The 136,982-nt window shown below is 42.4% G+C and overlaps 2 protein-coding genes across 12 annotated transcripts; one reads left to right on the top strand and one right to left on the bottom strand.

Moving 5' to 3' along the window:
- Positions 1-11,928: 11,928 nt before the first annotated feature.
- Positions 11,929-45,436, bottom strand: MOSPD1 (motile sperm domain containing 1). Of its 3 annotated transcripts, none has more exons than XM_073358490.1 (7): positions 45,288-45,436; positions 44,246-44,404; positions 38,072-38,329; positions 37,803-37,878; positions 32,205-32,428; positions 21,160-21,321; positions 11,929-12,486 (listed from the first exon to the last, which is right to left on the bottom strand). In XM_073358490.1, exons 3-7 carry the CDS (start codon positions 38,223-38,225, stop codon positions 12,455-12,457), a joined length of 648 nt encoding a protein of 215 aa, XP_073214591.1. In that variant the 5' UTR covers positions 38,226-38,329; positions 44,246-44,404; positions 45,288-45,436; the 3' UTR covers positions 11,929-12,454. The 3 variants fall into 3 exon arrangements, with proteins under 3 accessions (XP_073214591.1, XP_073214592.1, XP_073214590.1); XM_073358491.1 differs by lacking the exon at positions 44,246-44,404 and adding an exon at positions 38,596-38,688; XM_073358489.1 differs by lacking the exon at positions 44,246-44,404 and having other exon boundaries at positions 45,288-45,434.
- Positions 45,437-82,385: 36,949 nt separating this feature from the next.
- On the top strand, positions 82,386-136,433 carry LOC140916749 (integrator complex subunit 6-like). 9 transcript variants are annotated; one of them, XM_073358474.1, is made up of 19 exons: positions 82,387-82,639; positions 82,719-82,796; positions 105,504-105,653; positions 106,899-106,988; positions 107,387-107,570; positions 108,405-108,533; positions 111,645-111,808; positions 113,209-113,361; positions 115,575-115,707; positions 124,264-124,358; positions 125,105-125,215; positions 126,788-127,003; positions 127,492-127,615; positions 128,240-128,382; positions 128,738-128,969; positions 132,332-132,721; positions 134,877-134,970; positions 135,410-135,787; positions 136,155-136,433. In XM_073358474.1, the coding sequence occupies exons 1-18, from the start codon at positions 82,529-82,531 to the stop codon at positions 135,507-135,509; spliced, it is 2,697 nt and encodes an 898-aa protein (XP_073214575.1). In that variant the 5' UTR covers positions 82,387-82,528; the 3' UTR covers positions 135,510-135,787; positions 136,155-136,433. The 9 variants fall into 9 exon arrangements, with proteins under 9 accessions (XP_073214580.1, XP_073214582.1, XP_073214581.1 ...); XM_073358478.1 differs by lacking the exon at positions 82,387-82,639 and adding an exon at positions 83,891-84,021 and having other exon boundaries at positions 82,717-82,796; XM_073358475.1 differs by lacking the exon at positions 82,719-82,796.
- Positions 136,434-136,982: the final 549 nt, after the last annotated feature.

Below are 136,982 nucleotides of genomic sequence, written 5' to 3'. Positions count from 1 at the left end.
TGGTACTGTTGAGTTGAATGACTCCTCCTCCAGTACTGGCAGGGCCAGAAAGTCCCAAAACGAACAGCTCCAAAAGGGCCTCAGTACCATCTACCAGGGACAAAGATGGCAAGCATAAGCATGAGAGCTCTACATAGATACAGAATTTGTATCCACATCTGATCCGTGATTCACAAAAATGGTCCGTGAATATAAAGCAGGTTTCTGCAGATTTGCAGGGCTCTAGAAATTTTGTGTCAGCAGCTGATCCACAAAAATGGTCTGTGGATGCAGATATCCATGGATATAAAGTGGATATCCGCAGATTTGCAGGGCTCTACTAAGCACTCAGTGGTACCAGACGCTATTGGTGCATGCATCCGTACACCCCTCATTACAGTAATATTAATGTTGTCTGCTGCATCCGTGGCTGCCGCATCAGTACTGATCCCCCTACATGATACCACAAGAATTCTGCTATACTAAGGATCTGTCTGTAATGGACGAACCAAACTCCCCACTCCTCCTGGGTATCCAAGAATCTCTCATTCCTGAGACTGATCTCCAGACTGCCAACTTCCTCCAGTACCACAGAACTTGCCACCCTTTTCTGCAGGTGCTTCTGCATTGGATGATATTGAGGAGGATGAATGAGACTTCCAGTTCGTCTCTTCTGATTAGGTTTAGGATTCTCCAACTTATCCTTTCAGGAACGCATTCTTTGACAGTCATAGGGAAGATTACGCTCATCAGCAAGGATGGTGGAATCAACCCTGCTTGCTATCCCCATTCCCATATGCCCCTCTCTCACCACTGGCCATAGTGGGACCTCTGGGCTGCCTATTGACAACAGTTCACCAGCCCAATGGTACCATCTCATAGGGAGCCTAGACCTGAACAGTCCTATCTTCTCCAACCAGCCACCTTCCTCCCCACCCCCCACATGAGAGACGTCTGAGGAACAGGAGGCCAGGGCACCCCTGAAACACCTATATTATCCTTGTCTCCAGACAAGATAATTATGCCTCTGCCACCATCCATGGCTAATGATTTTTGGCAATTTCAAGACCTCAGAAAGAGGGTAGCTGACACTCTTCAAATTGCACTTGAAGTCAAGGACTCGCAGCATAAACTGTTGGATATTCTGCAGACAGCGATACCCTCCAGGGTGGCATTACCCATTAATGAGGTGCTCCTGGATCCAGCTAAGACTGTGTGGCAAGTGAACTCAGTATGACAAAGACCAAAAAAGACTGGATCTCTTTGGATGGAAGTCCTACTGGTCAGCAACCCTACAATTCAGGATCACAAACTATCAAGGAGTCATGTTTTACAAACAATATTAGATGTACAGCATTGATTAAACATCTGGTGCAGGAACATAGAGAGCCATTCCAGTCCATCATCTGAGTGTCAATTATTGGCCACAACTCTGCTCTTCAAATGTCCTTGGATGCTGCGGACACTACTGCCGGGGACACTGTCACAGTGGTGGTTGTGCGCAGGACATCAAGGCTCCAACTTTTGGGGTTTCCAAGAGACATACAGAACACTGTGGTGAGGACCTCCCTATCAACGGTTGTAAGCTTTTCTCGGAGACCACGGATGCGTCTGTGTACATGCTGAAGGACTGTAGGGCTACTTTATGATCCCTGGCCACCTACAAATAAGAGAGTTTGTCGGTCACAGATTACCCAGAGAGCGTGTCCTGCTCAGTTCTCTGGATTCTATAGATCCACTGGACACCCCAAGGAAATGACACAAATTTCAGAGAAAGAGGGCTGCTCACCCGCCCTGTACAACCACCCAGTCATCTTCAAAGCTTTCAAGTTTTGACAGGCTGGTTAAGGTTCAAATCCTGCACCTCTGGTTTTACAGCTGTGTCCATTTGCTCCCCTGCCCCCCCTTTGGAGATCACCTTTCCCATTTCCAACAGGATTGGAGGTGGATCACTACAGACATGTGGATCAAGGGGTCATGAAATCGGGCTGTATTGTCCATTTTATGTCACTCAGTCCTTTACAATTCTGGTCTTCCCATACCTCAATGACTGGTACTCAAGGCCATTCCTATGAAGTAGCCCTATCTTCCATCCAGATAGCTCTTGCTCTGTTTCAGGAATTGGGTCAAAAATCCAGTTTAACCCCTGTACAGAAGATACAGTTTATAGGCATGCCTTTGGACTCGTTGACAGCCAGGGCCCACTTTCTTTTAGATTCCTAACTTTGTCAAGTGTGGTATGGGTAATTCAGGGGAGCTCTCGGACCACAATAAGGAACTGTCTTCAGTTCCTGGAACACACATCAGTTTGCACCTTTGTGACTGATCACGCGAGGCTGTGCCTCCACGGCTTCCAGGGCTGGCTCAGAATGACCTATTCTACAGTCAGATGCACCTTGGACAGACAGATGATGGTTTTTGTACAAGTGAGGAATTCCCCAGACTGGTGAAAAGATCAACTCGACATCTGTGCAGGTGTTCGTTTGTTGCTCACCTCCATCCATAACTTTAACTATAGATGCATCACTGTTTGAATGATGCAGTACTTTGATTTGTAAGTATTTGTAACATTTCGGAAAAATGAATTCTGCATTTGAGTCTAAACCTGCTGCCATGAAGCCAGTTGCTATTGACGTAAATGAGGGCAGGAGCAGCCCCCTATTCTGTTACAAATCTATCTTCACACTCAGTTACTGCTCATGCACCATTTGGCAGTGGTCACTCCTGAAATGTTGTGCTTTTCATGCTCCTTGTTTTTGTATCCCTGCATCCACTGGCTTATGGTGGTGGAATCATAATTACCTTAAACATATCCTGTTTTCAGAAGATCCCTTTCTGGTCACCAGGTGGCAGTATGAATTCCAGTTGGTGCATTTTTTTCCTATTTACTCTAATTTTAGTAATTGGAAAAGATAATTTTATGGCTTTCGATATACAGTAACTGAGCTGGAAGCCTAACTAATGCTTTACAAGATTTACAAGAACCCTTAATGTTGACTGTAGAGGTGAGAATGGCAGCATGGTTCTACTCCAATCCTGATTGAATTGGGGCCCACCTGCAGGCTTGTGTGTGAGTGAACACAGATACCGTAGCAGCAAAATCATCAAACAGGACAGGGTTACAAATGCAGGCAGCCAAGATTACTTCTGGGCCAGGTAGGTAGCCCCCATCCCATGTGAGTCACCCCCAACCCCCCATTCACATCATGAGGCAAATAAGGTCAAATACCTCCAGTACCAGAAGACGCAGACCCATAAAATGGGCAAGTTGTTTGTAAGGATGGGAAGGGCTTATGCTCTCTGTGGCCACAGGTATTTGTGATAGATGAATCAGAGAATATGGGAGGGTTAAGCACGATTACCTTGTTTGTGCATGAATAGCTAGCTGGGTGATGGGCTTATTGATTGATTGTGCTTAATTTTTTGTGCACATTTAAAAAAAAAATCATCTCCACAGTAATCACCTGTGCCTGTCAAGGAGCCTATCAGACTGATCTGCTTCTGTGAGCATGGAATTCCTGAGTATTGAGCTGGGAGCCTGGCATGCCTGAGTTAGCATCCTCTTTCTGTGCCTCCATAAAATGTGGATGATATTTAACTGCCTCATAACCATATTATGAGGATTCATTAGCTAATATTTACTTCAAAGATACATAGTACTATAAACGTTGCTGAGTATTTTCCTGGTTGACATCATATAAGCTTCTCTCTCTCAAGGCTGTGTTAAATTAAAAAAAAAAAAAAATCTATTGTATGTAATGTAGGCCCTGATTAATTATTACTCTCTCCCCTTGTGGATTTGATGTCTCTTCACACATTATACATAGAATCAGCCTCTTGTATTATGAAACCTATGTATTATTTTATCTGTGATCTCTGAACCTGTCTGAACTTTCAGTTGCTTAAGTTATTGAAATGTGTTCATTATGGTCCTTGAAAAATATTATGCTAATCCTGAAATTGTCACCTAGTGTAACTTTACATAGGCAAGCCTCACATAGCATCTATGCTCAAGTAATACCAGTGCCTGTGTGGCTTTTTTGCATTATAAATAGTACCATGAACCATGCACCATGTTGGGAGAATCCGTAAGGGTAACTGAGCCCATCCAGGCTCTAACACCGTCATCACTGCAGTTTCCATTGTAATTTATTTTAATGACAAGAATCCTTTCATTTGAATGGGTCCAAGTGCCAGCAGTGGAGGTTGTACTGTGGACCATTGGCAGGTTCCTGAGGTGAAGGAGTTAATTTGTTTTGTGAGGATGGACTCTTGAGATTCTAGTGCCCCACTGTAGAATTTGGCTTTCCAAATGATGCTGTTTACTTGTTTCTTGAATGACACCCAGTGCTGATGCCTTAATTTTGCCTGATAAGCTACTGGCTGTATCTATAGTTCCCTGAGTGGAAAAAGTGCACCCACGTACAGTATGTTAATTCTCTGTTTGTTACTTCGTCTAATCGTGTGTGTAAAACGGGAAACACTGACCATTTAAGATGCCTTTGATTACATTTCTTCTGCAACAGCATTTCTGAAGCACTGGTCTTGTTTGCTTCTGCCTCTATCTCCTCCCTCTTAAGCATAAGAGCAATGTGACTCAGAATGACTGCAGTTACTTATTATTTCTCTATTTATAGTCCATTACCATAGCACAGCAAAGCAGTCCTGCTATTCGGTTAGCCTCTTCCCTTCCATGTGAAAGAGGTCATCAGTACCTGATAGTGCTTCTAAAGTCATGGTTTTCATTAACTACAATTTCTTGTTTTGAGTCAGCAGGAAATGAGTTTACAGCAGGAGGCTCTGTTCAGGATATGGTGTTATGGTTTAGAAAAGACAGACTAGTAATTCCTATGGAATTTCCTTGATACTTTCCCTTCTTGGCCATAGTTATTCCCATCACAAGTGCTACCTGTATGCAACTTCAGCATCCATGTTCATGTCCTATCTTGTATGCTTGTGACTCTCTGATGGATTTCTCTCTGTGCCCCCATTGTATGTTTGTGTATAGAACTAGAAAAGCTTTCTTTACTAATCCCCAAAGAGTGTGCAACATCACTGCCAGTGTTGTCAGTAGTCACATTTGGCACAGACTTCTGTACCTCATGCCTCAACTCCACGTCTGTTCAGCAATTCCATTGTTTATGATGCATCATAAAAGCCCTAAGAAACTTAACCTGTCTCCTTTGTGGTACAGCTTCCCTGATTTGTTTTGGACTGGGACAAGAGGTCTTTTATACACTGGGTCCATGGTTCAAGTGCTCCGTTTGCTCAGTTAATGGGGTCTGAACAGCTCACTCTGGAGAACCAGACAAACATGCTTCCTGGAGACACTGAGTGTTCAGCCTTGGAGATGATACAGGCATTTCCTATTCCAGGGAGACGTGTCAATACACTAACATGTTACAACATGAATTACTACCAAAAACTGGTATTTGTGAAAAAATGTCATTAAAATACATACAGGGAAGGCCTAGTGCCACATGCCCTACACCACCATATAATCAACACATTTTATAACCCCAGATAGATCGTTTGTCCCATTTCTAGTCATACAAATACTTGAGTCTACACTTCACACTAGAACTTACAGAACTCTGACATACCTTAATGCCCCCTGGAAACTCTGCTCCTTTTAAAATGTCTACTGTGCACTTAATAAGCAATATATTCAGGTCAGCAGCATACCTCCAGCAGCACACTTCCATTACAGAACAAAACAAGGGGCCTAGGTGCATACTGGCTGAGGTGCGAGTGCATAGTAAAGGGTCATTAGATGTCAGTGGGGAACTGGCTGCATTCTTTAACCATTGATCTCCAGAATTGTTACATTTTTGTCTTAGATTTGTGCCAGTGTGGTGTGTGGGTTTGGGGGGTGAGAGGTGTTAGCTGGACACTGGATATACTTTCAGCTAAGCTACCTTTGTTTGTGGATAAGTTTCTTATTACAAAGGCCATATATAGATGTTCTTCTTTAAAGCCTTTATTTCTAGAGAGGGTTCAAAGGTGGGGGGAGACGGGAATTGGCATGAGAGATAAAACTACAGCTTAAGGCACCAAACCCCCAAAGGTGTGAAATGTCCTTACTACAGAGAGCAAGTAAAAGGACTTTGCCTCATTCAACACTACGGCCTTCACAATGATGCCACTCTGCATTTCTCGTTAGGTTACATGTAACAAGCCAGAAAGCTGTGCGCTGAAACGTAGACTGCACCTAGACTAACTCTTGATTTAGTTGGGGAAACAAATATGACCTTTAAGTACCTTTCTGAGCAAGAGATGGCTTTGTTCTTCCCTTTCAGAAGGATGGTCACACATGTTATGCGAAGGTCATTTTCCCTGGGACCTGTTCTGCGATAACGTTTTCGTGAATAATGTGCTGGTGTCTGCATAGTTAATGTATGGCAGTTACCTGTTGCTGAATACCAGGTGGCTGATGTTCTGGCTGGGAATCCAGAGACAGAGAGGACTTCTGGAAGTAAGTCAATTATTTCAAAGGTTTTTTAGGTATGTAAAACTTCTGCTACCAAATTCTAAGCTAAGCAGTTACCATCCTGCATGGCGGGATGACTGGCAGGTAGGAAGCCGTTAACATGGGCAATGCAGTGTGTTTAGTAGTTGTTGTTTGGGTACATCTCTTCCATTTTTTGATATTTTGTCCTCCTAATTCATTTCTAAATGCACAGTCGAGGATAAGAACTGTTGAACTACATTAGAGCTGTTAAGTTTTTTTATGAACCTGTAGGTTGTGTGTGTGTATTGTGAACAGCTGTTATAAAATTTGGGCCTTCTCACCCTCCAACTCAGATAAATTGCATTTGTTTCTGGAGAGCTGTTACTAAATATCTACAATCATACACTAACTCATGCCCGCAGCCAATGTCAAGATAGCATCATTTTGATGCTCTTGGGATTCCTGGTAGCTTTTTGTTTTATTTATTATTATTATTTAGTTCATTGTACATAATAAATGTTCTTGCTGAATAAACAGATTCATGGGGTTAGTATATGGAGCAAGTGGGAAGTTTTTTTCTGAAACACAAGGGATGAGCTATTTCTAGAGGCAGGATACAGGGCTAAGATGGCCCGGCAATCTGTTCCAGTATCACATATTGTGTTCTAAGTGTTCAATAGGCAAACTGTGGAACTTACATTGATTTACTGAGGGTGGAACATTGGTTAACTGACTATCTACACTTTCTCTATTGTAGGCATACACATTTTATGATTTTCTTTTAGAGAAAATAGGGGCTTGCAAGCATTTCCTGATCCAGAGCACTGATCCAGATTAGACACAAGCACATAATGCAGAGCTTACAGCCAGTGGTAAATTAACAACCATATCAGGTATTAAGTGATGACAACATTGATAAAGTATTTCATCACTTAGTACCCAATAGGATTGTTCACTTACAATTGTGTGAGAGAGTTATATTCGTATAGCAGGTGCTGAAAGAACAGGGTGATTCAGTCTCTACTAATAAACATTTAAAGCAGTTCTAGCTCTGTGATCAAAGCATTTATCTGTTTCCAGAAGAGAAGGCTGTCTGGTTTGCGTCAGGAACGGGAAATGGCACAAACGCTTTTTCGGGGGGTGTATTCACTTTCTCAGGTTGCATTTCTGGGTGTTAAATGCCCTACATATTCCCTTCTTTTCTCAGCTCCATTTTGAATTGAAAAGCTCGTTTCCACCTACTTTGGATCGCATCAGGAAATGCACGCCCCCATTTTCTTAAATAAAGTGATTTCACACAGGGTTGGTGACTAACTGAAATGCGATTTAAAGTGAACTATGGGGCTGACTCCCACTGTGATTCTACACTGATTGCTACCAATACATCGTCTCCTACAGTTCCTGCCAGAACTGTCACCCCGCTACTCAAAGGTGCTCTGATGCAGTGACCCCTACTCAACTGTTAGAAATTCTAAATCTAAATGGCAGGGATGAGTCTACATGCTCTGATTCACTCCTAATGAAACGAAGTTTACGGGCCCAGTTGTCCTGTTTTGAAGTTAAATTACATCAAGCAGGGTTTGATTCTCTGTTTTTCTTGGCTCTTCACTGAGCCTGGATTACTAGAACATAGCACACTAAAACAAAGGGAAGGTCCAGATCTCTCTGCCAGCCAGGAAGGATCCCTTGTGCCCTATACACACTATTCCAGATGGGCTTCTCGGGTACTTCTAATACTATATTGCCTTTCTGAATCTATCCATCTGCTCACATAAAATCCTGCTTATCTCTTGCTGCCGCCACATTCCCTTCAAACAGTTTCTGTAAATCTCCCCTCAACTAATGCCAAAGTACCTGCTAATTTCCTGATGTCGTTTTCAATATTGGAGGTATATATGGGGACTGTACAACCCTCAGGAATCTCTCTTGAATATAATGAAGTTAAAGATTCACTTATTTTCTGCTCATTTCTTTTAAGTCAGGGTGTGTCACCTGCACTTCATGTTGGACTTGCATACACGGTTTAACCTTGCCATTTATCGGTGTACTAGCCGACTCCTTCTCTTGTGACTCCTGGAAAGAAATGCTTTCTTTATTATTTCTGAGAGACAATTACTATAACATTACCTCCTTTGTCAGTGCTTTGTTCTGAGTCAACCTATTTTTGTAAAACAATTGCACCTCTATAATTTCCTTGATGAAGAAACCTGTACTGCCAACATTCCTTTTCAGAGCCTTGGAATTTCCTGTTGTCGTAGAATCATAGAATATCAGGGTTGGAAGGGACCTCAGGAGGTCATCTAGTCCAACCCCCTGCTCAAAGCAGGACCAATCCCCAATTAAATCATCCCAGCCAGGGCTTTGTCAAGCCTGACCTTAAAAACTTCTAAGGAAGGAGATTCTACCACCTCCCTAGGTAACGCATTCCAGTGTTTCACCACCCTCCTAGTGAAAAAGTTTTTCCTGGACTCTCTCCAATTTATCCACATCCTTCTTGTAGTGTGGGGCCCAAAACTGGACACAGTACGCCAGATGAGGCCTCACCAATGTCGAATAGAAGGGGACGATTACGTCCCTTGATCTGCTCGCTATGCCCCTACTTATACATCCCAAAATGCCATTGGCCTTCTTGGCAACAAGGGCACACTGCTGTCCTGCATTTTCAGTTAATTTCTAATCCTGGAGATGTTAATACACTAATTATGCACAACTGAGAACATTAGATAGGGCTGAGACTTGGTTTCTATGATGGTAAGCTCCTTGGGGTAGGGACAGTCTTTTTGTTCTGTGTTTGTACGATGCCTAGCACAGTGGGATCCTCCTGGTCCATGACTTGAGCTCTGAGGCTACTACAGTACAAAAAAAGATGAACATATCATGTTAAAGGTACAGTTCAGTGATTGCGTTGAGATTAACCACCTCACCTTTGATGTCAGAGCTGCCATGGTTACGCACACAGTAGCAAAACTTAACAGATTGTCTTCACACACAATAAAAATGGACAGGGTAATACACAACAGTATGTGTGTTGTTTTTCTCCTCTATCCACGTCTACCTTCTGTTACAGAGAAGAATCAGAAGAAAGAAGTGAAGTGATTTGAGAAGACGTTAATGTTGAATCTGAAGAAGGGTGACTACAGCAGTAGATTAAAAAAGGAGCCAAACTTGTGCTGCTTGGTAATAAAAGGATGACATGTAGAATAAGGGCAGGAAGAAAGCTACAGGAAGGGAGGAGTTGCAAGCGCTTTGGAGGACAGGATTAAAAATGATCTTGACAAACTGGAGAAACGGTCTGAATTAAACAAGATGAAAATAAGGACAAATGATAAGTACTTCAGTTAAGAGTACAAATACAACATGGGAAATAACTGCCTAGGAAGGAGTACTGTAGAAGAAGGTCTGGGAGTTGTAGTGGATCACAAAATAAATATGGGTCAACAATGTAATACTGGTGCAAAAAAAAGTGATCATTCTGAGATGTATTAGCAGTGGTGTTGTAAGCGAGATGTGAGAATTAATTCTTCCACTAGACTCACCAGTAACAAGGCCTCAAAGGGAATACTGTGTCCAGTTCTGGGTACCACACTTAAGGAAAGACATGAACAAATTGGAGAGAGTCCAGAAGAGAGTAACAAAAATTATTAAAGGTCTAGAAAGCATAGAATCACAGGACTGGAAGGGACCTCAAGAGGTCATCTAGTCCAGTTCCCTGCACTCATGGCAGGACTAAGTATCTAGACCATTGCTGACAGGTGTTTATCTAACCTCTTAAAAATCTCCAATGATGGAGATTCCACAACCTCCGTAGGTAATTTATTCCAGCACTTATTGATCTATGAGGAAAGATTTAAAAAAATTGGTTTGTTTAGTGAGGAGAGAAGACGGGGGGGGGGAGGAAATAAGTTTTCAAGTATGTAAAAGATTGCTATAAAGCGGAAGGTGATAAAATGTTCTCCTTATCCACTGAGGAAAGGATAAGAAGCAATAGGCTTAACTTGCAGCAAGGGAGGTTTAGGTTGGACATTAGGAAAAACTTCCTAATTGTAAGGGCAGTTAAGCACAGGAATAAATTACCTAGGGAGGTTGTGGAATCTCCGTCATTGGAGAGCATTAAGAGCAGGTTAGACAAACACCTGTCAGAGACAATCTAGATCAGCGATACTCAGACTGAAGCTCTCTAGTCACAAATTTGTCTCCTGCTGCTCTTTGCAGCACATGATAGTAAAACACTGTATGATTTAGTTATTAACCTAAGTTATTAACCAATTGTAGTTGATAAAATACTACTTGGTCAGTCACTTTACTGTGAGAATTATGTATACACACTAAATATTTCCTTGTCAGACTGTTTCAGTATGACTATATAGTACTAGAGTAAATGAAACAATGAATTCACACTATTGTAGCTCTTTCGGGTGATGTTGATTACTGATTTAGTTGGGGATTAGGTCCTGCTTTGAGCAGGGGGTTGGACTAGATGACCTCCTGAGGTCCCTTCCAACCCTGATATTCTGCAATTCTATGAATCTGGCTCCTGAACCACTGAGTATCACTGACTTAGATAATATTGAGTCATGCATCAGTGGAGAGGACTGGACTAGATGACCTACTGCAGTCCCTTCCAGTCCTACATTTCTGTTATTCCAGGATGGTACATGCCCTCAGCTCCCCTTGAAGTTAAGCTAAAGTAATAACATTATTATTGACTATTCCTACAAAGACTCATTATGTAAATTAATATCCAGGGCAGCTCTCACCTAAGTACTTCAACTTCACCATCTTTTGTGCAATCACTGTTAAATAACTTTTCATCTCTACATGGTCTTTTCCTACCCCCTCTATACATAAAGAGAGAGGTAATGAATTATATGCAGGGGGAAAGAAGGTTTTAATTTCCAAAATGTTTTTACCCAGCTCAAGGCATGGTATATAGGCTTTTCATAAATAAGCAATGTAAGATTTTTGTGAAAGAACTAAGCACATTCTTACTGGGCCCTAGGTAGGGAACATTCAGCTTGTCTTTCAAAGTAGACAGATACTTACTTTGGAGGTCAAAGAGAGTTGGTTTCTTTTCCAGCATGAGACAAAACAGAAATGTATAAATTCTTCCAAACTATAAAAATCAAAGCTGAACTTCAGTTTCTTACAAAACAAAAACCAAGTATATTTGTCTAACACGTGTACATAGAGGACCTTGGCTATGTTGCTACACGTATTCAGGTCATTACCAACGTAGTGGCAAGGTTTATTTCCGTACTACTTTGAAGTGGGAATCCTGGACATGTGAGTTTTCTCTTGCTGGATGTTATGTATCTATACTTAAATATCTTGCTACATTTGTATGTTACATGTATTTATAAAAAAAAATTACAAAAATGTTTTATGATTTACAGTTATGATGCAAAAAATGTCTATAACTGATTCCACAGTTAAGAAGACCCTATATCCCATATATTTGTTAATGATGTCAGGAAATGAGAATTAATTACTTCTCCATCTAAACTTAATGTATTTATTTCATAGTTTTTAAGTGATGGAATTTCAAATTTCATCTTAACTGACAAGCCTTATGTAAACTCTGATCATGCTGGTATTTATACATAAAATGTTATGTAGTAACCTCTGTACTTACAGCAATGGAATAAACAAATGAACCTTTCAGAATGAACAGTTTGCTTTTATAGTGATCAAACACCGATGTGAACATGGATTTAAAATAACAAATGTTGCTTTAATATGTCTTTTGTACAGTAGATGTAGATATAAAAGTTTCTTCAAAATAATTTCACAGATATCACTAAACATTCCATAGCTGTAACAGAAGCACCTAAGAGTCTTGTTGTTTATTTATAGTTATACATAGATAAAATATATATTACACTTTTGAAAGTATTTTAAATCACTGAATAGCTTTTCTAGCATCTTAATGCATCACATGAGAGTAAAAGGCAGTCCACATTCATGATGTAAATATATAGTAAGATAAGGTTGGGGTTCTTTTTTTACATCCAATTAAATCATTACTCATGTCCTCAAGATAACCATGGTGATAAGACCTGAAAGATGAGAAATGAAGAACAGTTTAATTTAACTGAATAAAGCATTCAAAGTAAAGGTCTAACAGTTTTCCATCACAGGCCAGAAAACAAGATAAGAGTGCATAAATCTACAGAGTGAAAATTTACACAGATTTCACTTAAATTATTTTATAGGAATAACTTTCAAATATTACTCAACAAAAGTTTGGCTTAATCAGAATCAATGATTGTTTAAAATGTTAGTTCTAAAGAACTAATCATGTCTAGATCATCCAGTCTGAACAGATCCAGAGATTTTAGTGGCAGAAGCGATGCACGTTCAGTGAACAATTATGGATCAGATTGTCTGGAAATTAACCTATTGTTGCTAGTCAGAGTCTGGGCAGGGACTGTCTTACTCTGCACATGCAGTACTTAGCACAATGAGGTCCTGATCTTGGCTGAGGCCTTTAGGTGCTTTTCTAATATAAATGTTGCTGGCACCACCTAAACTAAGTAACTGAAACATTGTTTTCATTTCAGCTCAATGCATTTAACAGCACCTTTATTTATAGACAGTCGTGTTGGGCAGCTTGACTTCCTGTCATCACTCACGCAGTGTGGGAAGTTCCCTCGGACTCTTCCCCAGCACCCATCAGAGTGTGCAACCAGCAGTAGAGCTACACTGAAAGGGGAGGGGCCTACAGGTGTTCGGCACTGTTGCTCTTGTATCCACTTGCTGCCTCCACTGCCAAAGGCCTTCCCCTATCAGCAGGGGAGCAGATTTAAGAGAAGTGTCAAACTTGATGTTTTACAAATAAGTTCTCTAGCCCTAATCATGCAACCTTCACCTGCCTCCAGTATTAACACTGAACTGCCGACACTCCACTTAAACCTGAAATGAACCTACTCTGTTGGGCAGACAGTGATTGATTTTGTTTGACTTGGTTTGCTTGGCCCTAATTTTCTGACCGTCCCAGATTCTGAAACAGATAATATATTAGAGTCCAGGCCTGCAAGCGCAGAAGCACCTAATGCTGCACTGTGGTGAACCCTGTAATTGTTCCGTAGTAATTGATAGGTGGTGGAAAGAACTGAGTTCAAAGGCAGCTAAACACAGAGCTGCAAGTAAAGTAGTGCTCCCTGAACCGAAAAATATCCTTCCACAGGAATGCTCATGATATCCTCTCCCTCAGCACATCTTTAAAGTGGAAGTCCACAGTTAACTCTGAGATTACTGTACAGGGCAAATGAAAATCTGCTGGCCATTGAGAGTTTCACATCATCCAGGGTTTAAAATTAGTTAACCAATAGCTTAAAAAAACCCTTGCTCATGTGAAAGTACCAAAGGAGGTTAATACTCTGCACCTGGAGCATAGTCAGCCTCAGTGCAGGTAGGTCACAATGGAAAATTAATGTGATGGTGTTGGCCTGCTGCTGCCATTCAATGTCCTAAATTGCAGGTTCTTTTTAAGAGGTCCAGGATAGAGAATTCGTGGAGCAAAGTTGCAGGAGTACTTTCCCTTTGATCAGCATTCCAACCATTCACAAACCTAAACCTGTTCTTCATACTATGGTCTAGTCTACGCTACACGGTTAGGTGGACATAAGGCAGCTTATGTTGACCTGATGATGTCAGTGTCTACACTACAGTCTTGCTCCAGCCGATGTAAGTGGTCTACTACACCAACAAAATAACTCCACCTCCACGAGAGGCGTAGGGCTTATGTCAGTGTAGTTATGGCAACGCAGTGTGTGTGTGTGTTCCTTACATCACTGTTGGCAGGACCTGTGAAATTGACAAGAATCCAGCTCCACTCTCACTTCCCTGGAGAGCTGCGTGGCTGGACCCCACTCCCAGCTGGAAGCTGGGGCGAGAACCCAGGAGGCCCTGGCCACTCCCTGCCAGGAGCTAGGCAGCCTTATCAATTTCACGGCTTCCTGAGGAGCCCCAGGCGGCTTCCCGCCCTGCTCCTGCTGTGGAACAGGGAGGGGGCAGCCTGCCGGGAGCCCAGCAGGAGCTGCCAGCAGAACTGAGGAACCAGGCTCTCAGCTCCACACACTGCCCCTCTTATGTCCATGGAAGCGCTCCTGGTGAGCCACTGACCCAAGAAGGGTAGTGTGGACATGCACCACCATGGTAATTACTGTAGTGGCTGTAAGTCAACCTAATATAGGTCGACTTTTATTTCTAGTGTAAACACACCCTCTGGCAGGCCCTAGCATAGAAAGTTATGACTACCAGAATTGGAGAGAACCTGAGCTTATCTAACTCATTTCACAACACCAAATACTGGGTTTATTAAATAGTGCATAATGGCCACTTATGCCATGTGTCAGGGGACCATGTAAAGCATTTAACTATAAAAAAGTGACTATGAACTAAAAGCAAAGACACTTTTCTCTTTCCCACCAACCCACCTAGTTACTACAGGTATAAGTCTGAGAAGAGAAGATGCACCATCCTCTCTCCATGTCAACAGATGTGCACTTTGGACAAGCAAGCAAAGTACATTCCAGACTAGAAAAGGAGGACTTGTGGCACCTTAGAGACTAACCAATTTATTAGAGCATAAGCTTTCGTGAGCTACAGCTCACTTCTTCAGATGCATATCGTGGAAACTGCAGCAGGTGCCACAAATCCTCCTTTTCTTTTTGCGAATACAGACTAACACGGCTGTTACTCTGATTCCAGACTAGGAATCTTTTCACTCCCAGGAGAACACCCAGTCGTTGGACTTTTAAATCTTGAGATTATTAGCTCAAGCACCTTATCTGATCAGCTGCTGTAATGGTACAGAGGGGAAGAGACCAGGACCCAAACCACATAAAAACCAAACACCTCAAATTGTATCCAGAAGCAAGGAAGCTAATGCAGCTGTCTGAAAAATCATGTATTATCCCATTTCTAGCACTGCATTTTGCACCTGCTATAGCTTCTGAGTGGTTTTCAAGAACAGAGCATATTGCAATCATCCAGAAGTTACAAAGTCAAGAATTACTGGATGCAGATCTGAAAAACCTATCACCACAGCCTCATATGAAGATGTTTTTGGCTACTGACACCAGGTGAAAATGTTAAAAGAACATTAAAAAAGTTAAAAAAACACCAGGTGAAAAAGGTTAAAATGCACACCCACAATACAGACTTGGACAAAGGGTGAATAAACCACCTCCAGAAGGCGCAGGGTCCACCACACAATTGAGCTTTTCCCCACCATCCCACTACCATCACCTCAATTAGATCTAGCCTAAGCCCTGGTCTACACTAGGAGTTGAGGTTGAATTTAGCAGCGTTAAATCGATTTAACCCTGCACCCGTCCACACGACAAAGCCCTTTTTTTCAACTTAAAGGGCTCTTAAAAAATAGATTTCTTTACTCCACCCCCTACAAGGGGATTAGCACTGAAATTGGCCTTGCCAGGTCGAATTTGGGGTAGTGTGGATGCAATTCGACGGTATTGGCCTCCGGGAGCTATCCCAGAGTGCTCCATTGTGACCGCTCCGGACAGCACTCTCAACTCAGATGCACTGGCCAGGTAGACAGGAAAGGCCCGTGAACTTTTGAATCTGAATCTCAATTCCTGTTTGGCCAGCGTGGCAAGCTGCAGGTGAGAACAGAGCTCATCAGCAGAGCTGACCATGGTTGAGTCCCAGAATCGTAAAAGAGCTCCAGCATGGACTGAATGGCAGGTACAGGATCTGATCGCTGTATGGGGAGAGGAATCCATGCTATCAGAACTCTTTTCCAGTTTTTGAAATGCCAAAACATTTGTCAAAATCTCCCAGGGCATAAAGAACAGAGGCCCTAACAGGGACGCAAAGCAGTGCCACGTGAAAACTTAAGGAGCCGAGGCAAGCCTATCAGAAAACCAGAGAGGCAAACAGTCGCTCCGGGTCAGAGCCCCAAATATGCTGCTTCCATGATGAGCTACACGCCATTTTAAGGAGTTCAGCCAACCGTGTGCTTTGACTCCTTCAATGGAGAGGGAGGCAACACGGAAGCAGGTTTTGGGGACGAGGAAGATGATGATGATGAGTTTGTAGATAGCTCACAGCAAGCAAGCGGAGAAACAAGTTTTCCCGACAGCCAGGAACGGTTTCTCACCTTTGACCTGGAGCCAGTACCCCCCAAACCCACCCAAGGCTGCCTCCTGACCCGCCAAGTGGAGAAGGGACCTCTGGTGAGTGTACCTTCTTAAATAGTATACATAGTTTAAAAGCATGTGTTTAATGATTGATTTGCCCTGGCATTCGCAGCCAGTACAGCTACTGGAAAAAATCTGTTAGCGTGTCTGGGGATGGAGCGGAAATCCTCCAGGGACATCTCCATAAAGCTCTCTTGGATGTACTCCCAAAGTCTTATCAAAAGGGTTCTGGGGAGGGCAGCCTTATTCCATCCTCCATGATATGATGCTTTACCACGCTAAGACAGTAGCACGTAGTCAGGAATCATTGCAGAAAAAAGCATTGCAGCGTATGTTTGCTGGCATTCAAACAACATCCGTTCTTTATCTCTCTGTGTTACCTCAGGAGAGTGAGATCATTCCTGGTCACCTGGTTGAAATAGGGTGCTTTTCTGAAGGGGACATTCAGAGGTGTCCGTTCCTGCTGGGCTGTTTGCCTATGGCTGAACAGAAATGTTCCCTGCTGTTAGCCATGGGAGGGAAGGGGTTAGCCACGTGGTGGGGGGAGACAAAATGCGACCTTGTAATGAAAGCACGTGCTATATATGTAATGTTAACAGCAAGGTTTACCGTGAAATGTGTCTTTTTAAATACCACTGTCCCTTTTTTTTTTTCCTCCACCAGCTGCATGTGTTTCAAGGATCACAGGATCTTCTCCTTCCCGAAGCTAGCGAAGATTAGACGGCGAAAAAAAAACACACTTGCGATGAAATGTTCTCTGACCTCATGCTGTCCTCCCACACTGACAGAGCACAGACGAATGCGTGGAGGCAGACAATGTCAGAGTTCAGGAAAGCACAAAATGACTGGGAGGAGAGGTGGCGGGCTGAAGAGAGGGCTGAAGCGGAGAGGTGACGGCAGCGTGATGAGAGGAGGCAGGATTCAATGCTGAGGCTGCTGGAGGATCAAACTGATATGCTCCAGCATATGGTTGAGCTGCAGGAAAGGCAGCTGGAGCACAGACCGCTGCTACAGCCCCTGTGTAACCAACCACCCTCCTCCCCAAGTTCCATAGCCTCCTCACCCAGACGCCCAAGAACGCAGTCGGGGGGTCTCCAGCCACTCCACCCCAGAGGATTGCCCAAGCAACAGAAGGCTGGCATTCAATAAGTTTTAAAGTGCTGTGTGGCCTTGTCCTTCTCTCCTCCACCACCCCACCCGGTGCTTCCCTCCATCACCCCTCCCAGGCTACCTTGGCAGTTATCCCCCTATTTGTGTGATGAATAAAGAATGCATGAATGTGAAGCAACAATGACTTTATTGCCTCTGCAAGTGGTGATCGAAGGGGGGAGGGGAGAGTGGCTAGCTTACAGAGAAGTAGAGTGAACCAAGAGGGCGTCCATCAAGGAGAAACAAACAGAAGTTTCACACTGTAGCCTGGCCAGTCATGAAACTGGTTTTCAAAGCTTCTCTGATGCGCACCGCGCCCTCCTGTGCTCTTCTAACCGCCCTGGTGTCTGGCTGCACGTAACCTGCGGCCAGACGATTTGCCTCAACCTCCCACCCCGCCATAAACGTCTCCCCCTTACTCTCACAGATATTGTGGAGCACACAGCAAGCAGTAATAACAGTGGGAATATTGGTTTCGCTGAGGTCTAAGCGAGTCAGTAAACTGCGCCAGCGCGCCTTTAAACGTCCAAATGCACATTCTACCACCATTCTGCACTTGCTCAGCCTGTAGTTGAAGCTCCTGACTACTGTCCAGGGTGCCTCTGTATGGCTTCATAAGCCATGGCATTAAGGGGTAAGCTGGGTCCCCAAGGATAACTATAGGCATTTCAACATCCCCAATGGTTATTTTCTGGTCTGGTAATAAAGTCCCTTGCTGCAGCTTTTGAAACAGACCAGAGTTCCTGAAGATGCAAGCGTCATGTACCTTTCCTGGCCATCCCACGTTGATGCTGGTGGAACGTCCCTTGTGATCCACCAGTGCTTGCAGCACTATTGAAAAGTACCCCTTGCGGTTTATGTACTCGCCGGCTTGGTGCTCCAGTGCCAAGATAGGGATATGGATTCCGTCTATGGCCCCACCACAGTTAGGGAATCCCATTGCAGCAAAGCCATCCACTATGACCTGCACATTTCCCAGACTCACTACCCTTGATATCAGCAGATCTTTGATTGCCTTGGCTACTTGCATCACAGCAGATCCCACAGTCGATTTGTCCACTCCAAATTGATTCCCGACTGACCGGTAGCTGTCTGGTGTTGCAAGCTTCCACAGGGCTATTGCCACTCGATTCTCAACTTTGAGGGCTGCTCTCATCTTGGTATTCTGGCGCTTCAGGGCAGGGGAAAGCAAGTCACAACGTTCCATGAAAGTGCCCTTACGCATGCGAATGTTTCGCAGCCACTGTGAATCATCCCAGACCTGCAACACTATGCGGTCCCACCAGTCTGTGCTTGTTTCCCGGGCACAGAATTGGCGTTCCACGGCATGAACCTGCCCCATTAGTACCATGATGCCCACGTTGCCAGGGCCTGTGGTTTGAAAGAAGTCTGTGTGCATGTCCTCATCACTCTCATCACCGTGCTGATGTCGCCTACTCGACCGGTTTCGCTTTGGCAGGTTCTGGTGCTGCATATACTCCTGGATAATGCGCGTGGCGTTTAATGTGCTCCTAATTGCCAAAGCGATCTGAGCGGGCTCCATGCTTGCCGTGGTATGGCGTCCGCACAGAAAAAAGGCACGGAACAATTGTCTGCCGTTGCTCTGACGGACGAGGGGCAACTGACCACATGTCTTACAAGGTTGGCTTACAGGGAATTAAAAATCAACAAAGGGGGTGGCTTTACATCAAGGAGAAACAAAAACAACTGTCACACAGAATGGCCCCCTCAAGGATTGAACTCAAAACCCTGGGTTTAGCAGGCCAATCAATGCTCAACCCATGGAGCTATCCCTCCCCGCGGTATTCCAGGCAGGACTGAATCTCCATTAAACTTTTCAAGGTGCCCCTGACAGACCACACCGAAACGACTGTCAGCCGTTGATTTCAGGGAGGGAGGGAGGGGGGAGCAAATGAACACAAAACAAATCTCGTCTATTTCTTGTTTTGATCCACTCCATCTATCTTTTACATCTTTGGCTGGCAGCAGACAATAGGACTACTAGCCATCCTCATCTCCTGGCTGCCAGAAGACTGTGCAATAGGACTGCCGGCAGGACTAAAGAGAATGACCTGGTCGAGTCACTGCTGTTTTAGTCCCTGTGCCCATGTCTGCCCAGGCACTCCTGACCGACCATACCGAGGCGGCCAAGAGCACCTTGGACATGATGACGATGGTTATCAAGCCTATTGCACCGTCTGCTGCCAAAAGGCAATGAGCTGCTGCTGTGTAGCAATGCAGTACTGCGTCTGCCAGCACCCAGGAGACGTACGGTGACAGTGAGCTGAGCGGGCTCCATGCTTGCCGTGGTATGGCGTCTGCACAGGTAACTCGGAAAAAAGGTGCGAAACGATTGTCTGCCATTGCTTTCACGGAGGGAGGGCCTAACGACATGTACCCAGAACCACCTGCGACAATGTTTTTGCCCCATTAGGCATTGGGATCTCAACCCAGAATTCCAATGGGCGGCGGAGCCTGCGGGAACCATGGGATAGCTACCCACAGTGCAACGCTCCGGAAGTCGACGCTAGCCTCGGTACTGTGGAAACACTCTGCCAAGTTAATGCACTTAGAACATTTTGTGTGGGGACACACAATCGACTATATAAAAACAATTTCTAAATTCTAGAACTTCTATAAATTCGACCTAATTTCGTAGTGTAGACATACCCTAAGTTTCAGGCTGCTCATCCTCATTTGAGTCCTGATCTCAGCCAGGCAATAGGAAAGCAGAGAGCGAGTCCAACGCTACTTTCCTTTAAGTCAGCACTGGTTGCTGATGAGTAACACAAGGCGCTCTCTCCATGAGATAAGTGGCTGCCTTCTCACTCCTTTCATTTTAAGGAGTAAGTCACAGGTTTGGGAATCAGATGCAGGTATTGCCCCTGTCCATTCACCCTTTAAGTGCGGTTCTGTTTCTCATGACTAAAAGCTAGGGTAAAAGGAGACAGCTCTTCACATTAGATCTCTTCTGGGTTAGAGGGGATGAAGAGAAGGAATTTCCAGTATCAACAGATAAGATGACTGAACTACAATTTTACAGTGTAGAAGTCCTGGCTGAGAATACGTAGGAAACAGCAATGTATTTCAGTAGCTTTCTTTGACAAATGAGGTGGAGTAGACGCCTATATGCCAGGTTCCTGTTTTGAGGGTCAAATAAGACACTTATCCAGAACACTTATATTTCTAATGGTGAGGGCTTCCATCTCCATCAAATACTACTGTGACCTTCTATGCTAAGTACAAGTGGAGATGGAACAGAATGAAATTAGTCTTGACCCTGGCCCTGAGACACGAAAGTACATCTTCTCATCAAGCCAGCAGTGTATTTCACAGAAGTTCCTTTGATCGACATTTTGACTCCAGTAGAGACTGGAAAAAAGCTGTTTAAAAAATCCTTTTTAAAACACTTACCTAAAACATAAGCAGCTACTAGCTTTTGATTCACACTTAAATGGAGGTAGAGAGGCACCACGGATTCCACTTCCCCCAGTGTCGGTAGCATTAGTGCTCCAATGCATACTATTCCTAGGAATACTGTTAGTAAACTAGGTCCCGATGAGGCAGATCTGTTTTCTGAAAAACAAAAATGGCATTCATTGCAATGAAAGTCTGCAGCGCTTCAAATGTAAATGTTTTGCATTCTGGAAAAATGTTTATAGCGCATGTGTGAGAGATGTTGCATTTGTCATGCCCCTATGGTCACCTCATCTACACTCTGCCCATTTCTCCAACTCTACTGGGATTAATTTTAACATTTCAAATCACCAGCCCACTTTCAAACATCCTTTTTCCTGAAGGATTACAATTACAAATATGTTTCCTTCTTTTCCCTATCTCCAGGGCTCAAGTTACACTAGTGGGAGGTGCAGGATCTTTGATCCCATGGCACGATTATGGTCTAATAGCCCACGATATCACTGGAGAGCTGGGAATCCATACATTCCACTGATGTAAGACATTTATTTCTAGCACTGGTATATTTGGATATCAACCGTAATCACAACATTATGACTTACAGAAGAGCTGTTTTGGACATATATTAGAAAATGTTGTTGCTTATGATCCTTTAAAGCCATCCAGAAATGCAAGCTGGCACAGAATGCAGCAGACACTTGGTATGTGAAGGACCTTACTTCAAACATATTAGACCAGCACACCATGATCTGTACTGGCTGCCTCTTGGTTTCTGGATGAAGTTTAAGGTCCTAATATTGACTTACAAAGCCCTAAATGTTTTAGGAGCTGAGAAAGTGCCTCCCTCTGTGTGCTACTATAGCTGAGACCAGGAGAAGCCCTTGAGCGGCAGCCATGCATAAATGAGAGGGGTCTGCTGGCTGAACATTCTCAGCGAGGGCTCTGCAGCATTGGAATTCACTGCCCCACTTGGTCCTGGATCAAATGCCTTCAGGGTACATTGCAAACTCATCTTTTCCCCAGGCATTTCTGGGTGGGAAAGTGCTGAAAAGGGTGGGGGGGGATTGGAGCTTGGAAGCTGCTTCTGGGTGGGAAAGTGCTGAAAAGGGTGGGGGGGGATTGGAGCTTGGAAGCTGCCCAGTTTGCTATTGGTGGATTATACTGAATTTTACTGCTGCACTTGTGACGGATTGCTCAGCTATGTTGAGGGTACTGTGACAAAGCTCTGTCCTTGCCTCCATGGGTCCCACATTTCCTGGCGGATTTCGCTAGCCTCAGAGGCTCACTGTGACCCTCCACGTAACCCTTCTTTCTCTAGAGACAAGGGTCACAGTCTACTGAGCCACTTTCATCATAAGCCAGCAAGGGAGGTGAGGAGAAGCTATCCTTCCTTGCACAGTCTCTGTTGTCTCACAGTCTCAGTGATTAATCAGGGGCAAAGGTGGGGCGGGGGGGGAGCCCGGGCCCACCCTCTACTCCGGGCTCCAGCCCAGGGACCCTAATAGTATCAGCTATGGTAGCTGACCTTTTAGAAACATGACATGTACAATTCCCTGGGCTACTTCCCCCACAGCAGCCCTCACTTCCTCAAGCTCCACTTCACCCTTACCTCAGGGCCTCCTTCCTTGTGCCTGATATGGTGTGTACTACTCAGCCTCTCCAACAGCACAACTTCCTCCCACAGCTCCTGACATGCACCCCCACCTGACTGCCTGGGAGGCTTTTAACTAGTTTCAGCCAGCCCCTGATTGGCTTCAGGTGTCCCAATCAACCTAGCCTTCTCCCTGCCTTCTGGAAAGTTCTTAATTGGCCCCAGGTGTCTTAATTGACCTGGAGCAGCTTACATTTCACTTAACCTGGCACCAGGGATTTGTTTAGTCTGGACCAAATATATCTATCTCCCACTACTTTTCTACAGCCATCTGGCCTTGCCCCGTCACATATCCGCCCTCCCCCCCCCCTTGCTCAACACCATAGAGTTGGGCATCTTGGGACGCCAGGCAGTATGCTCATGACAGACAATCAGCGTTGCCATGGTGGCATCCAGCCCTGTGCCATATGCGGAACTGGAATGGTTGGAGGGATAAGAACCACCTGGTGACCCTTGCATTCTTTTCCTTATTCTGCTGTATCCACTGGAGGGGTGCATGGTCTGTCACAAGAGTAAATCGCTGGCTTAAGAGGTAATAACGCAGCGTCTCAATAGCCCATTTGACAGCAAGGCATTCTCTCTTGACTACTGCGTATTTCTGTTCTCTTGGGAGAAGCTTTCTGCTTAGATAGAGGATTGGGTGTTCCTCTTCTCCCATCATTTGCGACAGAACTGCTCCCAACCCAACCTTGGAAGCGTCTGTTTGTAAAATAAATTCCCTGTTAAAGTCCGGGGCTATGAGTACGGGGTCATTACAGAGGGCCGTCTGAAGATCTGTAAATGCCCCCTCTGCTGCGTCAGTCCACTTTACCATGTCTGGACCTCGGGCCTTCACCAGGTCCATTAGGGGACTTGCCCTAGTGGCAAAGTGGGGAATCAACCATCGGTAGTATCCTACCATGCCTAGAAACGCACGGACCTGCTTCTTTCAGGTCGGCCGGGGCCAGTTTTGAATTGCCTCTAGCTTATTCGTTTGGGGCTTCACTATGCCCCTTCCCACAATATATCCCAGGTACCTAGCCTCTGCTAGCCCTCTGGCGCATTTAGAAGGATTAGCAGTGAGGCCAGCCCGCCTTAAGGTGCGCAGTACTGCCTCAACTTTCTCCAAGTGGGTTCCCCAGTCTGGCATATAGATGACATCATCTAGGTATGCAGCTGCATAACTAGTATGGGGGCGCAGCAGCTTATCCATGAGGCGCTGGAATGTGGCTGGGGCCCCATGTAGCCCAAAAGGGAAGATGGTGTACTGGAATAGCCCATCCGGGGTGGAGAATGCTGTCTTTTCTTTAGCTTCTTTGGTCAGAGGAATCTGCCAGTACACTTTTGTCAGATCCAGTGTAGTCAAGAATCGGGCACTACCCAGTCGGTCAACCAGTTCGTTGTTGCATGGTACGGAGTATGCATCAAACTGGGATATTTCATTCAGTCGGCGTAAGTCATTACAGAAACTCATGGTACCGTCAGGTTTAGGCACTAGAACAATTGGACTGGACCACTGACTGTAAGATTCTTCAATAACCCCTAATTCTAACATTTTCTTTACTTCAGCCTTGATTTCTTCTCTTTTGGCTGCTGGGATTCGGTAGGGTCTCAATGTTACCTTGGCTCCGGGGATTGTGCGGATATGGTGATAGGTCTCAGTCATCTGCCCTGGTTTTGTAGAGAACACATCTATGTTGCGATTAATCATGTTGGCTGTCTCGATCTTTTGGATTGGCGTCAAGTCAGATGATATCCTCACTTGCTCGTGTAAGTTATCCTCCTGGGGAAGGGTCTCCTGCATGACGAAGCATGCCTCTCGATCCTGCCAAGGTTTTAGAAGATTGATGTGGTAAATTTGCTCCGATTTCGGTGGCCTGGCTGCCGCACCTTATAGTTCACCTCTCCCACGGCTTCGATTATTTCGTAGGGTCCCTGCCACTGGGCCAACAGTCTATTTTCTGCTGTGGGCACCAGTACCATCACCCGATCCCCTGGTTGGAACTGTCGAAGCTTTGCTTGGTGGTTACAATGAGTTTGCTGGGTCTCCTGTGCTCTCTCCAAGTGCTCCCATACAATGGGCGTAACTCAGGCTATCCAATCTCTCATCTGCAGTTCATGCTCAACTATGTTCCTTCTGGGATTTGGCTCCTCTTCCCAGGCTTCTCTGGCTCTATCCAATATGTCCCGAGGGTGGCGCCCATATAGACGTTCGAATGGAGAGAAACCCGTGGAGGCTTGCGGAACCTCCCGGATGGCAAACATGAGGTAAGGCAATAGAGTATCCCAATCTTTCCCATCCCGGCTCACCACTTTCCTGATCATGGCCTTGAGGGTCCTATTGAATCTTTCCACAAGGCCATCTGTTTGTGGGTGGTATACAGAGGTCCGTAGGGCTTGTACATGGAGCAATGAACAGAGATCTTTCATCAACTTGGACATGAAAGGTGTCCCTTGATCAGTCAATATCTCCTTGGGTAGCCCAACCCAGGCAAAGATCCGTACTAGCTCCTTAGCTATTGTCTTGGAAGCTGTGTTGCGCAGGGGAACAGCTTCCAGGTACCGGGTTGCATAGTCCAGTACAACAAGCACATGCTGATGGCCCCGAGCTGTCTTCTCTAGGGGCCCTTCCAGATCCATGGTTATCTGTTCGAAAGGAACCTCTATTATTGGAAGAGATATCAAAGGAGCCCGCAAGTGCGGGCGAGGGCTATGTAACTGATACTCCGGACAAGAGGTGCACTGTCGCTGGACATCTTCATGTAATCCTGGCCAGAAGAACCTCCGCAGGATCCGTGCCTGGGTTTTCTCTACCCCAGGTGTCCTCCAAACAGGTGACTGTGGGCGAGACTCAATATGGCTTTTTGATTTTTTGTGGCACCAGAAGTTGTTGTATCTCTTGCTCCTGCATTTGCACCACGCAGTATAGGAGATCTTTCTTCACTATAAAGTAAGGTCTGGGACTCCGGACCTTCATAGAATATCAGGGTTGGAAGGGACCTCAGGAGGTCATCTAGTCTAGCCCCCTGCTCAAAGCAGGACCAATCCCCAATTTTTGCCCCAGATCCCTAAATGGCCCCCCTCAAGGATTGAACTCACAACCCTGGGTTTAGCAGGCCAATGCTCAAACCACTGAGCTATCCCTCCCCCATACCTTCCCATTCACGGGTATCCCATCGATCTCGGCCACCTCTTTCCTGGCGTTATCATATCTGGGGTCCTCTGCCTGGTCCTGCCCAAAAGTCTCTCTCCCGGGACTAACCTGCCCAAGCTCCCAGGGGCCAGCTTCTGCTTCTTCCAACAGCTTGCCGCCGTCATGGCTGGGGGCAGCTTCTGGCTCATCTTCTGTGGTGGAAGTTTCTCTGTTGGCCGCTTGCGTCCATCTGCCTACTTGGGAGGTCTTCTGGCCCCGGGTCAGGATCCGGGTTCCCAAGGCCTTTGCAGCCTTCCTCTCTTTTTTTGTCTTCTGGGTCTTTCGGGGGGCTGAGAACAGATCCTGAGAAATCTCAGTGAACATTGGGGGTTGACATTCCACCGGTGATGAATCGCTGTCCTCAGGGTCCCCACCTCCCTCCAGCCTCTCCAGGGGAGTAAAATATCAAACCCTAGATAGTCCCTCCCAATGACTACAGGATATGGAAGTTTAGGAACTACACCTACGGTCATCTCAATGGGGTTTCCCTTAACCTCTATCTCCACTGGGATGGTGGGGTCATGGCTCACGGCCCCATGCGCGCATGTCACTGCTACGCGTTTGGCTTGTAGTAGCTGACTATTTTTTACCAGCTTACCCGATATGAGGGTGATAGCACTCCCAGAGTTCACAAGCACTGTAGTCTCTGCTCCATTTATCCTCACTGGCCTGGTGTAATTATGCGGGGCTAATGCGACCCCCGTGAGGTGGATAAGGGAGCATGGGACCTCCCAATCCCCCAAGTTTCATTGCATAGGCTCCTCGGTGCTGGTACACTGTGCTGCTACGTGTCCCCACTCCCCACATGCATAACATCTGTAATTTCTTTTAATCACTCCCCTATCCCGGGGGTTAGGGGGTTGAGTCCCAGGGTTCCCCCCACTCAGGCCAATCCCTTCCTTCTGGGGCCCCCATTGGTTTTCAGCCCCCCCCCTTCTTCCACCTAGGACTCCCCAGGGGTTTGGCTGCCCAACCTTCCAGGGTTGCGGTAGGGTGCTTGCTTCGAAAGGAGCCTTCCTTGTGTAGTCGGGTCAGTTTCCTGGCTGTCATCCGTCTTTCTACCAGTGTGATCATCTCGTCATACGTGGATGGATTGTTCTGGCCTACCCATTTGCGGAGATCTGGCAGCAGTCCCCGCATGTAATGCTCAATGACCAGGGTCTCCAAAATCTCTTCCGGCCTGCACACCACGGGCTGTAACCACTTCTGTGCGAGGTGTATGAGGTCGAATAGCTGGGACCTCAGGGGTTTGTTCTCCTGGTATTTCCCATGGAACCTCTGGGCCCTTATCGCTGCCGTTACCCCTGATCGTGCTAGGATCTCTGCCTTCAGATGGGTATAGTCAGTGGCATCCGTGGCAGGCAAGTCAAAGTAGGCCTTCTGGGCCTCTCCACACAAAAAAGGGGCGACAATGCTGGCCCACTGCTCCTGGGGCCACACTTCATGCTGAGCAGTTCTTTCGCATGAGAGGAGATATGCCTCTACGTCATCTCCTGACGTCATCTTTGGAAGACGACCACTGGCCCTCAGGGTTCGCATCCCGTCGGACCCCCGGGCCTGGGTGGTGAGGATCTTCAGCTGGTCCACCACCTCTCTCAAGAGGACACAGTCTTGGGTCGCCTGGCTCATCAATAATTGATTGGTTTCCTGCTGTAGCCGCATAGACTCCTGTTGTGCCATTGCCTGAACCCGGGTGGCCTCCTGCTGGGCTGCCATGGCTTGTACCAGAGCTCTGATCACCTCCTCCATTGTGGTACAAAGCAAACAAACAAAAACAAAACAAAATCCAAAACCCTAGTGCACTTTTTTTTTTTTAAACCTCTTCTGCCATGCTGTGAATGAAATCCCACTTCTAACACCAGTTGGGACAAAGCTCTGTCCTTGCCTCCGTGGATCCCGCTAGCCTCAGAGGCTCACTGTGACCCTCCACATAACCCTTCTCTCTCTAGAGACAAGGGTCACAGTCTACTGAGCCACTTTCATCATAAGCCAGCAAGGGAGGTGAGGAGAAGCTATCCTTCCTTGCACAGTCTCTGTTGTCTCCCAGTCTCAGTGATTAATCAGGGGGCAAAGGTTGGGGGGGGGGAGCCCAGGCCCATCCTCTACTCCAGGCTCCAGCCCAGGGACCCTAATAGTATCAGCTATGGTAGCTGACCTTTTAGAAACATGACATGTACAATTCCCTGGGCTACTTCCCCCACAGCAGCCCTCACTTCCTCAAGCTCCACTTCACCCTTACCTCAGGGCCTCCTTCCTTGTGCCTGATATGGTGTGTACTACTCAGCCTCTCCAACAGCACAACTTCCTTCCACGGCTCCTGACATGCACCCCCACCTGACTGCCTGGGAGGCTTTTAACTAGTTTCAGCCAGCCCCTGATTGGCTTCAGGTGTCCCAATCAACCTAGCCTTCTCCCTGCCTTCTGGAAAGTTCTTAATTGGCCCCAGGTGTCTTAATTGACCTGGAGCAGCTTATATTTCACTTAACCTGGCACCAGGGATTTGTTTAGTCTGGACCAAATATATCTATCTCCCACTACTTTTCTATAGCCATCTGGCCTTGCCCCGTCACAGTACCTAAGGGCAAAAACTCCCCGAGCACCCCCTGTTCTGCAGCTGGGATGGCTGCTCCCTGGTCTGAGGCAGACACTTGGAATGTGGCTTCACAGAGCTGCCCAGGTCCATCCCTTCTCCAGCAGTGCAGTCTGACAGCTAATTACTATCGACCTGGCAATGGGATGTTTCAGCAATGCTTGGGGATGTGCCAAGCACACTGACTCTATTCCCTGGCTTATTAGGGCACAGGATCTTCCATGGCTGACAGTCAGCAAGGGAAGAATATTTAAAGATGCTGCACAGCCTGAAGAAATCTCCCTTTATTTACAGCTCCAAAACAGAGCTCAGCCAGGGATAGGCAGCAGGCTCCCTTAGGCCAAAAAGTTCCCCCCTTCTCAATTGCAATCAAGGGAGAAAAGTAGAATTGGCACGTCCCCATCTCTGCCCCCCAACCCTAAATGGGTAGGATCCCTGACAACTGTCCCTTTTCAGTGCTCAGGGTAGAAGAGGCCCCTCCCCTGCATAAAAGGTTTGGATTTTAAACTAAAATCCCAGCACTGTCTTCCTTCCATGATGGAGCTGCACCTGCACTACGGCTATAGAACACCACTAACCCAGTAGGGGACAGTGATTCAGCCACTAGAGCCCATTTTCTAATAACACACAAGGTCCAATGTTGCCAAAAGAGAATGCAGACAAGGATAGAACCCCATTCTTAGCACACCTTACTGGTTGTAGTACAGTAGGTAACTGTTCAAAGGCTCTAGAAACACTTAGTATTACTGCCCCCCCATTTTTTTAAAAGAGAGTTACTGATATGTTGGAGTCTGAAAGATCTTCCCACAGAATCTTTAGAGCCATTAGCATTTAGCCAAGTTTTATACCTAGTTTTTTGAAGTATGAATTCAAAGCATACATGAAAATGGCTCCTGTTTTCAAAATTGATTTTGCAGTTCTGAGAGGGATGCCAGCAATGCTGGTCCCATTTTAACCCTACCAATCAGATGTTCTTAGTTTGCATGTCTGTATACTCGTTATACTGTTCCTCTGCTCTGTCTGCTCCATTCTTGTCAGCAAACATATTATGGTAACAAACTAAATTCTTATGCACCGGCATGCCATATTGCATCAGCTCACTGGTCCATATAATCTAATATTCTGTTTCAAACAGTGGCCTGTACCAGATGCTTCAGAGGAAGGTACAAGGAACCCCGTAATGAAATAGCGTGACCACAGCAAAGTTTCTTCCCAATCTCCATCAATTAGTGGTTGATTTAAAACCAGAGGCATAAGAGATCATGTATGTGTCTGATTCAAATCCCATTGAAGTCAATGGAAACTCACCACTGGGTTTTGGGATCAGACCCTAAACCTGTTATTTTTTTTTACACTATCAAGTGGGAATACTCATGGTTACAATATCTTTTTTTAAAACTGTTCCAAGATACATTCAACTGAAGAACACAACTCCCCTGCCAATCTGGGACTTACATTATGTAGAGACAGTTGGTCACTATTTTGTTTTAGCAAGAGGAATTCTCTCATGCACACATCTTTCCTGAAATGTGATGCAAACTGGAGAACATCCAGAGGAGAGCAACAAAAATTATTAAAGGTCTAGAAAACATGAAGTATAAAGAAGATTGAAAAAATTGGGTTTGTTTAGTCTGGAGAAGAGGAGAGACATGACAATAGTTTTCAAGCACAAAAAAGGTTGTTGCAAGAAGGAGGGTGAAAAATTGTTCTCGTTAACCTTGGAAGATAGGACGAGAAGCAATGGGCTTAAATTGAAACAAGAGAGGTTTAGGTTGGACATTAGGAAAAACTTCCTGTCAGAGAAGTTAAGCCCTGGAACCAATTGCCAAGGGAGGTTGTAGAATCTCCATCACTGGAGATTTTTAAGAGCAGGTTAGACAAACACCTGTCAGGAATGGTCTAGATAATATTTAGTCCTACCATGAGTGCAGGGGACTGGACTAGATGACCTGTTGAGGTCCCTTCCAGTCCTACTCTTCTATAATTCTATGCAAAGTTACCTAGGGTGGGATTCACAAGTGGGACTTTGTATAGTTAATTATTTATACAAAGTGGGCAGCTTCAATAGGAGAGATCTGCTCCACAGCAGAGTGACTAGGGAATTCTCTTGGAAAGTGGGAGACCTAAGTTCAAATCCCTGCTCCATATGCGGGGAGAACTTGAATCCAGGTCTCCCACACCCTGCGTGCTCTAACCCCTGGGATAAAGGTCATAAGGGGGACACTGCCCTCACCATTTTGTGTGGGTTTAGACATGCCCTAAGCCAGTGGTTCCCAACCTTTCCAGACTACTAGACCCCTTTTAGGAGTCTGATTTGTATTGTGTACCCCAAGTTTCACCTGACTTAAAACTACTTGCTTACAAAATCAGACATCAAAATACAAAAGTGTCACAGCACACTGTTACTGAAAAATTGCTTACTGTCTCATTTTGTCTGTATGAAATTTGTTTGGTTTGTACTGTCTTCGCTAGTGCTTTTTATGTATTCTGTTGTAAAACTAGGCAAATATCTAGATGTACCCCCTGGAAGAGCTCTGCATGCCCCCAGGGGTACGTGTACCCCTGGTTGAGAACCACTACCCTAAGCACACCTACCAGATTGGACCCTGAAGGCAAGAGAGGCAGGGGAATGCCTATTTTGTGAATCCTGCTGGGACTTAGGTGAATTAGGCACTCAGCTGTTGGGCAGTGTCAGTACTTTAATGGTGGAAACATAGGAGCCATTGGATTCTAGGCACCTCTATAGGGTTAGGTGGCAGCTGTGCAGGGCTTTTGTGCAAGCCAGTGGTGCCTAAATGTTGGACTGAGGTGCCTAATTGCCACTTTCAGCACTTAAGTCCCCCTTGTGAATCCCACTCCTTGCCTTTTCTGGAATTAAGCTGTCAGAGAGATTGGGGGTGGTGGGGAGGAAGGTGCATTTTCAGCCAGGCAAGTAAAGATTAGAATTTTGTTTTAGAAGACAAAACAATTAAGGAGTTAAGCCTTCTCACCCTGCCACCCCTAATTTGCAAGAGCTCATGCTTCAGCCATAGCTGTTGGTACATCAGCTACTCTCTATACTACTGCATGTGCATAGCAGATATTTGTAACTCCACTTTTCTGTACATTTCAGAGGTAAAGGAACATGGCACAAAAGAAGTGCCATGTGTGGAAAGTGTCTGAAAGTATCTGCTGCTGGTCAGGAGGTGGAGAATTAAAGTTCTGACACAGACAAAAATACACTTGGAGACACACTTTGATAGAACAAATTAGTCTCCAAGGGCATGGTCCTGCAATCCTTTTGTAGCCACATCTCCTGCTGAAGTAAGTGGGAATTTGCTTGTGTAGAAGGATTGGCCCCTTAAAAGACCCATTACTCAAATGAACAAAACTCTGGATAGCAAATGTAACTTTAGGGGCACATGGTAGTTTATAGCTCTCTCATTTGACTAAAGAGGATATAAGCAACACAGCAATAGCATGGGCTTTGGAGCACCATAACCACTCTTAACAATAACCAGGGTACTCTTACAGGAAAGTAAAAATGGAGTTAATTTAGACTCTCTTTCTTATAGTTTAACCTCTTTCCAGTCATTTCAGCTATACCAAACTGTTTGATCTAGAAGAGGGCTAGGTAAGACTTTAACTACCTGGTTGACACAAAGTCTGCTCAAAAAAGACACTTTCAGCCAGATGTTCTTTTATTCTTTTTTCCTCTTCTTCCTTTTGCTGTTGCTCTTTTGCAGATGGAAGTAGTGTAGCAATGACTTCTTTTCGCCCTAATGCTTTCCTCTGGCTTTGCTCAGACACTTGGAGACGGAATTTGTCTATCAAACCATAGTGACAAGCCCGAACGTCTCTGTGACGAATCACACTGTAGATAAAAAAAATACATATATCAACATTTTTATGCAGAGCCCCTTTCAAGAGATTCATCTGCATGGTTTCAACTGCAGGGTTTGGGTCAGGATACCTATATTATGCCCACGACCACTATCTGAGCACCCAAAATTATGCAGTTCTATAGTATTTCATGTCAAGTCTCATACAGGACCCATAAATAGCAAAGCTTAACTAAATCTCTTCCGTACCTCTCTTTTATGAACAGTAGTTTGTTCACTTGGGTCTTCACTGTAGTTATAAATAATTATGAAAATGCATGTGTACCTAGTTTTAAAATCCCACAATATTTAGCCACCATAATGGGTATTGTAACCGCTTTTTTCCAAAATGCAAATTATTTACTTGAATGACCATAAAAACCTTTTGAGAGATATTAAGAGAAAATCCATATTTAAGCCAGTTAGCTTCAGGAAATGTGTAGTCTGACAAGTTTCAGTCCAGAGCAAGTTGCAAACTCCTATGAATAAAGCTTTCTAACTACACTGGCATTGGGTAGTGCCATTTTAACATTGTTCCAGGAAACTGATCACTTCAGCATTGAACTGATCACTTCAGCACAAAGAAGCCCATGATTTCTGCATTTTGGACTGAATTTTAAGAGACTGGATTTTGTGATCACATTAAGATACCCACAAAGGCTTGTTATTAAAATACTGGGTATGCCTAAAATTAACATGTAATTTAAGTAGGGCTTTCAAAAGGGAACAGAGAATTACAAAGGTTTGAAATACATCAGCCTGTAAACCATATGCTTATTGAACATAGGAGCTTCTTCGTAACCTCAGAAGCAAATGAGTTAGGCCATGATGGAGTTTCATCAAGTAAATTTATTTCACCCATGGCAAGTCAACTACCATTTGGTGAAGAGTGGGCTCTGTCTTGAGTAGATCACTGAGCAATGAAGGTTTGAGCCTTAAGTCCTTACTCGGCATGCACTTTTGCTTATGTCAGAGCCGCAGCTTCAAGCCTCTGATTTTTATGTTAAGACTTCTTGTGTTGCTTTAAATTCTTTTCTATTGTTAGTACCATGCTTCTATGCATCAGCATAAGCACAGTGTTATGTAAAGTTTCTGTTTGAGCATACACAGTTACTGTCAAGCAAAGAGATGTTTCTCTACAGACCCATATAAACAGATACATTCTCCTGTTTCTTACTGGAGAGCACTGCATAATTAGAAGCTCTGTAGAATATTGGTTTATCTGGCAAAGGGCCATATGTATACAGCACAGTTCATATCTAACCTCACAGCAATAAACATAGTTCCAAGAATGTTACCCATACTACAATCCATTGGTGATCTTCCTGAAAACACCATCCTGGCCACTATGGATGAAGAAGCCCTCTACACAAAGATGGACTACAAGCCGTCAGGAACAGTATCCCCGATAATGTCACGGCAAACCTGATGGCTGAACTTTGTGACTTTGTCCTTACCCATAACTATTTCACATTTGCGGAGAATGTATACCTTCAAACCAGCGGCACTGCTATGGGTACCCGCATGGCCCCACAGTATGCCAACATTTTTACGGCTGACTTAGAATAACGCTTCCTCAGCTCTTGTCCCCTAATGCCCCTGCTGTACTTGCGCTTCATTGAGGACATCTTCATCATCTGGACCCATGGAAAAAGAAGCCCTTGAGGAATTCCACCATGATTTCAACAATTTCCATCCCACCATCAACCTCGGCCTGGACCAGTCCACACAAGAGATCCACTTCCTGGACACTATGGTGTTAATAAGCGATGGTCACATAAACACCACCCTATACTGGAAACCTACTGACCACTATGCCTACCTACATGCCTCCAGCTTTCATCCAGACCACACCACACGATCTATTGTCTACAGCCAAGTTCTACAATACAACTGCTTTGCTCCAACTCCTCAGACAGAGACAAACACCTACAAGATCTCTATCAAACATTCTTACAACTACAATACCCACCTGCTGAACTGAAGAAACAGATTGACAGAGCCAGAAGAGTACCCAGAAGTGACCTACTACAGGACAGGCCCAACAAAGAAAATAACAGAACGCCACTAGCCATCACCTTCAGCCTCCATCTAAAACCTCTCCAACACATCAAGGATCTATCCTTCAGGATAGGACGACCCATCACTCTCACAGATCTTGGGAGACAGCCCCCCCAGTCTGAAGCAAATACTCACCAGCAACCACACACCACACAACAGAACCACTAACCCAGGAACCTATCTTTGCAACAAAGCCCGTTGCCAACTGTGTCCACATATCTATTCAGGGGACACCATCATAGGGCCTAATCACATGAGTCACACTATCAGAGGCTCGTTCACCTGCACATCTACCAATGTGATATATGCCATCATGTGCCAGCAATGCCCCTCTGCCATGTACCTTGGTCAAACTGGACAGTCTCTACGTAAAAGAATAAATGGACACAAATCAGACGTCAAGAATTATAACATTCAAAAACCAGTCGGAGAACACTTCAATCTCTTTGGTCACTCGATTACAGACCTAAAAGTTGCAATTCTTCCACAAAAAAAACTTCAAAACCAGACTCCAACGAGAGACCGCTGAATTGGAATTAATTTGCAAACTGGATACAATTAACTTAGGCTTGAATAGAGACTGGGAGTGGATGGGTCATTACAGAAAGTAAAACTATTTCCCCCATGTTTATTCCCCCCCACCGTTCCTCAGATGTGCTTGTCAACTGCTGGAAATGGCCCACCTTGATTATCACTACAAAAGGCTTCCCCTCCCCCCCCCCCCCCCCCGCTCTCCTGCTGGTAATAGTTCACCTTAAGTGATCACTCTCGTTACAGTGTGTATGGTAACACCCATTGTTTCATGTTCTCTATGTATATAAATCTCCCCACTGTATTTTCCAATGAATGCATCCGATGAAGTGAGCTGTAGCTCACGAAAGCATATGCTTAAATAAATTTGTTAGTCTCTAAGGTGCCACAAGTACTCCTTTTCTTTTTGCGAATACAGACTAACACGGCTGCTACTCTGATATCTGTTACCCATACTGAGACTACTATCTGCCAAAACGGGGTCGGGTATTGGCTGCTGAAAAAATATTCTTGAAGACCTAACTAAAGAAATTAATATTTTCTGAGATGGACCCAAAGATAATCAATCAAAATTCCATAAAGATCAGCTAGAGACCGGAATGAGTTACTGATGCCAACTGTGTCCACATATTTATTCAAGTGACCTAATCATAGGACCTAATCACATTAGCCACGCCATCAGGGGCTCGTTCCCCTGCACATCTACCAATGTGATATATGCCATCATGTGCCAGCAATGCCCCTCTGCCATGTACACTGGCCAAACCGGACAGTCTCTATGCAACAGAATAAATGGACACAAATCTGACATCAGGAATCATAACATTCAAAAACCGGTAGGAGAACACTTCAACCTCTCTGGCCATTCAGTAAAAGATTTAAGGGTGGCAATTTTGCAACAGAAAAGCTTCAAAAACAGACTCCAAGGAGAAACTGCTGAGCTTGAATTAATATGCAAACTAAATACCATTAACTTGGGTTTGAATAGAGACTGGTAATGGCTGGGTCATTACACATATTGAATCTATTTTCCTAAGTTAAGTATCCTCACACCTTCTTGTCAACTGTCTAAATGGGCCATCTTGATTATCACTGCAAAAGTTTTTTTCCTCCTGCTGATAATAGCTCATCTTAACTAATTAGCCTCTCAGTTTGTATGGCAACGTCCAACTTATCTGCATGTATAATCTTCTTACTATATGTTCCATTCTACGCATCCAATGAAGTGGGCTGTAGCCCACGAAAGCTTATGCTCTAATAAATTTGTAGTCTCTGAAATTAGTCTCTAAGGTGCCACAAGTCCTCCTGTTCTTTTTGCGATACAGACTAACACGGCTGCTACTCTGAAACCTGTCACTGAATTACAGTAATATAAACTTTCTGTGCACTGGTATGTGTTGATCATTTCTGTGCTTTTAACAATATTGCTGTCCCTACCCACTTATGCTTTTTATGGGAAGTGCTAGTTGGTTACACCGTTGAAATTCCCAATCAGTCCTGATGAGGCCAATGCCACAGTACCAGATGGGCTCCTCATAACAGAGTAGTGTCATCTGCTTTGCAGAGAACCAAGAGTTCATTAAAAGTAGGTCTTTTGCTAATGGCATGTATTGGCCAGAAAATATAAATAATGCTTTTTGGAGTAAATAAATGTTTAATCAGAAAACCCAATTTCCTTTTTATTTTTATTTATTTATTTTGGATACTTCATTCTCATGAAGCACACACTGCAGCCTTGAAGTCATGTAGGTCAGCATGAAGCTAACATACAGAAGCTGAAACATGTCATGCTATTTTGAATTAAATGAATATTTACCATTTGTTCTGCTCTGAATTACAGAAGACAATACTGGTAAATCACGGTTAAAGCAAAAAACTAGAAGCCCTATTTAACATTTGGGGATTTCAAAGGTAACACTTAACTGGCCATCAGCCCTTCTCTGTGAGTGAGTTGGGGTCAAGGAAGGAGAAGAGAGATTTTTTTTTTTAAAAATGGTAGGTAAGAGTATCTTCACTGAACAGGACAGCAGAAGTATACTCGCTATGTTACATGGTCATGGAAAGCATTCATATTAGAATTTTACAGATTCTCACTTTGCCAATCTGCAAATAATTCTCACCCAAGCCTGGTAATCTCACCCATTTTAGCAAAAAACCTTATAGCAAAGTATTCTAGTGTGGTTCATATCAGAAAGACTTACTTTTAAAACTATACCACAGGATCTATGTATTAGCACTCTACTATTGTTTATTCATATTTACACAAGTAAAAAGGGGCACCTATCCAATGCTCCTGCCATAAATTACAAAAAAAGGGGGGGAAAGAGCCAGTAGAACCCAGAACTATGATCTTGTTAAATGAGTACTGTACACTTACCAAAATAATTTTACAACATACAGTTTGTGATTCATTGTCCTCGATTCATTGTTTGTTTACTTTTCTTGCTAATTCATAAAGTTTAGCACCATACAATGTGTTTCTGCTCATTAATATAACTTTGAGGTTCGACCAGATTAAATCAGGAACTCACTTTATATATTCAAGTATTTAATTTTCTCTGGCTAATTCAGAATTACCAAGCAACTTGCATAAGCACTACGATATTTTAATGTTCAATAAAATGTGAATGATGAAGTGGGACTAGAGGTTAACATTTTCTGTAGTGTAGTTTAAAATATGCCTTTTAAATAGTAGCTGAGGTTTAGACATACAATTAGCTGATGTAGTTATTCAAATCTTTAACAGTTAAGGAGAATTGAGCTATTTTTACTTACATATCAACACAACACTGAGGCTTCACTGCACCTGCAGCATCGACAACAACATATTTATTTGGAGTTGTACAAAGAACTGAAATGAAAAGGACACTGGTGGTTACATGGTATAAACCAGCAGTAGTAGAAATTTTAATAAACAGACTGTGGTAGAAGACAAATCTGAATTTTTGCATAACACCATAATTTTCATAACTTATGTTTGTTATATAAGCTACAGGTAGACTGATAAAGGAAACCTTAAATGAAACTGAACCTAAGAAACCCACCTTTGAATTTTAAGGCAAACTCATAGGGGTTATATAGAGTCAACACCTGTTTGTGTGTTGACTGGTCATCTGCATAAAATATAAGCTCCGTAGGAAACACAAAAACAGGAAGATTTCCTTCCACTAACTCTGGCTGTCTTTTTTGTTGCTGCATTGGCACCGAATCCTTCCTTCTGCTTCTTCTGCTCTTATGATTTTGTATCCCAAACAGATTTCTGGTTTTGAGTCATTTAAGAATTCCAACGCATTTTGGCAATTCTGCAGAAGAAAGGAAATGGAATGATGATAGTGTTTGTTTTCACAAGTCCATAGAACCTAATCAGACAGCAGATGATACATAGATACAGCACTTAACATTTGGTTTTGAGCTTGTTTATAATTATTTTAAGCGCCTTCAAAAATGTTTAAGCTAACATAACTTTACTCATCTTTGACATTTTGTTTTCGTTCATTTTAAAAACTGCAATAAAGTAAGTGAATATGTCTTCCTTTCATTAGTATTATCATTTGTATTGCTGTAGTACCTCATGCCTCAATCATGGACCAGGACCCCACTGTGCTAACAGCTCTACAAACACAGAACAAAAAGACAGTCCTTGCAGCAAAGAGCCTATAACCTGAGTATAAGACAAGAGACAACAGGTGGATCAAGACAGACAGGAGGGTACAAGGAAACAATGAGACAATATTGGTCAGCATGACAGCACACCAGTGGCCTAACTGAAACATCCCAAGGTACAGTACAATATGTTATGTATATCATGTTTGGATATGAGCCAGGTCACAGTGCAAACATTCAGAACAAAAGAATCAGGAAGACCTTCATTCTTTGTCTAATTGCATCTCTGAAGTCTGATCATAATAAGATTTCAGTGTAAAGGCAGTGAATTAAAAATCAAGTAGGATGTATAAGATATTTGTCATTATTCAATAGTACAGGGTAGGTTTTGGATTTTTCCATCACATTTACTGAAGCTAAATCTGTAGTTATTATTTAAGTTGATGTTAAGAATGATTGTTTTCCCTAGTGTGTAACCAAAATCTCCCCCCCTGAGATTTTTCAGGTTCATTTCTGGAATCTCAATCCAAATAAAACAAAAAACAAAACTCCACAACCTGTTCATATCACACTCCCAAATGTAATTTATAAGATAAAAATAAAGCCGCAATCATGCAAATACGTATACAGATGCTTGCCTTTATGCACTAAGTAATTCCACTGTAGTGAACAAGCCTATTCACAGTGCATGATGTTATGCAGGTGTTTAAGTCTTTGCAGGATTGTGGCCTAAAATAGTATTTCACTATGTTTTCTACAGGCTAATAGTCCTAGGAGGACACCAAGAGTCTGAGTGGAGACTCTTAGGCTGGGTGTACACTAGGAAATGTTCATTTTAAAAAATCCCACTTGTGCTGTCACCCACAGAGATGAGGCTCCTAGTGGTTTCCAGCATTTTACCACCGCATTGACGAAACCTGTTACTCATATGCAGCCTAACTGGTGGTTGCACCAGCAGTAATTTTGTTTCTAGAATTCCCTAGCGCAGACACAGCACAGCCCCAATGCTATGGATGGTAAATAAATGCCTAATTTTCTGTTTTAAATCATTACATTAAATTTCAAAGTGCCAATATTTTATATGAGAGCTAATTTTCACAAAACTTAGGCTTTTGATACCTAAACATCCAAAAGGGACTAAAACCACTAGTCCATGCTCTACCAGATGTACAGAATCTAGTTCTGGTTCAAGATGTATGTAAACACTTTTTAAAAGATATTTATTTTTTAAAATTCTCCAAGAGTAGGTACATATTGTCCTTCCCAAGGGCTAACTATTCTTATTCCAGTATCTCCTTTCAAAATCCAGAATTACTTTCCAGTAGACTAGAATGTTAATTATATTCTTTTGATAACAAATCCCTGATGATGATATTCCTGATTGATGTTCTATTTTTTTTTTCAGAACACTTTTTAACTAGGCTACATATCAGCAAATGGCAATTTAGATTCTGTGCACTTCTCAGAATTTTAGTAAATACTTTTTGTTTCAGAAGAGATGAATAAGCTCTGCAATTATTTTGCACAGCAAGTCTAATTAGTAGGACTTGAGCATCTTAATGTGCTATTGCTAAATAATATTCACTGTTTCATTCAAACATACAAGAACTGTATCAGGGTCTAACTTGAAAGAATGCTAGCTGTCATAAATATAAAGGGAAGGGTAAACCCCTTTGAAATCCCTCCTGGCCAGGGGAAAGCTCCTCTCACCTGTAAAGGGTTAAGAAGCTAAAGGTAACCTCACTGGCACCTGACCAAAATGACCAATGAGGAGACAAGATACTTTCAAAAGCTGGGAGGAGGGAGAGAAACAAAGGGTCTGTGTGTCTGTCTATATTCTGTCTTTGCCGGGGATAGACCAGGAATGGAGTCTTAGAACTTTTAGTAAGTAATCTAGCTAGGTACGTGTTAGATTATGATTTCTTTAAATGGCTGAGAAAAGAACTGTGCTGAATAGAATAACTATTTCTGTCTGTGTATCTTTTTTGTAACTTAAGGTTTTGCCTAGAGGGGTTCTCTATGTTTGGAATCTAATTACCCTGTAAGGTATCTACCATCCTGATTTTACAGGGGGGATTTCTTTATTTCTATTTACTTCTATTTTTATTAAAAGTCTTCTTGTAAGAAAACTGAATGCTTTTTCATTGTCCTCAGATCCAAGGGTTTGGGTCTGTGGTCACCTATGCAAATTGGTGAGGCTTTTTATCCAACATTTCCCAGGAAAGGTGAGGTGCAAGTGTTGGGAAGATTGTTCATTGTTCTTAAGATCCAAGGGTCTGGGTCTGTAGTCACCTAGGCAAATTGGTGAGGCTTTTTACCAAACCTTGTCCAGGAAGTGGGGTGCAAGGTTTTGGGAAGTATTTTGGGGGGAAAGACGTGTCCAAACAGCTCTTCCCCAGTAACCAGTATTAGTTTGGTGGTGGTAGCGGCCAATCCAAGGACAAAGGGTGGAATATTTTGTACCTTGGGGAAGTTTTGACCTTAACTGGTAAAGATAAGCTTAGGAGGTTTTTCATGCAGGTCCCCACATCTGTACCCTAGAGTTCAGAGTGGGGAAGGAACCTTGACACCAGCTCACAGGAATACAAAACTGTTTTTAAATAAACTATTTCTTACAGGCAATAGAAGAAGAGAGAATTCTAGGAAAAGTTAATTACAGTGCAATATACCGTAAGGAATTAAAGAACATAAGAAATAAGATACTAAAAGCTCTCATTAATATAAAATCTCTATATATGCATTTGGCTAAACTGCACAAAAGATTTTTTTCTAATGATTGTTTTAAACAGAGGTGGACAAACTACAGCCCGCAGGCCACATCCAGCCTGCAGGACCGTCCTTCCCGGCCCTTGAGCTCCCGGCTGGGAAGGCTAGCCCCTGGTCCCTCCCCTGCAGCCTCAGCTCACTGTGCCACCAGCGCTGTGGGCAGCGCGGCTGTGAGCTCCTGCCAGGCAGCGCGGCTGCGAGAGCCGCCGGCTTGCCCCGGTGTTCTAGACTGCGCAGCAGCGGGTCCTGGGAGGGGGCGGTCAGGGGACAAGGAGTAAGGGGGTTGGATGGGTCAGAGGTTCAGAGGGGGGCAGTCAGGGGGCAGGAAGTGGGAGGGGGCGGATGCCAGGCTGTTTGAAGCACAGCCTTCCCTACCCGGCCCTCCATACAGTTTCGGAACCCTGATGTGGCCCTCAGGCCAAAAAGTTTTTTTTGGATATTTTGAAATATTTTATTGGATTACTAAAGTTCCAATAAATGTGATTCTTTATTCTTCAAAATTACATTTTATTATTGTTTCTTTTTATTTTAACACATGCATTGGATTCATTGCAGATTCCCTGATCCTACCTCAACTCCAAATGTCATGTTTTTTGTTTGTTTTTTTAAATATACATATGTATCATGCGGTTGCTTCCACTTGTCATTTATTGGCTGGGTAAAAAGTTATTATTCAAACTGGTATCAATGGAAAATGGTAAGTTTTCACCAACGTGAAGGACAGCATACACTAGACTCTTTTGCATCATAGCAACATCAGCTAGGAATGTGACTATTTTTGTGACAATGCTTTACTGGCAAAAGCCTTTATGATGATAGTTATACCAGCATAAAAGTTCTTTTGCCAGTATAACTTATTATGTTTGCTGAATCTCTATAAACTATACTAGCAAAAGCACTTTTTATAAGCTACGTCTATACTGAAGGGTCTGCTGTGTAACTATAATACCTACGTCTTATATAGCACTTTTCATAGTAGATTTCAAAGTGCTTTATAAAAGAGGTCTATAACAGGAAAGCTCATTAGAATCAAAGGGACTATTAACAACACACAAAGCTAAGCATGGGCATAAATCTTTGCAGGATCAGGGCCTAAGGCCTCCTGCAAACTAATCAACACAGGTGGACTCCTGCACCTGTATGGAGCCTCAGTGATGACAATGAGATTCTGTAAGTGCAGGGATCCACATGCACACAGCTCATATCATCTTAGCAGTATTAGCTGTTTTGCCAACAGACTATACAGTAGGACAGCTACTCTACAGTGATGACTTTTCAGGTCAATAAAGGAATCTTCCTCCATAAGGTACCTAAAAGTACGCTGCTTGTGTCATGATAGCACTGGTTTGCCAGCATTTCCCTTAGAAACTCCTTTTTACAAGAGGTTTTAACTTGGCAGAGAAAAGCTGGACTAAAATGTAACTTATTTCTCCAAGCATAGAATTTTGATTTTGGGATACTTTTTAGTTTAATAAAAAAGTGAAAATAAAATCAGGAAGTTTTCAAATGTAAGATTCTGTTCTATTCATGTTCTTATAACCAGCTAATCACCATGGTTTCTGAGCACAGTCTATACTCCTTTTCTGTATTCAGGACTACAAATGGCTTCTTTTAAAAGGGGGAAATTGGGTAAGCAATTTATTCAGAACAATGAGCTAATCTTGAAAAAGGCCTTAGTATATACATTACTTTTCTGAGATTTTAAACCGCACATCTCTGATTTAAGAAGTCTTGTTACAATGTAACATGTACAAGGCATTGTACTGGAGCGATCATCTACTAGCTCAGTGGTTTTTCAACCCTGGGGTCCACAGACTACGTCTAAGATTTTCAAAAGTGTCCGCACCTCCATTCAAGATTTTTTAGAAGTCCACAAATGAAAAAAGATTGAAAATCACTGTAAAAGCTAAATAATGAATATTGTAAAAGTTTTCCCCATTGGTATACTCAAAGTATGTCAAGTTCCAAAATATGATCAGGATATTGATATGTTTTCATTATGTATATACACACAGTAAGAAACAGTCCCCTTCAGAATCATTACAGACTAAAAGACCAGTTAGAAATTCTTGTCCTTTCAGATTTGTCAAGAAATCCAATACAGTTTGATGTTAAAGTTAAGTATTAGAATGAGATTCCAACAGCTCAATCAATTTTTTTTGTTTATTAGGGTAATTTTAGATGGCCTTAATATATACCTACACAATCTACATGTTAAACTTCCTGTAATTACTTGGGAGAGAGAATTATCTAGTGATTAGAAGACAGAATCAGAAGCCAAGACAGCTAGGTTCTACTATTTCTAGCTTTCATTGACTCACTGTGTGATCTTGAGCAAATTAGTTAACCTCTCTGTGCCTCGGATTGTTAGTCTATAAAGGCCTCAATTTAGCAAGGTACTGAAGTATGTATGTTGTCCCATTTAAATCTATGGGACTACTCAGAAGCATATTTTGCAGAAGAGGAGCCAAAATGGTTGTACTACTATTTACCTACCTCACATGGCACTGTGAAATGCAAGTAATACTTGCAAGGTGCTTTGAGATCTCATAATTTCAAAGTACTGTATTATAATCTATTACATCATATTAATGAGATACAAGAAGCATGATTTTTCGCGTCTAATTTTGTAAGTTTCTGCAGGAATTCTTTCCCTTGAAAGATATTTTAAATAATGAATGCAAAAATTATACTTGGCTAAAACTAGGTAGGTCACAAAGACAAAAACAAGGAAATTCTAAGTAACACTTGTGCACAGTTTCTGATCCATTCTGTTTGTTAGGTAATACAGAATTTTCAATAATGTAAATCAATCTCAATCTGAACTTCCTTATTTTTGTGGTGCTTACAATAGTTTTAAATGGAAACTGGGTATGTTAATACTGAATGTTGTTTTTCTCCAGGTCAGGTAAAGCTGTCAAATCAGGAAAAAAGAAATCCAAGCATCTGTTGGAAACTGACTTTTGAGTTCGGCTAGCTGGGAAAAATATCTGTTTTTCCTAAATGTACTAATGAGACAAAGAGAAGGGGAAGCATTGACACACCCTAACTTTTTCAAAATAATTTCCAGCCGTGAGCAGTAAAGCTATGTCATAATCAGCTCGCCCCTCGATGCTCCCCACCCCAGTTCGAGCCCTGCCCTACTTCGCAGCTTTTGATTTTCTAGGCAGGGGCGAACACGGCGGAAGGGCGAGTTGAGGAGGAGGGTTTCCAAGCCCCTCTCCCTTGCATGATGAGCGGGCAGGCTGGGGTGAGCTCCCAGCCCTTTCCTCCTTCACCCCAGGCAAGTGGCGGCTGGTCCCAGCTGGGCGGCTGCTCGCAGGACCCCGCTGGGCGCCTGCGGCCGGGAGGGTACGGCTCCCGGCGGGCCGGCCGCAGGTCCCTGCGCCGGCTCGGGGGCAGCCAGGCTCCGCAGCTCCCCCGCGCGGCGGCTCTGCGGCTGCACCACGTGGCGCAGCTCACGTGAGCGTGTTTACAGCGGCCGGACACGGTTGATGTGCCGGGACCTGTCAAGAGTCGGGGGGGGAGGGGGAGCGGCGGGAGCCCGACCCCGCGCTGCCAGCGGTCCCGGTCCTCTGCACCCGCCAGCGAGGCCCGACGCTGCCGCTGCCACCCCACGGCAGAGCGGCTACGCCCGGCTCCAACCCGGGGGGAATAGGACACGCCTCAGGGCCCGGCTCTTCCCCCCGATGGGCCCGGATCCGAGCTGCCTCGGGCCGGGAGCCCCCGTCCCTGCCCCCACTCACGGGTGCCGGGGTTCCCGCCGCCCCGCCCGGCCTGTCAGAAGCGGGCATCGCAGCCGCCTCGGACCCCGAGCCTGCCCCGGAGCTCCCCTGCTGGGGCCGGGGGAGCCGCGGACCCCCCTCAGCCCCTGCCGGCTCCCGCACTCACCCCTCGGGGCCCGCCGGGTCCTGGCTCGCCGGCTGCCTGTGCGGAGCCCCTTTGTCAGCCCCCCCGCCCGACACTGCAGGGAGCGTCGTCGCTATGGCCGCCGGGATCGTGGCTGACTCGCCGTCTCCGAGTGACGTCACGGCCCGCCCACCGCGCGCGCGCCCTGCGGCTCGCGCCGCTGCCTCTGAGCGTTCGCCTCGCCCCGGGGCTGGGGCCGGGCGGTTGCCGGGGCTCGTGACACGCCCCCTCCCCTCCCCCCCCTCTCGCGGGCCTCTTCGCCCCTGGACGGGTCTGGTCAACCTGCCGGGCTGACCCCTTTTCTGTGGGGGTCACAGACCTGTGGTGATAAATGGGCCGCAGCCAGCATGTCACCTCGTCCCACGCTAACCTCAGGGACTGGGAAACAAATGGTGCACACAGTCTAGGTACCTGTGTGCCTGCCAGTTACCCTGGGCGTCCCTGTGCCCCCCCCCCCCGGATTGTGGCCTTCCCTTGTTGTATTTTGGCTTTGTCAAATGGAACTGGTTTTGGTGGGACCGCGTCTTCCTGTGTGTGTCAGTACCCAGCACGCCCAGCGTTTGAGTCTGATTTGGGCCCTTATGCACTACGGTACGAACGCCTAATCCTGCCGGCTCGTTCCAGGCGGTCAGATGAACACCCTGCCGTTTGTTTTCAGTACCAATGAATATAAGTAAAACAGTTGAATGAGTTATATTTATATTGGCCTTTCAAAGAGCAGGATTCCAGAATCTTTTAGAAGTTACATCATGGCCGTCACTCTACTGACCACTGAAATACGGCCACCTCTGATGCGGAGCACCGCAGCCATTTAATACTTCACAATAACAATATGCAACAGTTCAGGACAGGACAGGACAGGAAGTGACTTTTTGTCCAGTTGTAATTATAGGGGGATTTTAAAATAGGAAGAAAGGCATTATACTGAAACTTAGCCAAGATGATAGTGCTAACACCCATCCTCTCACAAATGTCTCCTATGTGTCATACAGTCACTAATGTCTGCACCAGGAATTGGAATCTTAGAACCACATATTATTTGCTTTTTCAGTTTATCATTAATTCTTAATGCACAAATTTAAATCTTTCCCGAATCTCTGAAAATTTATGCAGTGAAAGTATAATAGTGGCAAATATTCTGGTAATACGTAATATTTCTCTTTGAGAGACTTAAGTGAGCCAAAACAGCTTAATGTTCAGTCTGTTAAAAATTAGCTGAAGAATTATTGTTAAACATTTATGCTGGCAGACTTTTAAGTATTCAGAATACTTTTGGAAAGCTAGGACCCTTGTATTATGCACTAATCAAATGTACCATGTTTTCTTTGTTTGAAAACCTGTCTTAGCAGAAGATCCCTAATGCAGTAGTCAAGAACATGCTTCAAAAGCTGATACAGCTCATTTATAAAAAAAAATCCCTGGATTATTATAAGAATGCGTTTTCTTTTTCATTTCTCTTTCAGGATAAAACTTCTGGTTCCCCAGGCCACCTCACATACTGAATAACAATTGGCTCCACTGACTACCTGCTGCAAATTTGAAATGCGTGTTCATCTCCTGCCTAGTCTTCCCAACCATGACGCTTGCTTGTACTAAGTTATTTTGTTTACCGATGTTGTATTGAGTCTATTGGGTTGCAGGAATTACCATACTTGGTGAGACCAGTAGTTTGTCTAGTCTGATATCCTGTCTCTGACTGTGGCCAATACCTGAAGCTTCAGAGAAAAGTGAAAAACCTCACATATTGGACAATTGTGCAGTAACTTTCTCCTCGGGAGGTTTCCTGCTAACTCCAGGCAGTTAGGCCCAGTTCTGCAAAGGTATTTAGGCTCCTAACTTCCATTAGGGATCTGGACCCTAGTGACTGGCTTACATCTTGAAGCATGATGAGGGGTTTTACTCCTTATATATCTTTATTCTAGCTAGTGTAACTTCACAAAATAAATCTGGAACAGCTAACTTCACTGGTCATTTTTTATTTGTAGGGTGGTAGTACCTAAAGACCACAGCCCCATCATGCTGTATAAACATAACAAAGAGACCCTAGTACCTACCTCAAAGAACTTACAGCCTAATAAAAGGAGAGACAATAGATGGCTACTCTCTGATCTTATAATTAAATTGTATGCTCTGTAAAGTAGGCACAAGACGACTGTGAGATGATACTAGTTAGACTACATAAGCAGCAGTCACAGCACCCCATCTGCCTAACCATTTTCGAATATTTTGTAGGCACCATGGTATAGGAGAGTTTTAAGAAGGGATTTGAAGGAGGACAATTTGGTGGCTTTTTGGATATTTACAGGGAGCTCCTCACATGAATAAGGGGTAGCACAGGAGAAAGCAGAAGATGCTTGCTGGAAAATTTTATAAATGGGCATTCAAGACAGACTGACATCATTTGCAGAATAGAGGCAGGCTTCAGTGTCTTGATATAGTATAAGAGATAACAAGTAGGCTTTGAAGGGACTTAAAAGTGAAGACAAGAAAATGATCTTTGCAGTAGCATTTTGAATGGATATATATGGGACAAAGTGGGATTTTTCAAGGCCAGAAAGGAGGAAGTTGGAGTAGTTGGGATGAGAGATGATGAGGGTCTGGATAAAAGTTTACCTATGGGAATGGAGAAGAAAGGCCAGATTTTAGAGACATTCTGGAGGAAGAAGCAGCAAAATACAGCCTGGATATGTGATCCTAGAAAGAGGACTGATTCAAATGGTATGTCTGCTTGGGTTTTCTACTTTAAGTTAATTGATTGGGGACGTGGGATACCAGGAGGAAGCACGAGCAGGAGAGCGCGAGAGTGTAGGGCTCCTGCCTCACACTAAGAAAGCAGGACAAACAGCAAGTTATCTCAAGTGCCTATACACAAATGCAAGAAGCCTGGGAAACAAGCAAGGAGAACTGGAAGTCCTGCCACAGTCAAGGAATTATGATGTGACTGGAATAACAGAGACTTGGTGGGATAACTCACATGACTGGAGTACTGACATGGATGGATATAAACTGTTCAGGAAGGACAGGCAGGGCAGAAAAGGTCGGGGAGTTGCATTGTATGTAAGAGAGCAGTATGACTGCTCAGAGCTCTGGTATGAAATTGCAGAAAAACCTGAGAGTCTCTGGATTAAGTTTAGAAGTGTGAGCAACAAGAGTGATGTGGTGGTAGGAGTCTGCTATAGACCACCAGACCAGGGGGATGAGGTGGATGAGGCTTTCTTCCGGCAACTAACGGAAGTTACTAGATCGCAGGCCCTGGTTCTCATGGGAGACTTCAAACACCCTGATATCTGCTGGGAGAGCAATACAGTGGTGCACAGACAATCCAGGAAGTTTTTGGAAAGTGTAGAGGACAATTTCCTGGTGCAAGTGCTGGAGGAACCAACTAAGGGCAGAGCTCTTTTTGACCTGCTGCTCACAAACCAGGAAGAATTAGTAGGGGAAGCAAAAGTGGATGGGAACCTAGGAGGCAATGACCATGAAATGGTCGAGTTCAGGATCCTGACACAAGGAAGAAAGGAGAGCAGCAGAATATGGACCCTGGACTTCAGAAAAGCAGACTTTGACTCCCTCAGGGAACTGATGGGCAGGATCCCCTGGGAGAATAACACGAGGGGGAAAGGAGTCCAGGAGAGCTGGCTGTATTTTAAAGAATCCTTATTGAGGTTACAGCCTGACGTGACGTGTAGAAAGAATAGTAAATATGGCAGGTGACCAGCTTGGCTTCACAGTGAAATCCTTGCTGATCTTAAACACAAAAAAGAAGCTTACAAGAAGTGGAAGATTGGACAAATGACCAGGGAAGAGTATAAAAATATTGCTCGGGCATGCAGGAGTGAAATCAGGAAGGCCAAATCACACCTGGAGTGACAGCTAGCAAGAGATGTTAAGAGTAACAAGAAGGGTTTCTTCAGGTATGTTAGTAACAAGAAGAAAGTCAAGGAAAGTGTCAAGCAAGTTAAAGTTTAAGTATGGGCTGGATGAGTGGACTATAAGGTGGATAGAAAGCTGGCTAGATTGTCGGGCTCAATGGGTAAAAATTGGAAAAATTGGAAAGCGTCCAGCGGAGGACAACAAAAATGATTAGGGTCCTGGAACACATGACTTCTGAGGAGAGACTGGGGGAACTGGGATTGTTTAGTCTGCAGAAGAGAAGAATAGGGGGGATTTGATAGCTGCTTTTAACTACCTGAAAGGGGGTTCCAAAGAGGATGGCTCTAGACTGTTCTCAGTGGTAGCAGATGACAGAACGAGGAGTTATGGTCTCAAGTTGCAGTGGGGGAAGTTTAGGTTGGATGTTAGGAAAAACTTTTTTACTAGGAGGGAATGCGTTACTTAGGGAGGTGGTGGAATCTCCTTCCTTATAAGTTTTTAAGGTCAGGCTTGACAACGCCCTGGCTGGGATGATTTAATTGGGGATCGGTCCTGCTTTGAGCAAGGGGTTGGACTAGATGCCCTCCTGAGGTCCCTTCCAACCCTGATATTCTATGATTCTATGAATTAACTTGAGGTAGTTAACACCCTTATAAAGGCTAATTTTGACTTTCTCCCAATGTTTGTTCCAGGCAACAATTGTTTGTGGTTTACCATAAAGATAAGAGAAGTGTACTTGGTGAAGACTACATCAAGTGACTGCCCATTTTGGTGCATGGGAAAATTAATCCCAGACTGCAGGTCAAATGAGGAAGTGAGAACAGAAACGTCGCAGTGCTCTCTCCTAAAATTTTTTCTGTAAACTTTGTCCATTGGGAGCACAAATTAAAGATAAGACATCCAGTTCAGTCTCTTGCTGTGTTATGCAATATACTTAATAAATCTATGCCAGGTCTGTGCCAGTAGGGACAGCTAAAGCAGTTGTCCCATGCTTTATGGGAGCCCAGGCCTGGGAATGTCCAGTGACTGGGATTGTGCAATGCAGCACCATGTCTGGTCATGCCTGCCGTAGCTGCTGAGGGAAGTCAGCAGTAGGAAGGTGTTTTGAAAATATCATGGAGACAGTATAAGGAGCCTGTACCTAGTAAAAGTATAGGGAAAGAAAGGGGAATGGCAAAATTAGGAGCAGATATAAAGGAAATTGAAAGAAAATCAGTTGGGCAAGTGGGAATCAGTTACAAATAGTGGGGGGTAAAAGAAAAATAGTGGAGAGGGGAGCAAAGACAAGGGACCTGTGGGGGTGCAGGTCAGTGTTCATGAGGTTGTGAGGGTTGAAACTTTATTTCTGTATCTAGTTCTGGGTCCCGTAAATCCTTGCTGATCTCATATCTTGGAGATGTCTCTGGGACTGCCATTTTGCAGCCTAAAAGCACTAGCCTGTTTTTGCCATGTGAACAGGGTGCCAGGTTTGTATAATTTTTGGTGGTACTGAGAACGGGTCCAAGCAGAGCCGTCCTGTCCATAGGACAGACCAGGGCAACCGCCCCGGGCCCTGTGCTTTGGGGAACACGGGGTCCAGGGCGGCCTGGGGGGGTAGCGGGGGGCCTGGCCCCGGCAGCAGCGAGCGACCAGCCCCAGCAGCAGCAGCGAGCGACCCAGACCCAGCCCGCCCTGCCCCACTCTGCTGGCTTGCGGGAGGGTGCGGAAGCCAGAAAGAGGCAGGGCCAGGGTTTAGGGGAAGGGGTGGAATGGGAACGGAGGGGAGCAGAGCAGGGGTGAGAAGAGGCGGGGCAGGGTGGGGACTTGGGGAAAGGGCTGGGCTGGGCTGGGGCCGGGTTGCTTGCTGCTGCCGGCACCAGGCCACCCTGGACCCCGTGTCCCCCTGAAGCACAGGGCCCTCCAAAGCACGGGGCCTGGGGCAGTTGCCCCAGTCTGTCCTATGGATGGGATGGCTCTGAAAATATAAGCCCAAACATTGGTGGAGCGAGAAGCACGGACACCATGGGCCCATATAACTTGCCACCTATGCATGTGAAGTATCGTATCCTGGTCACAGTAGAAAAAGTAAGAAATGTGAGAGTGGAGACAGAAAACACAGAAGGCTCCCGAATGATCCCACCATGTATGTTTTTTCATTGCTGTGGTGACTACACACTTGTTTATACAGTCTAAAATTATGGAGATCCATTACTACTTCTCTGTGTGAAGTATTCTGTTACATTGTCAGAAATAGTCTCTTGTGCTCAGTTCTTCTACCACCTTTCACACTTGTATAGCAAGGCCCTTATTCCAGTCTTTGTCAGTCATGGCAAAAGGACTTATTGTATGTAATGGGATATCAAATCCTTCAGCATCCAGATATAGTGGAAGTGGCACTACAGATTCACAAACAGGATCCACCCAACCCCCCAGAAAGGGCCTATTATTGAATTTATCAGTATGCTATACATCTCTGATGTGGGTGAAACTCATTGTGGCAAAAGAGCTGGAATGCTTAATGGTGAAACATCTTACAGGTTTTGAGAGGGCCTTCTTAAAGTATGCTTTGAGTCTTGGGAAGTTATTCTTCAAGAGATGGAACGCAAACAGCTGGGGCTATTACACGAGAGACATGGCAAGAATTAAAGAATTATAAACTGGGGTGGGGAAAGCAGGGAGCTGTGGGAGAGGGAGGGAAGACTTAAATATTATTTCTCTTACAAGAGTTTTATATTTAGTTCTTAATTGTTGTGCAAGCCGTAGAAGCTTGTGCTTCTTCCCTGCAAATCATAAAAGGCCCTATGTTTGGAATTTTGCCATATTGCCATAAATCCTTGGAGTTTACATTTTCTTAGCAGTCCTCTGTTTTCTTTTCTATTCTGCAGCACAAGATGACAAATGCACTCTTCCCTGCAAATAGCAGTGATGGAGAGAGAAGAAAGAGCATCAGTATCTTTCTTGTTCTCTTTGACAGAAGGGAAGAGGGAATGGTTTGTGTTATTCTCTTTTATTTTGGATGCCTGCAGAAAGTGATCTGAGCTGTTCCAGTACATTCTGTCAATGAATACTGGTAGTATTCACAATAGAGGGTTCTTTCATTTTAGAAACCCAAAACATTACTTTAAGAGTTTCTTATTTTTTACTTGTACATGTTGCAGCATGTGAAGTTTCCAACCACCAGTGATGGCCTCCCACACATCCAGGTCTTTGTCGTTTGTGAGTTATACAATAATTTTAACTTTTGGTACAATGTGTATGTTTTCTGTAGGTTATAATGTGGTCCCTGAGAGCCAGGCACCCAAGCACAATGGAGGGAAGCTTGCTTTCTGTTTGAGGCATAATACCTCTTAGAAGTGGAGGAGGGGGAACAGTATACTGGGCATCAGTAGTTGCTGCAATATGCAAAAACTACTTTAGGTGAATACAACCTAGAGCAGTAGTTCTTAACCTGGGGTACACGCACCCGCTAGGGGTGCGAGATGCCCTTTCTGGGGGTGCGAGACATGCCGGATTTTTTTAGAAGGTAAATCATCGAAAACACAAATTAAGCACAGAGACGTAAGTACAACTACTTTGTTTCATCAAATCTATGTATTGATTAACTTTATAAATTTTTAACGATTACTGTAATATACAAACATAAAAAAATATATCGAGGTTTAAAGAACTGACCTACTTCAACGATTTTGGATAAGGGGTGCAAGAACATATTTTGAGAACCCGAAGGGGTGCAGGCTGCAGTAAAGGTTAAGAACCACTGGCCTAGAGCATTGCCCTCTCTAGATTACTGCACTGGAGACAATGCAGGTCAACCTCTTCTCTTGTGCTTCCAGGGTGAAATTCACCCTTGGTCACAAGGCCAGCACAAGGACTAGTTACCACTTAAACCCCTCTTTAGTCCTTGTATGGGCCTTCTACAATGGGATCAATTTTGCATTCAGAGTACAGAAGTATTATGCCTTACACAGGTATAGGGCTTCCCTCAGTGGTGCTTGGGTGTCTGGTATTATGCCTACCTCATGTGCAGCAGTGCTTGGGGGAAGGGGTGCTCAGGCACACCTGTACAAAGGCAGCCATACTGTAATTGATGCTTTGGTACCATGGTAATAGACATCTTTTAAAAACCTGAGATAGACAGAGATAGTTTAGCATTATATAGGCAGCCATCATCTCTGAGAAGTGTTAAGCCCATTTCTGCAGAGTCTGTAGGATCCTGCTGAGAATCTCTATTGTCCTGCTCATCAAGAAGCTGCAAACTCAGCATGGGCTTTGCACCTCTCAGGGATGTACACACACATCTTTTGTAAATAAGCAGTTATGGTTGTTTCATTAAACCTCTAATAACATCTTTATTTCATTTTTCTTCCAAACATGTTTACTTCAGCCACAACACGATATTTATTGTGTTGTCTTGAATGCAAGAGGCTATTCTGTCAGATTTACGACTATCATAAAATATGATTTTATCTGCATACAAATGGATGCTAGGAACCTTACAGACATTTCCCCTATCATTACTGAATAAAGAAAGCAATAAAGAATCTAATATTTACCATTGGGAAATACCTGCAGATCCTAAATTAAAACCAGATTATATATTTATCAATTAGATGTTATAAAAGCAAACTCTGCAGATTCACATAAAATAAATTATCAAAACCTTATTAAAAAGTGACTGAATTAAAGGCTTCACTTAATATAATTCACCTTGCATCTCAGTACTTCAAACCTTCCAAGTGTGGAACTCCTATGGGCCTTTCAGGATCAGTGCAGCCATCTGGAGGGGGAAGCAAGGTAGTATTACAGTGTGTTCTGCTGCCCATTTTACTGCCTAGGGTTTTGATGGGGGTTGGAGCCTGACTTCCCCCGAGAGCCTTTCAGGTGATGCCCTTAACCCCATCGTATGAGGTCAGAAAACAATCTGTCTTCGGGATGTAATGAATCTTGCACAGTTTCCAGTGTACTTACTTCTTCCCATGGGTCTTTTCCAAAGGAGGGAACAATTTGTCTCCAAGAAAACAAAATGATGACCAAATTCTGAGTCACATGAGTAAAGGCCTATTCCAGGAAGCTCTCTGCACATGGAGCTCCCACTGTCTTTGCTGAGTGATGAGGATGTGGCAATGGTCATTAAGGAAGTGATAAAATAAATCACCTTGGGCCAAATTCAGAGGTGATGTAAGTGATGTTACATGTTGGTAAGTGGATAAGGGAGGCTAACTAGCTGCACTCCCACCAGAAATCACAGTGTTGCTGTCTATCCTTCCCAAGGTTGAATAACTTCTCCATCACAATAGCATACAATTTGCCCAGTCCCAGAGTGGCTGTAGAGATGAATCATGGACCTGGATTTTTATAACTTTTTTTTGACAGTTGGGCCTTATTCTCTAGATTCAGTGAGCATTGTAGGTACATAAGGAAGACAGGATCATGCCCAAAATCTGTTACTTGCTCCTTTGGGCAAATCATAGCACTTGACTTGGAAAGCCTTCTCATATCTAGTACCTGATTTTAAGAGTCTGGGAATTGCAGAATACCAACATATGAATTGTTTTACATTTTCATTTTTCACACACAATATACATTAGACACTTGTGTAATATTTCCAGGATGTAAAAACTGCTTACTTATAACATACTAATTCCAAACAAGACTTATTCAGCAGTTCTCTTGTACTACCACTAGAGGTAGGACGACCTGCCAGAATGAATGGCAAAGAAAAATGTTCCGTTTGAAGCTCTGACAATATTAATATGAGATCCTTCAAATGGTGTTTTTGATATGTCTCTTTTAAGGCCTGATTCTATGATCTTTATTCATGTTGTGTAGCATTTATGTCTTTGAAATTAGTGTGACTATTTGTGGGATGAAGTACTACTTGATGTGAGTAACGTTTACAGAATTGAGTCCTTAGTTAAATAGCAGCAAAAGCCAATTCAGGCTCAGTCTTTTAGAGCAGGTCCACATACAAACTTGTAACTGAAATATCTATATCGATTTTAATTCACATCTTTATTATGTTGGTGCAATTTTGCATTTGGACAATTTTATTCCAAAATAAGGGTGTCCACATACTTGCACCGATGTAGCAAAAGGTGTGAGTTAAAACTGATTTAGTTATTTTGGTGCATGTTTGTGTGTAGACCAGCCATTAGCCTTACTCAGTCATAACCCCTTTTGAAGACAATGAGAGTTTATCCTGAGTAAGGAATACTGAATAGGGTTGTCATAAATATAAAGGGAAGGGTAACCACCTTTCTGTATACAGTGCTATAAAATCCCTCCTGGCCAGAGGCAAAGTCCTTTTACTTGTAAAGGGTTAAGAAGCTCAGGTAACCTGGCTGGCACCTGACCCAAAATGACCAATGAGGGGACAAGATACTTTAAAATCCGGAGAGGGGGAAAAGACTTTTGTCTGTCTGTGTGATACCTTTGCTGGGAACAGATCAAGGATGCAAGCCCTCCAACTCCTGTAAAGTTAGTAAGTAATCTAGCTAGAAAATGTGTTAGGTTGTCTTTGTTTTGGCTTATGAAATTTGCTGTGCTGGAGGAAATGTATATTCCTGTTTTTGTGTCTTTTTGTAACTTAAGGTTTTTGCCTGGAGGGATTCTCTATGTTTTGAATCTGACTGCCTGTAAGATTATCTTCCATTCTGATTTTACAGAGTTGCTCTCTTATCTTTTTTTGTTCTTCTAATAAAGTTCTGTTTTTTAAGAATCTGATTGGGTTTTTTTGGTCTTAAAAATCCAAGTCTGGTCTGTGCTCATCTTGTTTATTCTCAAGCCTCCCCAGGAAAGGGGGTGTAAGGGCTTGGGGGGATTGCTGGGGGAAGAGGAACTCCAAGTGGTCCTTTCCCTGGTTGCTTGTTAAATCACTTGGTGGTGGCAGCGTTTTACCTAATCCAAGGACAAAGACTTTTTGCCTTGGGGAAGTTTTAACCTAAGCTGGTAGAAATAAGTGTAGGGGGTCTTTTATGTGGGTCCCCACATCTGTACCCTAGAGTTCAGAGTGGGGAAGGAACCCTGACAAGGGTCGAGTATGGTATGTAAAGCCCTCAACATACTGGGATTTATAACTGCTTGAAACTGTTTTCAAACTTGACAGCTGTTGTAACTAAGGTGTAACAGTTGCAAAATTGTGTTGCAATGGTGTTCATTAGCCATGCTATAGACCAGTGTAGATATAGTTTCTGGAGTGTAGTCTGGAGCATGATTTTGTTAGCATGGATGGTTAGCATGGATGTTTAAAAAACAAAAAACCTCGCTAGGGCAGTACTAGCTGTGACCAAGTTGGAAAATAAATCTCAGGAGGGCCCTGTCTACACTAGAGATTTTAGGTGTGGTAATCCCTATTTCAGCTTCCTAGCATGCCTGTTAACACAGCACACAAAATTACTGCCTTTTGTGCCCTGGAATTGCAAGTACTGTTGGTTGCTCTGGGGAAGCTAACTGATTTGTTGCAATGCCAGTTTAGTCAACAATTGGCCGTGCTGCAGCTACTGCAGTGCACTTATACTTCCCAGGGCTTTTACATACCCTACAGTGACAGCTTTGACAGCTAAGAGCATTGGTTCTGTAACCTTTAAAGATGGCTGCATGTAAACGCAAGGGTTAACAAGGTGGCATTTAGCTGGTCTCAGCTTTGCCTGGCTCCCCATCCAAGGCAGGCCCAAGAGCAGTACTCTATTCTGTCTACTTCCAGAGCTGCCCGCCACCCAGTGCCCAAACCAGCAAAGACAGATACAGAAATATAATAGAAAACGCCAGTTCATCAAAGCCCTTTGAGGCTAAAGCTGTGCAGAGAACAGAAATTTCATTTCATGGAGAATTCTGAAATTTTGAAACTTTGGAGTGAAACCCAACAATTTAAAACTTCTCCACAAAAGATAATAGTGAACAAATTTAATGTAGGAATGATTGAGACACTTTAACAAAATCGAATCATTGTTTCAATTTCAGCATTTTATTTTAAGCAATATAATACAAAATTCAAAATGAACATTCATTTTGACTGGAAAACTGAAACATTTCATTGGGGAGGCGTTGACTTCACAAAGTGTTTTGACTTTGATGGAAATGTATTTTCTGATAGGAACTGTTTCCTCAATTTTTTTTGACCGGCTGTACTTGAGACACAGTGCCTCTCAGGGCATATCTCCACCATGGGCGCTCCAGCAGACCACCTGCAGCACTGCGGCTATGACACTGCAGTGCCTCAGTGTAGATGCTTCCTATAGAAATAGAAAGGATTTTTCATCAAAGTAATCCACCTCCCTGAGAGGTGATAGCCAAGCTGAGAGAATTCTTCTATCAACCCAACCACATCTACACTACACAGTGCTTAACTGTAGCACTCCGGAGTGTGAATTTGTCACACTCCTAAGCAACATAGGTAGGTACATCTAAATTTTAAGTTTAGACTAGGGTTAAGAAATTCTCCAGGACAGTGCAGCTCCCTGCCCTCTTAACATAGGCTTGTGCTCTAGTGACAAAATCTGATCCAGGCAATTCAGACATAAAAACCTATGCATTGATTTAGGGCTCTCTCCTATCAAGAGTTTTGCATTCTCCATATTTTTAATAGCTGTATTGATAGAATCCTACTGGTTCTTGTCACACAGGCTAAAAAATTTTTCTGAGAGGATAGAAAAAAAACAGGGCCAGATTCTGGTCTCATTTATCCCAGTGTAAACCCACAGTAATTCCATCGAGGTTACTCTGGATTTACATCAATGTGAGATTAGAATCTGGCCCACAGAATTTATTGAAAGAAGTAGGGGTACTGACAGTTGACTTTTTCTCTCTGCGGTTGTACAGTCACTAGCCTGAGTGTTCCAGTTTATTTACAGTTTCCCCAGATTTGCACTAAATGGAAAGCAGTAATTTGATTGCAGAGGGGGTTTGGGTTCTGCTCATTACATCCATTTTGTTTAGTACAAAGTTGCCAGGCTATTGTCTCCCAAAATTCAAGAAAATTGGAGGCAACCTCCCATTCTATGTCTACAGTGTTAACATTTTCAAATGATGCAGTTTATTGTCAAGCTGACCTTTTTGGTTTTCACAGCTAGGAGAACAGTTACATAAAAAGGATGAGTGAACAACAACAAAAGAGGATGGTTGGGGTCACATAATCAGAAAACCGGAACCACCTTCAGTTGTCAGACTTTATAATTTCAGTATGGGAGGCAGCATTGTCGAATAGTTAGAACACATGATTGGGAGTCAGGAAAGCTAGGTTCTGCCTTATACTCTGTGTGTGACCTTGAAAAAGTCACTTAGGTCCTGATTTTCAGAGATGTCAAGGAGCTGCTACTATCTTAAATACCTTACATTGAAGTAATAATAACATTTTGCACCGATACAATACTTTTCATTTGAGAATCTCAGAAAGTTTTATAATGATTGGTAAGCACAATTATCCTAATTTTACTGGTAGGAAACTGGGGCCTGTTTTTCAGAGATACTGAGCAACTGTAACATCCATTGATTTCACTTTTAAAGTTTCTCTATCAGTAAAATGAGTATAGACAAATTAAACCAGTTTTCTATAGCCTCTTGAGATTCTTGGATGAAAATTCTTGGATGAAAAACTGTATAAATCCAAATTATTTTATTTGAAGTTAATAGATAGAACTAACTGTATGTTGCTAAACTAAAATAATGACAAGCGCACAGGAAATAGGAAAGAGCTGTTGAGTCCTTTTTGCTTCTTTGTTTTGTTTTTGTCCAAGACACACGAGGCACTTTTGTACAGCCTTTACTCAGCTCGAACTCTCATAGAAATTCCCAATAACTCACATGGGAATTTGCCCTGAGTAAAGACTGTAGAATCAGGCTGGCCACCTTGCACTCCTCCTGTAGATATTTGCGCTCCTTGATGCTTCAGTGCACCTCTTTGGGAAATTATGTAACCGTTTTCGTTGGTTTTCATTGTTTTCTAATTTCATAGGTAACCCCCTTTGAGATGTTGATTGTTTAGGAGAGAAAAGACTTTATACTTAGTTAATATCATAGATTTTTCTCCTAGACATCTTGATACCAAGATTGCTGTTACAATGCAGCCTGAAGGCTTGTCTCCTTGTCAAGTTACTGTGCGGCAAGCCAGGATGTGAATCTACACTGCACCAGTTTGCCGCATAGTAATGTCTCATGTGAACAAGATCTGAAGTTCAGTATGGGGCTCTCTTTTGGTACAGTCTCCTTTGGTTTCTCATAGTAAGAGACAATGATTTGACTCTGCTATGAGATCTCTATTCCTAATGCTCAACTAAGAGGTTCTGCACAGCTCCATCCATAGTGGACGGTTCTCTTTAGACTCATGTGCCTCCTCAAGATGCTTTGAGATTATAAAACCTGGTGTCATAAATATAAAGGGAAGGGTAAACACCTTTAAAATCCCTCCTGGCCAGAGGAAAAACCCTTTCACCTGTAAAGGGCTAAGAAGCTAAGATAACCTCACTGGCACCTGACCAAAATGACCAATGAGGAGACAAGATACTTTCAAAGCCGGAGGGGGAGAAACAAAGGGTCTTGGTCTGTCTGTTTGATGCTTTTGCCGGGGACAGAACAGGAATGGAGTCTTAGAACTTAGTAAGTAATCTAGCTAGATATGCGTTAGATTATGATTTGTTTAAGTGGCTGAGAAAATAAGCCGTGCTGAATGGAATGGATATTCCTGTCTTTGTGTCTTTTTGTAATTTAAGGTTTTGCCTAGAGGGATTCTCTATGTTTTGAATCGAATTACCCTGTAAGGTATTTACCATCCTGATTTTACAGAGGTGATTCTTTTTTACTTTTTCTTCTATTAAAATTCTTCTTTTAAGAAACTGAATGCTTTTTTCATTGTTCTTAAGATCCAAGGGTTTGGGTCTGTGGTCACCTATGCAAACTGGTAAGCATTTTTATCAAACCTTCCCAAGGAAGGGAGGTGCAAGGTTTTGGTGAGGATACTGGGGGGAAAGACATTTCCAAACGGGCTCTTTCCTAATAAAATAAAACTGGTTAGACGTTTGGTGGTGGCAGCTAAAGTCCAAGGGCAAAAGGTAAAATAGTTGGTACCTTGGGGAAATTTTAACCTAAGCTGGTAAAAGTAAGCTTAGGAGGTTTTCATGCAGGTCCCACATCTGTACACCTGGCTTTAGGATAATTTTGGCTGCAAGATACCAAGTGGGAGCAGCAATGACCCAGAGGTGACATTCACCCTTCTTTTATGAGGACCAGGAGATAGCCAAGCCTGGATTTCTTGCACCATATGTGAAGCCAGTGGTGCAAGTAGAAATAATTTCTTACTGGTACTGTACTCATGGGAGGGACACAAAGGGGGACACGTGACTCCTCCCCACCCTGCTCCCAGCCCAGGGCTCCCACGCTCTCCCCGTCCCCTCTGACACCCCCCTTTGTATATACAAAAATCAATATGCTTAACTACTCACTTTCTCCACAAATATGTAGTATTCAGTCTGTTTATATGGAATATGGGAGTTGGGTGAGGAGCCATTTCAGCATATGTATGACTTATTAAAAGACAAATTTTAAGTAGAACTGTATCCTAAACTGCTTTATGGTATTGTACCCCAACATTGCATTTCAGTGAGGGGATTCAACTTCCTTTATAGGAACAGACTCCTGAAATTCTTACCAGTCCACAGAAGTGGTTCATAATCATGCAAATAGTCCCATTGTCTTCAATGGGATTGAGCAAATGATTTAGGGTTTACAGGATTAGGTTCCAAGTTTGTAAATTGTTCTGGATGAAATTGACAATGCCTGAGCTGTCAGATCAGAAGGAGCTTCATTTGAATAAAGGTGGGCAGATGTGTGATAAGTCTTAGCTCCGTTGCTAAGATGAGGAACATATTTTCAGCAAAGTTCTTGGCAGATTCCTGAGGCAGCTGGTTTAAGGCTGTCAGTGTCCAGCATTATAATCTTCACTTATAGTTCTCTCACCCACAAAGCTGGAAGCATTTGTTTTCTTTGTTTTGCTGCTCCAGTTCCAGTTAACAAAATGTGTTAGACTAGGTTGGCTGCAAAGAAGAATTCTTTGTACACTGGGGACACCACCTGATTCCTATCAGACTGTAGAACTGGGCTGACATCAGAATCCAAACATCCTCTGGTCAGTGCAAGCAGAGGTATTCCACTAATGATTTGGACTTGATGTGATGGATAATTCAGACCAATGGGGAGAAACAGAATAAAAAACACTGTTTAAACACCTTCTGTCTCCCCACCCCTCAAGATTCAAGTTTTGGACAACAAAACAGTGGAGGTGTACACACTGCAGTGCTCCTCCTGCTGATTTAACTCTGCAGCTATGCCGACAAAATAAAACCACCTCAACAAGATGCATAGAGCTTTTTGCAACAAAGTTAGATGGATGCAGTGTCAGTATAGATACTGCACTTGATTATGTTGCTATAAATGGCCTCCAGGAGCTGTCCCACAATGCCCATCCTGACCTCTCGGGTTAGCATTTCAAACTCTGCTGTCCTGCAGCCAGGTACACAGGCATCTGCCCCTTCCCCTTTAAAAGGCTGGGAATTTTTGAAATTCCACTTCATGTTTGCTTGTTGTGGAGAGCTCACATCGCTTCTTCCCAGCTGACCATGGTGGCCCACACAGCAAACACTCTCCTGCTTGGAGTACACCAGAGATGTTGGATCTTCTGGGTCTCTGGGGACAGGAGGCTATGCAGTCCCAGCTCCACTCCAGCTGTAGGAACTTCAATACCTGTGGTCAGATTTCTTGTGGCATGTTGGAGAAGGGCCATGAACGGGGCATGCATCAGTGCCATGCGAAGATCAAGGAGCTGAGACAGGCATGCCAGAAGGCAAGGGAGGCAAACTGTCACTCTGGTGCTGCACCAAAGACCTGCCACTTCTACAAGAAGATAGTTGCCATCCTCGGTGGCAACCCCCCCCTTCACCGCCAAGAACCCTGTGATACTTCAGGGGGACTGGAGATAGCGACCAGTGGACTGAACCCCAAGGACGAAGTGGTGGACGAGGAAGTGGAGTTGAAGGATGAGGTGGAACAGGTGCCTGGGTTGTCCAGCAGTGTGGCAATCTGGGACCTTTTATTGAGTCTGGAGGGTGCAGGGCAGTCCCAGTACTGGCACGCATGATGCTGGAGATGGGAGCTTTGGTAAGTGCTCACTTTGATTTGCTACTGGTTGGTTACATGAGGTAGAGCTGGCTTTTCTTTTGTTTTATGTGCTAGAAATGGGTTAAGGGATAGAAATGTACAAAACTAGCAGTGTTTGTGTCCACTTCCCATTCCCCAGGGCGGCTACGCAGTGGGGGCCCTGCGGAAAAGTTTGTTAATTCACACTGAGGTTTCACAGGAATCCCTCAGAGAGCTCTCTAGGAAACTTTCCTGGAGGTATTCTCCAATCCTGTACTGACAGTTCCTCGGCAGAGCTGCTTTGTTTCTTCTCCCACTGTAGGAAACTTACTTGTGCAGGGACCAAAGTGGCACACAGGCAAGCAGGATAGGGAACTAGCTGAAGCCGCATGCATGCAGGAGATGCACTCTTGCATCCTTGTTTACCCTCAGGAGTGAGATATCAGTTTCAAGGATCCCCACCTGTGGAAAATAGTGGCAGCATTTACAATAGTGTCCCTATTAGCTTGCAGTGATCCCCTTAAAAAGCTACCTAGACCCTTAGCCCCATCTTGGATCTCCTCCCCACTCATGCACTCGGGGCTGAACTCACCAAGTTTAGGGTGCTTGCTGAATTGTGTGCTTGCCAAGGGAGAGTGAGTGAGAAAGAGGTGTATTTAACTGTAATGATCCAATGTTGTGAGTGCACTCACAATACTGCATCTATTTATTGCTTTTTGTGCTTCTGCAGATGTGTCCTTTGAGGGGAACCCCAAAAACACCGGCGGAGTGGCTCTGTCAGATAAGGAGGCAACCCAGGAGTAAGGACATGTTTAGGGAGGTGCTCCAATCGTTGGACACCGCAGATCATGAACACAGAGTGTGGAGAGAGACAAAAATTGAAATTAGCTGGGAGAGGAATCAGGGCCAGGAGCATATTTTAGTGGGCAAGGAGCGAATGATAAAACTGATGGAGGACCAAACAGAGATGCTGAAGTCCCTGATTGCACTGCAGTCAGAACACATGCATGCTCACCTCCCCTTGCAACCTATACAGAACTGTGTGCCATGCCCTTCCCAAACGTCCCACACACATTCCTTGCAGGTTCGCAGCCAATCACAGTACCCCTTTCACTCCACCCCTTCAGACAGGTTACTTATTGACAGATGGACTTATCTATGAGAGCGTCCATTAAGAGAGTGCTCCTCAGTGTCATGTCCCTTTCAAGAAATTGAATTCTGTGTGCTGGTTATCGGTGTTTAATAAAAATGAACTTATAAAAAGAAAATTAATCTTTATTTTTCTCCTACACATGGTGGTTGCTGCTGGAATTCATACACAGTGGCTATTGTCACATTTGCAGACTACAAATTATGCTCAGGAAGCAATTATCACAAGGGTCATTCCAGGTGGCAAGTAAACAAGGCCTGGCTGAATGCATTACATAAAGACATATTACTGGGACTCATTGTCAAAATGCTGTGTCAAAGCCTCCCTGATTCAAATAGCCCCCCATGAGCCCCTCTAATAGTCCTGGTATCTAGCTGCTCAAAATAAGCCACCAGCTGTTGACACTCCACCCTGGGGAAACTTTTCTCCCTTAGCTTCACAAATATTATGCAGAGTACAGCAGGGTGCTATAACCCCAGGAATATTTTCCTCATGGAGGTCTAACCTGCCCTAAAGACAGCACCAACAAGCCTTTTATCTGCCAAATGCACGTTCAACAGTCATTCTGCACCTGCTCTGCCTGTTGAAGCACTCCTTGCTGCTGTCAAGGTTTCTGGTGTCAGGGTTCATGAGCCATGGGGGTAAGGGTTCGGCTGGGTCTCCCAGGATCAGTATGGGCATTTCAGCATCCTGCATTGGAATCTTCTGATCTGGAAAGAAAGTCCCTACTTGCAGCTTTCTATACAGGCCAGCATTCCTGAAGATGCATGTGTCATGCACTTTCCCTGACCGCTCTGTGTCGATATCAGTGAAACGACCCACAAATGCCCGCAATACCATAGCAAGCCCTTTCTATTGAAGTACTCTGTCACAAGATGGTCCGGGGCCAAAATTGGGATATGTGTGCCATCTGCTGCCATTGGTCTCATGTTTTTTCACACTTTTAGCTGCTTGTTCAGGCTGCCTCTCTCACTCTGTCCTTGCCTGACCTCAGTTTTTGTGAGATCTTTCTTAGATAGGGTTTATGCTTACAGTTATGTTAATTGAAGTGTTAGTTTACACCTACTAATCTCAATGAGGTCTTAACCCATAACAAAGGTATGACCAGTTCATAATACTACTTGATTATGAAGTACTGTGTATTTACTTTTGTAATTTAAAATAATTAGGAGTATGTTCAGAGCCTGTGAATGTGCACTAATTATTGTTCTAAATCTAAAGGAAATAATAGTTTGGAACTAGCTCTTTAGTTTGGTGGTCTATCCACTGTTGATTGTGTGTCTCCTAACAAACCGTTCCACTTTGGTGGAACCCAAAGTGCAGAGGGTACACTCCAGGGAGTTTTAGCATCCCCTTTAAAAAAAAATTCTAATTGAGGGTTTTTGGTTTTTACTACTCTCCCAAAATCTTCCATTTGATCATAGACAGCCAAATTGCCAGCCGAGGGTTGTGCTGGTAATTGGTCATGACCCCGAGGGCTGCATTTATGTACATACATTTGTATGTAACGCAACAGATTGCAGTTGCATTCCCTTTAACACAGAGGTGTGACCCTCCGAGACTACAGATACCCCCATGCGGCTCTGCCTTGATCCAAGAGGCCTCTTTTCTTGGAACCAGAGCACTGCGTGCTGAGACTTGTGCCACATTTAAAACATATAATTGTGGTGCATGTAGCTGTGAAATTGGTGGCTGCTCTTCTAAAGTTTCAAAAGTTACACTGCTCCTTGGGTGTAGAGCAGAGGTTCTCAAAAAGTGGTCCATGGATGAATGAAGGGCCACCCATCTAATTAGTGGAGCTGCGCAGGCGTGGCTCCACTAATTAGGTGCCTGGACCCTGGAGAAGGTGTAAGGTGAAGTGGTGGCCCTGGGGGGAATAGAGGGTAGGTGGGAGGGGGCGGATTTTGGGATGTGCAGGGCTGTGGCAGTCAGAGAAAGAGGTGACTTCCCTCAGACTTGCCAGGAAGAGACAGCCCTCCTTCCCAGCCTCAGCACTGTGGTGGCGGAGAGACCCGCTTCTTCCCAGCCCCAGCTTGGGGGCTGCTGCAGTGGGGAAGAGAGGGAGATATACGCCCCCATCCTTCCCAGCCCCAGCTCGGGGGCTGCTGTGGCGGGGGGAGAGAGGGCACATCCATCACATTAGAAAGGTAAGACTACTGATATTAAAATATGAGTTGTGTGCTTTAATTTGTAGAACAAAACAAGTTAATTATTAAGGGTTTTTTTATATAGCGCTTTTATCCAAAGCGCTTTACAATAGTTAAAAGAAAAGGAGGACTTGTGGCACCTTAGAGTCTAACCAATTTATTTGAGCATCAGCTTTTGTGAGCTACAGCTCACTTCATCGGATGCATACTGTGGAAAATACAGAAGATGTTTGTTTTTATACACACAAATCATGAAAAAATGGGTGTTTATCACTACAAAAGGTTTTCTCTCTCCCCACCCCACTCTCCTGCTGGTAATAGCTTATGTAAAGTGATCACTCTCCTTACAATGTGTATGATAATCAAGGTGGGCCATTTCCAGCACAAATCCAGGTTTCCCCCCCCCCCGCCCCACAAACCCACTCTCCTGTTGGTAATAGCTTATCTAAAGTGATCACTCTCCTTACAACGTGTATGATAATCAAGGTGGGCCACTTCCAGCACAAATCCAGGGTTTAACAAGAACGTCTGAGGAAGGAGGTGGGGGGTTAGGAAAACAAGGGGAAATAGGTTACCTTGCATAATGACTTAGCCACTCCCAGTCTCTATTCAAGCCTATTTCCCCTTGTTTTCCTAACCCCCCACCCTCCCACTCCCTTGGGTATCCAAGATGACACATCTTGGGCTTGATTCATTGGTGCTAATAACTCAGAACTTCAAATGAAGCCACTGGAATCTGCAGTTTCTCAGCATTTGGGAATCAGGCCCAAACCGGACACTCAAACATTGAGACACAAAAAGAATCTAAAATCCACTGAGAATTTGGGGGGAGGGGGGAGAGAAAACCTTTTGTAGTGATAAACACCCATTTTTTCATGATTTGTGTGTATAAAAACAAACATCTTCTGTATTTTCCACAGTATGCATCCGATGAAGTGAGCTGTAGCTCACGAAAGCTTATGCTCAAATAAATTGGTTAGTCTCTAAGGTGCCACAAGTACTCCTTTTCTTTTTGCGAATACAGACTAACACAGCTGTTACTCTGAAACCTTACAGTAGTTAGCTAACGGTACAAACAACATTTGGAAATATCATTAAGTGGTCTGCCAAGACCCTGAGCAATTTTCAAGTGGTCTGCGGAAAAAAAGTTTGAGAACCACTGGTGTAGAGTTTAGCAACCATTTAGTTGTCATTGCTCACTTACAGATTGTCCAGGGGAGACACTGTGGGTCAAATTCTCAGTGGATTTTAGATTCTTTTTGTGTCTCAATGTTTGAGTGTCCGGTTTGGGCCTGATTCCCAAATGCTGAGAAACTGCAGATTCCAGTGGCTTCATTTGAAGTTCTGAGTTATTAGCACCAATGAATCAAGCCCAAGATGTGTCAACTTGGATACCCAAAAACAGAGGCACCCAAAATCAGATCTGATTTTTGAAGATTGACCTGTGTGCTCTCTTGAGGAGTCTTCATCCTTTGTTTCCTGCTTTGTTGTTCTAGAAAGTAACTCATTCTGACTGATAGTACTGGTGTGTGCTATGATATGACATACCATTATGAAATATTTTAAAAGAAAAATATGATCTGTCTAATGGGAACTCTAGTGGAACTATTTGGTACCAAATCCATTTGAAATGTTCTTTTTGGCTTCCATCCTTCTGTCCATTACAACAGTGTGGGGCAACATTTAGTTTGGCTGCCATTGTGTGTATGCATAGGTAACGGTGACAATGTCATTTGAATAAATCACATATCATGTGCAATACAATTCCTCCCAGATGACCCACAGGAGACTTGTTAGAGCAGAGTTGCTCTCCTCTCTGCTTTTCTTACTTCTCAATGCTACCCTACAAAACTCTTTCCCCATTTTGTCTCCACACCCCCATTCTCCTGTATATTCTCACTCCTCCCCATGGCATTGCTGCTCAGTGTGCTGGATGACGCAAGCTAGCTAGGCAGGGACTCTGGAATCCATGATATAGGAGAGCCCGCAACCATCTGAACTGAGGTACTGACACTTGAAGGGCTTGCTCCAGCACCATTGCCTCTGTTCCCCAGTACAACAAACTGGTAGCTGCACTGAGGGGAACTCTCAAAGCACTGCTTCCTTAGCGTAGAGACACTCTACTCTCCTGGCACTGTTGCCCTGAAACAGCAGTGTCAGGAAAGCCTTTGAAGCATCAATGGGTTGGTTTACAAGCACTGAATTCCCCCCAATCCCAGGTCCCCATTACAGCTGTGGTCTCCTGCTTGGAGCTCTCCTGCTTCCCATTTCTCCTCCTACACACCTCCACTCAGTTCCCAGCCTTGATCACTCCTTATGTCCTCGTACATGTCTGCTGCCTCCTGGCTGATGGATGAGATACTGAGGAAGCTGTAAATGTGTATGTGTGAGGTGGGGAGGAGAAGTAGGGTTGCCAACCCTCCAGGATTGTTCTGGAGTCTCCAGGAATTAAAGATTAATCTTTAATTAAAGATTATGTCATGTGAAGAAACCTCCAGGAATACGTCCAATCAAAATTGGCAACCCTAAATGGGGCTAAAGGGAGCAGGAATGTAGGAGCACAGAAGGTCCACGTTGCTTTCTTGGCTTCTCAGGTTCTGTGTGGTGCGTGCACAGAGCAGGAGAATCGGGGAAGTGGTCAGTAATGACAGAGATTGGAGGTAGCTGGTACAAACTGACACTACAGTTGGCTTTTCCTTACAGAGACAAAATAGGCTGTGTTCAATAAGGGGAATAGCTTCCTTCATGCTCCACTAAGTTCTAAAACTGTCCTATCCCTGAGCTGTTATGAAAGTGTGGGGTGTGTGTGTGTGTGTGTGTGTGTGTGTGTGTGTGTGTGTTGTGTTTCAGAGAGATGGGCGAGGGGAGGAAGGGAGAGGGAAGACTGTATGTAGGAACTATGATTGTTACCTAGAGTCCAGGAAAAAAAATACAATTGGGGTATTTTTAAGGGCTCATTAGTAATTGTTTCCTCTTACAAGTTATTAAATATTTTCCTGCATCTGATTTGACTGAGAGAGGCTCTTCTGGGGGTTATTTTCATTTTACTTTCCGTTGGCTCAAGTAAATTATTATCTTCACTTCGTTATCGAAGGCTGCTGATTGGTGGCTTTAATCTATTTGTGTTTTTGCTGCTGAGTGGGTATGTAAGTTTAATTATTGTCAGGGCACTCAGAGCTTTGTATGGGTTTTCTTTATTAATGACAAATCTAAAGAAAAATATTTAACCAAGAAAATATGATAGAGAATTCAATTGTCTCAGGAAGAGTGAATATATTAAATTTGGAGACTAAAATCAAACACTGAAGTGTGAAACAGGGGAATTTTAGTCCTGCTTTAAGTGCAACCGTCAATGTAACTAAAGCTAGGGACATACCATAATATTACCTTTTTATGTAACCATCCAGTTTGGTTGCTGCAGGGCAGGTGAGGGATTGGATGGTGGAGTTCTCCCGAAAAGTATTTCTAACTTAAGAAGTAGTCCACAAGAAAAACATCAGAGAACAACTGGTCTGGCTAGTGAAGAACATTTACTCTGTTAAGGTGGTACATAACAGCCAAGAGGTTTATTTGTTTTTTAATTGTTATTACAAACATCTCTTGCTTTTTTTAGACAAAAGCATCAAAGAATATTACCCAACAATGACAGAGTTTACAAGATTCGTTATTGCCTATTTGTACAGAAATAACTAGCATTTAGCTCTTGGAAACTGTTGAAAGCTTCAGAAAGGAAGTGAAAAGACAAATTCTGTTCTTGCAACCCTGTTCAGTTCACTGAGGTTGCACACATGTAACCGAAGAGCAGAACCTGGCTGCAAAGCTCTTGTATTTTGCCAGCAATAGGAAATAATGAAGCATAAAAATCTAAAGGTTGCAAGGGTGAGACAAAAAGCAAGAGAACTGTGATAGAGTGGAAAGCTCAGTAACTCATTCTGTATTGAGAAAGGCCAACAGGAAGAGATGTGAACAGTTAACGTTAACTATTTTTCAGGTTTGAATTTACCTTGTAATGACATAGCAGAAAGCAATGCTGAAGTTAGTCTTAATTAGTGTCACCTATCCTAGAGGAGAATCCTATGCTCCCACACTGCTGGAATGATACTGATTTACAGAGTTACCTCCAGAGTCAGTGTTCTTTTTATTTATAAATACCTGAAAACAAGGATTTATGTGCTGAAAAAACTTATATTTGATACAGAAAATCTGAACCCTTGAGGAGCACATTTATGGAGTGGTTTTAAACCAGATGGACAAAACAACTGAGATTAAGTTTATACGGACTAGTATGCTTGTAAGGTCCGTATTTTTTTTAAACTGTTTGGTTGCTGTTACAGTTTTGAAGCCAGTAAGAGCCAGGGTGGAAAGCTCTGGTTTTTTTGGTTGCTTTTTTAAAATTAATCTGTGTTTGAAGTGGTGATTAGTGTGTAGTATTTTAGTCTGTCAGATAAATATGTATAGTAAAAAAGTCCAGGACTCCTCACCTGTGTAAAACTATCATGTACCTAAGGCTTTACAAAATTGGGGCAATTACTGGTATGACAATACGGCCATGAGGGTTCAGTCTTGTATTCATACATCGTGCAAACCTCCCACTCAAGTCAGTAGAATAAGGATTTTAGAATCTAGCCTAAAAAGTCCATATATTTATTAACTGTAAACTGTAAACTTAAAAAGTTCTCAGAGAGGCCTGTCCACTGGCTAAGTGATGGAGCTCTTACTTGACAAATGGAAAGCTAAGGTATGAGTTCCAGTCTCTTGCTCTGAAAGCTGGCAAGAGATGGGAATGTTGCTAGGAAGTAGCCTGCTTAGCCCTGGGGCATGGGAGTGTGCTCCATCACTCTGCAGTGATTTCTCTGGCCAATTGAGGAACGGCATAAAAGGGAGCCCTGTCCAGTCTGCCTCCTCCAAAAGTGTGGTGGCTGCAAACTATTCCCCACATCGAACATTGTTAAATGCAAAGCGATACTGACTCTTGTTCAGCACAGTTTGGATCAATAGCTTGTTAACTGTCCATTTTTCAGTTTTATCTAAGTCATAGGAGGTATAGAGTACTATATAGCTTAGGTGCACTTATTCACTGTATGAGGGTGAATGCTCTCACCTGGGGTATTCACTCTCCAGTAACTCCTAAAAGAAGAAAAATTACACACAAATGATAAAATAGGAGGTTGAGACCTGGTGTCTGGAAAGCAGATGCCCAGATACCCTCCAGTGACACTGCCAGACATGTATGTGTCTCAGTGAGACAGCTACATAAATCTAAAACACAGGAGTGACCCAGGACCTCCAGACCCAGGGGTAGTCACTCTCTTATCATGTTTCAGAGTAGCAGCCGTGTTAGTCTGTATTCGCAAAAAGAAAAGGAGGACTTGTGGCACCTTAGAGACTAACCTCTAAGGTGCCACAAGTACTCCTTTTCTCTTATCATGCAAAGTAGCAGAGAGCTATAGCTTTTGAGACTTTAATGTTCAGAGGGGTAAAAGGCTCCAAGGAAAGATGCCTGAAACACTCCCTTCTGAAAACTTTTGTGTATTTAATTTAAAGTTAAAATAGTGGAGAAGTTTGAGCTGCAGCTGTGAGAGACCACTTATACCAGGTAAGGGGAGTTCTAATGGGGTAGACACAGAGTGATATTCTTCCCCTCTGCTGCTCTTTGGACAGAGAGCTGAACAGACTCTTCTGTGTGATGGCCATTTAGGAGGAACAATGGACTGCTGGGATCAGATGTTTCCGTGACAGGTAGGAGCTAGTGTCTGGAAGAAGAAAGCAGCAAGACACCCAGGGGGTCAGAGGAGATAGAAAGCCTGATGGAAGGCACTAGGAAGCTGGATAGAGTGTGTGAGGAAAACAGCATAGGGGCCAAGGGGGTAAGAGAGAGGAAAGAGTTAGAGAGGGAACCAGCAGGATCAGGGAGAAAGTGAGAGCAGAGAAAACGAGCCAGTGTGTTCTCCTACAGGGATGGGTGTGATCTCACCATGGTGACGTGCTGTTAGGTTGTATATTAAACTCTCGCTCTCCTCAGGAGGACACATTCTTGTGCCAAAATGAGAACTGAAGAGAAAGCTTGTGTAGCTCTGGTAAGAGGTAAGCTGGTTCAGGACTGATGCACCTAGTAAATTCTCTGGGGCAGGGACCATCTTGTTGTTCAGTGTTTGTACAGCATCTAGCACAGTGGGCCGCGGTTCATGAGTAGAGCTCCTAGGCATTACAATAATACAAATAATATATAGTACCAAGGCATGTATGGAAGTGATAGGTGGGATGCCAGTCAGACTCAGCACAGGTGACTGCAGGCCCATGAGTTCTTAGTTACACACACAGTTCTCCCTAGCTGACATCGGGAAGGGATGGGTCAATGAGCCAGAAAAGACCTTTTCAGACTTCCAACAGTTAAAAGTATGCTTTGAAGACAGGCTGTAAAGTCTGCTGTTTTTCCCCTATGTGTCACCTCAAGTGAGATACTCCAGACGGGCTAGAGTAAATACTGAGGCTGAAAAGAATCTGCACGTGTCTTTGAATTGGATGTTGGAGAGAAGGTTTGTTTAGCGGTGTGGTACGGACTGCAGGAAAAAGAGCATTTCTTCCCCCTCTGGGGTATGGGGCACCGTAAAAGGCTTTTGCAACCAAGATAACTTCTTGCTGAATCATCCTTCCAAATGTAGAGGCAATTGTCACGGTCCCTTAAAGAATTCATAAAATATTTGTAATGACCCCAACTCCAAAGCACTGTCTTGGTACCAGACCCAATTACAATGTGTATTTGATTAGGTTAAACACAATTTGCTTTTATATAGCTGTTTCCTTTAACCATCTCAAAGGATTCTTATAAACACTAGGCCTCCTTACAATGCCTCTGTGGGGTAGGAGAGTATTATTGTATCTCTTCTCAAATCTATGCAAAAAGTATCTGGTAAGATCATCTTGCTTCCCTTTCATGATACCTACCTCCGCACCTCTGCTGCTCCGTTTTTTTATATGATACCAGGTTCAAGTTGTCTTTAGGGCCCTACATAACTCATTCCCTCCTTGCTTACCTTAGTCCCTTACCAGTTTGATCCTCCCTACCTGCTCTGTTTCTAATGATGCCAGCTTCATCACCCTGTTTAATTCCTTCTCCGGCAACCTTTCTGACATTTCAACCCACACGTGGAACGCAGACCCTGAACTTGTTCCAATAAGACAACACCCTCTCCTCATTTAAATTCTTCCTGGAGATCCATTTCTTCTACAATGCTTCAAGAAACTGCTTCTTCTTTGTCTATTAATATTTTAAAAATAAATTAATGGAGCAAAACCATTTTTTTATCCTGTGCACTAGCCTTTGCTGAGTTTCCACTTTATCCTATTAATGTTGCATGGGCCTTTTTCTCTTGTCCCTCCCTGCACCTATCCATTCGATCATGTCTGAAATTAGTTTATAAACTCTTTAGGGCAGGTCTCATGTCTTTTGTCTTTATTGGGAGATTCCCAACACAGTGTTGTTAAAATGATAAATAACATTATGCAGATGGGGAAACTGAGGCACAGAGGGTATGTAACTAGGCTGAGGTCACGTGGCAAGTCTGTAGCAGAGTCAGAGCTAGAACTCAGATTGCTTGACTCCTAGACGTGTGCTCTAACCATTAATTAATTCTCTCAGCTGTTGTTATCCTCTAAAAATGTTCTTTTTCCAAAATAATCTCATTTTAATCCAAGAGACCTTTTGTAATAAATGCTTATGATAAATCACAGTTCTATTGAACGTTGGTTTTTATGGTGGGTATTTTTCTTGCAACCATAGTGATGATGAAATATATTTATTGCTGTGGTCACAAGGATTTCATTTCATTGAATCCCGACATTGCCTGTTGATATGGTATTGGAGAATTTGGAGTATTCATCCCTAATTTAACTCATGCAACAGTTTTCTGATATCAGACTAGGAATCTTTCAATTTGAGAACCACCCAGAATATGTTCAGATAACACCTACCCCTATGGCTTGCCTTCAGGTTTTTGGTGTGAGTTTTGTGTCTGTCTATATCTTGTTTTGTGAGACTGATATACTAAAATGCGGTTAGATATTTACATATTCTCTCTGGCTGCAGTTCTTCAATCTGGAATCTCTGTAATGTCCACAGCTGAAATATAAGTCTCAACAGCTTGTGCTAAAGAGCTAAGCTCTCTATCTGGGAGCTGTAAGGGTATGCTTACATTACTGCTGGAGGAAGCCTCCTGGCCCAGGTAGACAGATTTGCGCTAGCAGGGCTTGAGCTTGTACACTAAATATAGCAATGTGATGATCTGTCTCAGGCTGGAGCTCAGGCTTTCCAGTCTAGGGTTTCTGGTGGCCTTGGGAGCCTGAGCTTTCTCCCAAGCTGGAATGTCCACATTGCTATTGCTATTTTTAGCTAACTCGAGTCCCTTTAGAATCATAGAATATCAGGGTTGGAAGGGACCTCAGGAGGTCATCTAGTTCAATCCCCTGCTCAAAGTGTGAGTCTCTTTACCTGGACTGGGAGACTAGCTCCCAGCTGCAGTGTAGATGTACCCAAATAAACCCATATCCTCTGTCAATCAGCTACAGAAGGGGATGTGTAACATATGCTGATGAGCAGGTTACATACCTTTTTTTTCCCCTGGAGTGAATTTCAGACTCCATGAAGGAGCATTTGTACTATTCATAAGGCTTATTTACAGCACAACATTGCTCAGTCGTGTGGAAACACAATCCAATCAAGGTAGGGTAGGATTGTCCTTTGCTACATGCCTTTTCAGTTTCTAGTACAATGGGGCCCTGACCTGGTTGAGACTGCTAGGCACTGCTGTGATATAAATGTTGAATAATGATGATGATGTCACTCTATGCCTTGAATTTTGGAGCTCTGGTTAAGGGAAATGCCTCTTCCAACTCTAGACAACAGAGCTCTGTTGACTGTAGGCTCTTTAAAGAATCTTTCCTAGTTTCAGGAATCCGTTAGGGTACTGATGTACTACAGGTTGTGTGTCTCCCACTCAAGAATATGGAGAGAAGTATGTAGCTTTTATCACCACAGGATATATTGAGTCATCTCTTACATCGTAGCTTGAATAATGTCACCAAAAACTACTCTGTAAATTCATTTGATTTAAGTGGTTGCTTTCCAGTGGGTAACAATACTTCATGCTTCTACTACGCCTTTCATCCAAGTACGCCAAAGCTCATTGGGTCTGAATCTCAAGACTGGCCGAGCTGTGCTTGGCATAGGACCAGAGAGTAGGAAGTAAAAGTGGCTTCACACAATTCTGAATGCGGCTGGGGGTCAGTTCATACCCTGGCAGCCTAAAGACTACTATAATGTTTGCCTTGCTTCCTGTGGTTCCAAAGGACCATTCCAACAGCTGAGAATAGCTGGAGCATAGACATACTCTGGCCATGCTCCCTTTCCCTGACTGTTCTGTGCTCCCTACCCTGAGGGCTGCAAGGGAGGTGGCACAGATCTGCTACACCGAGCAGGATTGTTTGTACACAGGAGGAATTCCCAACTGTCCAGATCTGCTGGCTTTGCAGCCCCTTTGTGTTGGTAAAGTGGTGTAAAAGGACCACAGTGAACCCAAGAATTGGGTCCATTGTCTCCCAATGTCCCTGAGAGATAAGTAGGAATTACGTCCCCATTTTTACACAAGGACACAGAGTGAGACATATAGAGTTAGTGGCTGAGCGGAAGTAGAAGCGACACATTTATCTGGCATTATCTGCAATCAGATAACGAAGATATAGTACAACTGGAACAAACACCTTCTGGTTTAATTTTGTATGTTCCTGTGTCTCGTCTTTTATCTTCTTACACCTGGCAACCTGGTTAAATATAATTACTAAGGAGGGTTTCAATTTCTTTTTGTCAAGAAACCACTGAACTTTTCAGTTGTTCCATTCTCATCAACTCCCAGCAATGTTTTTAAATGCTATTTTTCCTCCTGAGGGGATGTTCTCTTGAATGTTGAGACTAACTCTTCACACAAAGTTTTCCATGTCTGGGCAGCTGCTGCGTGTTTTGACATCCTGCTTTTTTGATTAATTTTTTATCTCTTCTGGGATATTTGGTTGAGACTTTGCTTGTCTGCCCTTATAGCACAATGATCTCAGAACATGGACAGCCAATCTCTTCCCCATCCCCTTGATTCAGGTCTTTAAAGCCAACTGGAAATTAGACTGTTTGCTGTTATGCAGGCTGAAGTGATCTGACTTTTGTCTTTGGGCCATAGGCAATGTTAGCCCCTTTCATGTGAAAAATATGTGGGAATGGGCCATAGGAAAACTCTCTACTGCGGTATCTCATGTGGAAGAAGGGGTTGGCAGCTATATAACAAGGTCAGCCATGACTCCTCTCCTAACTCTGTGGAATGCAGGAAACTTAGGTCAAATCTATTCTCAAACATATGGATCTCTATTTGGGCAATGTTAATCCATATTTTCCTCTGGTCTCTAGTAGCTCTCCAGGGACTGTGCTGTCATTAGCAGAGTGGTTACAGCTGCATATTGCCCATTCCCCTTGCTAATTTGCCAGATCCTCTTAACTTCAGCCCCGCATCAGCTGGACATGCACCTGACATCACATCACACGACATAAATGGCTTCCAGTATGCCTGGGACAGGAAGAGGGGATAATGCTGTGTGCACTCTGATCCCCCTACTCCTGTACTTATGACCGTTTTAGGCTTCATTTTCACTAGTGTGTGGAAGGGATGATAGCCAATATGAAAATCCCAGTCTTTCTTTGAATTATTTATATTGAATTATTTATACTTGTTATATATTGCTTCCATTATTTATAGATAAATATGACAGTTACCAACTGTAGGCATCAAATTTATGAACTGCCTATAAATCAGTGTGAAATGTGCTGAATTCAGGATATATTTAAACCTGTAGTATAATCTCCATCATAATTCAGTGCTGAAAATTAATTTACTTGAGCTTCTGAGAACAAACTCAGCAGTGTATGCATAACTCCCATGGAAGTCTATGGGACACTTGCATGTGAAAAGTCTTCAGGATCAAGTTAATATGGGATTTATCTCCAGCCTTCAGTTACTGCCATGTAAGGTGATCCAGAATCTATTGGAGTCAATGGAAAGACTCCCATTGACTGTAATGGGCTTTGGATCAGGCCCTGAGTTCTTAACCACTGTACAGATTGTGGGTGAGGCAAAGATATGAAGCATGTAACGGAGAGTGAAAATCTTTAAAAGGATAAGTGTATTTCCAAATTAGCAGCAGAACAATAACTGTGTGGAGGTCTATAATGTAATTACAAAGCCAGTAAAAATGAGTGCAGTCAGCATGACCGGCGTCACAGTCCAGCAACACACAGCAAAAATAAGGGCTTGATTTTTAATAGGATCTGTGGAATACACTGGCATAACGTGTCATGTCCCCTTCAACTGTCTGGACTACAAGTGGCTAACTGCCTACTACTGCTACTAGATAATAGGAGATAGCACTTTTCATCAGTCAGTCTCAAAGCACTTTACAAAGGAGGCCAGTATCCATTATCTCCATTATGCAGATAGGGAAACTGAAGCCCAGAGAAGTGAAGTGACTTGCCCAAGATCATTCAGCAAGCCAGTGGCAGAGCTGGAACTATAACCCAGGTCCCCTGAGTCACAGTCCAGTGCTCTATCCACACAAAAACACTATTAAAATTTCAAATGGCAAGGCTCTGTGATTTTAATGCTATAGGCTCTGGGGTCAAGTCCTGCTGATAGCACATGCAAGAAGATGATTAGACATGCGCACAATTTATGCAAGGTCCCATTGTGCTTAGTGCTGTTCATGCAGAGTTCATGTCCCAGAGAGCTGATAGTTTAAATACACAAAACAGACAAAGAATGAGAAAATATTTTCCCCATTTTGCAGATGGGGGAACAGAAGCACAGAGAAATTAAGTGACTTCCCCAAGTCACACAGGAAATCTGTGGCAGACCCAAGAATTGAATGTTGATGTGCTGAGACACAGTTTAGTGTCATAAAAGAGCATCCTTCCTCTTTGGTTTGCTTAACATCACCAGTAGCTTCCTTGCAGGCTTTAAACATTCCAGAATCTGCTCCTGCCATGTTGGTTCCCCTGGTTGCTGGAACTGAGGAAAGAGGTACTAGGTAACTTTTTCTTGCTCCTCAAATTGGATAAGCTTGTTCAGCCACAAACAAATCTTTGAGTTCACTTCCTGTAAATATATTTCATCCTCCTAGAGAGGAAATAGAGTGGGAGGCAGGTCTAGTATGAAAATAGTACTGGGAGCGAGACACTTCTGAACTCTAATTCTGGCACTGACACCAGTGCCTTGAGCAAGTCATTTAGCCGTTCTGTTGGTTTCCCCATCCACATGAAAGGAATAATACCTACCCCAGGGAGGCATTGTGAGGATTAATTAATATTTTTACAGTGATTTAAAGATTAAAAGTTCTATATAAATGATCTAAGTGTTAATTATTTAGGGCTGCTGGATCAAACAAGTGGTCAGGGTGGCTGGATTGCAAGGCCAAGATTGGGAGCATAGAACGTGGACTGAAGGATTTACCTGTCCAGGAACTGGCAGCAAAAGGAGATTTAAATTAGAATATTTCTTCCTGAGTGATCCATCAAATGCTTTTCAAACTCTAATTGCTCATCAGGTGCCAAAGTTGGGTTCCTTTAATGCTCAAGGGTGCATGGCTAGTGCCTTTCAGATCTTTTGATCTTGTTGGTGTTGCTGTCAGATAGAAACTAGCTGAGAACAAAGTATCCTATGAAGCAATACAAAGGTCAAGAAGCAAAGGTTGTTAGAGCTAAAATCTTGTTAGATGTGAAGTTAGGTCAGGACAGGGAATAGAAAAATAAGAGCTTGTCTGCATGGTAAAATGGATCAGATTAAAGCACACTAAATTATTCCGGAATAAAGTGATTTTTATTCTGGAATAGAGTATCCACATACTGCTGTTGTCTCTGTGCACATTAGCAACCATGGCGTCCATTATTTTCAACCATTATCAAAGTCACATCAATCTAAACTAAAATAAGTCTTGCATTTTGCCCCGAGTATTGCTAGACTTCAGAGAGCTCTGGTGGACTCCAGCTGGAACAAATTCCAAAAGCCATAGCTCTCATCTGAGAGCGCATTGCCTGCCACCATTCCTGGAAATATCAACCTCAGAAACTGAAAGCAAGATACTTCTGTCTCGACCTTTAACTGCTGTGATGAGGAAGGGTGGGAAAGGACTCTGAGATAACTGGGTTCCTGTCCACTCCAAGTCAAAGGAATCATGGGAGAGTTATGTGTTTGTAGTATCTTTTAGCCTCTTACATGGCCTAATGGATCATTGCAGATACAGAACCTTTGACCACTAGGTTGTTAGTTTGAATTGCTCCAGCTCATCTGTGATCAAAGATTACCATCTGTTCTGATCTGATCGCTATTCATTGGTGTGAGCAATTACTATGGGGTCACAGACAAGTTCTTGGTGGATGAATGTGTACATCGCAGTTGGTGTTAGCTGACATCTTCTAGAGAAGGACTGAATCAAGACTAAAGTGCCCTTTTCATACCTAGAATTTGTCCTTGTAGGGTCAAGGCTGAGACATGTTAGCAGGGAACTGTGGGAAAGTATGCACTACTTGTGTTGTACCTTGCCTGGATAATTTGGGATTCAAATTCTAATTCTATCAATCTGGCTCCATTCATGTGCACTAAATTTGCTTTAAAATATTTCACCCCCTTCAGTGTTTTCATCATAATTGCTAAAATTCAGAAGCCCTAATGACAGATGTACTTCTATTGCACAGATGTGACTATTGGGTCAGGCTCTTGAAAATGGAGCAGCCAAGTCACACGTTTGAATGTAACTTTGTTTTTTTGTTTTCATCATACAAGCTTTTTAAATGGTTCTCTCCCTTTATAGTCCATGACTGTTAAATAATTTGCTAAATTATGTGTAAAATATAAATACAGAAATTAAGCTAGTTATTAAAAAGGTATGGGGGGGACTTTTATAAAATCAGTATAGAGACAGGAATAACATTTACCAGTTTTAGGTTCAAAATGTAGATCTTGTGTGTGTGAAGGGATGAAGAGAGTATTTACAATACCTAGCAGGCCAAATTCATCCCTGAATTCAATGGAGTTACACCAGAGATGATTCTGATCAGTAGGAGTAGAAGTATATTCATGAACAATTTTTGTCTTTACTTTCAATTAAAAACGTTTTGGAAGGGATTTTAACTCCCCTCTCCCATGCTGTCAGTGTTGGTGAAAGGGAACATTATTGATCAAATACATCAGAAAAGTCAACTGAAATGGACTAGAAACAGAGAAACTGACTGATCTATTTTAATTGTTCAGGCTGCATAATGTGCAAATAGGTTTCAGAGTAGCAGCCGTGTTAGTCTGTATTCGCAAAAAGAAAAGGAGTACTAGTGGCACCTTAGAGACTAACCAATTTATCTGAGCATATAGCTCACGAAAGCTTATGCTTAGATAAATTGGTTAGTCTCTAAGGTGCCACTAGTACTCCTTTTTTTAATGTGCAAATAGTAAGGGGACGTATATTGTGACATTAATATTTATCTCTAAAAATTGTTTCCATTCAGTGGAAAGTGTTATTAATAACTGAATTATCTCTTTAAAAGGCGATTGTTGACAGTACCTCTTTGCAAAAAAATACTAAACACTTACTAGTGGGCATAGTACTACGTAGCTTCTTTGGCTTCGTTGTGGAAGCTATGCATGCTAGTTAGCACTACACTGGTAGTAGGTATATGGCAGCACCAGGGTTTGAACTACTGATAAGTTCAAATCAGGGGACTGCATGCACAGGGGTCCACCTGTGCAGAGCTTATTGCAGAATTGAGGCCTCAGTAGCATTTTTCCCTTTCTTTGATCCAGAGCATTTCATCCTTTCTCCTGCAGATGGAGGTTTTTTCCTTCCTTTTAATTGCATCTCCTTGCTTTTTGGTATCATTAGTTGCCACTTGCATGCATAAATTCAGTACATGCAGTAACTGTGGCAACTTTTGGTAGCCTAGATGAACATTATACTACAAATAACAAACAGTAACAAATGGAAGGGGTAAGGGATTCAGGACTCTTTAAAGTTTTTAGAGTCCAGAAATCCAGTGGCCCTGAAATCCAGTGCTTAGTTCAACTGCTGTGGTCATGTTAATGGGCCAGCACACAGTTAATGACCTTAATTTGGAGCCAGGGTCTGGCTTCTTTACTACACCAACAGAAGAGAGTGATTGAAACCAAGATGAATTCTAGCAGGGCAGAAGGGTTCACTGGGTTATTGGAAGGTTGGCATAATAGCCTTCTATAACCACTCTCATGCAATGCAGGGGTGGGCCAGAGCATTCTGCATCCTTGCTCTTCTGGACTCTCTGGTGGCTTGATAGGGAGAAGTTTGTAGGTAGCATAAGTAACACCAGCAGCCAGGTCCAGAATCAGAGACGTGTAAAGGTTGCTTAAAGACCCTCAGCTCAGAATTGGGGCCAGAGTTTGTATATTGTCTTTTAAAAGTTTGAGATGACACTCTGACTCCATATATTATTTCTATTTTCTTACAAGTAAATTGAACAATTTTCCAAATTAACGATAATTTCCTTTATCTTGGAGGACTTTAAATAGGATTAAGTTTTTAATTGTAAGAGGCTGGGAAGTTGTGTTTTTCTTTGAAGGTGCTGTTAATGTGTTCTTGTAAAGTGCTCTGTGCCGTTCTATCCAATATCTAGTCATCCCAGCAGCAGTAGATCTAAAGTTGAGAGGTGATTTTGCCTCTATAGGGCATTGGTGAGATCAATACTGGAACACTGTTCAGTTCTGGTGTCTGTTTTTAAAAGGATGTTCTATAGTTGGAGAAGGTACAGAAAGTGTCACAAAAATGATTTGAGGGCTAGAGAAAATGCCTTAGAGTGAGAGCCTTAAAGAGCTTGATCTGTTTAGTTTATGGAAAAGAAGATTGACAAGTCACTAGATTAGAGTCTCTTAAGTACCTTCACAGGGAGAAAATACCAGATATTCAGGGCTCTTTACTCTAGCAGAGAAAGACACATAACAAGAAGCAGTATCTGAAAGCTGAAGCCAGACATCCAAATTAGATATCATATTCTTAACATTCAGGATAATTAACCATTGGGACAAACTATTAAGGGAAGCGATAGATTCTCCCTCTCTTGCCGTCTTCCTCGGAAGACTCATGCCTTTCTGGAAGGCATGCTTTAGGCAAACACGAGTTACGCTCCAGCGAGCACACAAGTTATTGGGCTCTGGTGCAATGTAATGGCCTGGGCTCTGCCTGTCAGGCTGGGTGATCCAAGGGTCCTTTCCGGCCTTAAGCGCCGTGAATCTAAACTGCTGCTGGGAATGCACGTAATTCCGCCGCCCCCCCGGGAAATGCTGGAGGCAGCCTGCGCCGAGAGAGCCCGCGTGGGAGACCAGGCTGAGCGTGGGGGCCTGGGCAAGGAACCGGCTTTGCCAGGGACGGCAGGTAGGACTCCTGCTGCCTGTGGCCGGCCCCGGGCAGGCGCCAGGAGGCGCGCGCCTTGGCCTGGGAGCCCGGCATGGCCCACGGCGCAGCTCCCCGCTTTGCGGCCGCTCGCCGGGGCAACGCGGGGCCGGACCGGCAGGGACGTTCCCAGCGCAGCGCCGGCGACGGCCCCTTCCTCCGCCCGGCCCGGCGCCGCCCCCCGCAACCAAGCCCGCCCCTGCCAGGGAGGAGGGGGGGGCCCTCGCCCCAGCAGCTCCCCCTGCTCATGAATATGCAAACGACGGTACAATGGCCAGCCAATGGCGTGCGGGCTGGTCACATGGTGCCGCCGGAGGCTGAGGGGAGAGAAGTTGGGTCTCAGTGAAGCCAGGCAGCTCAGGCGGCGGCCACGGGCTGCGAGCGCTCGGGCTGCAGGCGGCGGGGGAGGCTGAGCCGCTCCCCCCGCGGGGCGCCCGGCCGGCCGGGGCGCTGCCGGGACCATGCCGATCCTCCTCTTCCTCATAGACACGTCGGCCTCCATGAACCAGCGGGCGCACCTGGGCACCAGCTACCTGGACGTCGCCAAGGGCGCCGTGGAGCTCTTCATGAAGGTGAGTGCGGGCCGGGCGGGCCGCCTGCCCCGCGCCCCGCGCCCGCCCGTTAACGCCGCCTTCTCTGCTCTCTCCGCAGCTGCGGGCCCGGGACCCGGCCAGCCGCGGGGACAGGTACATGCTGGTCACCTTCGACGAGCCGCCCTACTGCATCAAGGTAACGCCCGCCCCCGCGCGCCCGGCCCGGGGGGCGCAGCCGCCGGCGGCGGCAGCAGCCCGTGAAGATGGCGGACATTTTGCTTTTGTATGGAGGAGCGAGGCTGGCGGAGGGCGCTGCTGAGATGGAGGAGGGGGAGGAGCGTGATTCGCCACCCCGGCGTGGGGCGGGGCCGGGCCGCTGCGCCGCGCGGCTCCGCCCCGCCCCTGCCGCGCCGCCGCCCAGCGCCTCTCCTCGGCCCGACCGCTCGCCAGCCCGGCTGGACGCCGGGGCGGTGGGGGTCTCGCCCCTGAGGACCGGTCCCAGGGGGTCCCGCCCCGCCCTCTCTCGCCGGGGAGACCGGGGCGGGGCGGGTCTCGTCAGTCCTTCCCCCCTCATGCGCCAGGGCCCTGTTGGACCAGGACACTGTGGTTCTTGTCTGTCCCTCCTCCTCCTGGGACCCTATAGACGGGGACACCTGGACCCCGCCTCTGCACCAGGATCCCGTGGAACAGGACCGTGTAGGTCCTTTTCCACACACACAGCCCGATAGACCAGGACAGTGTCTCCCGCCTCCCCATGCCCGTGGTGCCGCTGCTCCTCCCTAAGCACTGGGACCCCAGAGACCAGGCTAGTATGGGTCACGGTCCCCCTTGCCCCAGGCGCTGGGATCTAGGGCAGTGAGAGTTCTCTCACTACACCTTGGCTGCTGCTACACAAGGATAGGAGGAAGGGGCTGCTGAAGCTTTTTCTCCTCTCCTCTCCCCCATGATCCCTATCCCCTTCCTTTACTGCCCCCGCTTTCCCCTCCTTTAGCGGAATTTGCTTCTGCCTCCAGTTCTGCTGCTGTTGCTCGGGAAGCCTAGACGGGAGTGTGCATTTCTACCCCATTGCCGTGCTTCGTGCACAAGGATTAGGGCAAAAGACTTCCCCCCCCCCCCCCCACTCTCTGCAGCAGCAGGAATGTATGTATTGGAGCAGCATCCTGGAAGCAATCCGTTTCCCTGTACACATGCGGCTTATATTGCAGCACAAAGATTGAGGCAACTGACTATTTCTTCCCCACACTTGCTGCTGCCTTTCTATGCCTCACCTTGGTGTGTCTCCCTCATTAGTTACTGAAGCAACAGACTGGGCCTGTCTCTTCCTCCTCCTCCCACACCTACTGCTAAAGGTGCAGCTCAGGAATTGAAGAGAGACAATGTGGTGCTGCATTGCCATGTGTTGTGACTTACAGCTGTTTAACGTGGGTGTAAAACATTACCATTCTGATTTGATAGTGTTACTCTGCACAGGTGTTTGTGATTACACACGGAAGTGCTGAATTTGACCCAGTGTGTGTGTGTCTTTCTCTTCCCCCATTTTTGCTTTTTCTCAGGATTGAGGCAGGTAGTCCATGGCTGCTGCACCTCAAGAACAATTCAAAAAAATAGGTCACCTTAGTGATATTTCTGTTTGCTTCTCAGACCATGACTTCCAAGTAGCTGAGATGTCCACATGAATGTAATTTTAAATGTCTCATTAAAGCACACCACAAAACTCTTCAGTGTTAGAGAGGTTTTGAAAACTCCTAAAATGGATCCATTGAATGGCTCTGGGCATAGGTATTCCATTAGCGTTCTTTTCTGTTTTAACATGTCAGTAATTACCATTAGTTACCATCTGATTGGCATTAGCCCAGCATAAAGTAGGCAGATGTCCACATAACAAACGCCACCATTGTTGGCGGTCCCAGCAGAGAAGCTAAGAATGGATGGTCTCTGCAGGTGATGGCCAAAGCATGTAGGTGGGACGTGGGTGTGCTTGTGTTGATGCGGTGTGCGTTGCAGTGCTTCTGTGGAAAGAGAAATTTATTTCTGGGGCCATGGATCTTCCGCCTTTAACCAGCACTAAATTCACACACTTGAAATGCAGTCTGCTCTCTGAAATGCTGATAACACTTTCATAGGTCAGCATTTATTTTGTGTTTACTACTCCACACCTATCCTCCCCCCTCTCAAAAGGGGTCATTTTGTTGTCTCTGCATTCATGAAGATCTATCTTGAGCTCTGGGTTAAAATCTCCTAATTTCTGGCAAAGAAATGTTAGCTGGCATTCTAATCTGACAACACTGGAAGGTTTTCTGCAGCACGGTTTGAAATATATTTCCCTCCTGTTCTCCACTCAGGACTAAATACAGCGAGCCTAGTCTTTGTCATGGCAGTCTTAGCTGTGAGAACACACTTTCCTGTTTTTGTTATATTGCACACAACATGATGTAAGGAAAACATTTATGGTTTTCCAGTGTCAATGCATCTACTTGTAACTCTGTGTAATAGGAATACTATATAGGCTATTATCACATGCCATGCAAGTCTCACTAAAGAAAATTCCTATGTTTGGAGTATTGTACCAATGAGTAGTGCTTTTCTACATACTACTAATGTTGGTACATAGCAATTGAAATACATGGGAACTGATGTGTTTTGTCCATAGTGTTTTGTGGCACACATTGCATCATTTAAAACAAAAATAACATGAATTGGGTACTTCATGTGAGCAATAGTTACTTTCTGAAGCTTGGTAAGATATTCCTTTTCTTCTCTCTTAAGAATAAGCAGGCTTAGCCTGCAAATATTTTTTCATAATTCAGTAGTTTGCATATCATCAAAAGCATATGGAACATGATTGTATCCTGTATTGTAAATATGAAATAGTATTTAAATGGAAAATATCTAAGGACTTAGATCAAGTCTGTTTTCCTCTATCTCTAGTTCAAAAGTAGCCAAGCAGATTTGTATGTGTTACAAAATAAAAACTTTGCAAAGGAAATACTAATATCAAACGACAACAATAATGGTGGATATGCCAAGACCTTTTTTCTGGGTTGGGGAAGGAGAAAGTAACATTAAGAATGAAAATGTAAGATTACAAAATATATTCCAATATCTGTGCAGCAGCAGCTAATTTCCCTTGTCAACTGCTTTGCTCTCTTGTTTGTATCATTTATTGAGAGGGAATCACAATCTTGTTTGGTAACTTTAGGAAATACGCTGGACCCTCGCTAGAATGTGGGATTTGGGATCCATGCCCAGTACAGTGTTAACATGAGGACCGCATTAAAATGATATGCAATTAAAGTAATTAAATTTGGGATCCATGGCTGTGACCGCATTATATGCGAATTCGTGCTATATAGATGCGCATTCTAGCGGGGGTCCGGTGTAGTTTTTTAGCCCTTGCCATCAAGCGTTCCTTTGGTTGCAGGGGGGGCTGTGACTTCAGTGTAACTTATAGCCCTATAATTATTTTACTTTAAATCCACTGCCTTACTTGACCACTGCTAACGGAGGGTGCCCTATATAAAACAATGCTGTCACGGTCTATAATGTTTATACTAGCGAAGGCTTGCTGGTAGGCAGAAGAGGTCACCTGCTGAAATCAGTGGAACTTACTCTCTTTTCCATACCCCATGTGTTGTACGGAAAGCAATGCATAGTAAAGATGATGAAATATGATCTAAAATCTGTAGGGTTAAATAAAGACCAACATACTATATTTTTTTAATCAATTTTTTTTGGTATCTAGAGATGCATAAAACTGCACCTAAAATATCTTTTGTCAATGGACTTCGTGCAGAACCCACTGGAGTCTATGGAAAAACGCCCCTGACTTGGGCTTTGGATCAGGTCCTTTGTTAGGTTTTCTCTTGGTAGATGGCAAGTTATTTATTTTGAGGACGATCTAGGAAGCTTTATTTTTAGTACTTCAAAAATTACAACTTTTTTTTAAGAAAAGCACTAATTTCCAGATTAAAATACTTTGAGATGTTAAATGAGTTTGCTGATATGCTACTAGACAGAGGCTGGTAGCTATGCAGAGACAATAGTGCAAGTTACTTTGATTCTGATTTACTGTGTCATGTCCAGGAGTTGCTTACACTTAATTTGAGGTATTGCAGGAATCTCTCACTCCTGTCACACTCTTAATTCCCGTTTGAGAGAATGGCATGTTTGTTTTTGGTTCCTACTTGTAGATCTCCCCACTGTCTTAAGCAGGCACAACTGATTGAAGCTGTCATTTTAATCAGTTTTGCTTGGCTGTTACTGATCTGACGATGCTATGTGGAGCACCAAAAATTTCTTCTGGAAGGGGATGAGGAGAGAAATTTCCTCCTGCATCCCCAGCAACTGTTACTCTTGCCATTTTCCCTGATGGCATAGAAAACCGAGCTGAATATTGGTGTAAAGATAAGCATATATGGCTACAGATGTAGGTTCTGCGGGATGCTGAGATCTCCAAGTTATTCAGTCTTGCAATCCCTGGGCATATGTATAGACTTGTTTTGTTTCCTTTCTTAGGAAGACTGGTCATCTCTTAATTTATTTGCTGCTTTTTCACTAATAATATAAAATCTCATTTTGTCAATCACCTATTCTACAGTTTGTGAAACAGTCCCAAATTACTTTTGCGGCCTGTGCTCTGGGTAACTATTCAATCTCATGATGAAGTACTAGTACAGTCTTATCCAGACTAACTGGTTTCATGAACTCTCTTACACACTTGTGACTGATATGATTTCAGTGGGGCAGGTGACAGTGAGATGGCCTTCCCTTGGTTCTTGGCGGTGTTCTATATGGCATTTTTCCCAGAAATGGTGATTTTTGTTTTAGGTCATGAGACCTTGTTTTAACATGAACTGCTCCATAAATGATCTGCTCACAAATCCGAGTATTGGAACTATTTACAATTAATTTACTTCAGGGACTAGGATTAGGAGTTCTGTATTCCTGTTTGTATGGTCACATAGTGTATTACCTTCAGTTGGTGATCCAATGGGTTGGGCCCGTAGTTGGTTTCCTGAGACCTAGTGCAGTAATATGTAAATGTGATTTTGGAGCTGTTGCTAAACTAACTCAGAGTTCTAACTACAGTACATATTAATGAAGTTTACTGCCCCACAAAACTCTTCTACACAATGTATTCAATTAACATTTCTGTATCAACGCCTACTGTATAAACACATGAAATATGGGGGAGTTATGGAAGAAAGTGCCAAAATTTGTAGGAGAAACAGAGAAATGGGGGTCAAAGTGAGAATTTTTGGGAAGGCATGGGAACATACAGAAAATTGGATAAATAGTGGGGAAAGATCTGTGAAGCGCCCTGTAGGTATCTGCATGGAGCGTGAATCTGATGTACTAAAAAATAGGGATCTCTATGTGTTGGTAGTTGGAGGGTAGGGAACAGAATGAGAGGGAAGGAAGATTACTTCAACTGTGTTTTGAATGAACTAGATGAGGAATTGTGGATCTTGGAGTCAAGAAAAGAGTAGTGTGCAATAGTCATGACTAGAGATCGGTGCATAGACAAGAATTTGAGCCATCTTGATAGACAGAAAAGGAAGGATCTTGGAAATGTATAGGACGAATTGACAAGACTTGCTAGCCCAGAGCTCTAACTAGCGCCTGTTGCTCCTCTTCCTCTCCTGCTCTGACTGCAGGCCTTGTAACCTTTAGATGATCTCTCCAGTCTTGGAGGATGGTGACTTCTATGACTAGACTTTTTGGGTCTCTCACTGGTAACCTCTTCTGACTTTCTGAAACCATTATGTGAGGGTCTGTAACCTTTGTCAAGTTGGCTGCGTTTGTTGGCTGAAGGTGGTAGAAATTTCTGGAAGGCTCCTATGTAAGTGTCCACTTAAGGGTACTGAAATAATACCTAGCAGCTCGGTTACTTTTTAGGGAAGCTGGTGAGGCTTGGGATTAGTTTCTCTATTGTCAGTAGTCTGTCTTTTGATATGAAGTCTGAATACTTAATGATGTTAAACAAATCAGATTTTCTCTTTGTTCATCATGAAATGGTTGCTGCGTGAAGGCAGTGGGCACTACCATGACCTACGTGGCTCTCTGTGACGGAGAGTAACTGAGTGTACTCTGGTGCAGGCAGAGATCTGGGGTCTCTTTGTATAACTTTGGAGGTAGAGAATTCAGAGTCATTGGGTCAGAGAACTTGCTCTGCCTCTGTTATGAAAACTGTTAGGTCTTGAGGTGGACAGTAGTAAGAAAGCTGTTCCAGATGGCAGGTGCTGCATTTTATAAAGGCTCTCATGTTGGCAATGGCCAACTCATGGAGAGTCGAAAGAGGCTTGTGCAGAGGGCAACAAAGAGAATCCATTTGGATAGGCTGTAGCAAATCCATAGGCTTTTAATTTGAGGTAACTTGAACAGTATCTTGCACTGAATGGGGTTGTGTGAGGCTGGAAGTGAAATAGTTATGCTTTTCTGTGTATGTAAGAAATCTGGCAGAAGCATTCTGCTCACGTGGGCACCTGGAGCTCTGATTTAGAGCCATGGAGAAAGAAATTCCAGTAGTCTAAAGTAAGAGGAGATGAAGGATGGTGATTTCGGCAGAGTGGAAGTTGAGGCAGTGGTGTAAATGGGCAGTATTGTGGAGGTGGTTTTAGGCAGGTCACCAGTCACAAGGTATTGGAGGAGGAGAGTTCTGGGTCAAAGATGACGCTGAAGCGAGGGTGAGTTGAAGGAAATGGAGTTCTGAGTTGGGGGGTGAGAAGAAGAGGAATTTCTATTCCTCTTGGGCAAGAGGAACATTTTTCTCTTCACTTGTAGCTGAAGTAACGTGAGATGTCTTCAAAATTATCTAGTCAAGAGGCAAGTCAGAGGTGGGCAGAAGGAATCACTTAAATATTAATATATTTTAAGTATTTGTTATAAGGTCGTATAAAAGGGACAGTGTAGAGACATGATTTCTGATTTGTTCCATTTTGCCAAAAGTTGCCTTGTGCACACTACTTAAATGCTGTAAAAAAATTATCTTCCATCATGTGTAGTCTTCAGCCAACCCCCCAAAAACAAGTCCTAAGTTGAGTGAAGAATCTTGTTCTAACCGATTTAATGTAGCTTCCATTACCCTGGTATTCTTTTACATAGTCTTTTTTCCCCCCTTGAGTGGTGACTTTGAGCATGAACAAATAAATTACAGTAGGTAGTTTAAAACTAACAAATGTTCTTATTCTGTTTGTTCTCTTAAATTCATTTGCTTAACAGAAGTAATTTAGTTTGAAGGGAGATTGGGGCAAATCCCTAATGACTATTACCCCCTGAGAACAAAACAGGTTTGGAATCCACTTACTGTTGCTTGCTTGGGAATAATTGTCTATTAGCTGTAATAATTCCCCCACAGTTAGCTGTTCTGTCTCCAAGTGTAATCAGTATTTTTTTTGGTAGCTTGATTCAGTAGTCCTAAAGAAAGGTGACCAGAGGACACACTACGTGATTCTATTTTTAGTTGGACAATTTTTGGATTTAGCAAGTAAGATTAAAGCAAAATAAAATGGTGGGTATTTTTGCTGGGCGCGAGGCAGACTTCTGCATGCGGAGGCCCCCAGTGGATGCATTTTAAAATGTAAAACAGAGTACTAATTTCACTTGAACTTCGGGGGGGCGAATTATGAAATTTGTCCTCTAGTGGAAATACCATGGAATACTGGTAGCTTTCAGTTCAAAGGGATACTACTTGATTGATTTGATTGATTATTTAAATTTCATTTTTTTGGTAGAGCACTCTTTTAAAAAGTGTATACCTCTTGTTGGATAGGCCTACAATCAATAGCAAACATGCTCAGGCTCTTCTCCCTCCCTAGTCTCGATGCACATTGCTTCCTGCTATCTCCACTTTCAGCTGTGGTTTCTAGTAAACTTCCTCTTGTAGAACCTGGGGAAGGGGGTGCAAATGTCAGCAATGGCAAATTAGTGATACACAGTGCTGACAAATGCACAAAAAAACTGAAAAAGCAGAGGATTTTTTTCTTTAGTTTACAGTAAGGGTAAGAGTTGTTTCTAGCAATATTTTTAGACCACTTTCAGATGGAAGTATGAGTTTTTTTTTAATCGATGGAGCTCTCTAAATTCCAGTTTATTCAGAAAAAATATGAAGAAGCACTGCGTTCTGATAAGGAATTGAATTCTAAATGGAGAAAGCAGTGTAGAAATGACACTGGTTCCTTGATGTAGTTATGTCCTCTGTATCCAGTCAGCTGTCAAAAGTCTTATTATTCATCTAACTGGAGACCAGTTAGCTTGTTTTCACTGGCTGCTTATAACCAATGAAAAGGAGAGGCAGTGTGGATTGCCACACTGATCTTATGTAAAGCATCTAAGCAGCTCTGTGTCTACTGGAATTTGCAAATTAAGGCCCTGATCCTGCATATGCTTACTTGAGACACTGATGGTATAAAATGATAGGATTCCTTGGAAAAGTTAAATTGACACTAACCCCTACCACTAATAGCCACTATGGCCATTTATTTTTTGTCTTTTTACTTGGCTCCCTATTTTATCTTGGACAGCTCTATAGACACATCCGATGGCTTTAAGGGCTTACTAGATAAAAGCAGAAATGTGTACACTAAGAGGCTTAACTAATTTCAAATGCTAAAGTCACTTTTTATAACAAGTTTAAATTGTAAAATCATAATACATATTTCTACCTAAGACTGCCTGCAAATAAGTGGAACGGCTTCTCTGTAGTGAGTAGGGAGTTGTCTCCACGTTTCTTTGCCAAATGCTCTTTGTTTCTTGTGTACTACATGCTGTTTTTTCATCAAAATACCAAGGCAGAATCCACAAGAATTACTAAATTATGATCTAGGCTTCTTAGCGTGGCTTTATAATCTATATAAAAATGTACATAATAATTAGATTGTAAACTCCTTGGGGCAGGAACTCTCTTTTTAAACTATATGATGTACCATTCTGTTGATTTCTAAATTGTGAATGTGTGTATTTATTAGCTTTTGCAATAATGAATACTATAAGATTGTAAATACTCTTCCTTTATTTTTAATTGCTTATAATGTGTTCATTCTCATTTGGGGTTTTGAAAATGTTTCTCCCTTAGGAGAATAGTCGACTTACTTTAAATCCAAGGGTACAAAAATGATATTTTGAACTTACTGTAACAAGAATACACAGAATTTAAGGCTGCCTGTGTTTGCATAATATGAAAATACCATTAATGTGAAAAGCTGCTTCTCTGATAAACTTCAGTTTCATGACTTGCGTGGATCTGTATTCCTGGGTAAAAGTAGTGCATATCTAGTGACTTAATTGTCTGGAATATTCTGGTTTCAGCTTTAACTATGGAGCCATAATATATACACAAAAATGGCTATTCAGTTGTAAGAGTCTGATTTACAGATTAGTTAGAGGGAGCTCCACTATCCAAAGATTCATTGTCTTCATGCAATACTTAGGGCCCTACCAAATTCGCAGTCCATTTTCGTCAGTTTCATGGTCATAGGATTTTAAAAATCGTAAATTTCATGATTTCAGCTATTTAAATCTGAAATTTCATGGTGTTGTAATTGTAGGGGTCCAGACCCAAAAAGAAGTTGGTGGGGGTGGGGGTTGCAAGATTATGATAAGGGGGATTGCGGTACTGTTATTCTTCTGCGCTGCTGCAGGTGGTGGTGTTGTCGTCTTCAGAGCTGGGCAGCTGGAGAGTGGCGACTGTGGGCTGGATGCCCAACTTTGAAGGCAGAGCCGCCATCAGCAGCAGTGCAGAACTAAGGATGGCATGGCATGGCCTGGCATGGTATTGCCACCCTTACTTCTGCGCTGCTGCTGGCGGGGCGCTGCCTTCAGTGACAGATGCCCAGCCAACAGCCACCACTCGTTGGCTGCCCAGCTCTGAGGGCAGCACAGAAGTAAAATAATCTTGCAATGACACCCCTGACACCCCCCGCCCCATTCCCTTTTGGGTCAGGACCTCCAGTGTTTCTCAGATTGGATTTCCCCCCATGAAATCTGTATGGTATAGGGTAAAAGCACACAAAAGACCAGATTTCATTGGGGAGACAGATACTGTTATACTGAGAAACATTGGGGAGACAGATACTGAGACCAGATTTCACCATTCTTGATGTGTTTTTTTCATGGCTATTAATTTGGTAGGGCCCTAGCAATACTGTACAACTTGATCAACTTCTTGAGTAACTTGCATTAGGAAAACGGGGGGGGGGGGGGGAGGAATACCACCATTGTAAACCAACTTTATTTTAACTTAAAACTAACCATTTGATTACTAATGTGGACTGTGGGTTTAGAAACTTGCTACTGTTCTTTCTCCCCGCCCCCTAATTTATCTTATTAATGTGTTCTCTGTGGTGGATATATCACAATATTTGACTAGAGTACAGCTATTTCCAGAATCTATAACATCACCGTATAGCGCTATGTATAGAGCAACTGTTAACACTACCACTTGACTATATGCCAACTGTCACCTTAATACATAATCTCTGTTGTTGTTACACTGAAAACCTTGAGTAGACTTTAAATACTTAAAACTACACTCTATCAAATTCAGTTTTCATGGATTCCACTTAATATTTGCTGGAGACTCTAAACATAAAGATGAAAAGGATCATATGAGGAGCTGTTCTAAACACAAGCAACGAGTCAAGCTAGGGACAAGGTGTTAGTGAAGCGCTTGGTTCGTGTCTAGAATATGCATTTTAAGTGGTGTCCTTGTAATCACATTCTGTGTTCAATTTAGAATCTGTAACTGCCCTGATACTTGTATTGATCTATCCATTTCTCCCTAATTCCCTGTAGAGATTGAGGTACTTACATTTTCTGTGTAATGCATGGGTATTAAGAAGATATGTCTCTGGGATCAGTTGTTTTAGTTTGAATTTCAAACTGACATCTACATTTTTCTTTCAACTACTGATATTTTTAAATTTGTTTTTGAACTGGCCACAAAACAAGGTATGAAAATTTGTACATTGATGTTCAGCTAAAAAAATACTGACCAGAGAGTATTGAGGTAGGCGCATTCTTATTCTGTTGCCTTGTGCTTCTCTGCTTTTAAGGCTGTTATAGGCTGAGCTCTCTAATGTGAACTTTTTACAAGAAGTGATATTAACAATTCTATTCATGTATAGGATGTAAGCAGATATCTTCCTTATGCTTGCTGTTAAAGATAAAAGGACTTGAAGTTAATTTTAGTGCTATTAAGCTTCAAACAAAACCATAGTGTGTGTTTTTTAAAAAATTGTGTTGGCTAATGTTAGATTTTTAGTATAAGCAAAGGCCTACAGTTTAGCAATATTATTGTTAGTTGTCAGTGGAACTGACCAACATTTATCTAGGTATTATAGTGAGGTAGTAGCACCTGTGTAGTTAAGGTGAGACTCTTACTGTTTAACAGCTGACTTCTCTAAGTGCTGTGAAGTCCACATGCTTGCTTGGATTAACCTGACAATTTCTGTGCTTCATGAGGACCTGGAGTAGATTAGTGGTCCATATTTGAGCAAGCGGTTCCTGAGATACAGCCATCTCTTCCCCCAAGCCTCCAAAATCTTCAAAATCGTTTCTTATAACATGTTTTTGCACAGGGGTAAAGTTAATGGTGCAAGTTGGGGTCATTTGGGCAAGAGATTCTCAGTTATGGTCTGTCACATTATGAACAGCTTTTAATTTTCAAAATTCTGTAAAGTCCATGTGCATAGGGAGATTATTTAGAAAATTGGTTTTCCATAATGGGCTGAGGTGGACTTTGAAAGAGAAGGGGAGGAGAATACCTACTGAGTTCACACATCTGCAGTTTTATGCTATAGAGCGTTGTGCAAAGCACCTTCCCCTACACCAGACCCTGAAGTGGAGTATGGGGCTCTGCTCCATTTCCTCTTGATGCCTCCAGCTGGTAGATACGCTTCTTGCAGCCCATCAGTTACCACATACCTTCCTTCGTCCCTCCAGTTCTGCTTGAGGAATGGAGAGGCCAGGAGAAGCGTAGAGCTGCATCCTGAGTGGCAATGAGGAGGTGGTCCCGGGAAGTTTCCTGGTGTGTCTCAATCATGTCACCCTCACTGCCCCCACTTCCTCAAAAAAAGAAAAAGGGGGCGGGGGAATTCACTGCCCAAAAACTCGGTGCACTTGACATTCTGGAAGTGTACAAAGCACTTTTGGTTAACCTTGACTTAGAGTTAAAGATTTTGGTCTGTGAATGTTATTTGCACTGTTGGGGGTGTACTTTACTTATCAAAGTTTATAATCCAGAAGTACCTACTATTTCTAAATGATGGTGTCCCTATAATCCATCTTCATAAATTACTACATGAAACACATAGCTGATTTAAATACAGAATTAAAGTAGATCTCATACTACTTCAAAACCATACTGATATGGCCACTTGTTTACTGAGTGCAACTAATTCTGGATAGTTTTGTGTTCCTTGTCTAAATACTGATATATTTTGAAATGGTGGGTTATGATGACCTCTTTGTGTTTATATCTTTTCATTTACTTAAGCATATGTGATAGCCTTGATGTTGATGCAGCAAAAAAAATGGGGCTTTTGATCATAGCCATCTAAATGTCTAAAATATTGCAGATTAAACTCTGGATATCAGTTATTTAAAAATACAGATATTAAATGGGTAACGAGCTGTCTTGCTGACAGTTTGCTCTTTGATGGTATTGATTATTTTACTTGCCTCAGAGCTACATTTGAATATAATATTTTTATACATACATATATTATAAAAAACTAACAAAAAAAATCCCCTGGGCGGTCGTATGGTATCTCTGTTCTGCTTTCCTTGGTGCAGACAGCATTGTTCTACTCTGAATGCCTGCAGTTTACATTAAGCTGTGATTCAAACTTGCATTTTACAGTTTGATTTGATGATCAGAAGCTTTTTACTAGCAGATTTATGGGCCTCAGTCAGTACTTTTTGAGGATTAACTTTAATGCAGGGAAACACAAATGTTTAGATGAATTAGGATTTGGCTACTCAACTTGTATTTCAGTATTGCGTAAGAGGTCACTTTTACAAATAGATCAACGCATCCTGGGAACCACAGGCCAGTCAGCCTCACCTCAGTCCCTGGAAAAATCATGGAGCAGGTCCTCAAGGAATCAATTCTGAAGCACTTAGAGGAGAGGAAAGTGATCAGGAACAGTCAGCATGGATTCACCAAGGGCAAGTCATGCCTGACTAATCTAATTGCCTTCTGTGACGAGATAACTGGTTCTGTGGATGAAGAAAAAGCAGTGGACGTGGTGTTCCTTGACTTTAGCAAAGCTTTTGACACGGTCTCCCACAGTATTCTTGCCAGCAAGTTAAAGAAGTATGGGCTGGATGAATGGACTATAAGGCAGATAGAAAGCTGGCTAGATTGTCGGGCTCAACGGGTAGTGATCAATGGCTCCATGTCTAGTTGGCAGCTGGTATCAAGTGGAGTGCCCCAAGGGTCGGTCCTGGGGCCGGTTTTGTTCAATATCTAGGATGGCTCTAGACTGTTCTCAGTGTAGCAGATGACAGAACTAGGAGTAATGGTCTCAAGTTGCAGTGGGAGATATTTAGGTTGGATATTAGGAAAAACTTTTTCACTAGGAGGGTGGTGAAGCACTGGAATGCGTTACCTAGGGAGGTGGTGGAATCTCCTTCCTTAGACGTTTTTAAGGTCAGGCTTGACAAAGCCCTGGCTGGGATGATTTAATTGGGGATCGGTCCTGCTTTGAGCAAGGGGTTGGACTAGATGCCCTCCTGAGGTCCCTTCCAACCCTGATATTCTATGATTGAACTCCTCCTAATGCTACAGTGCTCACTTTATATTTATTTTTTACAAGTATTTGCACTGTGAAAAAACGGAAGAAATAATATTTTTCAATTCACCTAATACAAGTACCGCAGTGCAATCTCTTTATCATGAAAGTTGAATTTACAAATGTAGACTTGTGTTTAAAAAACAAAACAAACCTGCATTCAAAAATAAAACAATCTTAAAATTTTAGAGCCTGCAAGTCCACCCAGTCCTACTTCTTTGTCTGAGCAAATGGTTGAACAGGAAGTTTTGTTTACATTTACAGGAGATAATGCTGCCAGCTTCTTGTTTACAATGTCACCTGAAAGTGACAACAGGCGTTTTCATGGCACCATTGTAGCCGGCATCACAAGATATTTATGTGCTAGATGCGCAAAAAATTCATGTGTCCCTTCAGGCTTCAACCACCATTCCAGGGGACATGGGTCTGTGCTAATGACGGGTTCTGCTTGATAACATTCCAAAGCAGTGTGGACCGACACATGTTCATTTTCGTTATTTGAGTCAGATGCCACCAACAGAAGGTAGATTTTCTTTTTTGGTGGTATGAATTCTGTAGTTTCCGCATCGGAGTGTTGCTCTTTTAAAACTTTTGAAAGCATGCTCTACACCCCGTCCCTCTCAGATTTTAGAAGGCACTTCAGATTTTTAAACCTTGGGTCGAGTGCTGTAGCTATCTTTAGAAATCTCACATTGGTACCTTCTTTGCATTTTGTCAGATCTGCAATGAAAGTGTTCATAAAATGAATAACATGTGCTGGTCATCATCTGAGACTGCTATAACATGAAATATATGGCAGAATGCGGGTAAAACAGAGCAGGGGACATACAATTCTCCCCCAAGGAGTTCAGTCACAAATTTAATACAGTGTTTCTTTTTAACAAGCGTCCTCAGCATGGAAGCATGTCCTCTGGAATGGTGGCTGAAGCATGAAGGGGCATACAAATGTTTAGCATATCTGGCACGTAGATACCTTGCCATGCTGGCTACAAAAGTGCCTTGCGAACGTCTGTTCTCACTTTCTGGTGACATATTCTCCTGTATATGCAAACAAACTTGTTTGTCTTAGTAATTGCCTGAACAAGGAGGACTGAGTGGACTTGTAGGCTTTGAAGTTTTACATTGTTTTGTTTTTGAGTGCAGTTATGTAACAACAACAAAATCTACATTTGTAAGTTGCACTTTCATGACAGAGATCGCACTTCCGTACTTGTCTGAGGTGAACTGAAAAATACTATTTCTTTTATCATTTTTTACCGTGCAAATATTTGTAATAAAAAATAATATGCACTTTTATTTCAGTTACAACACAGAATACAATATATATGAAAATGTAGAAAAACATCCAAAATATTTAATACATTTCAATTAGTAGTCTACTGTTTTAACAGTGCGATTAAAATCGCAATTAATTTTTTTTAGTTAATCGCGTGAGTTAACTGCAATTGATCGACAGCCCTAATTTTTATTTAAATCCTCTACTGTGTTGGAATTAAAAGCAATAACATTGTGCTATTGGAAGGGAATCCAAAGCTGAAATGGACTGATTTAATTTCACTATCCCAAGTGGAATGCCTAACCAAAAACAAGACCTCATGAATGGTGAAAAGTAGAATGTTAAAACTGAAATAATTCCTGTATCTACAAGGCTGTAAGTAGCATAGGCAAACTATTTGTTTATCTTGATTTTCTAAAGCAATTTTTAGAGCAAATGACACTTCTGCCGACCTTTTTATATGTGTGTGAATACTTTGTGGAGTTTAGAGCAAATTATTTCAGTCTGTGAATTTACTTCACTTTTGATGCATTAAAATTTAAACATAATGCAGTGCTTCCAGATGGTATATGATCTCAGAGAAGGAGTATAAGCATGTGTCTAGAGAGGTGCTTCTCCAAGACTGGTTTAATAATGAAGATCACTACAAGCCTGCCAATATTTTTGGGAAGCCCTTAGCCATTTCTCTTTGGCCAGGTGTATAACTTACTTAATGTGCTTAAACTGAAAAGGAGCTCTTATTATCTTTTGCTGCTTTTGAAAGTCTATTTTAAGGGTTAATTCAAAGACACTAGATCGCTATCTAAACTGTTTTGTTCTAAGGAATGGTGGGGTGGGTTTAGGTTTCAGTGTTTAGGGCTCAAAATTGCTTGTTCACCATTAGCACTGTCAGCTTGGTGAGTGCCGCTCTCCCTGGCTGTTGAGGTTTTTCAAATGCTGGACTGTCTGAAGCACACAGGCAGAGTAAGAAAAATGACAAGATGTTTGGCACCCCAAAATTAAATTGCCTGCTAACTTGAAGGAGATCTTTATGTAGTGTCAAAGAACTGACTTTTTAGAAATAAGCTCTAGATTGAGAGAGCAGGACTGGATCCTCTAAGCAATCCAGTGGAAGGTAGAATATACAATGTAGTTTTATCTTGACCTAAAACTTAAGTTAGTCTAGACTAGCCCAAAGAGATGAGAGAGGACAAACACTGGATCACAGAATTGCATGATAAAACTACACTGTATGTTTTACCTTCCACTGGATTGCTTAGAGGATCCAGTCCTGCTCCGGGGTGTGAAAAAGAGATGTAGTTGAACATGCAAGGTTATCTTTCTTTAAAGCTAAATGTATATGCTATTTTATGTGTTTAAATTCCAGTTACCATCCTTTAATGCAGCTTGACACAAATCATGAGCAAAAAGTTAGTACTCTACTAAAAAAGCATGTCATTCACGATTTTCTAACCTACTAAAATGTAAAATTAACAAGAATCTGAAAATATTGAGTTACATAATTGTTTAAATAAATGTATATAGTTACAGTGTACTCTGCTAGGTAGCAAAAAGATGTACCAAATCTAGTGTAAAGGCTCTATTTAGTTATAAATCGACATGTTTTAATGGTTCTATCAACCAATGAAAGTGCACTTTTCGTTAGAAAATAACTGAAGTGTACAAATGGTGGGAAAATTGATTAAAATCAGTTATTTAAATCAGGTTCCTCCACCTTGTGATTTAAATCGCTTTGATTAAATCAATCCGTCCTGCTCTGTACATATCTAAAATCCAGGGACTCTGTCTGCTTATTATTCTCTTGCATTTTGATACTCTCATGAGGATGGTGCTTTTTGTCCAAACTTAAAGTGAACAACTAGGAAAACCTACTGTTTTTTTTTAATTCAAACATTTGTTTTGAAGATTCCCCCAGGCCTCTCAACTGAATCCTACACCAGTTACCTTAATTTTCCCAGCTATTAAAACTATTTATTTAAACTTAACTGACTCTTTAATTTCTTATCTTTCCTGTACTGCTTAGTTCTGCTACTTTATTTTTATTCACTTAGCTGGTGGACCCCCTCTCTTCCCTTGGCAGGTCTCTCCAGCTTTTGTCTGGAAGGAGACAGGATAGTTGTGAAGTGCTACCAGATGTCTTTGAGTGAAGAATTGTATTTCACAAGACAAGCTTCAGAATTCCAGAGGATGATATTTGAAAGTTCTATTTAGTGCCACAGAGGGCTGATTGACATCCCTTTTGCCCAATCATGGCTTGGGGCAGCAGGTGTGTGATTCTCACAAATGCCCAGTAAAGCAAGTACAGTATAAGTATTAGACCTTCATATTCACCAGAAGGTCATCCCATTAAAATTCAATTCTGTTCAGTTTTTCCTCTAAATTTTCAAGTAATGGTAAATTAACACTTCAGTTTATATGCCAAGATGTACTCTACTCAGTGTTAAATTCTGTGCATAAAGATGATCCAGTAGGAATTGGGTACTTGAAGACCTGAAAAAACTGAAGTCTCACGACTGGAATTATGTATAAGGAATCAAAAATATAACTGTTCTAGGGCTTTGACTTTATTCTTGTCTATTTGCATACATGGCCTCTTTAACTCTCCTTGTTTCAGTGTGTGCATCTCCAACTCCCCTTCATTTTTATAGTATTCCTACCTGCAGATGAAAATAACTATTCCCTCACAGTAGCATTTTCCAAGGCAGCAATTTATAACCCTAACCACTTTTGAAAGGCTGCTGCTGACACGAGCTCAGAAATGATTACTCTGAATAATTCTGCAGGATACTTTTAACAGTGTATTGAGGGGGAGGAGGAGCAAGAACACAGAAATCCTCAATCCCAGGTCCAGTGTCAACTCCTGGAGTACTCTGAATACCACTGTCATTTTTCAGTGTTACATTCTTAGGTCAGAGTCCCCAAGAGAACCATATTACAGAAGTGATCTTTGTACTATTCACTTGGATATTTTTTTAATGTCCTCCAAGCAAGCCTTGCACTAATTGAGAGAAAATGCTACTTTCGCTTCCACAGGCATTTATTTAAACAAGGTGTGGAGTTAGGGAAATCCTGTATTCCCTGCACTCACATGGAATAGCCCTATAGAATCGCTCATTACAAAAAAGAAATATACAAGACATCCTGTTAATATACTGGAGGAAATCCAGGTATGCTCTCAAGATCATTCAAAAGTTATGACATGAAAGAATTATGCTTCCATAAGCGTGTATTCTGTCACGTTCCCAATCCATATGTTAAAGGAGATCAGGAACCATGTATAACACCATTCTTCAGAGAACACATCTTGAGCTGGGCCTGGGACCTGATTTACAACCAAGAAATTTAACTCATTTGGCAGGCGTTCCTACCAAATGACGTTTAGCAGTTGTACTGAAGAGTTAGGAGGATTCGGAGGTCCTTTGTAATTGTTCAGTTAAGTCAAAAGAATTGGAGCTGGCCCAAAAATCCCCGCTGCCAAGATTCAGGGTGAAAGAACTTGTTTAGAGGCAACAAAATGAGGGATTTTGAAAGGTGGAGATTCTTCTAGCTGGTTATTAGACTATCTTGAAATATCTGTGGGGCAGATCTTGGAATGCAGGAGGGCTGTCTGCATTGCTGAGGTTGGGAACCTGTACCCAGTCCATACTCTCCCTCCACTTCTGGGGCACTGATACTAAGGAGTTCAGACTAGGTCTGAAAGCTCTTAGCCTTGGTCTTTCTCTGAGCATTTTGCTGTCCTACCCCTCAAAAAACAAACTTAGTTTGAAGAGATTAGAGAATATGCATACACCCTGCCCTTACTCACAGGGCTTCTAATCTAGCACTTTAAAGCACACAAGCAGGTGTCCTGCCATTGGAGATTTCTGTTTCAGAGAACAGAAGGTGGGGTAATAGCATCTGTTGGGGAGTTGCCTGACACTTTAAGATCATTTGCAACACTTATCTTGCATCAGAACAGAAACACCTTTTGGGAGGCCCTGAAGTCTGGAAATGAGTCTGTCTTCAGCTTCAGAGGATGAAATCTTCAGTTGCAGTTAGCTCTGTACCAAAAACTGCTTCTTTCAAAAGCTCTGGCTGCTTTTTTAAGACACTCCACAATCTACAAGTTTGTCAATGCATCTGTACAATAATAGACCACTGAACATGTAATTTGGAGGGTGGCTGGGTAGAGTTCAGGGGCAGGGAAGTTTGTTACCAAAACCACTGATGCAAGTCTGTTTTCGGGGAGGGGAAAAGTCCCGAACTTCATTTTTTTTTTAAAAACAATTTTTTAAATATATTTAAGGGGCAAAACAAGTGAGTTTTGGCTTCTCTCCTCTTTTTACAAACAAAAACACCAACCCAAACTAATCAGACTTTCGTATGTCTCAACTTCACATGGCTTCTGTTTATTTTAGAAAAGAAGCCGTATGAATGCAAGACCAAAAACCTTCCACTACATGTGGGGTTTTAAATTTGGTTTTAAAATGAAAGCTAGCACTCGTGCACGGTGTGAGACTGACTCCTGCAGATAACTTCTCTCTGCAGAACTGGTACATCACAAGTTGGTACACTTCCCTGTGTTGGCCTACTAATGTGCCGCAGTGTCTGTTCTGGAGAACTACTGTTAACCATGCCACAGTAGCTAAGGCTCTTTCTCTGTTCAATTCTAACCCTTTTTGAGACTCGGGGCTTTAGCTGTGGTGTGGACAACTGGATGGAAGTCTAACTCATTTCATGCTGGCCAACCAAATAGCCATTTTATGATATCAATTCTTGGATACTACCAAGCTGACCTGGATTCAAATTGCTGACTAAATAGAAATAAAAAATTGCCCTCAGTATAATCTTCTGAGTAATCTAGATTCCTTCCATTTCATTCACCCCATTTTCCCAATAGGGGTCTTGAATAATATTTTTATTTGGATTTCAAGATGTATTTAGGGCAAGGAGAATGTTATGTCCATTCATTTAGGGCCACGTACACTGTCACCTCTTTAAAAACTTTTTACAAACTGTGTCCTGCATGTTGTGTAATATAACTCACTCACTTCGATGCAACATAGAATTACTCTAAAGCAGTAGTTCTCAAACTTTTCACACTACTGTACCCCTTTCAGGAGGCTGATTTGTCTTGCATACCACAAGTTTCACTTCACTTGCAAACTTGCTTACAAAATCAGCCTAAAAAATACAAAGGTGTTTTAGCACAATATTACTGGAAAATTACTTACTTTTCTCATTTTTAATTACTTTCTCTATAATTGTAAAATAAATCACGACCCCCCCCCCCACAGGTTGAGAAACACTAATAGTATATATAACAGTATAAACAAGTTATAACTGTATGAAATTTTAGTTTGTACTGACTTTGCTAGTGCTTTTCATGTTGCCTGTTATAAAACTAGGCTAATATCTAGAGGAGTTGATATACCCCCTAGAAGATCTCTGTCCCCCAGTGGTACGCATACCCCTGGTTCAGAGCCACTGCTCTAAAGAAATTAGTGACTTTTTTTTTTAAATTTACATATAGCATCTTTCATCTAAATAGATCTTACATTTAAAGTTAAGGATGAAACTTAATTTTTTACTCTTCCTGTTGTGGCTGGAGATAGAGCAGATAAGGATCTGAGAACATGGTTACTGCTTATAAAAATATTTTTTGTTTTCTCCAAAGTGCTCTACAAACAGATACCCAAATTAGACATACATCATTGAAAGCAGCAGGAAGTGAAGAATATTTCATTGAATCTGCAGTAAGGACTGACTTAGGACAAGGCTTGAGTGTTAAGTTGCATTTAAGATTTTAATTATTTTTTGCCTTAGTCCTTATCACCAAGATTTCCTGGTCCTTACAACTCTTCTCCCAGAGCTTAACAGTCTGCTTCAGCTGAGTCTTTCTGCCACAGTCAGCACTGGCAGCTATCTCCCACTCTGGCCTTCTAACTGATAGCTGCAGAGGTTCTCTTCCTCTTGTCCTTCCCCCCCCCCCCCCCCCCCGCCCCTCCTCCCCCGGTACTCAGTTGCCTAAAGAGACAGGAAGCTTTCTATGTAAATTCCTGTAGAACACATGACTAGGAGCAGACATACAGCTTACAACCACAGTTTGGAGTTTCAAAGGGCAGTAACAGGTGCATGGGACACAAGCATGCCTTCCAGGGCCCAGTACTCTGTTAGGTGGGCATTAGCAAAACTAACAATCATTGAAAAGGAGGACTTGTGGCACCTTAGAGACTAACCAATTTATTTGAGCATGAGCTTTCGTGAGCTACAGCTCACTTCATCGGATGCGTACCGTGGAAACTAGCAGGACAGTGGGGTGGGAGGAGGTATTGTTTCATATTCTCTGTGTATATATAAAGTCTGCTGCAGTTTCCACGGTATGCATCCGATGAAGTGAGCTGTAGCTCACGAAAGCTCATGCTCAAATAAATTGGTTAGTCTCTAAGGTGCCACAAGTCCTCCTTTTCTTTTTGCGAATACAGACTAACACGGCTGTTACTCTGAAACCAACAATAATTGAGTTAGTTTTACTTTGCTGCTGCTCAGGTAAGTTCTGAGCAGCATCAAAGGAAGGGATTGGCACTATTCAGTGTAGAGGACTCAAAACTGAGGCTTGGGGTAAGGGGTGGAATGACACTTGCACATGTACACACCTGCCTCCTTGCAGCAGCCAGGTAGCTGAGGGAGTGAACTATAAATATTGGAGAGATGTTCTGTACTCCCCATTGCAGCAGTCAGGAGTCTCTGGGATGCAGAGGACAAGACACAATGTCCCTTCTCCCTTCCAACAGTGGGGGAGGGATTGGGACCTTGCAACTATCAGTCTTCAACTAGAAAGTGTCTGTCTGCTAAAGAGATAGAAGGGTTCCCGGCAACAACCTGGCAGGAATCTGAGCCAGTTTCCAGCAGCAAGGAAGAAGTGACAGAAGAAAGTAGAGTTAGAGTTATAAGGTAGGACGTAGAGAAACTGGGGTAGGAGAAAAGTGTGCTTTTACAATATATAATATGGATGTGGAGGAAAAGTGTAGAGGAAAGCATAAGAGGCACGATCTGTATATGAACGTAAATGGAGTAAAGCCAGGAGGGAAAGGAAGTACAAGAAAAGTGAGAAGTATAGTGAGTCGCTTTTGTAAAACTTCTCGAAGTTGGCTGATTATACAGTATTAAAAGTCCTCAGTTAATGATACACAGCTGTCTAACATCTTTCTAGTTCTGGGGTGGGCACTGAGCAGGGAGCAAGAATGTGGCGGCACGGGTATCTCTCACGGGCTACTAGGCTTAGTCCTTGAGCACGTGTTGCATGTTTTTCTAGCCCTGGGTAAGGCTGTTTGGGGAGGAGTTGCAGAGCACCACAAGAGCAGCTCCGTGTGCTCTCCCTGCAGCTCCTTCATTCACCACCATGCCTTAGGTATTCATGTTCGATTTCTAAATGCCTTTCATTTGACACACTTTTTAAATCAAATGTTCTCATTCTCATGGAAGTACCCAAATAGTTCCATTAGTCACTTCTGCTTTGCTGCAGCTTTCATAAAAAGAGCTAAATAGACAGAGTCATTGTTTCAAAAACTTAATACTGTTTGTAGTTTGTTTTCTACTGTGTACTTCATGTTCTGTACACATTGCAGTTATGTGGGAAGATACTTGTGTGGCTCCTCTGATTTTATTTTATTTTTTTTATTTATTAAATCTATGGATCATACAAGCACAATAGGATCTACTTGCTAATGAGAAATGTAATCTGCCTCTGAGAGGAAAAGCGATGATCAGACCCTGCAGTTAATGTTTGCCAGATCACTAGTAAAATGACCAATAAACTGTCTTTTTTGTCTCTCTCTATATTACTACATAACAGGCTGGATGGAAGGAAAATCATGCAACATTCATGAATGAACTGAAAAACCTCCAAGCTTCAGGACTGACTACCCTCGGGCAGGCTCTCAGATCCTCGTTTGACTTGTTAAATCTCAATAGATTAGTATCTGGAATAGACAATTATGGACAGGTAACAAATGTTTGTTCTTCACATTTTATCAAACACTCTTTGTAACCATTGCTGCTTTGTGGATATTGTTAAATATCTGGAGCGGGGTTGGGGGGGTGATGGAGTATGAGTAAAATGAGGGGGCTGCTTTGAACTGGTTATAGTAAAACAATGGTCCATCTAGCCCAGTATCCTGTCTTCCGACAGTGGTCAATGCCAGGTGCTTCAGAAGGAATGAACAGAACAGGCAGTCATTGAGTGATCTATCCCCTGTCATCCACTCCCAGCTTCTGGCAAACAGAAGCTAGGGCCACTCAGAGCATGGGATTGCATCCTTCACCATCCTGGCTGATAGCCATCGATGGACCTATTCTCCATGAACTAATGTAGTTATTTTTTGAACCCTGTTATAGTTTTGGCCTTCACAACATCCATTGTCAACGAATTCCACAGGTTGACTGCGTTGTGTGAGGAAGTACTTCCTTTTGTTTGTTTTAAACCTGTTGCCTATTAATTTCATAGGGTGACCCCTAGTTCTTGTGTTATGTACTATCAATATTCATAAACTACAAATAATTCCATTTTTAAAACTCGAGTTCTCGTGTCACACACTAAGCCACATGGAAACGTGTTCTGTGTATATTTGTGTTCGGTGCATATTGTGTGTGCATGCACGTACACCTGGAATCTTAAAACTGTAGACATTTATCAAATAACTATTTCAAACTTTGCTATGTTGTATGTTTGCCTTCTCAGTATGGTATTTTAATGAACTATTTTTTTTTAAAAAAAAAGCCCAGTTTTAAAGATGATTAATTTTCCCACTGTTAAGTCTCCTGAATGTATTTTACAGTATACTGATCTTTTTATTTTCTCCTGCAAGGAGAGCCAGCTGGAATATAGATATATTGTTGCTATTTAGTGTCATAGAGGGTCTACTCCTAACACTCACTTTTTGCTTAAGTGATAGGAACCTGTGACTTTATGGGCCAGGGGGGTCTGAGTTCTATACTTGTGGTCAGTCTGAAGTTCTGTGTGACTTTGATGTGCAGTATCATTTCGGTTGTGAAGTTCTACATGTCCACAGATTTAAAACCATCTCACGCTTTTATAAGGACTGTTTGGCATTTTAAGTTCTTAAAGGCAGATACTGTGTTTTATGTGCTGTAAATTGATGAGTACGTTTACAAACCAACACAAGTTTAACTGAAGTATGGAATTAAATATTATTTGTTACTATTTTACATGTTTTTATTCTTTCTCTAGGGGAGAAACCCGTTCTTTTTAGAGCCATCTATTTTAATTACCATCACGGATGGAAACAAATTGACACATACTGCTGGTGTTCAAGAGGAGGTAAGACTTTCATAGTTGTTTTATTTTTTTAAATGGCTACGGGGGAACACTAACTCACTTTTAACTGTTAACAAGACTCCCAAAAGAATTTCAGTTTTAAAATCTGTGAATTTGCATCTTGGCAGTGTGCTAAAAGAATTATGAATTGGATTTATATTGGTGGTAATTCAGCTTCATTCTGCAGACCACTTTTTAAGAAAGGTGGACCAGCTTCTCTCCCAATGCCCCGCTGCTGAGTTCCATAGGCACTAGGAGTTCACAGACTATGGTTTGATAGCACTGATTAATAGAGCAGAAAACTGGTCCTTCAGTTTATCCATTATTTTGATGATTTGTTTGGGTACATGTCTTCAAATGAGCATCTGATCCCTTAAAGCTTTCAAATCTTTCTTTACTAGCTTCATCTTCCTTTGAATTCTCCTCTACCTGGAAGTGAACTAACCAAAGAACCATTTCGTTGGGATCAAAGGCTGTTTGCCCTAGTGCTGCGTTTGCCAGGAGCTTCTTCTGTTGAACCAGAGCAACTAGGGAGCGTACCCACTGATGAATCTGCAATCACACAGATGTGTGAAGTGACAGGAGGTAGTTGGATGTTATTTTGCTTTGGTTTCAACGTGGAATTTGTCTTACTCTCTAAGTTGTCTTAATGGGATGCTCTTGAGGGATGGAGGGAGAGAATAATTTTACATCTAATTTTTCTCACTTTGGACACTGACTCTACCCTGGCCAGTTCAACGTGTTAGCATAGCACGGTTGCATTTGGGTTTCTGCCTTGCAAGAGTATTTTAAAATTAAAAAATACTGGCTGTTTTAAATCTGACAGCTTTTCACTTTTTTCATGTTAAGCTTTGTAATCCCTTCCCCTTTCTTTATAAAAGGCTGGTCGTCGTCTTTGAAAAGTGATTAAAAATGAAACCATCTCACTCATCAGATCTGTTCCTTATGTATTCAGTAAAACCTGCTTCCTTTAATAACTAATGTTTACTTCATTAACCTTCTGGTGCTAATACAGCTAAAAGGAGTGAATTACACACGAATGAACAGAAGCATCATCAACAGCATTGAGCTGTGCAAACCGACTGCTTCCAATGGGTCTACACCATTGTCACTGAAGGCTTTTTTGGCCTGCAAAGCCTGTGTTATTGGTGATAATGCACAGGATGGAAAAGACCAACTTGTCTTTCACAGTCTGTATTGTTTGCACTGTGGAAGTATTGTGCCATGTCTGTTGATGATTTGAGTTTGTCACTAAAGCAGCAACACTGCAGTGGTGATTCCACATAAAGTTGAAAGAGCCTTGACGTATAATATAATTTTTATTTTTATAATAAACAGTATCCTTCCTTACTTACACAATTAAGGTTTGCTGAGACTTCTTTTCAGACTTTCGCTGCATTGCTCTTCTCTTACTTATAGGTCGCTCCTATTGTGTGCGGACACAAAGAATGTTGAACCAGTGTTTAGAATCTCTAGTTCAAAAAGTTCAGAGTGGTGTTGTTATTAACTTTGAAAAATCAGGACCAGACCCAGCTCCCATTGGAGAAGGTACAGTAACTATTCACTTCCATCTCTGTAGCTGTAATCTATGTACAAGTGGTTTTTTTGTTGCTTTGTAAGCTCAGTGTAGATCCTTAATGTGTGTGGTATCTGAGCTTTTTCCTTAAACGATCTTGTCTTAGGAATGAAATGCCATTATTGCTTGCTATCTTGTTGACTGAGGAACCACAGCTCAAAAGACAGAAATATCCAGCATTGCTACTTATTCCTGTTGTAAATAGTGGATGCAGTGTAGTTGTAACTGTCAGTCCCAGGATACTAGAGAGACAAGGTGGGTGAGGTAATACCTTGTACTTAACCAACATCTGTTGGGGAGAGAGACAAGCTTTTGAGCCACACCAAGCTGAAGAAGAGCTTGGTACCATATAGAACAAAGTTGAAAGCTTTTGTCTCTCATCAACAGAAGTAAGTAGTAGAGGCATTAATAACTGTATTGTGTTGAAATAATTGGAAAGCATCCTGGATGCATTATGCACACCAGTCTTGTGAATGCTATGTAGATTTTCAAAGCAGTATAGGGCTGACAATATATAAAGCTGTTTATTTTTTTAAATACCTCAAAATCTATCGTAAGAACTTCTTTTTTTTTTTTTTTTTTAAATAAATTTGAGCTGTGTGTGAATTTTATTTGGGCTTCACTAGACTTTACCAGAGTTAACTCACCCTCTAGTAACTTGAGGTCTTCAGTATGTTTGTAAAAGCTAATGTGGATTTACTTGGAGTCAGCCTAGGGTAAAGAGCAACACGTATCCTGAAACAAATATTTGGGAGTGTACATGCTAGCCTTTTGAAACACATGAACTAGTTAGTGTTAATTGCCAGTCAGTGAACTTGAGGTCAAAATGTCTGGTGTTGACAAACCCTTGGTGCTCTCAGGCTGTCTCTGCGCTGAAGGAAGGTGCATTTTAACATATGTTGCATATGTGAAAAATACACCTTTGTTTTACCCACTATAGACAAGGCCTTTGAAAGCAACTGCAAAAGATACCTGCTAGATTTACAGTTCTTGAAGAATACCACCATGGATCACCGTTAAGGATTCTTCAGTATGTTACAAGCAACAGAATTTAATTAGTCTTGGAGATACTGCCTATTTGAAATCTAGTCATTTGGGGGGTGTAGAGAGGGCTTTCAGGTACTGCACCTGCAAACTTCTGTGGCTTTACCATTCACATTTTTCCCCCCTTAATGGCTTCTCTCTCCCCACGTTCGGTACGGTGAACCTCAGAAACAGAGGAAACTAACTATATACATGTGCTGTCAAATCCACAAAATGAATAGGGAAAAAGAAAATGTAATTCTATTGAATTTTTGTTTAGGTGCTATAGTGGACTTTTAAAAAAAAAAAAACTTTAAATGCGGTTTTAAATGGATACACTGTAAAGGTGTCTGTTTTTTAATGTTTTTGGCATTGTGCTGCTTGAAACTGATCACACTGTAATGGATCGAAACTTTTCTTTCCTAACTGCAAGTGAAAATTTATGTGCCTGGACAGGAAGGGAGAGTGTGGGGGAAAAAATACATTTGTTGATCATGGGGCAATTTGTTCAGACTTGCAGAACTCGACATCTAAAATGGAGGAAAGAAACTGATCCCTTGGCATGTTTAGGAAGACTCCTTTCCCTACAACTTACATGCACAGAAAATCATACACTTAAAAGCAAACTTGAAGACACATAGAGTATGCAAGTAGAACAAAAAAATCAAGAGTATCTGTTGCTTTTGGGGGGTCCTTTAGGCATTCTACTGTGATCATCTATCACCCTTACTTTCATTCTGAGCCACCTTTTCTTCCCCCCTGCCTTTCTTTCCTGTTTGCCTGCCTGCCTGTTTTTCCTCATAATGCCTTTTCATCTACTTGGGAGAATATTTTAGACTTGCCCCCGGCATCCTGTGCAGTCCAGGTTGGCACTAAGCAAAGTCCCTGACATCTGCTGATCTGGACACTGGAGTCACAAGGTTGCTCTTGTATGGGAAAGTAACTGGATGAACTTGATTTAGTGTTGTTTTTTTTTCTCTTTTATCCGAAGCTATAAAACAGTAGAGTGTAAGTATCAACATAGCACAAAAGTGTCAAGAGAGCTCAGACTTGGTGTGCGTCAAGGAAGCAAATATGTTCAATCTAAACCAAGAGCAGCAGAAGTTTCTGGTATGGGGAAACGTAGCAGTGTTAGTGCTCTTCAAATTATTGTAGTGCACGCTACAAAAAATGGAGAAATGAATTGGTCTGTAACAGAAGGGCATGTTCTGTAATACCAGTCAACCATTCCTGAAACAAATCAAATCAAAAGCATATACCTGTGACAAATGCTGGAAACTAGGCTGGCAAGCTTAGCTATGCACCTGTACCTTGTTGAGCCATGTTCCAAACCCACATCTAGGTTTTGTGAAATCTGAGCTTATTTTAACTGTTTCAGTTTTAATATAAAATGGGGGAATGTACGTGAGGTAATAGGACATAATGCGCTAACTAACAAAACCCTTAAACTTGCATTTCTGTGGAGGAGGAGAAGAGTGAAATGACTTACTAATAAGGCATTAGGAACTTCAACAGACTGCTGAAAATTGAGACTGAATCTATTGCCATAGGATACATTTTACACCTCTAAAAATTTTGTCTTTCCCTGGAGAAGTTTTCCCATTTAATTTCAGCTAATACTAACATTATTCCCTGTATACTGTATCACCTTCAGTGAGACTATAAAATGTCAGTGACCTGTTTCTGTAGCCAGGGCAGTGTCAGAGATTCTAGACTTGTATACTGTACCATTTTTAAAGCAAGTACTTAATACTGAGTCTAAACCAACTTCATTTTGTGTAATACGCTGAGCAAGCAGTGCTGCACTTAGTTGAATTGCTGTGTAGCTGGAGCAGGACTGTAGAGTGTGGGCAAACATGCTCTTAAAGTGACTTTAAATTATGCCATTTTACATGCTGATGTAGATGTGCAGCCTTGATGTTAAGACACACATTGGCATCTTTGAAACAAATGAAATGGGACATTGGTTGTTTAATAAGAGAACTTCCTGGGAAACAAATGCATGCCATGTAGCTTTTTATTTTTCATTTTATTTTTTTTTTGCTTTGTTTAAATTTTAGATGGACTTGTTGATTCACCCAGGCCCATCAATTCATTTGCTTCTCAACCGTGGCATAGTTGTCATAAACTCATTTATGTACGACCTAACCCTAAAACTGGTGTTCCTGTTGGGCATTGGCCAATTCCAGAGTCATTTTGGCCTGATCAGAACTCACCAACTCTGGTAAGTAAAACCAACTAAAGAAAAGGATTCCACATCTCCTGATCGGATAGAGAGCTCTTAAATGAACAGTAAATTACCCCAGGCTTGCTTATGGTCTGGCTTTCACTAAAAAAAAAATGAATTGACTCTCCATGATGCTGATTGGTGAAGACAAGTCTAGAAATTGCATCCCACATCACTTCTGGATCCGGAAAGTTTATTGCAATAAATTTTCCATTCAGTAAACTAGTTCTTTTAATAGTTTTTAAATATTGCATCAATCAAGTTTTAATTCAATATCTTTGCATTTTGCGACTGTGGAAATGAAGTTTTTAAAATATTGAGTCAAAATTATACTTTGAACTAAATTATTTAAAGTGTTTTTTAAAAATGGGAGTAGAAAGTAGAGCCATGGAGTCTTAAACTATCTCAACAAAGGGGGTTAGAAGATGTAGTGCATTTTTGATGTTCCTTTTTGTGGAATCGCTCTTCCTGGTACGTAGCAGGACTCCATGTATATGATTCTTCTCTTCCTAGCAGGGCAAATTGTGGCAGGGAAGGAAGCAAATAATTGCATCTTCTAAATCGTGGGAACATGCAGCATGTGCTTGCTCTTTTCTGAAACACAGTCATTTTGTTGGTTATTGGCTTGATCTAGCAGCCTTTTTTTCATAGATCTATCTCTTCGAAGTGGGCACGTTATGTTTCTGCACTTGTGCGATTTGCTCAAGGTGCTAGTTTTTCCTTGGGGGGTGGGAAATCAATCACTAGGGAACATTTTGAGCAATCGTATTGGCCAAGCGGATATGCTCTCAAACACGGATTTCTGTGAACAGCAGGCTGAGAGAAAGAGTTCAGGTTTTCTTTAAATCATGTATTTGTGCACTTTGTGGATTGACTGGGATTTAGGACTTGAAATATTTAAAATTTTTTAATATTAACTACATTTTTCCCCCCTTTGTGGGTTAGGAGGGAATAGTGTGCCAATGTTGTTCAATAACTTGTGAATGATTTAGTTAATAGTCCATTATCTTGATTCATCTGGATCACATGGTAGGAATTTCACCTTCTGCTATTGTCAAAACTTGATGATTAACTTGGTTTTTTTAAGTGTTGAAGGCTAGTGAGGAATAAAGGGTGTGTATGGGAGGAGGTGCATTACTGCATGTCAGCTGTTTGTTTACTAAATGATTTTATTAATCTGTGTTTAGTAATACAGCTTGATTTGATTTATTAAAAAGAACGTATCAAAAGTGGAATACTTTAAAATAGTACCTTAGATTGGAGCTATATTAAATTTAAAAAAAAAAAAGCAAATTTCTGGGTGGCAGTTACTAGCATTAAAGAATTAACCTGATTATCTTTAACATCAGGCAGTTGGTGGACTCTAAGTCATGAATCTTTTTTCTTCCTTCTCTTAGCCGCCACGCACAGCTCATCCTGTTGTGAGGTTCTCCTGTGTAGATTGTGAGCCAATGGTAATAGACAAGCTTCCTTTTGACAAATATGAACTTGAACCTTCGCCCTTAACGCAGTACATCTTGGAACGAAAGTCTCCCCATGCCTGCTGGCAGGTATTTGCCTTTATTTGATTATTATAAAGTCAATAGGAATCCCTAGGCAGTGCTACGTTAATCTGTGTAAACCTGCAAGAAGGCAAGAGGTATGTCTGTTACACTGTTCTGCTGAGTTGAGTTGAGGAGATATGTAAAGATGCCAATTGCCTTTCAATTCTGACTAGATTTTTCAAGCCTTTGAAGAGGTGATGCCACTACAGGCGTCATCCATTCATTTAGTTCTGTTTTGAAGTCATAGCATTTCAGTGGCAAATGTGTCCCCCAGGTTCCACACTCAGATGAAATGCAACTTGTCCTTTGCGTGTTGGAAAAGAAAGAGATTATTGATTTCTATTAGAACTCTTAGATGTTATTTAAGTGACACAAATTCTAATGTTCTGTGTGGTAAGTAGTGGTTTTAACTTCTCCCGTCCAATTCATACCTCATGCTTAATGCACTGGATTGGTCCTGTGGAGGCTTTGTCACAGGCTTCTTCTGCATGGCCTGTGGCGAGTCCCTTAGACCCAGTCTACATTTAGGGCTTGTCTACACTTACAGTGCTGCAGTGGCGCAACTACATGGGTGACTGGACCGTCACCGGTCCCTGAGATGCCTGACACAGTTCAGGAAGGCAGCAAAGCCAGTCCCTGGTATAAAAAGTTGAGAGATACTGGTGTACACCAGGTCTTAGAATTTAGGACGATATAGCTCTGGTGCACCTTGAGTATTGTAGCTATGCCGACTTCACCTTCAGTGTTTGATGCAGCTAGATCCACGGATGAATGCCTTTTGTTGACCTAGCTACTGTTGTGCAGGGAAAACCTGTGTGTGAGCGTAGGCGGCATCTATGCTACAGGGTTATTCTGGCATAGCTGCGGTGCTGTAGCTATGCCACTATAGTCCCTGTAGTGTAGACAAGTCCTTAATTTATGTGTGCTTTAGTTCCCTCTCTGTAAATGGGATTCTCCTCCCTCACAGGGATCTGTTGTGAAGATGAATTCATTTAATATACGTGAGGTACTGTGGTAATTTGGGACCATTTCATTACCTAGAAAGAATTTGGAAACCACATGGAAGTGCAGAGAGATGTTAAAATCCCTAACTTACAAATAAATGGTAAAAGTAATTTTGAAATGTAACCAACAGTAAAATAAATCACAGTGTTGCTTAGAAAAAAACTGAGGGAATGCAGTCAATCCAGTGAATTCCAAATAATGGCTTTAAAGCATGCTTGGCTATCTCATCTGCCCCTCAGTTCCCCTGACAAATTTTGTGAATGAATCTCTCTAGTTTATTTAAACTGCTTTTCTTTTCCAAGTTGTGTGAAAGATCCACTCAGACGAGGGAAAATGACTAATTACAGTGGGAACTATTTGACAAACTATACTCCAAGTGCTGTCGAATGCACAAAAGTTAAAAAACCTGGAAAAATAGTGGATTTTTTTTTTTTCATTTACAACAACCTTAAGTGTTTCTTGTAACATCAGTAGACAAATCTGCAGAAAAAAGTGATTTTTGTTGACTGTGTCCCTGTAAGAGTAAATAGTACATTCTAAATGGGACTTTCTTGTACTTCTGTATATTGCCACTAATAGAGAGTGTCTGTTTCTCAAACTTAGTACTCCACGTCATGGTTACAACCTCTAGAATATTGGCATCCTCCAAATTTAAGAGAAATTCGTATCTTAATAATCAGTCTTCTGAGGATTAATGCTCTGATTAACTCTCATGTTTACAATTGGCAATATCTCCTTAGTTTGAGAGTTTGTGTCAATGTATTGAAGAATGAAAAATCAGGCTTTTTATCAATTGTGCATGTGTTTTAGGGAGATAACTTTATAAATCAAATTATTAGAAAAATCTACCTGCAACAGAGATCAGGTATAGCCTGTTAAATGGTGTCAAGCAATGGAGCGTCCATTACTTCCCTTGAGTAATTAAATATATTGTCGACAAATCACTGGAAAATATGCTCTGGAGAGCAATCCCACCCTGCCGGGATAGACTAAATGACTAAGTATCTTTGCATCTCTAATGTATGTAATTTACAAGTCTAAGTGCATGTCCAGTTGTATGTACACAGGTAAAATCAAACTCGGCAATTTTCTAGCGTTTTCCCCTTCTCCTCTTTAAAAAGAGTCAAAAATCAGATTGCACTTATTCTGATAAATGTGCAACTTTTTAGAATGTTTTGTTTTAAATATAACAGTGTTCTTATGTTCTTTATCAGGTATTTGTGAGTAACAGTGGAAAATACAGTGAACTTGGCCATCCATTTGGGTATTTAAAAGCAAGCACTACTTTAACCTGTGTAAACCTCTTTGTGATGCCTTACAACTATCCTGCTTTACTTCCTCTGCTAGGTAGGTAATACAGTACATCGGACAGTTTAACAGCATAAAAATAAGGTTGGCTAATGTGCTGCCTAAATTTATTGGTTAAAATAATGGAGATCAGAGAGTATAGAATGTTGCAAACTCTTAAATATAATTTGGGAGGAGAGGATTTTCATACCCCCTCTCCCTTTTTTTTTCTCTCCAGCAGAGGAGGAGAGCTACCTGCTTCCAGTGCATGTTTGATGCTGTTCACCTCCTAGACACGTAGCCTCTTCCTTAACCTGGAGTAAGCTTCAACCTCCATTCTTTTCCCTCATGTAGGCTGTGGTATCTCCATTTTTTTTGCAGTTGCTCTTGTGGCATCCTACTTTTGGCTGGAAGGTCAGATGCAGGACTTTTTAGGGGTGTTAGGGAGAGAGAAGTCAACTACTGCAATTTAGAGTAGCAACCAGCAAGCAGGTCTAGAGCAACGAAGCAGCCAGCATTTCCCCTCGAGGACGAAATGTTTCATTTTCATGATGAGCTTGCTTTCCACAGGCGAGATGATATGAGAGAAGTGGTGCATGAATAGGTCCTGTAATAGCTATAGTGTAAAGACTTTGGTTCCCATGGCAAAATGCTAATGGCAGAGGGAATTGCTTCCTAGGTGCTATTGTTTCTTTCATTTATAGAGCCAGTGTGTTTTAAAAATTATACAAAATAACAGTGAAGATTTAGGATAAGAAATATTGAACTTTAAAACATTATTTCTCGTATTATATGGAACAGTCACATACATTATTCTGGCAAGAAAAAGGTGCAAGAATGTTTGTTTATATTCCTAATACACCTTATCACCTCATCATAATCCACCAGCAAATCAGCACTTCTCTTAGTTGAAAACATTAACTCATGGCTTGTATGTCAGCCTGATATTGATTCCAACACCTAGGACTTGCAGTTCAGTCTAAAAACGCTCGCTTTCTGAGAGCTGGTTGCTACCAAATCAGATGAACTGCCACTTCTATTGCAGATCTGCTAGTCCAGCTGAGGCCATCAGTGGATACAAATAAACTTGGTGTAGTCATTTTGATCTGCCACTTCTTCCCCCACCCTATTTTGAGAGGTGAAAAGTCTTCCCGTTATGTGTGGGAAACAGGAATGTGCGAGAGGCGCCTCTGCAACATGTGCAGTGCTCTTCTGCTGCTCACTACCTCAAGCACGTGGTGTACCTTATCTGTAAAATTTAAACTGCATGGTGCTGTTTAAACGACAGGGTGGGGCTTTTCAAATGCATGAGTCGTAAACAGGATGTTTACCACGGAGGTACAGTGATGGCATATCCAGTGTATGTATCTTGAGCTGTTTTGAACACTTCCATCCATGGAATGGGAGGCTTGGTGAAATTGGGTTCCGTGACCATTCTGCATGAACCTAAAACGAAGCCTTTTTTGCTGAATTTATATCCTCAGATCAATGGGAGAAATTGCCAAATACTTACCAACTGACAGTACACTCGTAAATCTTTCCAAAGACACTTGTAAAGATACTTGACATCTTTGATATGTGGGGTTTTTGTAGTTAAAAAAACAGCAAGAAGACTGGTTTGATTGCATAAACCAGTCTTTCCTTTTTCTGATCAGCAGGGTTTTGATGTTCTACAGGGGAGAAGGAAGAGTAACTTGCTCTAGTCACCCACGACTTCTCTTGCTCTAAGAGCTATTTTAATGTTTTCTGTGTCCACCATTCTGTTGGAAGAGCTCTGCATCTGGGGAATGAGACAAACATTGATGCTCAGGGTGGAATGCAGATAAATTTTCCCCCTTCCCTTTTTTCCACGATTGCGGGGAGGGGAGAAAATTGTACCGTACAAGAAGATAACCACCCTATCTAATTTATTGGCCCCCTGGTCTGTCAAGAAGTTTTCAAGAACTTGTGTGTTTTAAGTGTTGTTAGTTGCTTACAAGACTATTCTTTCTTGCATTCGTTTATTCCCACTGTTCCATTGGTGGGTAAGGGAAGGTTTTAATTTGACATCCTGGAACACAGCAGACAGGCCTGAAAACGAGGCAGAGCAAGTATGGCATGAGGAAGCCTGTGAATACCAGTGTTAAGAACGCTAAAGAAAATGGAAGATTTTGCCAAGTTGGTGAAGTGAATTGCTGGGACCAATGACTAGAAGATGTAAAATCATACCACAGTTAGAGACTTGACAGCTTATCTTTTTTTGCTTCTCAGGAGCCAAAATGTGGATTCTATATCTGGTCCCCAGCTTAAAGAGTGTGCATGCTTCAGTTGCACCTGATGATAGGCAATATATAGGGGCTTATTCGTGGCAAGGGATGTTTGTCTCAATTTTAAGACATGGACTCAGGAATCTGAAGCTTTGCAGGGAACCAGTGGGTGCAACTGAAAGGTGTGGCCATTTATGGGAGAGTGGAGCCAAACAGTCCAGTGTGATGGTCTGATCTGGGCAAGTTAATAGTATTGGTGTCTGGCTGACAAAACTCTGGTCTGTGGTTCAGAAAAGGAAACCCTGGCTTTTACAAAGCCAAAGAGTGACCATGTGGGATGTACTAGTGCATCTGGCACATGCATACTCTACCTCCTCCTTGTACTGAATGCCAGAGAATCATAGTGTTCTAACTTGGCAGGCTGTCCAATCTGAGCACCAGAAGAACACCAGAATAGCAAGCACAATCCTCGTCTGTTGCTTCTCTAAGTTTCACCTGACAATAAAATAAAAAAATCTGCCTCTGAAGGTATTTCTGCTCCTGAATAGGTCTCTGCTGTACCATGATATTACATGTATTGGGCCCGGGGATGGAATTGTCATGTTTTCTGATACATCAGAACTTTAATCCTATGACTGACCTATGCTTAGCAACTGTTTCTCTTGGTAATTTCTTACACCAGTTTCCAGATGTCTTCTCCTAACAAAGAAACACCATCTCTTAAATGGAATCATTAACGCCATTGCACTTACAGATCTCGTCCCATGTCTGCAGAAGAGCAGGCTAATTGAAAAGCCAAAGCCATAAAGCATAAATGAAGCCAGGGATTTAAAATTGGAACACAGCAAAGATCAAGGATATTGATGAAATCTAGGCTGCTATCTTGGCTGAGCAATTTAAACAACTCTCTTTCCTGACTGATCCTAGTCACTGAGGCACTAATGTGGAGGGCTAGCTTTGATGAGAGAACAGGGTCATGGATATTCTTCTGAAGAGTCATTGGAGGTAATGGGGAAATAGCAGATAATAAGAAAATTTGCCAGAAGGAAATCAATTCAACCCCCACGTTTGTGCTTACACGCACTCGAAACTGAGTGGTTTAGAAAATGTAGGTTTTCTGTGGAGAGCCTGTGACTTGGACCAGCTCAGATGATGCTCCCACAGACTTTTTGAGAAATTTCAAGAGGTGATTTTATATTTGAAAATCCAAAACTTGCCCTTTTCTCCCCCTGCAAGCTAAATGAACTGTTCTTGCATAGTATCACAGTCAGATACTGCTTTTACACTAATGGGAATAGGGAGCACCTCTATGATGGATTATTCCATACTTATATAACAGTGCCCTTGACTGGACTGTCTGTGGGGATGAGCATGCCATGATCTTTGGATGTAAAATCATGAGCCTCTACTGCATAAACTAAAGGACTATGTCCATTAGCTCGAAGGCAGTAAAAGGCGCATAATTGTCTATACATAGATTAGTCGCTAGAGGGGAACAAAGTCACGCTTTCACAGGTGTAATTGAACAGAATGTAACAGACTAATAATGGATGCAGTGTTTTTCCTTTTTACATTAATTAATCTGTTAAAACATTTTTATATTAACTTCAGATTATGCAAACTTGTTATCGGAACAAACTTGCTGTCACACAGGCTGCCCAGATAATTGGGATCCTACTGTATAATTAAAACTGTGTTGACTTTTTTTGCCACGTTCTTGAGTTAAAAGTAAACCAGCTTCCTGATCTGTTACTAACACAGAATTTTAAAATTTTCTAATTTGCTATTCACCATTTGCTGGGTTGGGTGTTTTGTTTTTTAAACCTTGTCTAAAGCTGGTAAAGAAAACAGACTGGTCAGTTTCATCTATGTTTGCAGTCAGTCCCTAGTCACACTTGGGTCTCTCGAATTATTATAGTATTAGCTTGCAAACATGTGAACCCATCCTAAGGTTCTAAGCCCCTCTTGTAAAATATTCAGTGCTCTCAGATCCCACTGACTCAGAAAACAGAGGGTATTCAGCATTCTGCAGGTTCTGGCCCACTGTCTGCAGGAGAATAGCTGAAGACAAATGTGACATATCTTTAAAACAAATATGATGAATAGGGTTGGCTTAAAATCTTTTTGTTGATAATAAATCTTAAATTGTGACCCTTAAGTGCTTGACAGTATCCTTTTATGAAAGGAATGGTATAACTAAATTGATGTGAAGTTTCTTTACATAGAGACTGGCATACTGCCCTGACCGAGCACCATGGCAGAGTACGTTTCAGAGGCTTACAAGCTGTAACTACTGGCTTGAAATATGAGCTTGTAGAAATTCAGATAATTTCACACCAGCAAAATTGTCATGAATTTTTAGAGGAACAGCCGTGTTAGTCTGTATTCGCAAAAAGAAAAGGAGTACTTGTGGCACCTTAGAGACTAACCAATTTATTTGAGCATGAGCTTTCGTGAGCTACAGCTCACTTCATCAGATGTTTTCCGTGGAAACTGCAGCAGACTTTATATACACACAGAAATCATGAAACAATACCTCCTCCCACCCCACTGTCCTGCTGGTAATAGCTTATCTAAAGTGATCAACAGGTGGGCCATTTCCAGCACAAATCCAGGTTTTCTCACCCTCCACCCCCCCACACAAATTCACTCTCCTGCTGGTGCTAGCCCATCCAAAGTGACAACTCTTTACATAATCAAGTCGGGCTATTTCCTGCATAGATCAAGGTTTTCTCACATCCCCCCCACCCCCATACACACACAAACTCACTCTCCTGCTGGTAATAGCTCATCTAAACTGACCATTCTCCAGGTTTAAATCCAAGTTAAACCAGAACATCTGGGGGGGGGGGGGTAGGAAAAAACAAGAGGAAACAGGCTACCTTGCATAATGACTTAGCCACTCCCAGTCTCTATTTAAGCCTAAATTAATAGTATCCAATTTGCAAATGAATTCCAATTCAGCAGTTTCTCGCTGGAGTCTGGATTTGAAGTTTTTTTGTTTTAAGATAGCGACCTTCATGTCTGTGATTGCGTGACCAGAGAGATTGAAGTGTTCTCCGACTGGTTTATGAATGTTATAATTCTTGACATCTGATTTGTGTCCATTTATTCTTTTACGTAGAGACTGTCCAGTTTGACCAATGTACATGGCAGAGGGGCATTGCTGGCACATGATGGCATAGATCACATTGGTGGATGTGCAGGTGAACGAGCCTCTGATAGTGTGGCTGATGTTATTAGGCCCTGTGATGGTGTCCCCTGAATAGATATGTGGGCACAATTGGCAACGGGCTTTGTTGCAAGGATAAGTTCCTGGGTTAGTGGTTCTGTTGTGTGGTATGTGGTTGTTGGTGAGTATTTGCTTCAGGTTGCGGGGCTGTCTGTAGGCAAGGACTGGCCTGTCTCCCAAGACTTGTGAGAGTGTTGGGTCATCCTTTAGGATAGGTTGTAGATCCTTAATAATGCGTTGGAGGGGTTTTAGTTGGGGGCTGAAGGTGACGGCTAGTGGCGTTCTGTTATTTTCTTTGTTAGGCCTGTCCTGTAGTAGGTAACTTCTGGGAACTCTTCTGGCTCTATCAATCTGTTTCTTTACTTCTGCAGGTGGGTATTGTAGTTGTAAGAAAGCTTGACAGAGATCTTGTAGGTGTTTGTCTCTGTCTGAGGGGTTGGAGCAAATGCGGTTGTATCGCAGAGCTTGGCTGTAGACGATGGATCGTGTGGTGTGGTCAGGGTGAAAGCTGGAGGCATGCAGGTAGGAATAGCGGTCAGTAGGTTTACGGTATAGGGTGGTGTTTATGTGGCCATTGTTTATTAGCACTGTAGTGTCCAGGAAGTGGATCTCTTGTGTGGACTGGACCAGGCTGAGGTTGGTGGTGGGATGGAAATTGTTGAAATCATGGTGGAATTCCTCAAGGGCTTCTTTTCCATGGGTCCAGATGATGAAGATGTCATCAATATAGCGCAAGTAGAGTAGGGGCTTTAGGGGACGAGAGCTGAGGAAGCGTTGTTCTAAATCAGCCATAAAAATGTTGGCATACTGTGGGGCCATGCGGGTACCCATAGCAGTGCCGCTGATCTGAAGGTATACATTGTCCCCAAATGTGAAATAGTTATGGGTAAGGACAAAGTCACAAAGTTCAGCCACCAGGTTAGCCGTGACATTATCGGGGATAGTGTTCTTGACGGCTTGTAGTCCATCTTTGTGTGGAATGTTGGTGTAGAGGGCTTCTACATCCATAGTAGCCAGGATGGTGTTATTAGCAGCCCAGAGCTTACTTCTCCCCTTATCACAATTATGAACAAACTAATTATATTGGAACTCTTCTTGCCTTAAATTGGTCTAAGATAAAGGCCAAAACAATTAATTTAACTCAGATGTTGGAACTTTCTCTTGTAACTGATTTACCCTGCCCTGTCCTTCCTTGAAATCTAAGGGGAAGGGAGGAATAGAGACCAACTCTTATGTCCTGCCTGAAACTTGTAGCCATTTTCTTTCTCATTTGGAGGGTAGGAATTGTTACACTGGCTGTCCACTCTGCACTGTTGTTGGCAACCCTGTCTGCGAGGCCCTGAGTGTAAACAGAATGAAGGTTCTGCAGCTACTCTTAAATGTCTGTGTCAAAGCTCTGTTTACATTTCACACAATCTTGTTGAAACAGCATTTTGCAACTCTGGTATCCAAACATCGAAATTCTCAGATTGCAAACATGCGCTAGTATGGGTACCCATAACTAGTTGAGCCAATGCATATTGTAAATATTAATCATACTATTTATGAACGGTTACACCATTAAGCTACATGTACTTTATATTCTAAAATAGCCTCCTTTATAGAAAGGAACTAAACCAGTAATAAAATATATCATTGGCTTATTGTGGCCGATGTTTCACACTACAACTTTGATGTCACAACACTGAATGCTGCTTCAGTTTTTTTGTCTCTTCATTAATTTAGCTGTGTGTGTGCATATGCAATAAAATATATAGTGACATCTGTACTGCAGACAGCAACTCCTGAAACAATCTCTTGTTTTCATAACTTGCATACCACCAGGACATTGAGTTCATATAAAAGAACGGTATGGTTAAGTTTATTTGAAACATCAGAATATCACTATGAAATAATTAAGTACATATAAACATTAACAGGCTTCTTTGCAATATAACAAAAAAGGATTGTTTTGTATTTGTAATAAATCAGATATCCAAGCATAAGAAGTTCTCACAGATCTAATTAGATAATACTGCCAATTATTAAATGTGTTCAGATTAAAAGGGAGCTTTAACGCCTTGGAAACACTCGCTCCATTTGCTTCAGGCCAGAAAATAGAGTAACTAAAGCAGCTGTAGTGGGGTATTTTTTTGTTTGATACAGAATTCATTTAGATTGGAAAATACCTGTAGTTAAGATGGGCTTGAGTGTGAGAAGATAGAAAATGTTGAAACATCTGTTCCATTTATGTAGAGCACTGAGCAAGTAAAATCTGCCTCTTCAGATAGATCTTCCTGAAAGTTCAGTAAGGAGAAAACGCTTTCCCTGCCATGTCTTTTCTTCTTACAACCTTCTCCTGTACATGTCCCTGTAGCCCTGCCCAACCTCCTACTGGATGTCCGTTCCCCATCTCCTCCAAACTCTCTAGCTTCCTTTCTGCCAGTGTTCTGCAGCCCTGCTGAGCAGAGATTATGAAATCACACATTGATAAAGTGGAAGGACAGGAAATGATAATGCAGTATATGGACTAATCCAGAACAGCACAAGAATTTTGAACTCTACGTACCCTTCAATAGCAAATGTTTGGAGATAGCGATTACAAATTATAACCTGTCCAGCAGTACAGCAAATAAATATGTCGTAGGGCTTGCTCCTGCTCTGATATGTAGCCACAATTCCATATCTTTCAGTTTATCACAAGTCAAGATTGAACTTTTAGTATAGATCAGATGCATGAAAGCTTCTTGAAATATGAGAAACAGCCATGGTTAATGTGGATTGGTTTGATCTGTTATGGGGAATCCTTACTTTTATTGAGGAATTCTGATAAAGAGCCTGAGGAAGATAAAACTGCTGTGATGCATATATTTTCTCCCTTCCTCCAGTTGATAGTTGTGTGCAGTATTTAAACAGTCCTGTTTAGTTTGCTTGTGAGATCATATCCACTGTAAGGTTGCTGTAATAATACCAGGCATGGTTTCCGGTGTCAAAACCATAGCTAGTATGGGGGATGCAAACCCTTTGAATCTAAGATTAAGGGCAATTGTTGTGGGGAAGCCCCCTGGAAAACTCCCCCAGGAAAACTGACTTATTGCAGTGTTGTTCAAAAAGTTAGTGTTGGGGCTGTGTAATCAAATCTTGTTTTCTCTGTTACAGATGACTTGTTTAAGGTTCACAAGCTTAAGCCAAATCTGAAGTGGCGACAGGCTTTTGACAGCTATTTAAAAACAATGCCTCCTTACTACTTATTGGTATGTATTTTTTCATATTTCATTTGTAGAAGTATTGGTGGCTGGTAACGGGACTCTTTGTCCCATTTTTCCTAAATTTTGAGCACTAACTATGAACCTTTAGTTAGTAAACCTTTTGTGTTTGCTTTGCGTGTGTGTAAAGGATAGTACTTTTTTTTTTTTTTTTAAATTCCCAAACTTGTTCTGTGCTACTAGCAACAGTAAACATTTTAAGATTAATTTTAAATCTCTATTGCAAAATTGTGCCAATCTGAAAATGTACTTTAGATTAAATTGCTTTGTCAAAAGTGAATATTAGACTACCTTTGTAGTTAAAGAGTGTGCAGATTACTGTTTACAGTTATTAATGTGTGTGAATTCCTAGTCCTCAAGAAAGTGATACCAACAGAACTGGCCCGACCAGACAGATGAGGGTGTACACAACATAAGCTTTTGTACGTAGCTTGGGCAATGCACCTCTATGTGGACTTGCATCATCCCGGCTATTCTAGTACTGAGCCTTTGAGTGAAAAGTGCCCGTGGTGCCATATTGCATGGTATGCTGGTAATGTGGCATAAAGCCTACTGGAAGCTAGCTAGACCACCGAACTCATCACACATGTTACTTGAATAGACTTGAATTCTAGTTTCGAAAAGCAAAAAGCTAGAGCACTAAACCAAGTGCCCTAGTTCCCTATACTTTATTTTTTAAAACTTTTTTTTTAAGATTTATTCTCTTAATGTTGTGTATTTTGTTTTCCTTATAGCCATTAAAGAAAGCCCTAAGGATGATGGGAGCTCCAAATCTGATATCAGATAATTTAGATTGTGGACTTAGTTACAGTGTTATCTCTTACCTTAAAAAACTCAGCCAACAGGTAGTATTGATAAAACCTTTGCAATTAGAAGTGCATTGATTATTATTTAGTTTGTGGTCAGATTATAAATCAGTTAATCTCTATGGGGTTTTCCGGTGTTGTATCATACTTTCTCTATAGCTATATGGATGAACCCCTGAACCGTTTTGGAGCCAGTCAGTGTGGCTTCTATATGTAGTAGAGTGGGATGGGAAGGAGAGGTTTTTGGTTTTTTTTCCAGCTACCTTTTAAAGCACCTGTTTGATTTCTGCTCTAAAGACTGTTGCCAACTAGACTTGGTATTTCTACTACTAATATTCACTCTGGCTAAAATAAGTTGCTTGTTCTTAGCCACTTTAAACTATGCCTCCATTGGAGACTGAGGCCGTAAGTGTCTATTCTGGATGTGCATTACTAAAATGTTTAAAGTTTGGCCATACGGAATAGCGCTCTTGTCTGAAAGTTAATATTAAAAGAAGAATTTTACAAGAGGCAGGATCATCTGGCTTCCCCCCCTTCCCCCTCCCCATTCAGCCCCATTCCCATCGTGTGTGTGAGTGAGAGAGAGAGAGAGAGAGACAGAACACTAAGCAAAGCAAATCTGTATCTTCAGTTCTTTCTTGAAAGTTCAGCACGGAGAAAACACTTTCCCTGTGATGTCTTGCTCCCCAGTCCCCTTCTCTGAGAGGCCCTTTATCTTCCCATTGTCCAATAGAGTGAGCTGTTACTCAGCATCTTTTGGTATTCTTCTAATAGTATCAGATTATTTAGCAATAGGTAATTTAAAAACCTATGGTCAGTGTTGGGGAAGTAATGCAGTTTTAAATATAACAAAAACCCCTCCACCTCAAAAAACGAACAGTTACAAGCAGGTTTCTCACATGTATTTACATCTAGCGAATGTTCAATCATCTGGTGAATTTTTTATGAGGGTTTATACAAATTCTTATTATGTACTTGGTGTATAGGATCAGAATGGCTTGAGGATATTATTGTAATGTTCACAGAAATCACAACAGATGACTCAGATAAAAATGTGCATTATATTGACATTGGAATAAAGGTAGCTAATGTCTGAGATGCTGTGTACTTGCTTTGTCCTTTAAAATTAGGGAAGAACTCTTAATGAATTATGATGGAATTATGATTTTTTTCAGTCTTCTTGTCCCTGTATAGTGAACTTTACTTAAAATAAGTTGTCAAGCAACCCCAAAAGTCTGAAACCATATAGTTTTTGAGGCAGGATAATTCTGCTATCTTAAATACTAGTATCACAATGTGTTCTGACTTCAACTCAGATTTTTCCCTTAAAGAAAAATGCCTCAGTTAATTCCTTCCTTTTTGTTGCTGCTGGACTTTCAGCAAAACTAGTAGTGTTTTGTAACCCCGCTACTCCCGTAGCACTAGCTAAAAGCAGAAATTTTCTGTGTTGGCATAGTGGGGCATGGTTGCCTAGAAACTGACTCTCTCTGGACATGTAATTCTCAATTCCTCGAGCAGTTGGGAGTCAAACTATAACTCTGTTGACCTCTTAAAGTAACTGAGAATTTTATACTTATTGATTTTCTCTAACACCATGTAATTCTGTTTTAGACAAAAATTGAGTCGGAGAGGATAATAGGTTCGGTGGGTAAGAAAGTGCCACAAGAGACTGGAATTAAAGTGAAAAATCACTCCAGTGGCCTCTCCCTGGTTCATAGCAGGGATTTTAAGCAGCTGCTACAGGGGATCACTGGTGACTCTCCATTGAGACTGGCTGAAATGAATGTTAAAGAATTTGCTGGCTTCCATATAGGACTCTTAAACAAGGTAAACATACTGTGGGTGTGCATGTCAATTGTCTCCTTGTGCTTGTCTCTCACATAAAGTAATTGCTCTTAAAAACTTCTGTTTATAGTAAAAGGAATTAAGAAGTTACTGATATCACAATTTAGGCATACATGTGGATAGAAAAATAGATAATGTTTTTCTGCAGATGCTTTGTGGGTCTGTTTTGAAAGTATAAATGAACAAAGACTAATCATCTTAAAGTGACAGTCTTTGCAGAAAGATACATCTGGTGGTTCCGGAGTTTTCATGGTGGTTAGTTCAGTGGAGCTGAGAGCGCTAGTGAGAGAGCTGAAATGTGTCCTGTAGAGATCGCTAAAGTGAGCAGCGTATGAGAGTACATTCTATCCATCTATGAAGAAGTCATACTTCATAATTTTTATACATAGTTAAAATCCTCCACTGTATGTTCTCTCTGTAGATGAAAATGGTTGGCTTAATTGAAATGTATATGCTTTGTTTAAAACTAGGATTTGAAGCCACAGGCATTCAGAAATGCTTATGATATTCCTCGTCGCAGTCTTTTAGATCAGCTAACTAGAATGAGAACCAACCTGCTGAAAACACACAAGCTTATCCTTGGACAGGATGAAGGTAAATAGTTACCTTTCTCTTGCTAACAGTGAACAACTGCACTGGGGTTATGCTGAAGTGAGTCGTTGTGCTCCAGACGTGTCTGTCTGTGCATGGTGTGCTGGGTCACTCGGATGCTGTTCAGAACACCTGTCTTCTTGCTGGGGAGTGGATTCAAAAGGGATACTTCGGCTTTTAACCTGGAGGAGAATTCAGTGCTTGCTTTAAATTTTAAACACAGGCTTCAGGGAGAGCTCTGTGGCAAAGAAGTGTGTTGTTTTTCTTTTGGTTTTTTTTTTTTTTGTGTGTCAGTGCCTGAGGCTGGGATGGGCATGCTATTTCCAATTTGCCTACCGCAGCCCTCCTTAAAGCTGGTGCTCAGGGCACGTCACAGTGGGGGCTGGAAAGGATGAGGTTGGGATAAAAGTTATTTGAATTATTTCTCTTCATCCCTTCTGTCCAAATCAAGTAATAAATGTAGCTCTCTGACAGCCATATCATTCCTAGTGCGCCATATCAATCATCAGCCCCGTAGTGCCCCATAAGAATACATAAGAGTTAACGCTAGCAATTTAAAATGTGTATGTTCTTTACATCATCTTGGTTTTAAAATAGACTAAGTAATGCTATGCTGTTCCACTGTAGACTGCCTTCACAGCGTTCCAGTTGCTCAAATGGGAAATTACCAGGAATACCTGAAGATGATGCCTTCTCCCCTTCGGGAGATTGATCCAGACCAACCGAAAAGGCTTCATACATTTGGCAATCCTTTCAAACAGGATAAGAAGGTAGGGAGGAGCAACATTCCTGCTTTATTTGTAGCTATTTTTCACCAGTACATGATATGGCAGGCTCCATAACATTTTCAGACAGTTCAGTGGAGAGTGGAGTCATTCCTTCAACTTCAGAACCATTCTCATTCTCTAAGTATGTTGTCTGAGAGAATTAGATACAAAGGCTCATGTTGCATTTGTAAGTGCTTTCCATTCTAAGCTGGTGTGCATTTGAAACACTGCACCTTATATTAGACATGTTGGCATTGTGTTTTCAGACAACTAAAAGCCAGCTGAGTTGAGGAGGCTTACTCTAGTTATATCAGTGAAAAATCTCTATTTCAAATAGAACTTTCTGGTCTCTTTTCAGGGTATGATGATTGATGAAGCAGATGAATTTGTCGCTGGGCCTCAGAACAAAATTAAGCGTCCAGGAGACCCCAACACTCCAGCATCGCTAAAGAGAAGACGCAGTATGTCGCCACTGTTGAGAAGACCACAGTCACCGCCTGTTATAACTAATCATGTTGGTGGGAAAGGACCACCCTCTCCTTCAGGATCACCGTCTTATCCTAATCTCAGAGCCATCCCAGGTCACAAAGGTACACTGAACTGCAGTTCAGAACCCTGCCTGGGTTACAGATGAAAGTACCAGTGCAAGAAACCATTGGCTACCTAAATGAGTTTGTAAAAGGGGGAGAAGGGTTATGTCATCATTTTTACAAGTGTTTGTTTTAATTAATTTCAGTGAGAAGATTTTAGTTTGTCCTCTGCTGGTGTAAATAAGTTGGCTATCATTAGAGCTGGTCAAAATCTTTTTGTTAAAGCAGTTTTGATGAAAAATAGCTTTTAATGAAAAACAAATTTTGGTGCAGAAAAATTTCTAATGGAAAATCAAACAACCTTTCTTCAGTTAAATTTGTGGTTTAACTTTTTCATTTGGAAAAGAAACAAAACAAAATTAATAGGAAACTTGGATGAAAACTAAACCAGTGAAAATGAGCGTTAATTTCCTAATGAAAAATGATATTTTTCTTCCAGCTTTATCGTTTCTGCTGAGCATGCTGAGACAGAAGAAAACTGCTTGCTGTCTTTCTAAAAGACGTGCTCTAGTTTAGCCAGAAGTTATGAGCTTGATACAGGAATTACTGGGTGAAATTATATGGCCTGCGTTGTATAGGAGGGCAGACTAGTTTATAATAGTCCCTTCTGGCCTTAAAATGTATGAATGTTGGTGACATTCAAAGTATACTTAGATTGGGGAACCTCAGAATGGCCAGGTCTGTTCTTTTGACATCAGATGGCTACTAATTTGTTTATTCGGTGTTCCTTCTTTCCTGACATCTAAGATCTGAAGATAGAAAGTACAATTTAAAGTTTGATACCTTTGTAATGGTCCCAAGATGCTATTGTGATGTATTAGCTTGCAGATCATTACTCTGTAGAGAAGATTTATTCTGAGGAATTGATTTGAGGAAAGACTAAAATTATATGTGCATGCTTGTCTAAGTGACTCTTAAGGGGAAGGAGGAACAAATCACCAAGGAGAGTGTAAACAGCAAATAGGGGGAGGAATACTTTTATGGAGATAAAATTGGGAAATTTAGGGCGAAGTATTTATTTATTATTATGGCACCTAAGAGATCCATGGTGCTAGATCAGGGGTCGGCAAACTTTTTGGCCTGAAGGCCACATCTGGGTATAGCAATTGTATGGCAGGCCATGAATACTCACAAAATTGAGGGTTGGAGTGTGGGCGGGATGGGGGCTCTGGCTGGGAGTGCAGGCCAGAAATGAGGAGTTCAAGGGGTGGGAGGGGGCTCTGGGCTGGGCTGCGGGGGGTTGGGGGGGTTGGTGCGGGCTCTGGCTCACGGGATGGGCTCTGGGGTGAGGCTGGAGATATGAGGGGTTTGGGGTATAGGAGGGTGCTCTGGGCTGGGACTGAGGGATTCAGAGGGCGGGAGGGGGATCAGGGCTGGGGCAGGGGGTTGGGGGCGTGCAAGGGGCTCAGGCTCCTGGCGGCACTTACCTCAAGCAGCTCCCAGAAGCAGCAGCATGTCCCCGCTCTGCCTCCTATGCAGAGGCATGGCTAGGTGGCTCTCAGTGCTGCCTCGTCTGCAGGCGCCACGCCCAAAGCTCCCAGAAGCAGTGGCATGCCCCCTTATGGCTCCTACGTGGAAGCACTGCGTGAGCCGTGCAGCTCTGTGCGCTGCCCCGTACGCAGGTGCCACCCATATAGCTTCCATTGGCCACGGTTCCCAGCCAATGGGAACTGCGGGGGGCAGCGCTTGGGGCGGGGGCAATGTGCGGAAAACCCCTGGCTGCCCCTACCCGTAGGAGCTGGAAGGGGGACATGCCACTGCTTCCGGGAGCCACACGGCAAGCCCCCGACCCCACTCCCTGTCTGGAGCACCGGAGCAGGACAAACCCCTGACTCTGCTCCCCAGCTGGAGCTCAAGGGCCAGATTAAAAGGCCTGACAGGCCGGACACGGCCTGTGGGCCGTAGTTTGCCCACCCCTGTGCTAGGTGCTGTACAAATACAGAACTAAAAATGGTCCCTGCCTCAAAGAGCTTACAGTCTTGAAGGAGTGGCGGAGGCACTTCTTGAGAGCAAGGAATAGAGATTATTTTCTCTATTTGGCACTGGTACAACCATTGCTGGAATATTGTGTCCAATTCTGGTACCCACAATTCAAGTAGGATGTTGATAAATTGGAGAGGGCTCAGAGAAGAGCCATGAGAGTGATTTAAAGGATGAGAAAACCTGCCTTTAGATTGACTCAAAGAGCTCAATCTATTTTGCTTAACCCAATTAAGGGGTGACTTGATTTCAGTCTGTATCGATTGGCACTTCAGTATGTAACAATGGGCACTTCACTCTAGCAGAGAAAGGTCTAACACAATCCAGTCGCTGGAAGTTGAAGCTAGACAAATTCAGACTGGAAATAAGATGTACTTTTTTAATGGTGAGAGTAATTAACCATTTATCAAACGTCATAGAATTATAGAATATCAGGGTTGGAAGGGACCTCAGGAGGTCATCTAGTCTAGCCCCCTGCTCAAATCAGGACCAATCCCCAACTAAATCATCCCAGCCAGGGCTTTGTCAAGCCTGACCTTAAAAATATCTAAGGAAGGAGATTCCACCACCTCCCTAGGTAATGCATTCCAGTATTTCGCCACCCTCCTAGTGAAAAAGTTTTTCCTAATATCCAACCTAAACATCATCTCTCTCTCCCTCCCTCCCCCCCCTCCCAAGAGTTGGTGCCACCTGGACTAGATGATTACGTGGCCTTCTGGCCTTGGAATCTCTGAACCCATGAGATGAGTAAAATGGTAGAATAGTCTCCCAAGGGGAGTGCTGGAAATTCCATCACTTCAGAGCAGTGATCCCCAAGCTTTTTACCTTACTCTGCCCACCCCGTCCACATGCCTCCACCCCTTCCTTGTGCCCTGAGCCGCAGCTGGGAGCAGAGCTGGGATCTGGGGCCAGAGCAAAGCTGGTGGCAGAGTGGGGCTGCGTGGTGCTCCCTCCCCGCCCCTGTGGGGGCTGGCCTGGGTCGCACCATGCTCCCCCCCTCCCCGCTCCATATTCCTCTGCGCCCTCCCCCCCCCAGGGGGTCACTTCCCACAGTTCGGGAACCACTGCTTTTGAGTTAGGGCTTGTCTACACAGCTACTTAAGGGAGTACATCAAAGTGCACTACAGAACTTTTACTGAATAAGTCACAGGGTCCACACAGCTGGCCAGTGTGCTGTACATTCACACCGTGTTTTCCTCACCCTAACATGTAGACAAACTCCTAGCCTTTTAAAGGACAATGTTGGGACAGTGCTGCACTGTGAAGGAAATAAGACTAGATGACCAAAGAGATCCTTTCCATTTCTTGTTTTAAATGCTATCTCCTGTAGGTGCTTTTAATGCTAATTATGAACTGATTATGATGCATAATTTAACTTACAGATGCCAACAGCAGTGTAGTTCAAGATGCTAATGGAGGGAAGAAGGCCGAAAATTGTCAGTCACTAGACAAACAAATTGACGGATTGTCTACACAAATGGTTCCATCAATCCCTGCTGCTATGGTAGATGATCTGCTACCGAATGACTTGGACTCTTTGCCTGATGAATTCAATTGCTTAAGTGAAGATGGACTTGATCATAAATCTGCCACCAATGCACTTGTTAGAGGACCTCTAAATTACAGCATGCCTGTTGATGACCAAAAAATGGTAGTGGAGTCCACTTCTGGGACTGTGCCAAACTCATTGCAAATAACACATACTATGTTGGAAGGAAACAATGCTGATGTCAAAATAAAAGTGATGAAGGAGGTTCGCAAACCTGGAAGAAGTAAGTTTCAAATGTCTATCTTGGTATGGTCTACTTAAAAAATAGAATTCATTACTTTAGAGTACATACAGTTTTATACCCTTAGATTTGGAATTGCTGCATAAACGGTGATTTTTGGGAGGGCTTTCTTGGACTGTTGAATAAATGAATTAGGGCGTAAGGGTGGTAGTGGTGGAGAAAACACTTCCTAACATTGTTGGACGTTGAATGGAATTTAATGGGAGCAGAACACTTAAGGTGCAGCACCTTTAAAGCATGCCATTTTATCTAGCACTAATTACATTTTTGAAACTACGTAATTCCACATCTAAGACATACTTCAAGAAAAATGGACTGAGTTATTTGAACATATGAAGTCTGACATTTTGTTGTGCTGTGCTACATTTGTGTATGCATGATGCACTTTTGCTGCAATATGTCCCATATTCTTCAATCTTTTGTCCCGAAGGGGAAGGCATATGTAACTAGCACATGTTTTGGAATGTTCCATAATTGGAACCCTACAGTTGATGGTGAAGTGAAATGTGTTTTGTTTTTGTTTTTTTTAAATTAAACATGAAAAGACTTTAAGATCATTAATGGAGTACAAGGATAGACTTAAAAAGAAGTGATTTGAATCTTACAAATCTACTAGGAGCTGAGTTCATAGTTCTGCTTCCATGAAAAATTTAGTGATATCCCCAACACCAAAATCCTATGAGGAAAAGCAACTCTCTCCTCTTTTGATGATTGTGGTTATGCTGTCCTTGCAGGACAAAAACAGCTCCAGAGCTTACGTCTTGGAGGTAAAAGCACTTGAATAGTATATTTGAAGTTAACAATAGAACTTCACTGATCTGCATATCTTATGATTCTCACACACTTGTACTCTTCCCACTTTTCAAAGATTGAATAGCAGGATGCTGCTGTAGTTGACTAAGAATGAATTACCTCTCCAAATTATGCGGCAGAACCTTTTACTAATATGTTGTGAATTATGATAAATACAGTAATTTAAAATAACAGAGGACTCTTTAATGCAGTATTCTTGGGTTCTGGTAATTGTTTGCTTACTAATTCCTCAAACTGAGGATTTTTCAATGGGTCTTTTTGTCACTTATGCAAATTGAGGTTTCTGCCACACAAAAAGTTACACATGTTTATTCTGTTAATGATGTAAGATCTTAAGCAACCTTTTGCTTTTAAAAGCATTTCAGTCCATCTTTAACATATAAAATAAATTGAACCTGAGTAGCTGAGTCAGGGTTTTCTTTGCTTCCTGTTTGGTGGAGGATGCCAGTCTAATCATACTGTTACCAAAGCTACACACGGTAAATGGTGACTTAGATTAAAACCATATATTAATATATGATGAATCTTCTGCCAAAACTTCTTACCTTAGAGCTCATGAAGTACTCATGAAAGTGAAAAGACCAGTAGCAATGGCTTAAACCAATCATGGGTCAGGTTGGTAGGCTGTAGAAGCCTGTTTACTTGTGACTCTGCCAATGCACCCTGGTCCCAACTTGTAATTCCTCTGCTGTTCTAGTTCTGGATCTGTTAATCATGCCAAAATATGTAGCTTTGTAATATGGCTAAATAGTAGGGAAGATGTCTTTGGTTTCACTTCTGATCTAATCTAGCTGCTACACAGTTCTGCCATGTGATTTTCATGCAATGGCTAAAATAGCTTTCATAAATTTTGGTTACATGGCAAATGATTCATAAATGGAGAACCTTCTGAAGGAAGAATCTTAACTCGCCTGCACAAGTCTAATCTTAAACGTGCTCCCAGAGATGGCCTTTCCAATTTAGCGTTGAAGCTCATTGGCAGTTGGGCATATGTGCACAGTTTGTGGTGTATAAAGTGAGAACAGGCCAGTTTACTGCAGGATCCTACTTTTCCCAGTGACAGCCAGTGGAAGTCAGCTTCTCAGGTGCAGCACTAGAAGTCAACCAGTACTTCAGTAGCTTTTAAATTTTTGCTATCAAACGCTTTCTGCACACAAAATACTGTTCTGTCTTTAGTCTTGCATATATTTTCAGACATAGCAGAAGTGCGAAGTTATGAGTCTCATTTCTTCTCTTGGATGATGATCTTTATTGAAGTCACATTTGAAAGATTAGTTTCTTAAATCTGCACTCTTGATTGACACAACTGTTTGGATTATTTTAGATTATGAAAAAATCTTCACTCTTCTTGAGGAAGTGCAAGGACCTATGGAAGTTCAGAAATATTTCATTGAATTTGCTATCAAGGAAGCAGCAAGGTTTGTATAGAATATAAAACCCAGATTAATTTTTTTTATTGAACATGGCAGTAAAATCAAAACTTTTCCAAGAATATTATCTTGTTTTTTTCTATTCCAAAATATTGGTCGTTTAATGAACTTTGTTTTTAGAAAATAAGTAACTCCATAAAAAATATTGATTGTCTTGATTTTACCATAGCTCTGTAGTGCTGTAGATTTTTAAAATGTAGAAATGGGTCCTTGAAGAAACAGGGTTTGAGTTTGAGCCCATCTCTAATTTAAAGTACTATAATGAGGTCAGAAATATAAAATAGATGTCTGACTGAAGATGCAGAGATGCTCTGGAAATGTGATTTGTATGTTGAATGGGTGACTAATATGAAAGTCACTGTATTTTGGAAGGAAAAAATTAATATGAGCTGAACCAAAATTAAATTACTCCCCCTCTCTTTCTTAGGTTTAAAAAACGGGTCTTAATACAACACTTAGAGAGAATACTAGAGGAAATAGAGTTCAGCAGTCTACCCAACAGAGTTAATCATGTCCACAGTAGATAACAGTGTACCGGCAAAAGACACACGGATCAGGGATGAGTTTGCTGTGCCACAGAAGAATGAAGGAAGACGTGGCTGATGCCCTCACCATCTTGGCAGTCAAGTGATTTTACTGTCAGAGTCTGAGAAGAAGCAGTGGAGCTTTAACTTTAAGAACCTCTGTCGGCAGAAGCTGGGCTATAACCTTAAGGATTTGCTATGAAAGGTGTGGCTTTTTTCCTGTGGAGGGTGCTATTCGCTCAACAGGCTGAAGAAAATAACCATTGCTGCCCCTCCTGCAGGTGATGAGAATTTACTCATTTGAACATTGTCATTATAGACATTTACGTGCTGTAGGCAGCAGGTTGCATTAAAAATGGGGCCTGTCAAACATGCACACTGTCTGCACTCTTTTTGGAAAGATCCTGTGTGTTCAAAAACCTCCCAAAAACACCCACGTGGTAATATTGCATGTTGCCACCACAGAGACAAGGGTCGTGTTCCCAGGAACTGATAGCCATGCCTATAAACTTGAGTTTCAGTGTAGATTGAATCAGAGTAAAGAAACTGCTATTCTGTGTTAATGAAAGCTAAAGACAGCCCTGTGACTGTTACCACCTGATGGTCACTAAACAATCTACCTCAGACTCTCTTCTGTTTTGTCTACAGACATTATGAAAGTGCACCTGAGGCTTCCCAGGTCCCCGACTTCAGTTCTCTTTCATCCTGTGAGGAGGACGGAGATTCTTCAGGTGGCCTTGGCACACGCTGTGCTTTGGAAGCACTAAAAGGAAACGCTTTTAAAACGTGTATTTTAATGTTCATACAAAAGAGATTATTTTGAACAGTATTGTTACCAGATCACTAATTTGATATTTTAATTGTACAAAAAGAATTTTTGGAACACGTGTATATATATAAAATAAACCATTTATTAATTTTTAATAAGTGCATAATCTGACTGAGGAGTCTTTAGCAAGAAGTGTTGGTTCCTCTGATTGACTGGTACAAACAGAAAAATACTAATGTTTCAGTAGATCATTGTGATTGAGCCGGTAAGAACTGAGTGCAAATAGCACAGCAACATTAACCATAAATTCTTTTCCCCTTCAGTCACAGATCGTGGAAATAGCTGCTGAATTTGTGTACTTCCCAACATTTCCAATGTAAGGTCGTGTCTTTGGACGTGTATTAAATGCATTAGGAAGTCCCCTGCTTATCCAAAACCTCACTTATCAAAATTAATATCTTCCCCCATTTCATTCATAAATGGCTGTGCTGTAAAAAGTTGACTATCAAGCTTTAAAAAACAATTTTGGACAAAGCACATCACTTTTTTCATGAACACAAAGCAGATGGATCAAGATGACTGCAACACCTACAGTCAAGTAGGCTTAAAAAAAAATGGAGATAAAGTACCAATTATATGCCAATAGTAGGTGGCTTGTATGACAAAGGACCTGGTAAATATTTGGTTAATATTATAAAGTAGGAACC

The sequence above is a fragment of the Lepidochelys kempii genome, chromosome 9, assembly GCF_965140265.1.
Source record: "Lepidochelys kempii isolate rLepKem1 chromosome 9, rLepKem1.hap2, whole genome shotgun sequence".
Lineage (NCBI taxonomy): Eukaryota > Metazoa > Chordata > Testudines > Cheloniidae > Lepidochelys > Lepidochelys kempii.
This window is presented reverse-complemented; position numbering and strand designations above follow the sequence as displayed.

Bases quoted from the DNA above. Each gene is read 5' to 3' on its own strand.
- MOSPD1 (XM_073358490.1), bottom strand. From the start codon at position 38,225: ATGCAGCAACAAAAAAGACAGCCAGAGTTAGTGGAAGGAAATCTTCCT. The intron at 37,879-38,071 runs GTGGGTTTCTTA...TTTTCATTTCAG, and splicing joins GTTTGCCTTAAAATTCAAAG to TTCTTTGTACAACTCCAAAT. The intron at 12,487-21,159 runs GTAAGTGTTTTA...CTCATCTTTCAG, and splicing joins AGTAGCTGCTTATGTTTTAG to GTCTTATCACCATGGTTATC.
- LOC140916749 (XM_073358474.1), top strand. From the start codon at position 82,529: ATGCCGATCCTCCTCTTCCTCATAGACACGTCGGCCTCCATGAACCAG. The intron at 113,362-115,574 runs GTATTTGCCTTT...GTTCTTTATCAG, and splicing joins CTCCCCATGCCTGCTGGCAG to GTATTTGTGAGTAACAGTGG. The intron at 134,971-135,409 runs GTTTGTATAGAA...TCTCTTTCTTAG, and splicing joins GCTATCAAGGAAGCAGCAAG to GTTTAAAAAACGGGTCTTAA.